Raw genomic sequence first — 144,179 nt, 5'->3', positions numbered from 1 at the left:
ACCAATTCAGCTTATATTCATTGGAGTTTACAAAACTAAGAGGAGATCTTGTTGAAACCTACAAAATTCTAACATAACCAGACAGATTAGATGCAGGAAGGATGTTCCAGGTGACTGGATGTCCAGAAACAGGATAAGGGGCAAGCTATTAATGACAGAGATAAGGTGAATCTGTGGAATTCTTTAGACAGAAAGCAGATGAGGCCAATCGTAGACGGGATTTGCATCACATTTCCTGCCAACCATGAATGGAAGCAAATTCCATCTCCAATACCCCCTTTGTCTCGATAAATTCATGAAAACGCTTTTGTGATATTAATCTTCGATTACTCCAATTCCTACTTTAATGTTTAAGTGCTGAAAGCTTGCATCACTTGTAGTGCTCAGTATTGCTCTGAGCCTCAATAATTCACATTGTTTCTGCCCCTCTTTACAACAAGATTTATCATCTTGATACTGAAGAACTATTATATTTACAATATTTTCAATCAACATTTTTTTGTACTAATCATATAACTCTTGAACCCCATTTTTAGCACGAAGCTCATCCATCTTGCTTGGTGCTTTACACAGCAGATTTTTCCATACATTCCCTCCTCAATTACAAAAACTCATGTACTTAATTTAGGTTAGTGGTGCACTACATTGTTGTGGGTGTGTGGTACTGTTAAATATTGTTCGACTGATATATTAATAGTTCAGAATATACTGTATATATTAAAGATTCATACACATAGGATGGGACATTTTCTAGCAAACATCTTTCCTTGTCCAATATCACAAAAAAACACATGAAATGAGCATTTATCTATTTGTTGTTTGTGAGATTTATGTAAAACAAGGTTCTTGTATGTAACTGGGTAACAAGTGTACTTTGAAGAAATTCATTTGAAGTAATCTTCCTCAGGATGAAGCTGTCAATAAATGTAGGACATTCTTTATATTGTAGAGGGAAATTATGTGACTTTTAGTTCTATACTCAAATCTCTGATTTTATACTCAAATAATGTACTTTTGTTTCTTTTGTAATTTAACTATTTTTAAAACTTGAATTGTTGTTTCCTCCCACTCACAGTTTCAGTGAAAGCAAGTTCAAATTTCTTAATTATTTATCCATAATCAAAATCTTGAGTCCCAAGGCATTTCCCAAAAAATATTTTTAATACATTCAGTGTTTTGTGAAGGCGCACTGCAAGTATCACCTCAATTGTCAAACATATTACTTTTAAGTTGTCATTTCTTATATTTATTTATTTCCTACTTATTTCATGGCAATGTGATTGGCAGTAACATTGCAAAAATATTTTAACCCTATTTCAATATAATCCCAATACCATTTATTCTTCAGCTTCCCTGTAGTTGGTGTGTCCCCTTCTCTGAAAGCCTTTACTGAATTTGTAGAGCTTTTACAAAAATCTAGTTCCTTTTCATTACTTTCAAGTTCTAGTTCACAAATTACTTTGTCTGCTGAATTAAGTAGGATAACTTGCCATGATTCAAACTTGGATATAACTTGGATTCAATCTCCATCTGGAGATTATAACTAAAGACACAAAGTTATAACTGATGGGCTAATTACCCTTATAAAATGAAGAACAAGGTTTTCTTTTCAAGCAGCAGTGTATTATATTGGTTGTGACTTGTCTTTCTCGGGATATTTCTGTAGCCAGGATATTCACCATTTTAACATTTCACCCTAAAATAGCATACTTTTTTTAAATTGCAGGTATTATTTCTACATTTCTCCATGTCCACCCTTTTGGAGCAAGTATAGACTACATGTGTTCTTATCTACAGCGACTAGATGCTAAGGTAAACAAGAATTGTTACTTTGATTTAACATTACTTAAATGAAGTTGTTGTACCATAGCTCAAAACACCAGCTGTTCATAGCAACTCAGCAGACTTGTAACTGAATGTTGAATTGATTCAGAGCACATTACATAACTTTCATTAGATTAGGTCATTGCTTCCAAATCCTATAGAGCAAGTAACTGTTCTGTCATGAACATTCTTCTTTGGACAACCCCATTGAATTTTAAAACTCAGGTCCACTTTACAAGGAATAAATAAAAATGCTGAATCCACACTGTAGAGCAACAAATATCTTTATGAAATGAATCGGTGATATAACAGAAGAATAATATTATAGCATCACAAATAATGCATTCACTGAAAATGCCTGGATTGTAGAACATGTCCTTAAGTGTTTAACTCATACAAACTGGCAGAATAGGAACGTTATTTTCATTAGTTTATAATTTTAGTTCCAATTACGCTGTGCTATACAATTGTTATTCACTATTATCACAACTATTATCACCGAGAGTTAGATAGAGCTCTAGGGGCTAGTGGAGTCAAGTGATATGGGGAGAAGGCAGGCACGGGTTATTGATAGGGGACGATCAGCCATGATCACAATGAATGGCGGTGCTGGCTCGAAGGGCCGAATGGTCTCCTCCTGCACCTATTTTCTATGTTTCTAACAATTATTTAAAATAATTTACATGGAATCAAAATCAAACACTACGAGGTGAATCCACGGTTCCTGTGGTCTGCAATCTAGAATTATTTAAATTCAGACTGTTCATGGGTTCAACAATACTTGAATAACAACTAGCTTGGGCTGATAAATGACGAATACTGCATAGATACATAGAAAATAGGTGCAGGAGTAGGCCATTCGGCCCTTTGAGCCAACGCTGCCATTCAATGTGATCATGGCTGATCATCCAAAATCAGTACCCCGTTCCGGCTTTTCCCCCGTATCCTTTGTTTCCCTTAGCCCTAACAGCTAAATCTAACTATCTCTTGAAAACATCCAGTGAATTGGCCTCCACTGCCTTCTGTGGCAAAGAATTCCACAGATTCGCAACTCTCTGGGTGAAAAAGTTTTTCCTCATTTCAGTCCTAAATGGCCTACCCCTTATTCTTAAACTGTGACCCCTGGTTCTGGACTCCTCCAACATCGGGACCATTTTTCCTGCATCTCGCCTGTCCAATCCTCTTAAGAATTTTAGGTAGACAAAAATGCTGGAGAAACTCAGCGGGTGAGGCAGCATCTATGGAGCGAAGGAAATAGGCAACGTTTCAGGCCAAAACCCTTCTTCAGACGTCTGAAGAAGGGTTTCGGCCCAAAACGTTGCCTATTTCCTTCGCTCAATAGATGCTCTCACCTGCTGAGTTTCTCCAGCATTTTTATCTACCTTCGATTTTCCAGCATCTGCATTTCCATCTTAAACTCTAAGAATTTTATATGATTCTATAAGATAACCTCTCATCCTTCTAAATTCCAGCGAATACAAGCCCAGTCGGCCCATTCTTTCATCATATGTCCGTCCCACCATTCCAGGAATTAACCTGGTGAACCTACTCTGCACTCCCTCAATTGTAATAGTGTCCTTCCTCAAATTAGGAGACCAAAATTGCACACAATACTCCAGGTGCGGTCTCACCAGGGCCCTGTAGAACTGCAGTAGAACCTCCTTGCTCCAAAACTCAAATCCTCTCGCAATGAAGGCCAACATATCATTGGCTTTCTTCACTGCCTGCTGTACCTGCATGCATACTTTCTTGGCATAATTGGTTGGCATATCTATGCTATGCATATTCTATGCTTGGCATAATTGCTAAATTTTGAAAATTTCCATCAAGTGTGTCCACCCACCTTGTGCAATATTCAATTGCGTAACCATCACCAGATTCCCAGCCAGAAACATGCGGAGATTCGCCAGTTATCGGAAATGTGCTGGCTACGAAAAGAGCCAAGCAGACGGTAGTTGTTCTGAGACTGTCCCTCACCACCTAAAAGCCCTGTCCCATGGTACGAGTTCATTCCAAGAGCTCTCCCGAGTTTAAAAAAAAATCAAACTAGTGGTAAGCACGGAGAATGAACGTAGCGGGTACGTCGGAGCTCGGGGACGTCTCTTAGCGGCTCGTACCGCTAATGGCAGGTACTCGGGAAGACTCGCTAACGGCAGGTAAGCATGGGAAGACTCGTGAAGATTTTTCAACATGTTGAAAAATGTCCATGAGAGCCCCGAGTACCGACGAGTGGCCATTACCGTAAATCTCCGAGTTCGAATCAGGACAAACTCGGGAGAGCTCTTGGAATGAACTCGTACCGTGGAACAGGGCTATAACACTCCAAATCATTCCCACCATCTATCAGACTCTTCAGATCCCTACTCAAAACAAGGTCGCACATGATCCCAAAGTAAAGCAAGATCCCATGCAGAACATTCACTTTCTTCATTGGCAGGCATATAACATCCACAAGATGCATTGCTGCAACCCATCAAACTGTTTAGCATCATGCAATTCAGCATCTACTCCTGGAAGGTCACGGGAGGTTGTGTACTGGGGGGAGGGAATTGCCAACTTCTGCAAATTCTCCTTTGTGTCGCATACCATCCTATCATGGAATAATGATGATTTTCCTTAATTGCTGTCAGGTGGAAATCCTGGAATTCCCTGCTGACACTCCCCAATTATACTATAAGTGCTTCTTCACTATGACTGCAATAGATCAAGAGGATGGCTCACCATCACCTTGTCATTGGAAGATGTTGCCTGGTGGCAGCCTAACCAAATTCATTGGAAATGTAGGCTCCTTTCTTTTCTTGACAGAATTATTGATTCTTGCTGCTGACCAGACAGTAGTTATTCTGCAACCAGTATCTAACACCACTAAGCATTTCCATGATGTACGAACCACAAATTAGATTTATGAGTGAATGCTCCCTGAAGAAACTGTAGATATTTGACTAGAGAAATTACGTTGATACTGCTCAGAACTTCTATTGGTGATGAAACAAGATTGACTCTGTTTTTGGCTTTTGCTTTACTTGATCTAGAATGGTGAATACTGAGTCCATGGGTATATATGCAGGCAGTGATATCCTGCAAGAGTTGATGTTTTTTAGATTATTAGATTAGATAGCCTTTATTGTCATTCAGACCGAAGTCTGAACGAAATTGAAGCAGTCATACATACAATACAATACAATAAAAAACAACAATAAACACATATTAACATCCACCACAGTGAGTCCACCCAACATCTCCTCACTGTGATGGAGGCAAAAGTCTTTGGTCTCCAGTCTCTTCCCTCCTCTTCTCCCTCTGCGCTGAGGCGATACCCCCCGGGCGATGTTACAACTGTCCCGCGGCTCAAACACCGCGGCCCGGGGTGGTCGAAGCTGCCGCCCACCAGTCCTGCTGACGCAGCCGCTGGCCCGCGGCCGAACCCCGGACTCAGGCCACCGCCGCCGGAGCACCGTTCCAGCCCCGAGCCGGATCGCCCTCACGTGAGTGCCGTTACCGTCTCAGCCTCGCGCCAGGCCGCCCCGACATGGGCACCGCTTCTCCCTCGGGCTGGGCCGCCCCGACTGGGCACCGCTTCTCCCTCGGGCTGGGCCGCCCCGGCATGGGCGCCGCTCCTCCCTCGGGCTGGGCCGCCCCGACTGGGCGCCGCTCCTCCCTCGGGCTGGGAACGCCGTACCTCCCCGAGCTCGGCCACTCCGACGGGAGCACCGTTCCTTCCTCGGGCCGGCCGTCCTCATGGGAGCGTCACAGTCCCTCACGGAACCCCTGTTCCAGCCCCGAGCAGGGCCGTCCTCACGGGAGCTAGCCCAATGCGAGTCCTGGCGGGCTCTGCCTCCTGAGCCTCGAGGTCGCCAGCTCCGCCATTAGGCCTCAGCGCAGACGGAGGCAGAGAAGGGGAATACGACAAAAAAGTCGCATTCCCCCGCAGGGAGAGACTTGCAAGCCCCGTTTCAACCCCCCCCCCCAAAAACAGAAACTAAAAACCAAAACTAGACTAACCAAAACGAAAATAAACAACACAAAAAACACAAAACAAACAGGACTGCCGGAGAGAGAGCCGCTGCAGCCAGAGCCGCGCCGCCACTAGGAACAATGTTACTACTAACTTTAACTATTTCTGTTAATCGATCCATTTTACTAATGTATGATTGTGGCTGTGCTTATAATGTATGATCGGCTGTGCTGATTAGAAAAATGTCTTGAAATGTAACCGAATACTTCTGTTCAAAATTCATGCCAAAGCTTCTTACGTTTGCCCAGGTGATGTCATTGATTGCAAAATTATTATTCATGTAAATGGGAACTCCTGGATCCAGAATGACTCTAATCCATCAGCCACAAATGGTCTGGACTGTCATTGACTTGAGTAGTGTACCTGAGAAACCCTAGGGGATTTTTCAATAGATAGGACTTTCCGTCTTTCATTGTCAGAATAGTAGTTGATCACAAGGAGAACATATTCATGATTATTGCAAGTTCCCTAGCAGCACCCTTGACTCCTTCATTCTTCGGAAGTACACCTCCAGAAATCTGCACAACTTGGGAGATGAGAGCTACCTACCACTTAAAAGGGTTATGACGCCTGAAAGCACTTGAGCACTCTAAGCAGAGCATCACCATAATTTTTCATCAGCTGTTTGGGGTACATTGCATTATGTACCGAACACATGGGGAGACTTTGTGGAGAAAGGAGGCAAACCCTGTAGTAGTTCATCTTGGTGTAAGTGGATGGTGTCACAAGAGGAAGTGATGGATGGATCTAATGGGGAAACAGATCCTTTGGATAAAATACCAGTACAAGATGAGGATTAGTTTGGCTGTGCTATAAGGGATTGTCCCCTCACAAAATGTCATCTTCTCTGTGCTCTGTGTCCACATGACAACACAATTCAGCATAAAATATCTAAACATCTTCCTCACGCGGATAGTGGGTGCAGCTGGACTATTTAAACCATTTTGTGAAAATCATGTCTGAGTACATATGCATGCCACTATTCCAACAAATGGAACATAGTGGTGTGTTTGCCTCTGTGCCTGCCATTAGAGAATGTGCTCTTTAGGGTAAAAGCACTGCAGTAATTCAAGTGCAGCAAACAGTCAGCAGCCGAATGAAATTCATAGTTTGTCCTTCACACACCCACCGGTCGTTAAATAAGTAAGCATTTGGCACCAAAAAAGACAATAGCATTGTTGCATGCTAAAGGAAATCAATATTGCAGTCTTCCCATGGGAACCTAAGTTATCATAGCCCACAGCACAACCATGTTTTAACGTTCCAAAAATAAAGGAATCCAATTTCCAAACAGTAGTCCTTCAATATGCATTACTGCATTATGATCTTTTCAAGAGATCTTGACATCAATCATTATTCACTGTTAATGGGTTTCAGTGAACGCTGCTGTTTCTTGGCTGAATATTGGGATTATTTGTCATGTAGGTTAATGGGGCATCATGGAATGAGTGTATCACTCTAACCTGAAACACACAAGTGAAATGTGAATGGAGGGTGTAGAGCTTTACACGGGACATTGGATGTCTCCATAAAGAAAGGACCAGAGTTGATTTGGCATAGATGGGTATGAGGAAAACCATGAAGGGATAGACTGAAGCCCAACAAGGTGTGGGAGTTGTTTAGTACAAGGCACCTTAAGAGTCTCAAATGTATGTCGGCTCTTTGCATCAGCCTACTTAAAATCAAATCATAGAATATCTCTGTCCCCTTGTAATAAAAACATGAAGGCCAGTCAGATGGTGATTGAGGGTGGCAAGCCCGGGCAGTTGGCTGGGATTGGGATTATTGTGTTGCTGGGTGGCTCTGATTATTTACTCACTTTTTGAGCAATGTTGTATGTATTCCTTGTGCAGATCTCTCCAGGGGAAATAGAAGGTCTGATGATGCGACTACATCACGTGTTCCAGCAGGAAATAAGTGGAGTCGGTGCAAGTTTGGAAAAGCGATGGAAGTTTAGCGGTTTTGATGGAATTAAGACACTACAGAATTAAACATAATATCCTCAAGACCACAGGACTACTATACATCCTCCACTGCTGTTTCTGCCTAAAGTCGATAGCAGATTTTTTTTTTGTAAGAGGGTTGATTTCTGTGATACTTTAAATATGAGAAATCCTCAGGCGAGAGCAATATGAGCTGCACCTGGAAAACAGGCTTTTTAAACAAGAATTACATAACACAATGTTCGCCAGATAATGGAAGATTTTCCAAGTGAAAATATACCAACTGTTACCAAAATATACTAACTTTTTGTTATGGAACATGAAAAAGAAAAGCAATCATAAAAAATATCTGCATTCTTTTCCCAGGCTTGTGCCCCCTCCATCTTCGCTAATCCATTTCAAGGTTAGAGTACATATATTTTTCTAAAGAAAAGGGTGTTTTCTTTCAAATTCTTAGCATAATTCTTAGTTGCTTTTATTGATTCAATTGCTCCATCTTCTTGAAATACTGGTAGGAATGCAAAAGCATGAACAAATATTGTATCCATCCATCAGACCATGATTACAAACAAAAAGTTGTTGTTACAAAGCTACTGATTTTATTTATTTTGTGCCATGACTCAATTCCAGTCTGTGAAAGGTCTGCATATCCTTTCCCATTTTCCATCTTTATCACATACATTGGCAGTTCCCAATTCCACTTCAGTGGAAATTCTTTGTGTGAAGTTGAAATAGTCTATTTAAATGTGGGATGGCATCAACATTATGCTTAATTTTGGTTTTGTATCACATCTACAAAACTACATTTTCACATCAAGATCACTGAATACTGATTGGAAGCATGAACTTGACTGATGTTTATGCTTTTTAGTCTGGAAACTGGGATAAAAAACAACTATGCTGGCCTGCCTAAGATCAGCTAATTCAATGTAGGTCACAAACCTGGAACACTTGATCAGTGTCGCTCAATGCAATAGAGTAATGTTTAAACTTCTATAAATACACCTCTGTGTGCATGTGGCAAATTTGGATAAATTTGCTCAAGCAACATACAGCAGACCTAGCCACTGTTTCCATCCAGAGAGAGCTCGGTTTCAGATGAACTTATGTTTTCTAACATGATAGAGTGCAAGAACATTTTATTATTTGATCCTCTGTGACAATAAGAGGACACAGGTTTGCATTTCATAGGATGTGGATGCAGTCCATCATATGCAAAGGTATGTCTGAAAGATTAGTGAAGATTATTTCAATTGTTGACATTGATCTATATGAGGAAAGACATTTGCAATGGACTGAACTGAATGGAATAAAAACGACTCTGCTCCTTGCATAGAGGGATGCAAACAAGATGAATGTTTGCTGACTGCGCATTACAGATTATATCAAATATAACATGTAAAAGCATGGTCTATTCTCCATGCTTGTGTTAAATGGTGCAGAATGTGCTGGGACATGTTTGAAGAAGGTGAAATATGAATATTGTTGATATATTCAGGACTGAAGTACTGTATCTTCCAACAAACAATACAGAGTGAAAAGAATTGTTTACATTACAAATCTGTGACAAATAACATCCCTGTTATAATTTCTTTGTACATCCGGAATTGACCTAGCAGTACATTTTGGACAGTGTCTCTAGTTTGTACAGGCTAAATTACACTCTTGATAAAAGTTGTATTTTTTAGAGATATTAATTTTTACAGATTTTTAATACTTGAGTGTTTATTTGGTCTCTGTGTTCCTACAGGTGAAGAACCTAGGCGACAAAGTCTGTTAATTATATTGGAAAATTATAATGAGAATCCATCTTGCTGTTTCTTTATATATGTGATGATACATGTATGCCATCTCTGTGAATATGATGGATAGTGGCACCCTGCTGCTGTTAAAATATGATTTCAAACAAATCTGATGGGCTTATTGATGTTTGTTACTCTTAAAAATGCTTGTTTTTAATTTGGTACAATCTGGCACTGCATAGAACTAATTATTAATCGGAGTTAGTTTGCATTACATGTTATCTTCCAGATAATTGTGAGTTGTCAACATTATTTCATATGCAATAGTTCAGAATTTATGAGCGGTGGCATTTATCTCAAATTAATATCAGGAACTCAAGATTCCCAGTAAGAGTTCCTCTTTATTCTGTGGGCACAAATGATTTGTAAACAGCCTTCATCCTTTGCAAACTTCCTGAATGAAGTGATTATTTAATATTTACTTGTGTTCTACTCAGTTGTGCAAAATGAAAATGTTTTTTTGTCAAGTGAAGAGACAAATGTTCCTTTATTACAAAGGCAAAGGTTTGATGCTGAACAATAGACAAAAAAAATTCCAGACTAAATCCTGCTGTTAAATTTGTTCATTTATGCTCTTGTCGTGGGCAAATGAGATTGTCTCTCTTTCCAAGCCCTGAACCATCAAAGGCAAAGTCAGCCCACTACTGACTGCTGCAAAGTTATGTCTGCTGGAAAATGCCAGGGATTACACTGAATTGGATGAGGACAACAATGTAGAAAAGGCTGTTTATTCCAAGTGTTGTTAATACTTCACAATAGCCCTTTCTCACTCCTAATTCCCACTCTGCAACAATTCTCTCTATTTCCTGCTCCCTCAAGTGTACATTATGATTTTCTTTAAAGGTCAGCCATTTTTTAATGCATGTACTTTCTTGCCCTTGCCATCAGGTGCTTTCTACTGTTTGCTCTCTTTCATTTTTCTTATCAATATTTATTTTCAACCAACATCTTACATTGGTCATACACTGCTTTATCTTGGGGGTAACACAGCTCCAATTAATTGGTAGATCTTAATGGTACACCAATAATTATACTTCAAAAGTACTTCATTGCTGGAAAGTGTTTTGGGATGTATTGAGGCCACAATTGTGCCATTTGATCTTGCTTGGTTGGAACCAACCCAGCTGACTTCTGAATCATTCTGAAAATGGATTGAAACAGCACATATATGATGTGAACCTGGTGACATGTCTTTAGAAGAATGCCTGTTGATGAAACACCAGAAGAACCAGTAGAAACAGGTGTTGGCAGGACTAAGCAAGAAGCAAGAAAATTGAAAAGAATGCTATAATACAAATGAACTAAGTTACAGTTTTCCTATTTGTGACAGTTTTATTAAATTAGTTTCTGAGGAGATTTGCATTTATCTAAATTTACAGAAGAGTGCTGAATTGTTATTTAAGCAATTTCCTAAATGACAAATTTACAGATCCTTTGCAATTACGCAACCAAAATTATTATTAAATGTTAGAGAGATAATTTGTTTATGAACAACTCTCTAATATGAAAAGAATAAAATTATTGTTAATGCCCATGGAGATGAGCATCCTGATAAAGTGGGATACTTGTTTATTTTACTTTCCAGGTGGTTTTACAATGAAATTTATAGCGGGGAGAATTATTTTTTCCCCTGAATGCTCCATACTTTTGCAATTTGTTCTTACAAGTTGTATTTTAATTGTTTTGTGATTTATTGGAAGAGTTTTGAAAAGTTTTATAAAAAATAAATAAATGGCTAAGCTTTGCTTTCCATTTGATTAAAAAAGTTCCATTAAATGTTTACAGTATGTTTAATCATGAAAGATGCAGCAGAGGTAATTCAAACTACATTTCGACAGTTCAAATGAAAAAATCCAAAGGATAATTTGATCTTACCCTTTTGAAGCCCATCATGTTGGCTCGAACATTTTTGAACATGCAAACATCATATAAGAATAATGCTGAATGGTACCTCAGAAAAAGGATTACTATCACAGTATTGAATTGAATGTTTACATGCTCAAGCAACCACATAGCAATGTTCTATCAACTGAATCAAGATGACATAGAATCCAACTAAATACAAGTGAGATATACTCGCAGGAATGGTTTCTTCGTATAAACAACAGACGCTACACAATTGTCAGAACCACAGAGGTGACTTGATAGTAGAAGCTTCAATTGATATTGACCTTAAAGGCTTTTGAGACAACATGAACTGCAACAAAATAATTTGCACTATGTCAATTTAATTAATGGTCAAATAATTATCTTAAAATACAGATTTTCTAAATCAATTAAAACAATTAGATCAGTTTGTGTTGTATTGTTCCATGTTAAATTGTTACAATTAGGTAGAGTTAAAGATTTAAGTTGATTGTTCTTTTTTTTTTACCTCAGATCGCAAATTTCTGCCTTTGAAACAAACAGTTATTGTCAAATGGTCAACTGCAGTCATGTCATTGAGAATGTTATTTAAATTGTAAGTAATTTAAACAGAACTAAAACAATATTGGGGTTATCATCACTATTTATCACTCTTTACATTGTAACTAGACACTAGCTGAGGTTACTGCAAACTGTTGTGTATTGCACTTGTATATGCTGGCTAATCAAATCCCATTTGGAATGGAGTGACCACTGCAAAAATGTAGAGAAAAGGTTGGGTGTGCAGTTAATTTTGAAATTTGCCTTATATTCTTCAGAAATTTTATATTTTCTGCAACAGCAAATTGAGAGGAAATGTTGGTTCCTACTTAAATTTGTATGTTCAAGTGATTTGCTGTGCATAACATTGTGCAACAGTGACCGCAGACTGCAGTAGGAATGCCCTCTAGTGTTCTGTAAAATTATTGGCAGATTCTTAACCAAAAAAATGCAACAACTTATTTACTATATCATTATTGGTTTCAAATAATCAGCTAGGAGTCTGTGGTACAAATAATTAATCTGTTTCCATTTCCTACTATTTGATACATCTGTGCTTCTTTACAATTGCATTGCTGAAAATATCTAGAATGATCACATCCACCCTCACAGAAAACAAGCAATTAAGAAAATGTTGAATAAATTAGAACAACCAGATTTCCTCATTTATTATGTGCAAATAAAACTAAATATAAAAAGGTGAAGATTGAGGCTTTGATCTCAGAAATTGCTAATCTAGGATTCCTTTCACATTTCCTGTCATCATCCAATCACATCTCATCTACCACATTGCAGAGATTCTCTTCCTGCCCAACTCATTTTGGATCATCAGTTTTTCTTAGAATTATCTATATATTTGCACATGTTCTTGAATCTTGTCTTAAATTGTTTCAAAGTATTGCAAGGAAAAGAGGAATTATTTGGAACAAGGCTGAATTGTTCTAATAGAAACTGCCAAGTGGACCGAAACACTATTTCCTATAGTGCCTTTGACACCTCCTGCAAGGAAACTCCAACGTGAAGAAGTTGTGACATAAATTTAATGTGTACATTAATAATTCTCACTTCTTTATCTCCACATGGAACTGGCTTAAATCTGGAGCCAGTTCCTGTCAGTTAATCTTAGTGAACTGATCTCCAGAAGTGACACAGGGTTCCAACAGGTTCAGCCAGGAATAAATGGATTTCATTATCACTACAACTAGCTACAGTAGTGGGAAGAGAATAAAATAGTATCTTGGAGTAGAGACGATGGACTCGGACAACCTGAGGCTTGTCATGCATAGAGGTTGATCAAGTTGGTCCATTGAGTGCGATAGTAAGATTGGATAGGGCATCAGAGAGGGTTTATTACAGGATCTGGGTAAATCATAGAAATTCTCAGTACATATTGGAGCCATTTGGCTAATTTTGCCTATGCCAAATAAAAAGGGAACTGTTTGGACTAACATTTTCATACTTTGTCAGGTCTTTTCCTTCACATAATACATAGTGGATCTACATATTCCTGACAGCTACTTATCAAACTTCTGTGCAATCCTCAAAGGAGAAGATGGTGCAAATAGCCTACTGGAAGGGCACTAGAGATTGAGATGAAAGGCCAAAATGTATGGCATTAAATACAACACATTCACCTGGACAAGATGCCAGACATGCCTCTGAGGCGAAAAATGGAAAGGGTGTAAAAAACCTAAATTATCACAGAGATAGCATAGAGTTTGCCATAAATTTGGTCTGTCTTAAAATAATTTCACATATTTTTTTAAAGTGTCATTTGAATCATTTGGGTGTTTTCCATGATTGAAAAACAACGTTTTATGTCACAAACAACAGCCTGAACAATACATAGAAACATAGAAAATAGGTGCAGGAGTAGGCCATTCGGCCCTTCGAGCCTGCACCGCCATTCAATATGATCATGGCTGATCATCCAACTCAGTATCCTGTGCCTGCCTTCTCTCCATACCCCCTGATCCCTTTAGCCACAAGGGCCACATCTAACTCCCTCTTAAATATAGCCAATGAACTGGCCTCAACTATTTTCTGTGGCAGAGAGTTCCAGAGATTCACCACTCTCTGTGTGAAAAATTTGTTCTCATCTCGGTCCTAAAGGATTTCTCCTTTATCCTTAAACTGTGACCCCTTGTTCTGGACTTCCCCAACATCGGGAACAATCTTCCTGCATCTAGCCTGTCCAACCCCTTAAGAATTTTGTAAGTTTCAATAAGATCCCCCCTCAATCTTCTAAATTCTAGCGAGTACAAGCCGAGTCTATCCAGTCTTTCTTCATATGAAAGTCCTGACATCCCAGGAATCAGTCTGGTGAACCTTCTCTGTACTCCCTCTATGGCAAGAATGTCTTACAAAAGCAATTGACCCGGTGTTTCAAAGTCCTATTCCCAGCCTTTATCAACATTATTTGGCTTCTCACCTTATGGCTGTCTTGGTCCAACAAGATTTTAAAAAAAGTGGAATTCCAGGACTGATTTCCACTGCATGATTTCCCTAAATATCAAACTATTTGACCGAATACGACATGATGGAGCCCTGGTTTTGTGTTGGGAGAATAAAATACTCCACAGTCCGAACATGTACCAACCTCAAAAGGGAAATGTTGGTGGTTGTTTTATCCCAAAATTATTTACCCCAGAACAATCCCTGGAGGCTTTCAGTAATTAGCTCAGCCACCTTCATCTGCTTTATGAATGATCTTCAGGGAGAGTCCATTGGCCACAAGACACACTTGCACTGCACAAGCACCAGGCATTGATCATTTCCAGTAAGGGAGATTCAACTTGTCCTTGACATCAGCATCATTTAATTTCCCACCAGCAGCATTCTGAGAGTCACGATTCCGAAATAGACCAACCTCATAAATAATCATTACAAGGATATGTTGAGTATCCTGCAGTGAGTCAGTCAAGTAATGAAAATTCCAAACTATTTCCATTATCCACAAGGTGCAAGGGGATAATGTGACCCCCCCCCCCCCCCCCCCCCGATGCAGGAGTGATCGCCCCGATGCAGAGGGCTTGATCGCCGGCTATGGGAGTAAGATCGTCCCGTCAACGGAAGGCTCTAGGCCCCCAACCAAGGGAGGACAAAGAAGGGAAGAGATTGAACTTTTTTTTTGCCTTCCATCATATGTTGCAAAACATACTTGGCTAATAAAGCATTATTGTATGGTACAATAATCTCCAGTTTCTTGGATGAATATAACTCCAACAATATTTATGTAGGATTTGACTGACATCACACCCACCAGTCTAAGCATTATTTGTGTGCAATCTATAAAATCTCAAAAGTTAATTATATAGCATCTCCTAAACCTACAACTGGTTCCAATTTGGACAAATATATGCTGGTTCTCCAAGTCACACAGCTTTCTAACTTGAAAGTTTGTTGCCATTTTTCCATCCACAGAATGGGGTAAACAAATTAATTTAGCACAGGTCCTTCCAGCATTCCCATTCACCATCTCCTCGCCAAGGAACTAATCAAGCAAACCTCAAGATGATTTAACCATCATAAATATTCGTAATTAGTTTCTGAAAATGATACATCCTTGACCACAGCAACTTGCACATTTTATAACAAAAAATGAAAAGCTTTGAGGTGAATTGAAGTTGTTTAGGAAATTATTATGAAAATGTTTAAACTACTAAAACCTAGCTGTTTTGGGATTAAAATTACCTTTAATCTCAGTGACAATGTTTATCCATTTCCATTTGTGTCACAGCTACTTGAATATGACCTATAATCTTTAAACAAGCTGGTCAGCAAAATTCATACAGCAAATCTTTTCCTAATAAATCATTGCCCAATCTCTTGTAAATGCTCTGATGTATCTTCTGATTTCTTGATGTTTATTTCAATGTGCAAATTAATAATTCTCAATCTGGATATCTAGTGGTCCGCCCTGTTTCGACGAATGCAATCAACCTGGCGTGCACAATCAAATAAGATCAAATAGAACAAGTTGTCCTACAACTTTAGGCTGTGCACGCCATACCCAAGAAGAAGAAGAAAGGTTAAATCAATCAATCTACACATCAATAAAGTTTAACAATTGCCAAAGTCTCTTCGAAAGTAGGCAATCGTGGACGTGAAAGATGCTTCACAAAAATTGGTAGCGGCATTAAGGTGCTTGTTTATTATAGCATCAAAAGTAGAATTTTTCTTAAAATACCTTTAAACCCCATAAAAATCAAATATTTTATAATCTCTTTATCCTCTCCTCTTCTCCTCCCCCCCCCCCCCCATTACATTTAATTAGCAGCCCATCTCCTTGTTTTGTTTGCCATCATTAAGTCATTGTCTTTCATACATACGTCAGTATAGTTGCCTTTACCTATTTCCCTGTTCAATCAGCATGCTTTAAAGCTTATAAACATGTGGCATGCATACACGTAAAATACGTGATGTGCATAGATTGGTACATCAGTACAAACTTGTCTTTTTCATTATTCGAAGGAATTCTTGCTCATTCACTTCTCCATCTCCATCTCGATCTGCTTCATCAATCATTTCCTGTGCAGAGAGAAGGGTTAAAAAAAAGGGCAGATGTTCAAAAATAACATGGAAACTGAGCCAGAAATATTGCTATTGACACAAGTGTAAAAATCTGCTGGCAGCTGCTTGGTATTTGAACAGAATCCAAGTGAAATAAAAACTAAAATGGATTTCAAATTTATCAGTTTTTTAAATATATGGTAGCAAGAAAGTTTTCTGATATCTCTCTTAAACAGCCTGGATTTAATTCAAAAGTTTTAAACCCCTGTCAGTGATAAAAGGTTCTCTATCAATTTATTTCAAAATCTCAAAAGGTTATTCAACTCATGACTTAATTTTCAGATTTCTCTATGTAAACCCTCATCATAACAGAGCTTGTAACAGTTCTGATGAAACTGCACTATATTCCTTCTGAAACCCTGAATAGTTAACATGAAAAGATAACACATTATTTGATTGTTACAGAGATCAATTAGAAATGTTTCGATCAATCTTCCTGATCAGACAATAATTTGAGTCTATGTAACAAATAATGCAGTATTTTTCCAAAGACATCAGGGAATTTGCCATACACACTGTCCATCCACTTGCTTTTGCCTAACAGCACCAGGATAAACAAACAAGGAAATCATCTGTTTATTTTTGAGAGACCTGGTAATGTAACATTGGCTGCCATTCTTTCTTGTGGCTCAGTAATTGTACTCAAATATTAATTAATTGCTTGTACAGAGCTTTGGAACACTGGAGAATGTGAAAGGCACTATGCAAGGATGTCTTTTAGTTTTTCAGTCATCTGAGAAATTCACCTGTAACTCTTCATCCGTGAGGTTTTCTCCAAGTTCCTTTGCCACACGTTTCAGGTTTTTAAATGAAATTCGTCCAGTTTCATCATCATCAAACAACCGGAAGGCTTTCAGAATTTCCTCCTTTGTATCTTTCTCAGCCTGGAAATCAGCAAGTGAATAAATGTCAGTTTAATATTTTTGTTAAAGCCACAAATAATTGCCATGGATCAGTCAAGAAATCCAGGCATTTTACTGTTACACAGATGTTAAAATTCTGTTCAAGTGGGATTAATAGAAGACTAATACAAATACAGTTGCATTTCTACAGATTCCAGAAAATTTAATGATAGGTGAATGCTAATAAGGAAATATGCCCTACATAATTCCATTAAGTTAACGCTCCTCTTCTATGATGCAGAATTGTCTCAATGAAAGCTTCTGTGATGACATAGATTAAACTGCTCCTTCAGATTACCTTCCACTATTCCTCCTGGTGGCTCAATGGAATTAATCAGTTATTTGTGGAAGATAAGAGATAGTAAGAAAGATATCAAAGGCTTTACATTGTAGGTTTCAAGGATTAATAGGGAACATGCTGACAAAACGTTTACCCTTAAAGTAGAACCTAGAACTGGAAGGAGAAATTGCCTATTTAAATTGGGAATAAAAATGATTTTTTGGAATTCATTATTCCAAACAGTTGTGTTGGTCAAATTAATAAGTATATTCAAATATCTGATAGATTTTCTGAATGTCAAGAGTCATGGGAACAGGAAGGAGAGAAAATTTGAAGTGAGATCTAATCACCCTTTATCTTACTGGATGGAAGAGTTTTCAGGGACCAAATGTCTTGTTCCTGCTCCATGTTATGTTCTTGTATATTGCTCAAGCAAAACCCAAGTTTAAGGACCAGACTTTAATGTTTTCCAAACCATAGGTGTTTTTGCTTTGAAAGGATGCAACAAAGCTCTATTTGGGGTAAAGTTACCATCTTTTGTGTGATCACAGCTAAAAATTCATTAAAGTCAATCTTCCCAGTGCCTTCCTTATCAATTTCAGAAATCATCTTCTTTATTTCTTCTTTCTTGGGTTCAAATCCCAAAGCTCTCATTGCAACCTGGAAATTAAGTAGGAAAAATAATCAGATATTTGTTGTGGTCAAACGAACAGTGCCAAACAATTATGTGTTTAAGAAGGAACTGCAGATGCTGGAAAATCGAAGGTACACAAAAAGGCTGGAGAAACTCAGCGGGTGCAGCAGCATCTATGGAGCGAAGGAGATAGGCAACGTTTCGGTCTGGAGAAGGGTTTTGGCCCAAAACGTTGCCTATCTCCTTCGCTCCATAGATGCTGCTGCACCCGCTGAGTTTCTCCAGCCTTTTTGTGTACCTCCAAACAAAGATGTGATGGGGCATTTCTGCATATGTGCACAAGTTCAGCCAAATGCATCTATACAACAACTGAACATTAGTACTTTGTTGAAAATTCAGCATAGTAACAAAGAAAGTGCAAGTTCTTGCAGGTTTATTGGATTTATTGCCTAGAACAAGAATTGATGAGGAGCAATTAATGATATTGCTGGGGCTCTCAGTTCAGCAATACATTTGTTTGATTAAATTCATCATGGATATTAAACCTTTTTGCTGATTAGTAATAAACTCAGCTCTGATATAAATGGTTCACATGTTGCCTCGATGCATCATTGTATAAAGTTCATTTTGCAAGTGAAAACAGCATTCATACAAGACAATGACTCTCCAATGGCAATGAGCAATGATAATTACTTCTTGGACCAAGGAACCAACTGGAAACAAAATGGGTGTATATGTTTTATACCTTTAATTCTTTTACATCAATAGATCCCGTACCATCTGTGTCAAACAGATCAAATGCTTCTCTTATTTCCTGCTTTTGATCTTCAGTAATTTCTGGTTTGGGTCCAGGTTTCTTCCTCTGTGCTGTTGCACTCAAAGGTGTTTTTTTATAGATTGGGGTCTGCAACATTGCAACATGATTTCTTTAAAATTAGAAAAATGAATTTTCAATGTTAGCAATCATCTCTGTAACATTCCTAAAATTCCTTTCATATAGACAAACGAAAGATCCAAAATATGAATGCAAGAAAATTAACAGACAATGAGCTCAGTTGTGTCTGGGTTTTTAAAGGAAGGTTTTAAAGAAGAATTGAAGAAATGGCAGTGGGAGATTCCAAGACGTCAATAGCAGGCTCACGAATGGTGGAGCAGTGAGGGAGAACCTGCACTGAGATCTGAACAGAATATCATTGGGCAGAGGAAGTCACAAACAATTGGAGTAAGGCGTCAATATTTTAAACCAAAGATGATCGTTTCAAATTTAATGTCATGCGTCTATGAAAGGGGGTAATAGGGGTGAAGCGACATGGTCATACAGCACATGGTCATACAGCACATACAGCACAGAAACAGACCCTTTGGCCAGCGCTTCATGGCAGACCAAGCTGCCCCATCTATTGCATGATAGCTTGGTTTGGGAACAGCTCTACCCAAGACCAGAAGAAATTACAGAGAGTTGTAATGTAGCCCAGACTAGCACAAAGACCAGACTACCCAGCATTGACTCCATCTACGTTTCAGACTGCCTCAGGAAAGCCGGTCCTTGATTATGTGGTACAAAGAAACAAATTACTGCTTCAATGGTTCCTTCGGCAGAGACCTTGCAATTTTCAAATCTTGGATAAATTGAGAACTAAATATTAAATTTTGTATTCCAGGAACATGTCAAAACACAGAACAATTTTATGGAATATTTGTGCACGTACTCTCCCTATAATACTTCTGCAGTAGGAGAAGATTGAAGTTGTAATGCTGCAAGGATACTATTCATATTTAATTAAAAAATTAAAACATGCAAGAAGAGATTTTGCTTTAACAAGTATAGGAGGCAGAGAGTGAGACATTTTTTTCCTCCCAGGAACAAGGTTTAATGATGGCAAGCCTTTTTTCAGGACTTAACATTTTCTACCAATTCCCTCTCAAAGTCTACACCAATTAGACTTTATATTTTCAATCTGCAGTACTTGGCTGTTACCCAAAGAATCACAGAATGGTTGGAGCTGTAACCTAAACCAGCAGGATCCTTGATAAAGAGTTATCATAAGTTACATACAGAATAGGCTTTACGAGTTCATGTATAGCAAGCAAATGGATGCACAAATTCCCCAACAAATGTTCAGCCACAATATTTATACATTTATCAATAAAATAATTGTTGATAAAAAAAGTTATCTGGAAGAGACAGGTATCATAAGCATGGCAGATTTAAGCATACTGAAAGAAGTAGCACAGTGATGGTGATACATCCAAGACCTATGATATGTAACATTTATCAAGGCCAAAAAAATCCAAAAAGCCTGCAGATGCTGAAAATCTGAAACAAAAGAAAAGAGTGCTGAAAATACTCAGCAGTTCAGGCAGTAGCTGTGAAATGTAAAACAAAGTTAGCACTTCAAGTTGAAGAACATCCGTCAAACTTTGGAAAATTCCTGTGATTTATTGCTACCTGTATGGAGTTTGCATGTTCTCTCTGTGAACAGATGGGCTTTCTCCAATATCCCAAAAATGTGGAGGTTGGCCACTGTAATTTGCCCCTGGTGTGTAGATGAGTGAATGTGAGGGAATAAAATGTGTTCATGTATATGGGTGCTTGATTGTGCGGATTCAATGGGCTGAATGGCCCATTTTTTTGCTCTATGTTTCCACGGCAGTATCAGAAAAACTTATGGCTGTACTTCCAAAGACAGCTCACACAATTAGTTTCGATAAAATATGACGACACACCACAATAGATTAAATTGTCTCAGTCAACAGTGAATGATATTGGAGGTGACTAGCGGTACATTTGTCTTCTGAAATCACTCACGAAACAGATTAATAATGGAAGCCCGGTGTTAAAGAAATGCCAGTAATATAATTTATTCTCAGCAATTAACTGTATTCTGTTGTACCATTTATCTATAAAATAAACATGTTACTGGATTTAAGATAATTGGACAATGAAAGATAAATGGCACAACAAAATATCTGTAGATTATAAATGCCACTATGCATGCATGCATACATAAGTAACTTCTATTAAGTGACAATAATTATTAGGTATCAGATTTGGCACATATTTTGGCATGAAAGTTGGTGGGGAGGAAGGCAGGAGAATGGAGTTGATAGGGAAACATAGATCAGCCGTGATTGAATGGTGGAGAGACTCGATGGGCCAAATGGCCTAATTCTGCTCCCATCTTATGGTCTTATATCTAATGGTCTAATGATTATGGCCTAATCCTATGTTAATTATTTTAAAGTTCTATATTAATATCAAATAAAATAAAAAATGCTGGAAATACTTTGCAAGTCAGGAGGTATCTGTGGCGGTAACATTTTTAGTCTATGATCTTTCATCAGAATGGAGGAGGAATAATCACAGGCCTGAAAGATTAACTCTCTTTCTCTCTCCACAGACGCTGGATTCCGTCCTAAGACACCAGATTTCCAAAAGCTCCAGGAATATTTTTCAAGCTATATTTAAAATATCTATTTCAATTTTATTTTCATTTTATATCAATAATAATCTACACCATTGTTAAAGCGTCTACTTTTGGTTGACATGTTAAACCAATCGCACATGGTCAGATTGGTGAATGTAAAATATAGCATGTCATTCAAGGTACAGGAGCAGATATCCTCATCAACATCCATCCCGCGACAAAAGAGTCTCATTGTAGTTTTTAGTTCAGTAGCGTGTCTACGACTGGTAACCTGTGCACTGCACAGCAGTTCAACTGGTGTTGGACCATTTCCCTGCTAACAGTAATCAATAGTTTAACTCTTAATCCTTCTACGAGAAAAATGATTCAAAGGGAGGGAACTGCTCTGTACATCATTGATTTATATAAACACATCAGATTAAAGCCTCCTTTTATTGTCCATGCTTCCTCAACAGGTCCGATTGACGGGAGTGAATGAGCAAATTAAGAAAGGGCAAAGGGGAAATGCAGAACCATATCCAAGGTAAACAAAAATGCTGGAGAAACTCAGCGGGTGAAGAGGCAGCATCTAAATTGGGACCAGTCTGAAGACGGGTCTCGACCCGAAACGTCGCCTATTCCTTCTCTACATAGATGCTGCCTCACCCGCTGAGCTTCTCCAGCATTTTTGTCTACCTTCGATGTTTCCAGCATCTGCAGATCTTTCCTAAACGAACCATGTCCAAGAACCGTTTAGCTAACATTAAACAGAAGCTAATGATAAAACGAAATAAAAATGAACCGCAGATGCTGGTTGATACCAAAGACAGGCACAACATGCTGGAGTAACTCAACGGGCCAGGATGCATCTCTGAAGAAAAAGGAGTGGTGATATTTCGGGTGGCGATCCATCAGTCTGAAGACCTCTTCAGTCTGAAGGATCCCGACCCGAAGCGTCCCCTATCCATTTTCTCCAGAGATGCTGCCTGACCTATTAAATAGGTGGCTGCATTTATCCAATTTTGTCTTTTTTTTTTAAATGCTCAACATTCAGCTCCTCCGCCCGTCCCAAAAATGGTGTCGCTTTACTATTATCATCTTTGATTCACAATTTTCATGCAAGTCCCCCCACTCACAGCATCTGTCCCGCTTCCCCCACGTATTGTCCACCTACTGCCGCCTGCATGGAACCAGGTGCCGGCGACTCACTGACAAAAAACACTTGGACTTTCCTCCCAACACATTGACACATCGGCGCCGGAGCACGGCAGCGGGGAGGCCGCCACTCACCTTTGTAGCCATTTCGCACCCTTTAAGCAAAGTACAATGAATGAGATTACAACGCCCACACGGGCAGTCGTTGTATCAAATAGCACCGGAGCACCATAACAACGGCGCGGCCAATCACAACGCCATCGTTCCGGCAGCCGCCCCTCGGCTCCACAGACGCGGCGCGGACACCAATCACCCCCCGCTGCGGACAATGTGTCCAGGGCCAATCGCCAATCGCACCGCACATCCCGCCTCTGTCTGCTTCCCCTAGCCTTGCTTGGATGATGCCTGCAGTCACCCCCACCCTGGTTGGTCCGCTTTGTGTGTCACCAATTCATCATCGAGGATAGTTCCAAGAGCTGGCGATTAAATGGACAAAAATAGATAATTGTATCAGTGAAGACCGACACAAAATGCTGGAGTAACCCAGCGGGACGAGCAGCATCTCTGGAGAGAAGGAATGGGTGATATTTTGGGTCGAGACCTTTCTTCATGCTGAGTCAGGGGAGAGGGGAACGGCGTGATTTAATGACAAAAAGGGATCATTGTGTCATCGATTTTGTGGTGAAACGAATGTGAGAGCAGAGTTAAAGCGGAAGAATGTGATAGAGTGGAAGTCGAGAGTAGGATGGTATTAGAAGTTAGTACTTTTCGCCACAAATCTCTTCAGACCGTATACCAGTTTGGGTGGAATTCTGTTTTTTTTAATCTGCTTTTAGAGTTCGGAACCTGGCTAATTATTTGGTTTGAAAATCCAAAAACCTGCAGACAGTGGAGGTCTAAGATAAATCAACAACTTCAGATAACTTCAACAGATGTGTTGAACAGATGTGGAAATGTGTCAGCCTCGATAACAATCAGCACGGGAGCACCTCAAGGCTGTGTGCTCAGCCCCCTGCTGTACTCACTCTATACTTATGACTGCCTAGCCGGTCACAGTGCGAACTCCATCATCAAGTTCGCTGACGACACCACTGTTGTGGGACGTATAACTGATGGGGATGAGTCAGAGTATATAAGAGAGATCGAGCAACTGTCCATATGGTGCCAGCACAATAACCTGGCCCTCAACACCAGCAAAACCAAGGAACTGATTGCGGACTTTGGAAGGAGTAGGATGGGGACCCACAGTCCTGTTTATATCAATGGGTCGATGGTTGAAAGGGTCAGGAGCTTCAAATTCCTGGGCGTGCACATCTCTGAAGATCTTTCCTGGTCCGAGAACACTAATGCAATTATCAAGAAAGCACATCAGCGCCTCTACTTCCTGAGAAGATTACGGAGAGTCGGTTTGTCAAGGAGGACTCTCCATAACTTCTACAGGTGCACAGTAGAGAGCATGCTGACCGGTTGCATCATGGCTTGGTTCGGCAACTTGAGTGCCCTGGAGAGGAAAAGACTACAAAATGTAGTAAACACTGCCCAGTCCATCATCGGCTCCGACCTTCCTTCCATCGAAGGGATTTATCGCAGTCGCTGCCTCAAAAAGGCTGGCAGTATCATCAAAGATCCACACCATCCTGGCCACACACTCCTCTCCCTGCTACCTTCAGGTAGAAGGTACAGGAGCCTGAAGACTGCAACAACCAGGTTCAGGAATAGCTGGCTCGGACAAAACTCTGATCATTAATAACCCATTGTCTGTTATTTGCACTTTATCAGTCTATTCATGTGTGTATATATTTATATAATGGTATATGGACACATTGATCTGTTTTGTAGTAAATGCCTACTATGTTCTGTGTGCTGAAGCAAAGCAAGAATTTCATTGTCCTATCAGGGACACATAACAATAAACTCACTTCAACTTGAACTTGAGACTATGACTTGAGTGGAAAAAAAAATGCCCCTGAGGTTCCTCTTAAATCTCTACCCTAATGCCCCTGTCCCACTTAGGAAACCTGAACGGAAACCTCTGGAGACCTTGCGCCCCATCCAAGGTTTCCGTGAGGTTCCCGGAGGTTTTGGTCACGCTCCCTAATGGTCGAAAGTGGTTTCCGCGTATTCGAGCTTCTTCTATGTTCCCGATGATTATTTCAAAAAATTAAATACCGGCCTCGACTAAAAATAGGTTGCCTTTTTAAAAATCGGTAATTTTTTAGTCCAAGCCGGTTGCGATGCTAGTTGAAGGCGGTTGCAGGTAGTCGAAGGTAAGACCTCCCTGGTGGAATAAAACTAGGTGAAAAAAAGGTTAATATTAATATAAGCATGTGACCTCTGTCACTCCTGGGCATGCTCAATCATAGTTGCAGAGTTCTTTTAGCAGAGAAATGTTTTGGTCACTCTCCCTAATGGTGGAAAGTGGTTTCCGCGTAGTCGAGGCTTCTTCTATGTTTATTATTTCAAAAAACCCAGAACCGGCCTCGACTAAAACTAGGTTGCCGTTTGGTCGAAGCCAGTGGAGTGGGGTCGCTATTTACTTACAGGCAGTCGAAGGCAATCTCCTTCGCTGACTGGCCATTTTGATTGGCTCATTGAAATTTTCAGGACTTAGAAGATCCGCCGGAAGGTAAAATGCCCGCTCGTGCCGCTGGACCTTGGTTGTCTGACAGGGAAGGCAGGCACGAAGGAGGCCACCTGCTTGCGGAGACCGTGCCAAACAAATTTGTTTGACACCAGCACAGAGGTCGCCCGTATGGACGGGTGGGCCAGACCATGGATGGAGTCAAAAATCTGGCGACGCAACGTATGGGGACGATGGGGCGAGGTCGACCCGTGGAGACCATCATGCCCGAGGATCCACATGGGACATCAGCCAACTGGAGGCCAGAAACAGCAGTGCGGTAGTCCGCCATCCCAGCATCCACACGCTGTGCCACAACCAATTCGTCGTAGTCTACGCCGTGGTCTACGGCCAAAATGGAGGGGAGGGCGGGCGGGACAGAGCGTCAGCGACGGTGTTGCGCCCGCGACGTGCTGAACGTCCGTGCTGAACTCAGAGATATAAACGAGGTGTCGCTGCTGGCGGGCGGACCACGGGTCGGAGACCTTACCCAACGCAACGATGAGGGGTTTGTGGTCAGTGAAGGCAGTGAATATGTGACCTTCAAGAAAGTAGTGGAAGTGCCTGATGGCCAGGTACAACGGAGGGAGCTCCCTGTCGAAGGCGCTGTAGTTGCACTCGGGAGCTCGTAGCTGATGGCTAAAAAAGGCCAGCGGCCGTCGACGATCTGCTCCAGGACGCAGCCCACAGCCGTGTCCGAGGCGTCCACAGTGAGAGCCGTTGAGGCGGAGGCCCGCGGGTGGACCAATATGGTGGCGTTGGCCAGGGCCGCCTTGGCACCCTCGAACACCGCGTCCGCCTCAGAGGACTACTCGAGCTCCCGTGGCTTGCCCGCGAGACACTGGAAAAGGGGACGCATGATGTTGGCAGCTGCCGGCACGAAACAATGGTAAAAATTCACCATGCCGACAAATTCCTGCAACCCATTTACCGTGCACGGCCGGGGAAATTGCCGAATTGCCGAATTGCCTCGACCTTTGAGGGTAGAGGGGCGGCGCCTTGAGGTGCACGCTGTGCCCCAGAAAGGAGATGGAACGGAGGCTGAACTGGAACTTGGTGGGGTTGATTACGAGGCCATGGTCGAGGAGGCGCTGGAAGAGAGTCCGCAGGTGCACGATGTGCTCGTCCTGGGTGGGGCTTACGATCAGGATGTCATCGAGGTAGATGAAGACGAACGGCAGACCCCTCCCGACCTAGTCCATAAGCCTTTGGAACGCTTGCACGGCGTTCTTCAATCCAAAGGGCATACGCAGCCATTCGAACAACCTGAACGGGGTTATTGTCGCGGTCTTGGGGACGTCGTCCGGGTGGACTGGGATCTGGTTATAGCCACGGACAAGGTCGACTTTAGAAAAGACATCGGCACCCTCGAGGTGGGCAGAAAAGTCTTGGATGTGATGCCGCAGTTGTCATGGTGTTCAGACGCCTATTGTCCCAACATGATCTCCACCCCCCAGATGCTTTGGGGACCATGTGCAGTGGGGATGCCCATGGGCTGTCCGAGCGCCGGACAATTCCCATGTCCTCCATGAGCTGAAACTCCTCCCAGGCAATGCGCAGCTTGTCCGGTGGACGACAGCGCGCCCGGGCGTGTACCGGAGGGCCCACAGTGGGAATGTGATGGACGGCCCCGTGCTTGGGGGCTGCCGCACTGAAACGGTGAGTGAGGAGCTCAGGGAAATCAGCGAGGAGGGGGGCAGAGGGGCCATCGACCTCGGCGACGGCGCTGAGCTGTGGGCTGGGTGGGGGCCGCGTGGCCGAGGGCCGATGCCAGGATCATGCACCCTCCCTGCACATCGACTAGGAGGGAGAAAGCCCGCAGGAAGTCGGCACCCAGGAGCGGCTGCGCGACGTCGGCCATGATGAACGTCCACTCATACGGGCGGGAGTCGAAGGAGAGGGATCGCGTGCCGTAAGTGGGAAATGGTACTTCTATTAACGGCCGTGAGCACAGGGCCCCGCTTACCAGCACGGGTGTCGTGTCCGGTCGGCGGGAGGATGCTAATGATAGCCCCGGAGTCAACGAGGAAGCGGCTGCCAAACTGATGGTCTCGGACATAAAGGCGGTTGTTTGGGCCGATCGCGATTGGCCGAGGCGTTTCCCTAAAACGAGCAGGGTTGGCGGCAGCGTTGAGCCTCAGCACCCCAGCGGAGGTGGTAGAAGCACAATTTGTGCTTACCCCGGTCCACGGCGCGTGGCTGTGGCTCTGCGATGGAAGCCGTGGGCAGGGCGTCCCCATGATCCCTCCAAGGCAACTGGCGCAGAGAGCCGGTTGATGGAGCTGCCATCTTGCTGCTTCGCTAGCTAGAGTTCGTCGGCCATCTCGGCGAGCTGCAGGAGGTCAGCGAAATTGGCACCGGTGAGCATGAGGAGGATGTCATCAGGCATCTGCTCTAAGAACGCCTGTTCGAAGAGCAGACACGGGCGGTGGCCGTCCATCTGGGTGAGCATTTCTGCCATCAGCGTAGATGGCTTGCGATCGCCCAACCCGTCCATTTGTAAGAGGCGGGTGGCGCGATCTCTGCGGCTGAGCCCGAACGTGCGGAGAAAGGAAGGCTTTGAGGCCTTCGTATTTTGCGAGTCGGTGTCGATGTTGCGGAGATGAAATTGTGCTTCTACGTGGGCGAACCTAACCTATGTCTGTTCGGCCCAGAACATTGGTAGCTTGAGGCCAACGGTATTTTGCTGAGTGTCGGGAATGGTGGCGGCTTGCATTCTTGACATCAAATATATGAGTGGACGCGTCGGGGTCACCAGTTTGGCGAGTCGAGACAGTGAACAAAAACGATGTTACTTCCACAAGTGTGGCGCGAATATAGCTTCCCGCGTTCACGTGATTTGAGCAGCCAATCCGAGGGTTTGACTACCCAAAGACACCACCAGGTGCCACTACAACATTGTCATTTCAAATTGTTGATAGAGATAACAAACAATAGTGGACCCAGCACGGACCCCTGTGACAATTACTGGTCACGTCTCCCACCAGAAAAAACGACACTCAAGAAGTTCAACATTATCTGAGACCAAGTAGTCAACTTGATTGTCACCCATCGCCTTAAATTCACTCCCTCCATCATCAGCATGGAATTCTGATTATTATTTTCTTTTTAAAAATACCATCCATTGGAAAATGTAGATGTTCAAATGAACCTGGGTTCCCTTGTAAATCGGTCACTAAAAGCTAACACTTGGGTGTAGCGGGTAAATGGCCTTTGCTGTACGAGGATTTGAGTACAACAGTGTAAATGTATTTTTACCATTATGTAGAGTCTTTGTGAGACTGTACCTGGAGAAATGCATAGGGTTGGTTGCCTTGCCTAAATAAATATACTTGCTGTTGATTGCAGCAGCGATTCGCGGACTTGGTTTCTGGGATAGGCAGTCTGACTGTCACATGAGGACAGCCAGGCTTCTACATTCATGGAGACAAACAAAATACCTAGAGGGATAGATGCTAGATGTTTTCCAAGGATCAAGAGTCTAATACTAGACCTCAAAGGCATTTCATGCACCCATTATTCTCCTATTCACTATCTTTACAATAAAATCAGTTTCAGTAACATTGAGCAATGTATTATAAATATTTACCCTCCCCGCCCCCACACACGAATACTGTAGTTAGTTTGGAGTTTAGCTTAGTTTATTACTGTCACGTGTAAAAGCCTGTACTGTGAAAAAGCTTGTGTTTGCGCGCTATCCAAATAAAAGACTATGCATGAATACAGTTGAGCACAGATAAAAAGTACACCATTTAGTGCAGTATTTGCCATGTCCATTCACGCACTGTAACCTGCAGAGTGATTTTGTGAATGGGTTCAGGGGAATCATTGAAATAGATCAGCGTTCGCAAGTGAAACTTAACTGGCTTGCGATTGGTTAGTGTTGCAAATGCCGCCACCAGCCCATGGTCGTTCGGTGATTTGATTGGATTGTGGAGCAATCACCAGAGCAGAGGTTTGCTTTTGCACCAGTGAGAAGGGAGAGGACTTCCCCTTGGACCGGGTCGTGGTGGTCTCGTCCTGTCCCCGTGCTTTGGGTGAAACGCTGTGCGCCGTCTGCTTCAAAGCAAAGATCCTATAGCAAGCTTTGCTTCAAAGATCCTATAGCTATAGCTAAGGATCTTTGGTCTGCTTTGCTGCGGGAGGGATGGCTGCGCGTCTGCGGGTGAGTATTCAATTGGCAATGTCTGCCTTAACGTAAAAGGGATCGGGAGACCAAGATTCGCTTGAATGTCGAACGAAAGTGGGAGAGTCAGAGAAAGGGGAAAGTAGGAAAGAACGACAGATGCTGGTTTATTAACATCGAAGATAGACACAAAATGTTAAGAGTAACTCAGCGGGACAGGCAGCATCTCTGGAGAGAAGGAATGGGTGACGTTGCGGGCTGTGACTCTTAAGAAGGGTCTCGACCCGAAACATCACTCATTCCTTCTCTCCAGAGACGCTGCCTGTCCCGTTGAGTTACTCCAGCATTTAGTGTCTATCTTCGGGGAAGACCTTGAGCTGTGCTGACCTGTAGTTTCCTCGATGGTCCTCACCTGTGTGTCTGAGAGCTGGCGAAAATACATCAGATGTTTTCAATGTTTTTTTTAGCAGAATAACAAATGCACTGTTATCGGGGGCTCTGGATTTCTGGGCCAACGACTCGTGACGAAGCTTCTGGAGAAGGGATACCATGTTAATATTCTGGATATTAGAAAGCCATCTGCGATTGAAGGAGTTCAGTTTTTCAGTGCAGATCTGTGCTGTAAGGAGGTCAGTGAAAAATATTTTTTTGAAAATGTAACACCACTTTGATTAAGTAGTTGTACTCTGTTCGCGTAAAAAAAAAAACATGCATCGAGCTGTTAAAACGTCAGTAACCACTTCTCTAATTGTGGAGCAAGATAATGAAAGATTGTTCTAAAACAGAGGAAGGCTATTCTACTAATAAGAAACAAGAACTTGCAAAAGTGAAGAAATAGTAGAACCAAGGAACTGCAGATGCTGGTTTACAAAAAAAATGACAAAGTGCTGGAGTAGCTCGGGTCAGGCAGCATGCCTGGAGAACATGTTTCAGACTTGTGGAAGTGATCTGGGAGAAGCTCCTCTTGCATCTGTCTGACCAATGTGAATCATTCAAAAGTGTAATGGTGATAATTCAGCCCTAACATGTTCCAATGAGGGTGAAAGGTAAGGTTAATATCCGAGAATCTATGATGTCAAGGTGCAGCTCACACATGACAAACATAGAAAAATAGGTACAGGAATAGGCCATTCGGCCCTTCGAGCCAGCACCGTTCAATCTGATGATCATGGCGGATCATCTAAAATCAGTATCCTGTTCCTGCTTTTTCCCATATCCCTTGATTCCTTTAGCCCTAAGATCTAAATCTAACTCTTGAAAACATCCAGTAACTTAGCAAACACTGCCTTCTATTAATTCCTACCTTAGCAAGTACTTGGACCAACTACATTTTGCCTACTACTATAATAGATCCATGGGAGATGCCATGTTGCTGGCTCTCCACTGCACTAGACCACTTGGACAATAAGAACATACGTCAGGTTGTTGTTCTTCGTCTACAGATCAACATTCAACATCATCCCTTAGAAATTTGTTATCGAGCTTGGGGAACTGGGTCTCTGTGCATCCCAATTAATCTGGTTCCTTGACTTCCTCATCAACTGACCACAATCGGAACAAATTGGCAACAACACTACTTCTTCGATAACCATCAGCATAGAAGCACAACAAGGCCTTGTGTTGATTCTCCTGCTCTATTCACTTTACACCCTTGACTGTGTAGCCAGACACAGTTCCAACGCCATCTTTCAATCCACTGATGAAACCACTGTTGTTGGACAAATTATGGGAAATGATGGGTCAGAGTATAGGAAGGAGATCGATCATCTGATTGAATGGTGCCAGAATGTCAAGTCTGAGGAGCTGATTGTTGACTTGAGAATAGGGAGGCGGAGGATCCACAAACATGTCTTCATCGATGGGGCGGTGGTGGAGAGTCTACAAATTCCAGGGCATGCATATTTCCGATGATCTATCCTGGGCACAGCACATGAAAGCCCATCAATGCCTATACTTCCTTGGAAGATTGAAGAGATTTGTTATATTGGCGAATTATCTAATGAATGTCTACAGGTGTACAGTCGAGAGCATATTGAATGGTTGCATCACAACCTTTTTGGCAACTCAAATGCCCAGGAACAAAGGAGATTACAAAATGTGGTGGACACTACCCAGTCCATCATGCGAACTGACCTCCCACCATCGAAGGGACCTATAGGAGCCATTGCCTCAAAGGCAGCCAGTATCATCAAGGACCCACACCACTCTAGTCATGTTCTCATTTCATATCTGCCATCAGAAAGAAGGAATAGGAGTCTGAAAACAGTGACCTCCAGGTTCAAGAACAGCTATTTCCCAAAAACCATCAGGTCCTTAACACTACAAGCACAAACTAAACTATAAACTACAAATGCCTTGGTTGCACTAAGGACTTTAGACTTTTTTCAATAATATCGGTGTATTTTAATTGTTTTTTTTATCATGTAATCTATAAGTACTCTACTGGCCTGTCATGCTGCTGCAAGTGTTAAATTCATTGTTTGTTTTCGGTACCTATGACAATTAAATTTTTTAAGGCCACGCATTATTAATGTAAAATATAGTTTAAAAAAATTAAAAAGATTACTCTGCTCGCCATCACATGGTGCCAAATCTTTAAAAAAGATGATGCTACTAATCAGCCTACAGCTACACTGCCTTGTGTATCAAAGTAAACGAACTACCATTGTCTTCCCATAATACTTGAAATATATTCTTTGCTTTGTTTTGAAAATGAGCTCAATCTCTTATGTAAGCTACGCATTTGCCTTTTACGCATAGCTAGCCTACCACTGAAACATATTCTAAATGTTAAAAGGTCCGTGCAATTTATTTGCTGTGTTCTGGATACTGTAATGGATTTCATCAGTTCCAACAAACTTTTGTGAATTGAAATTGAAGGCTGTAATTTAAAATAATACATTATTAAGGAACGAGTGTTGAATTCTTTCATAAGAACGTTATGATATTCACCCTTTTCATGCCTTTCAATTATTTCCATTTTCTGTTTTAACATTCAATCAAATACTTCAGTTCATACACTTGCTGGGTATTCGTATGCTACATAACAGATCAACGGACGAAACGCAATAGTTTATGAAGCACAGTTGGAACCTACCGCAATGTACAAACATGGAAACGTGACCGAGGATGGGTTGCTCTGCTACCAGTTGATAGGAGGTGTTTATATGAAATTGCTTAATATTTTTAAATGTTGGCCATTTGGTTGGAAATTCTGAATACATAAATACTAAATAAACCAGAGGTTTGTTTCATTATGGTCTTGCTCCTCCTTCAAAAACTAAATTTTACAAGATTGCTACAGTCAAGAGATATTTGACCACCTGGTTATGTTGCTAATGTGTATCGTATGCTTACTTTCAAAATGGTTCTATTAAAGAAATTGGTAAAAGAGCTACAAGTAAATAAATGATTGTCCTTCAGGATATACTGCCAGCGGTTCAGGATGTGAGCATTGTATTTCACTGCGCCTCTCCACCACCTTCCAGTGACAACAGAGAACTCTTCTACAAGGTCAATTACACGGGGACCAAAACCATAATTGAAGCCTGTAAAGAAGCTGGTGTTCAGGTAAGAAACAGTTCACTTCAGCTTAAATGTCTGCGCACTTTGACTTCAACACTCCCACCCACACCAATAATCGTTTGTACCTTAATCGTGCTGTTTTCTTGCACACAGAAACTGGTGCTAACAAGTAGTGCTAGTGTTGTATTTGAAGGTACAGACCTAAAGAATGGCTCTGAAGACCTACCGTATGCTAAAAAACCCATCGACTACTATTCACAAACAAAGATCTTACAGGAAATGGTAAGTGGAGTAGACATTAAATCACAAAGTTAAAAGTAATGTTTAAAAAAGAACTACAGATGCTGTAAAAATCGAAGGTAGACAAAAATGCTGGAGAAACTCAGCGGGTGAGGCAGCATCTATGGAGTGAAGGAATAGGTGACCTTTCAGGTCGGGACCCTTCTTCAGAAAGTAATGATGATCATTTATTTATATTGTTCTTGGAAACGGTGTAACTTTTATTTTTTTTCATGAGTAACAACATTATAGATTGGTAGTAAAGAAGAAACAACTAGCTCCGTGAAAAATGTCATCTCCGGTCCTTCTGTCTCCCAGCCCATTTACTATGTATGGCACTGTTTCCAGCTAATTTTGGGAGATCATCCCTTTGCACTAATGTAATTTTTTTTTCAAATTTCCCATGATAGCCTTCCGAGATGGCCATTTGACATACTTTGTGCAGTAAATTTGGTCAAATAACAACTGACAATTGAGGAGAAAATGTTTGACCCTTTAACTTTGTAGAGACCCTTTTGGTCATTGTGACAATACTCTGCATTTCAGTTACTATAATTTTCTTTTTTATGTCACTTAGTCCTAATTTTCACATACTGGTCATCTGGGGTTTCAAAAACACTGTCCCAGTGTGCTATTTTCAATTTTTGTCTCTTCTTAGAAGTGAGAAAGATAAAACATATACTGGAATTGGTATTTCTCAAATGTTTAAACTATAAACTGCGATATTTATATGTTTAATCTGCCATTGATATGACTGGGATTCAAGAGAACCATTGCTCAGCAGCTGCTTCTGCAAAGATTTCAAAAACATTTTTTGAATCCAATCAAATCCTTCCTGCATTGTTTCAGCTGTCTTCCAGGAATATAAATTAATGTGAATTATTAATAACAACTGTGCTCCAGTTCAGTTTAGTTATCGACAAATGTTTTAATCCAAATTGGTCCTGATAAGAGTTTTCAGGTGGCAACTTGGGTAATCTTTAAAGTGAATTTGATGCAGTATGTTTTCAAATTTGAATGTATTTTTTGTTATTGGGTGCTACAGTTACTTGAATAAAATTTTGTTTTAATGCAGCATTTGTACACCCCTTGATTATTATGGTACTCTTGACCTTCCAGTTGTTACAAATTGTTCAAGGTGGTTTGGCAATTGCATGAATGGGACACTAATTTATGTATCCATTGGCCAGGGGCTGAGGGTTATTGCCCATTGCAAAAATTGAAATGAATACGTTTTATGTTCTTCCGCACATACTTACAATTAAATACTTTATCCTTTATCCTACAGGAAGTTCTCAATGCCAATGATCCAGATCAGAATTTCATGACAATCGCAATTCGTCCTCATGGCATTTTTGGACCACAAGATCCACATTTAGTCCCTGTCCTTGTACAGGCTGCAAGGAGTGGCAAGATGAAATTTATGATTGGGTTGGTAATGTATGGATGTAGTAATGCATTCAGCAATACGTATTTGTTATTTTCAGGAAAATTCAACAGTCTGTTTCTTTTTTTGCCTTTTTATTTTTAGTGTGTTAAAAGTCTGTGTAAATGTTCACCGGTTTGTTTTATGTGGGGGGAGGGGGAGGGGGAAACTTTTGTTTCAGTTTCTTGCCTTGCCAGAGATGCGATTAATTTTTGGATCGCATTCTCCGGTTGCTCTGCGGCCTACCATCAGTGGAGCTGGTGGCCTCCTCAGACTGGCCTGATAGTCTCGACGTGGAGGGCCCACCACCGACAATGGGAGTCAAGATCATCCTGTCAACGGAGGGCTCAAGCCCCCCGACCACGGGAGAGCAAAGGGAAGAGATTGAACTTTTTTTCACCATGCATCACAGTGAGGAATGGGGAGGAGTCGCTGTGATGGATGTTTATGTTAAAATATGTTTTGTGTGTTCCGTTGCTTTTTATTTGTAGGACTGACTTGGCAAATTAAATTCCTTGTATTTTGCAAAACATACTTGGTTAATAAAGTATTATTGTGATTGTGATTGGTAGGATGAGGTGAGTTAAGAAGTGAGAAATTGGATAAGAAGTGAGACGGGAAAATAGCTAATAATATGGCAATTTACCTGACACTATCTGCCAGCAAGATGCTGAAATCCATTATTAACGATTTGTTTACATGAACTCAGAAATTCGTTAAATGATTAACGTATTTCCCGGCAATGAAGACGCTATTTTTTACCCAAAAACAAGGCATGAAAATTTACCTGTGTCTTGGAGGCTGAAGGTTAGGTCATTAGCCAAGAAAGATAGACATCAAGAACGATGTTGTACTAAGGGATAGCCAAGTCTATCCCTCATTGCTGGCAGCTGATGGGAAACGGCTGGGGGGGGGGGGGGGGGGGGGGAAGAGAGGAGAGAGGAGAGAGAGTTCCTTTCACAGCGTGTGGCTGGGTCACCAGGGGTAAAGTTGCGGGGAGGGCAGGTGCGTTGAGATTGAGGGGGTCGGGGATCAAGCCAGCAACTCGATCACCGCTGCCACAGTGCTCCGGGCGCGGAGCTGCCTCATTGTGGCCGGGAAGGGAAGTAGCTCGGGTGGCTGCGAGCAGCCACTGGAACTGGACAGCGGATTCCCAAATTCCCAAAGATTTTGAGGAAACAATGTTATTACAGATATGGAATTTGGACAGTGCAATAAGTGTTCCCTTCCCTGTATCTTTCAGTTTAGTGCAAGTCAGTTGATGAGCAGGTCATGTCATGTATTTTTAAGATTGGCATATTATTTACTTTAAAGTTTCTATCATTTTAATTTCTACACCAGCTTTGTTTAAAAGGATTTATTTGGTGGCTGAACTGTAATTATTGTTCCTGGTACTTTGTTTAATATGAGTGATGTTATGCTTACTCTTTTATTTCATGGTAACTGTGCTTGTATCTTTTACAGTAACGGTAAGAACCTGGTAGACTTTACCTATGTTGATAATGTTGTACATGGGCTAATCCTGGCAGCAGAGAATCTTCACCGAAATTCACACATCTCTGGAAAGGTGATGTTTGATATTGAACCCACATATTATTTCAAAAACTGACCATTATAAATTAGCATTGTTTGATTTCACTTGAAAGCTTTCGCTATAATTGGTTGAAGTGCCTTATTGGTACAACCGTCCAATTTCCGCAATCGGACCCTAAGGTTTTGTGTGCTTTGTCACTGACATTTTTTAAACAACTAAAACAATCTGTATATTTGTAATTTGTAACAGTAACAGGAATTTAATGGAGATTTTACAAGTATTTGCACTTTCAATAATGTTCTCTGTTAAAAACTGCTTTGCTTCCTCAGACAGCATGAATGCAAATAGGTGATCTTGTATGTTAAGAGATCATAAGGTTATTTGAATTAAATCTTTATTGCATTATCTGTATGTGGACTTGTCAAAGTTACAAAACAAAGGATAAGTTATTGATTTTTAAAATAAGAAATTATATACATGTATTAAAACTGACAAGTATGATATGAACCCTTAAATAGACACAATGTAAGATATAATTTGTATTGTGCTTTACAAGCCCCCTGGGTCCCACAAAATATGTGCCAATTCTGGACTTTTGATGGATGGTCAGTGTTGTAATGTAAGGAAATAAACATAGAATGATTCCAAAAACTCTGGCTAAATGGTTTTCTTAGAGGGATAATGACCAGCATGCTGAGAGAACTTTTCTTCTTTATCAACATAGTGCAATGGGATCTTCATCATGAGAGGATAGAAATGCTCATTTCATCAGATCATGGCCAAAAGCAATAATCTGACAGATTTGCACTTCTTTGCACAAATGTCAGCGTAGTTTATGTATAATATCTTTGGAACGGGATTTCAACTTGCAATCTCCTGGCTCTGTCAGGTAGATCACCACTAAGGCAAGACCAACGCATTTAAGAAACTATGAATGTTTCAGGATTAACTAATTAGTTAATCTTAAATTTGCCCTTTTCCCTACTTTCACAAAGGATAAAAGGAAATATTATGGTAATTTATATCATTCAGCAGAATTGTCATTATACCATTATGTTAATTTGGGAGAAGTTTTGTAACCTGTATAATATTCTGTAATTGCTTTATTAACTGTTTCTTTTTTATTTCAATAGGCTTATCATATCACAAATGATGAACCGATTCCCTTCTGGACTTTCTTATCTGAGCTTTTGGTTGGATTGAATTATGATCCCCCAAAGTATCACATACCTTATCTATTGGCTTATTATTTGGCTGCCTTGCTTACAATTTTACTAATGCTGCTGAAGCCATTTTTGACCATTAAGCCTACATTCACTCCCATGCGAGTAGCATTAGCAGGAACATTCCACTATTACAGCTGTGAAAGAGCAAAGAGAGATCTGGGATATAAACCTGTCATCTGCCTGAGTGAAGGAATAAAGAATACAATTCAAAGTTTCACATACCTCAAAAGATTAAAAGAATGATAGTTTCAGTCAGTCAATTATCTGATGTACTGCCTGGTTCTCAATCACGTGGTAATCATAATCATACTTTATTAGCCAAGTATGTTTTGCAACATGAGGAATTTGATTTGCCATACAGTCATACTAATATACAGCAACAGAACACAAAATACATTTTAACATAAACATCCACCACAGTGACTCATCATTCCTCACTGTGATGGAAGGCAAAAAAAAGTTCAATCTCTTCCCTTCTTTGTCCTCCAGCGGTCGGGGGCCTCTAACCTTCCGTTGACGGGATGATCATACTCCCGTAGCCGGTCGGGGATCTCCTTGTTGGGGCGATCAAGCACCTGCATCGGGGGGGATCTTAGTTCCCCCGCCGCGCTGGGCGATCTACCTCGGGTCGGGGCTAGTCGAATGTTGTGCGGTTTTTGGAGCTTCCCGACTCTGTCTCTCCCGAGACTGCGAGCTCCTTGATGTTGAAGTCCGTAGGCTGCGGTTAGAGCGCTGATCCCAGGCAAGGAATCGGCTCCGATGGTAAGTCCACTCCCCGCAGTGGGGCTCAAAGTCCGTCCCGAGCAAGGCCTCCAGCCCCACGATGTTAGGCCGCAGAGCGACCGGAGATACGACCCGGAAAACAATCGCATCTCCGGCAAGATAAGAGATTAGAAAAAAGTTTCCCCTGACCCCCTCCCCCACCCCCCACATAAAACAAACTAGAGAACATTCGCACAAACTTTTTAAACACACTAAAAATAACAAAAAAAAAGACGAAAAGGACAGACAGACTGTAGGGGAGGCTGCCATTGAAACGCCACCCGATGGTAATATGTGGATTTGACATATTGCTATCAACTGGCATATTTAAGGAAATTAATGATAACTGCAATCCCTAAACTGAGAAGATGCATTTCTGCATATTTTAAGTATGCCAAGTTTAAACTTTGGTAGAAACTCTTATGTGCGCGGAAGAAAAAACCCTTTCTCCTCTTTCTGCCTCTTTTTTATTAAAACAAAATACGTCCAAAACAGGTTTTTGTGCACCATTTTTTTTTTTTGTTAAATTTATTTTAATATTAAAAATAATTGGTTAACCTCACTAAATGACTAATCAGAATTTTATTTTGATACATCACCAATATTGAATTTGGTTATGTCAAAATATTAGTTTTGATCTTCGAGATAAGATATTCACAAAATGCATCTGTTCTGAAATGTGCTGGGATTATTTGTTATTTATTCCTTTAGAAATGTTACAGAATTTCTGTATTTCATGTTTTTTGTTTAGGTGTTTAACAATACATGTTAAGATTTGTTTATTATGGATGGGATTTGAACTAGAATAATGAGATATTAAAGGTTAAGTTTCCTATTTGAACACTTTATCTTTATCTTTATTTCGAACGATTAAAAAAAAAAGAAAAGAAAAGATGAAATGAATAAATAAAAGGAAAATTATATATATACATGTATATATACATAAATACATACACACATACATACATATACATGTACATATATACATACATATACATGTACATATATACATACATATACACATATACATAACATATGTACATACATAAATTAAAAAATCAAAAGCCAATTTCAACATAATACACATTAGACTCGTTCGAAAAGGGATAGGAAGAAGCCTATGCTTGTCAAGTCCTACCCCCATTCTGAATGCTTTTTGAAACCGATTCTCATTACTTTGCACATTACAAATGATCACCTATTGCACAAATAAATTGTAATTCTTATCCATAGCTAATGAGACTAGGAAACACATATGTATTTGAACCAAACTATTAGGAAATTTTAAGGGATTTCTTCTAACTAAGCTATGAACTGACTGGATATGTTGCATTTCATCAGCTTAAATAACTAGAATATTTTTCTGTCATAAATTATCATCCCTTTGACTGCGGCTGAGTTGCTTCCATTTATAAAAAGTGACAGAAACTGTCATTGATAGATCCCCATGATTTGCTACAGCCCTAAGAAGGCTGACTTCTGATTTTACTTCGGAGTCACGTGAGTGACTACGTGAAGAACCTGTCCAGCACGCATGCGCGACATGAGCGTTCACGCAGTGCAACAGCGACGAACGGGATTACGGGCGCTCCCGTTACAAGCTGAAAGAACGGACCGTTAGGCAAGTACTTACCCACAGGTTCGAATTGCCAAACTTGCTCTTCTTTCAGCACAGAGGAAAACAGCCCCCGTTTGACTCCAGGGAAGGAGCGTCCCATCAGTGGAGGGGGCGAGAGGCGGCACCTGGACCGTACACGCTGCGGTCCACAGACACGGGTAACCAGCCGAAGCCCAGTCCGCTAGAGCTGCCTGACCAACAGCAGCGGACTGGAGGGAAATCAACATACAAACCGGCCGGTAATCCCTGCATACTCCGACAAGGAGACTCGCCGCCTGAGAATGGCAGAGGCAGCCGCTTGAGCAAAGTTGGCGACCATCGGGCTGGAGACAGACACGGAAGACGGACACGCCGGCTCATTCAGAGAGCCGGCACTTCAAACTACCGCCCGAGAGCGCGAAGTGTCTGTCTCCAAGCCTTAGACAAAGGTCATGGAGCCAAAAACTCCAGCGAGACCTGCCTCGGGAGCTGGGGCAAGCTCGCCAAGGGAGCACAAACACTCCCGCTCCAGTGCACTAACAGCACTGGCCATCGCATCTCCCTCATCAGAGGAGATCGGTGGCGACCAGGGCTGGGCTGGTCAAGAAGAGGGGTCACTGGCTGAACATCATCGGGAGTATGCTTGAGGTACAGGACTAGGAAGAGCTGCTGGGTGTGAGATACCGCTACGTGGCTACACCACGAGCGAGATGGCCGTTACAGCCTAATCTGGCGGCCAGCTTACTACCTGTCTTTTCTAAAAACGTCTCCAAGACAGGTAGTCATGAGGCGTTGGACTTTATCACGCCTCCCCAAAATTACATCTGCTCGAAGTGCCTACCATTGTTGGGGGTACATTGAGCAGGGCATTTAAAAACCCAAAATCTTAATTTGCAATATTGATACCCCTGACGTCGGCTATCATTTCGCATGCTCATTCCAGAGGGGCAGGGTAGTATGGCAAAACACCTGACCCTACTGTTCAACACAGTATGCGATCCGCAACCTCTCGAAGGAAGTCATAAAACCTGCCCTCAACCTAAAAAATTCACAGGACTGTGAGAACGCCGACCTCACAACCACAGTTCCTGCTATCTGGCAAAGTTACCATACCAAGCCTAAAAACTGGACGAAGTGTCCAAGATATTCGGCATCATGAGGGCAGGACCTGGAATGAGCAAACCACACAAAACCAGACAGCAGTACCTCCATGCATCCACCAGTAGGCGTCTACTTTATGGTACTGGTGAAAGCTCGGGGCCCGCATGCCAGTCCCCGCAAGCCTTTTCAGGACGGCCCAGAGCGGGCCCCATGGAAAATGCGCCACACCTCAACAACACCATCCCGACAGACAAGGAACCAGAAACCGAAGAAATGAACACACCACTAAAAAACAGTGGAGGTAGGTGAGTATGGTTCCTACCATCACATAAAAGGTGAAAGGTTTGTGCTAACAGGTGGGGGGGGTGGGGGGGGGGGGGGGGGACCACACCTGGTTTTGGAAGCATGAAGAACTATCACACTTGGTAGTTATACCAAAAGTATTCAAGGACAAAAATTGAATTGAGAAAACTTGCCACCAGTCCAGCATGCACCCCAAAGGGGGGTTTTCCCTCCAACTAAAAAGGAAACATGAGGGACAAGCTGAACTGGAGAAGACATACAAAAGGGTCATAAAGAAGTCTAAATATGAACCTTTGGAACCGTATTAAATTTACCAAAAAACCCAAAAGATGGTGAATGTCGCACCATCATTGACTTAACCACTTGAATATTTTCACCAGATATACACACTTCAATGGAAAACTTTGTAACTGCCAAACGTGGATTTCCTTAGGATACTTTATGGTAGGCATCGACTTAAAAGATGCATACTATTCAGTACCCAATTATAAAGATCTTTGGAGATACCTAAAATTTACCTGGATGGGGTAACTATGGCAGTATTAATTATTGACTAATGTACTAAATATGAGCCAAAACTGTTTTCCAAGATATTCAAACCAGCCCTGACGCTATTAAGGAAACATATTGTCATGGCATATGGCGATGATATTTAACGACAGACAAAAACCATGGAAATAGCTAAATCAGCAGCATTAGCTACTATAAACTTATTTAGCCTGGGCTCTGTCACACTATCCAGATGAATCTACGTTGACACCATCCACAACTATGGACTATCTGGTATTCAATAACTCAATCCACTTGTCTATAACGTTGCCAAAAGGAGAGTCAGCGTAATTGGCACAAACCTAACAAATTAATGGTTAACAATCAACCAACCATTCGACAAAGTGGCAAGAGTAATTGGGAAATTAGTAGCAGCATTACCAGCTACTTAACTTGGACCTTTCCATTAGAGCTAAGGTGCTAGTGTTTAAACAAAATAACCCATATCCAGAACAGGTGGTAAATGGACTAATCTGGAGTCATCATCACTACAGACACTGGACATAAAACCTAGTTGGAAATGTTGGGTGCGTTCTATGGGTTAAAAGCATAATGTTCAATAGTGCACCATTCGGCATTTTCGTTTATAAATTGACAATATCACAGTGGTGGCATATACTAAACCACATGGGCGGAATAAAATCGATATCATGTGACAAATTTGATTAACAATTTGGTAATGGTATGTCGTCAAACATAATTGACTATCAGCAACTTACCTACCAGGTGAGCTAAATACTGTGGCAGACATATTAAACCAAAGTATTTGCTGAAATTACAAAGCAATATGGAACACCAGATATCGATTTCTTTGTATTCCGATTGAATCACCACGTACCGATGTATGTCGCATGGGAACCAGACCTTGAGGCAGCGGCAATGGATACATTCTCGCTGAACTGGGGTGGAGGGAATCTAATCTCTGTGTTTTCTCCCCTCTTTCTACCTCATCAATCAGGTACTACGGCCTTATTAGTCAGGTACTACGCAAAATACAGATGGATTCTGCTTCAGGTATTTTGATAGTACCCGACTGGCCTACACAGCCATGGTTCCCAGTGGCCCTCGACATGGTCATCGAAACCCCAATGACTTTCCCAGTAGACCAGACTTATTAACTCACCGGTATCAGGCATAAGCCACCCATGCCACGATAAAATAAAACTACTGGGTTTGCAGATTTTGAAAAGGCCACTGCTGGGCCTGGGATTGTCAGACAGCACTATCAACACGATAACAGCATCCCACCGCATGTCCACAAGGAAACAATACTTGTCGAACATCAAGAAGTGGGAAAGATACTGTTTGAATACAGGAACTACATATTCAACTACTACTATAAACAATGTACTGGAGTTCCTGGCAGGCCTTCACCACAATGAAGGACTCAGCTACAGCACCATTAACACAGCCAGAAGTGCTCTGTCAGCCTACATAATTCAGGCACCAGGACAACAGGCCATAGGGTCCCAACCGCCGGTGACCAAACTCATGAGAGGCATATTCAACTCTAATCCCCCAGACCTAGGTACACCCAAATCTGGGATGTCAGTGTGGTCCTGACATACATTAGGGGATGGTCACCAGCCAGGTCCCTCACCCTGGAACAGCTAACCCTGAAGACGGTCATGCTGATGGCATTTGTCTCAGCACAAATAGTCCAGTCCTTCCATCTACTACGATTGGACAATATGGTTATAACACCAGACCGTGTCTCATTTACCATTCAGGGGCTGGTCAAACAGAGCAGACCAGGTACATCAGGTCCAGTCATGGAATTCCGGGCATACCCACCTGAACCACAGTTATGTGTCATGACCCACTTATTGAATTGCATCGACACAACAAGAAATCCCCAAGGGAGAGGAAAAGCCTTATGGGTCAGCCACAAGAAACCTCATGGTCGGGTACTAGCCAAACTATCTCAAGATGGCTCAAGCAGGTACTGGGAGCTGCTGGAGTAAATACTAACGTGTACAAATCTCACTCCACCAGGGCAGCATCCACATCGGCGGCTAGGAGAATGGACGTGCCTATGGACTACATCCTGGCTACAGCGGGGTGGTCTAGGGAGAAAAACATTCCAAATTTTTTTATAACAAGCCGCTGGCAGAACCTGTATCGTTTGCAGAAAAAGTATTAGAATCTGCAAATATATAAATTAAGCCCGGGGGAGCATTTTGCTTTGTTATTGTTTAAATAACACCATTATTGTTTTTACAAACAGATCATGGTTGATTACGATAACATACTTCCTCCCTCAAATGACTTCGGCAGTGAGTGAAGTATGAACTGTTACCAGATTTGAAATCACAGAGCTTTAAAATCTTCACGTAGTCACTCACGTGACACCGAAGTAAAATACAGGTGCACAACCTTTTATCCGAAAGCCTTGGGACCAGACACTTCTCTGATTTCGGAATTTTTCGGATTTCCGAATGGAAGATTTCTAGCGTAGATTAGGTAGGTAGCGCTGGCGGCTTGAAAAGTCTGGAGCGGCTGCCTCCTCCCCGGAGACCGGGGAATCATTATAAATCATTGCTTAAATTTTAGTCAGTTAGTTTGGAGGGATTTTATGGGGTGGGGGGTGAAGGGGGAAACTTTAATTCTTAGTCCCCTACCTGGTCGGAGAGGCGGGGAGCGGGCAATGCCTTACCGGGTCGCCGTGCAGTAAGCTCCGGAGCGCTGTGGCCGCCAACTCCCAACATCGCGGAGCTGCGGGCGTCCGGCCGCGGGCGGCGCCAGTTGGAGCTCCGACCCCGGCAACTCTACCCCTGGCTGCGCGGCGCTCCAAATCCAGCGCGGCCCGCGGCCGGGCGCCCGCAGCCCCCAGCTCCGCGAATTTTGGTGTGCAGACGACATCCTGGAAATAATGTCCGGTTTTCGGAGCTTTTCGGTTTCCGGAACTCCGGATAAAAGGTTGTGCACCTGTAGTAAGATTAAAACGAGAACTTACCAGTTCGAAGTTTGATCTGTATTTTATGAGGAGTTACGATGAGGGATTACGTGCCCTCCGCTCCCACCCTCAATTATAGAGATCAACTGATATTTAAGTTCTCCTTTTCTTTACTATGTTTATTTCAATTATTGTCTTCTGTGATTCCACACCGCTGCTTTGAAGTATGTCGCGTATGCGTGCTGGACAGGTTCTTCACGTAATCCCTCATCTTAACTCCTCATAAAATACAGATCAAACTTCGAACTGGTAAATTCTTGTTTAATCTTACTATTATTGTGGTCACTGTAGGATAAATTAAGTTCAAGTACGTCTTTAAAACAATTATGCACGACTACTCTGCTTTCTTCCATTTGGCTATTTGTGCATCATGCCTGTTCCACCATTAATTCAATGGCCTTTAGTATAGTTGACATCTATAAAACACCTTGTGAAAGTCTGCACTGACTGCAGTTCCCAGGTCATGAAAACAAATTGAAAAATAAATACGCCTGCGTGCCGGATGATTTCAGGTTATCGTGAGCCTTAGGTTGCAGACCCAGGTTTAATGTAACCAACAAACGAACAACATCGTACAGCACATCATTGATGCTATTCCCATCCTTCGCAACACTGGAGACAGGTAGAACCTCGGCAGATGATACTTACCTGCGGTACAGTGGTAGAGCTGCTGTCTGACAGAGTCTTCGCCAGAGAACCGGGTTTGATCCTGACTACAAGTGCTATCTGTGCAGTTTGTACATTGTCCCTGTGACTTCTCTAAGTGCTCCTGTTTCCTTCCACATTTCAAAGCCATGTAGGTTGTAGATTAATTAGCTCCTGTTAATTGCCCCTAGTGTGTGCAGGATGTAAAAGTGGGATAACATATAACTGGGGTACAGGTGATCAATCATTGACATGGACTCATTCGGTGGGTTGTATCTCTAAACTCTCTAAACACTTGGTGCCCACACGCCTTGGCTCTATGCACAGCCTGATGCAGAAACAGATAAAGGAGGTCATCGGGATGAGGGTGGCATTGGGCATGCTTGTGCCCCTTGCTGACTGCCAACATCTCCAGAGATGCTGCCTGTCACACTGAGATACTCCAACATTTTGTGTCTACCTTCGATGTAAACCGGCATCTGCAGTTCCTTCCTACACATCCTGTGCATGGTGATATTGACTCAGTAGACTGCCAAGCTCTTTGGAGCATATTATCAAGGTACGGTTGCCACGACAAGTACATCAGAATAGTGAGGCTTCTACATGATGGCGTGTCTGCCACAGTGCTCAGCAACTGCGGCTCTGAGTCCGAGCCCTTCACTGTGGAAACGGGGTCAAACAGGGATGCATCATCATACCCACCCTGTTTGTCGTCTTCATTGCTGCCATACTTCACCTCATTGGTGAAGAGCTGCCGCAGGGGATCCCAATCCTCTACAGAACTGACGGTGGGCTCTTCAACCTTAATAGGTTGAAACCAAAGAGCAGTAACACCGCCATCATGGTTCAGTACGCGGACGACTGCGTCATTGCAACACACTCTGCAGAAGACCTCCAGGGCATCCTGAATGCCTTTGCCAAGGCATACAAAGCCATGGACCTAGCCTTAAATATCAAGAAGACCCAGGTTCTACATCAACCTCCACCCAACCAGCCATCTACCCAGCCCTCTATAAAAGTGGACGACACCACTCTTGAAAACATTGACCACTTCCCCAACCTTGGCAGCATTCTTTCCTCAAAAGCTGATATCGACTCTGAGGTCAGCCATCGCCTGAGTTGTGCCAGTGGAGCCTACACCAGACTCAGGAAAAGAGTCTTTGAAGACCGAGACCTAAAGGCTCAAACAAAACTGCTGGTCTACAGAGCCGTTGTCCTACCCACCCTGTTGTATGGAGCCGAGTCATGAACAATACCATCAATGATCCTTACGAGAGATTCTGAGGATCAGCTGGGAGGACAAACGCACCAACATCAGCGTTTTGGAGGAAGCCAACATGACCAGCATCACCACCACAATAATGCAGCACCAACTTCGAGGGACTGGCCATGTCATCCGACACACGTTTCCCTAAACAGATCCTGCACTCTCAACTGAAGGAAGGTTGGCGATCCCTCGGTGGGCCAAAGAAACGCTTCAAGGACAACATCATGAACAGTTTGAAGAAATTCCACATCACATCGAGCAACTGGGAGCAAATTGCACTGGACGTGTGCTCTTGGAGGAAATCCGTGCAGGAAGGAGCTGCACGTCATGAAACGGAGCTACACTGTGTTGCAGAGCCAAAGCGACAGCACCGCAAGGAGACAAGGAGGCACGATGACTACCAACCACTGCCAGTCTCCACTGCCCACGTTGCACCAAGGTGTGTGGGTCGCGGATTGGCCTCTACAGACATCTGCAGACCCACAAGTAGACGACCCTATGGCAGGGCTGCCAACTCTCACGCTTTGAGCGTGAGAATCACGCCCTCACGCTGATCAGAAATTTCTCACGCTCTGTGGTGAGAAATTCTGTGATCAACAAAAATTTCAAAACGCGGATAAACTGCATGGTCCGCGGGTGTTGGAGAGCCGGGGCTGAGGGAGGGATGGGAGCAGAACCAGTGGCGGGAACAGATGCGGGGAGCCGGGACTGGCGAGTGTTTGCGAGGCTGACGAGTCGCTCGCAGCAGCTCTGGCCATGGAGCACTCCGGACAGTGCAAGTCTCGGGCCGTCGGGGGCATCGGAGGTGTTGCGCTGCTGCCGCGAGAGTCTCTGTGCCGAAGGGACAGACTCTCAAAGGGAGGTGGAGAGAGAGAGAGAGAGTGGAAGGAGACAGGGGGGAGAGAGAGGGGGGTGAGAGGAGAGACAGAGGGGGATTGAATGGAGAGAGAGAAGAGGGAGGGAGAGAGGGGGAAGAGTGAGGTGGGGGGTGGAGAGGGAGGAGAGGGTATGAGAGAATGGGAGAGAGAGGGGTGGTAAAAGAGAGAGGGGGAAAGAGAGAAATGGGGGAAAGAGAGAGATGGGGGGGCAAGGAGAAAGAGGAGATAGAGACAGATGAGAAAGAGAGAAGGGAGAGAGAGCCAGGGGGAGAGTGAGGTGAGAGGGAGAAATGGAGGAGAGAGAGGAGGAGAGAGAGATGAGAGAGAGGGGGGAAGAGAGAGAGGTGAGAGGAAAGACAGAGTGTGGAGAGGGAGAGAGAGGGCGAGATAGAGAGGGAGGGAGAGAGAGGGGGAGAGGGGGAAGCGAGGGGGAGATAGAGGGGGAGAGAGAGCAGAGGGGGAGAGAGAGGAGGAGAGAGAGAGGGGAGAGAGAGAGGGGGGTAGAGAGTTAGGGGAAAGAGGGGAGAGAGAGTTTGGGGAAAGAGACGGGGAGAGAGGAGAGGGGATGAGAGTGAGGTGGGAGGGAGAGAGGGGAAGAGAGAGGGAGGGAGAGAGGGGAAGAGGGGGATGGGAGAGATAGAGGGGGAGAGAGAGGGGTGTTGAGAGGAGAGAGAGCGGAAGAGAGGGGGTAGAGAGAGAGAGAGTCTCTGTGCCGAATGCGCCCAGGTGACCGGCATGGATCAGGCTGCGGCTCGGTGCATCCTGGAGGACAACCAGTGGCTGCTGGAAGTAAGTACCAAGCACTGGGTAGAGACGGTGGAAGATAGTGGACTTCAAATGGGGGTGGTTGGTGAAAGCATCCTGCTTGCCTGCTAGATTTTCACTTACTGTAACTGCAGGAAAAATGTTCCCGATGTTGGGGGCGTTCAGAACCATGGGTCACAGTTTATTCTTAAACTGGGGGGCCAGTTAGGACTGAGATGAGAACAAACTTTCTGCAGAGAGTTGTGAATCTGTGGAATTCTCTGCCACAGAAGGCAGTGCAGGCCAATTCACTGGATGTTTTCAAGAGAGAGTTACATTTAGTTCTTAGGGCTAACGACATCAAGGGATATGAGGAAAAAACAGGAAAGAGGTACTGATTTTAGATGAATAGCCATGATCATATTGAATGGCAGTGCTGGCTCAAAGGCCCGATGGCCTATTCCTGAACCTATTTTCTATGTTTCTATGCTTGAGTATATGGCAATAAAACTCGATCACTTGATTTTAAAGCATTCATGCACAGTGGAGGTATAATGTAGTCATAGAGTGATCATGTATCAGCTACGCTACCTGCTTTTGGTCCATACCTCCAAACCTGTCCGATCCATGTATCAAATTTTTCTTAAATGTTGGGATGGTCCCTGCCTCAACTACCTCCTCTGGCAGCTTGTTCCATACACCCATCACCCTTTGTGTGGATAAAGTTACCCCTTAAAAAGTTACCTCTTAAAAATACTTCATACAAAAAACATTGAAATCATACCTCTACAGTGCACTAAAACATGATTTTAATACATCAAATTTCAAAAAGTTCCTACCCTGGGAGGGGGGACACCCTTCTTCCACACCCTCTCCCCACTTGGTTGCTCCACTCCCTCACCGGGTACCCCCAAGGCCAGTGATCGCACAGCCACCCCCCTTTCAAAAACGCTCCAATCCAATTTAAAGCATATATATTGCATTCAAGTGTGAGTTAAAAGACTCGCTGCAGTATGCACCGTATTGCACAGCTTCAAGCTGAAAAATACAAACGTTCCGTACCAATGGGAGGGGGACAGCTCTGATTGGCCGCCGTCGACTCTTCATTCATGTTTGAAAGCGCCCGGCGATTTGGCGCCGGTTTCTGCCGGTAGGATATGCGCAGGCGCGGGCGGCGGGTTGGAGCTGTGCGCATGACAGGAGCGGGGCCAGAGGTCAGCGGCAGCCTTTATCTAAGATGGTGGCGGCAGGGAAGCGGGCGGTTGGGTAGTGGACTCGACTCGGTTTGTTTTGGTGTCGGCTGTAACCAATGGTGGGACCTAACGCGGTCGAGCCCGAGGGGGTAGCCGGTGCAGGGTCGCCGGTCGGCCCGGGGAACGCTGCCGCCATGGTGTGCGTGCTTCCCGACGCGGACAAGGAGGTGAAGAAGCTGCAGGATCTGGTGAAGAAGCTGGAGTTGCAAAATGAGCAGCTTCGGATCCGCAGCGGCCGCGGAGGGAAGATTATCGGCGTCAGGCCGCTGTCCTCACTCTGCCGGGCGCCGGGGACCGCTGGCTTTGTCGGCGACGGGCTGAGCCCCGGCGACCCCCTGTTGTCTGAATACGAGGCGTTGTTTAACGGGTGGAAGGTGGAGGTGCCCGGCATCGTAGATGGCTGTTGGCTGCGCTCTCCTGATGCCGACGACGAGCAGCAACAGGCCGTGTTCATGGAGGAAGATGTCCTGGACCTGGATCCGGATCCAGCCGTCGTGGAGGAGGATAGCTGGTAAGGATTTCTGAAGCACCACTCCAGCCATCTGCCGCTCGCCCCATTCTCTGATATAATTCTAAATTGCCTTATTTCAAATCCATCGCCAAAATTCAGGAAAGTTCTACTCCTAAACTACCAGTTCAACATTTCTATTTTAACAGGATTGTATCGGCCAGATGTGTAACGTTGTTTTGGGACCGCTGAGACTGGAAACTTTAAGCATTATCGTCTTCCCATTGCGTAATATGAGTTCATTGGTTTCTATATTCACATTTATTTATAATGTTTGAATGAGGATGGGTCCTGACCTGAAACATCGCCAATTCATGTCCCCCCAGGGGACCCCTACAGTTCCTTGTGTCTAAACTTTAAAGGCGAATGTGGTAATTGATATATGCTAGTTGTAAAATTAAAGACTGTCATGAAAATTAGGAGATAGACACAAAAACTGGAGTAACTCTGGGTCAGAGCATTTCTGGAGAAAAGGAATACGTGACGTTTCAGGTCGAGACACCGCAGACTGAGAGTCATGGGAAAGGGAAACAAGATATATCGACCGTGATATGGAGAGATTTAACAAACTAATGGAAGATATGCTTGTATCGGTAAAGCAAAATAATGGATTTGGGTCTTCAAGCAACATAACAGGGTTTTGGTTTCTATGGTGGTCTCTTCAAAATAAAACCATAAATCCCCTTCCGTGACAGGTGTTTTTTTACCCTTTATTTAAATTAATGGTGCAACCTGCTTACTTGTGTAAAATATTAGATGTTCCCTGATTTTATCCCCATTTTGTGGACACTGTTATTGTTTTATTTAGGTATTGTTCCCTTTGAATCTTCCCCATCTAATAAAAACTTGCTCTCCATTGGTTGGAAATTATTGCCTAATCTAATCCCCCTTTAAGTGCCCTAGAATGTGCTGTAATCTCTTAAATGCATATCTAACTTTCTGCAGAATTTCTCCCATGTTCTAAAATACCCTCACTATTTGTTTCTTGATCTGTTGGGTTTATAAAACAGTTCATCCCCTCATCTTATTTCAGGTTCCTTTTCATCTGTGTTTTGACACCCAGCTCGCATAACTGAACGTCTTGTTCTAACACATTCACAGCTAAATTAATCCTCTTTTTTAATCTCTTTAAATATGGTTCTCCAAAACTCTATCTACATCTTAACCTGCAATGTCCTGTTTGTCCATCATCCCTGAGTTTGATGATGCACCCTAGTTATTAATTAAATAACACCTTAATTTTTGAAATTTGCACCATTGTTTTTAAATTCCACTCTTCTCCGCTTCCTAATTTGTGTCATACATAGTGCCTCACATTCCCTATCTGAATGCCTCTCCTTGTTTCATCTTAAAAACGACTATTTTGTGCCTGCTCTAGTACATTTTTCCCTTGAATATCTATTGTAATTGAATAACAATTGCAAAAACAAGAAACTGCAGATGCTTGTTTACAAAAAAGATACAAGGTGCTGCAACAACTCAACGAGTCATGCTCATGTTCTGGAAAACATGGATAGATGCCATTTTGGGTTGGGGCTGCTCATCAGATAATGTTTTGTTTTGGTAATACTCCTGTGAATTACATGGGATTTTGTGCGACACATGAAGGGAACTATGTGGTTAGAAGTTGCTGTCAAATTAAGACTATATTTTTCCAGGTGGAGTGTTACTTTTTAAAAAAAGCTTTCATTTAAAGGGTAGAGATTTTGCTGGTTTGTCCTGTATTCATCAGTTCTGGTTTTTATCTGCCAGCTATTTATTTGCCTTGTGGCAGTCTATTGGATCATATTGTATGCAAATTGTTTTGTTTGCTCAACAAACCTTGTGAGTGATCAGAAGTAATTTATTCAATTGCTGTTAGGTAATAAGTTTTAGAAAGATTTTACCTGGCACTATATTGGTACAATTTTTCTACTTGATGCATCGATAGCTAGTCAAGCTATCAGCAGTACTCAGCTTGTTGCCCATCCAAAACAGGAATTTGCGCACGTAGAAAGGAAATGAAAGATGAGGATATGAGACGCCTCGTGTGACATTTTGTGCCAGTGAGATTACTGTGCGTTAATGTAACTAAGGAATTTGATAAAAATTGCTTTAGCGCCTTTCTTTCATGTTTAGTAAATAACTGCAGCAATCAAGACGTAAGAGTGTTTAATTGTCACATGTACCGAAACAATGAAATTCTTATAGCAGCATGACAGGTTTGTAAATACAATGTTCGATAGATAAATCAACAATCAAACAAAGTTCAATAAATAAACTCCAATATTGGTGCAAATCAAAAGTCCACCTCGTGGCCTTGTCCCCTCAAGTCAATGTCCCAATCTATCTCTGGTTTGGCAATTTCCACTTTTAATCCTGACCTCCATGATAAAACATTGAACGGTGCAGCATTGGGAGAGGCCATTTGGTTTACGATGTCTGTGCTGACCTGTTAAGATAAACTGACCTCATCTGCTTGCTCAGATCTATGTCCCTCCATTCTCTGCATATCCATGTGTTATCTAAAAGGCTATTAAATGTCACTGTTGTATGTGCCTGCACCACCACACCTGGCAGTGCCTTCCAGGAATCCTGCATTATCTGTGTAAAAGAAAGAAAGACATTTGCCCCATAGATCTCCTTCAAACGTTGCTGCTCACCTTAAAGGAATTACCTCTGGTTTTTGGAACTTTACACACTGGGGAAAAAAGGTTCTGACTATCTACCCTATCCATGCTTCTACTCTCTCAATGCAATCTCATTGGTGTACCGTTTTTAGAATTTAATAAAACTCATTTTGAATTTCCTTGTTGATGCACCGAGAAAACTATCTTCTCGTTGGCTAGAATTTCTGCCCAGCGGCTACAAAGGTTTTCATTGGATGCTTGTGGAGTTCCTAACTCCACATTGTCAGATCCGATTAACTATAGCTGAGTAATGTTGACAATCAACTCTTGTCAAAATTTACAAAGGACCAGATGCATCTACAGCATAGTTTATGATATGAATTTCATTGGTAGTATTTGGGCACAGTAGAAATTGCATATGTGGGATTTACGGCTGGGGTTGTAACAGTAAAGAGATTAAACTTCTATTGTAGTGCATTGTCGAGAGCACAATTGGAGTTGTGTAGAGTATTAATGTCTTTATTAAAGAGAATGACAATACATTGGAAGCAATTTAAAAGGTTTATTAGATTGATGGCTTGAATGGGTAGATTTGTTGGTTAGTGGGAGTATTTGGAGCTAAGATCATTAAAACAAAAAGTATCCATTAAAAACAGCTGCAATCAAACTTTTCAGAGTCTTGGGTGTTCTATTGCTTGAAAGAGTCTGAGTATTTAAGGCAGATTTAAGTAAGTACATTTATAGAAACATAGAAAATAGGTGCAGGAGTAGGCCATTCGGCCCTTCGATATGATCATGGCTGATCATCCAACTCAGTATCCTGTACCTGCCTTCTCTCCATACCCCCTGATCCCTTTAGCCACAAGGGCCACATCTAACTCCCTCTTAAATACAGCCAATGAACTGGCCTCAACTACCTTCTGTGGCAGAGAATTCCAGAGATTCACCACTCTCTGTGTGAAAAATGTTTTCCTCATCTCGGTCCTAAAAGATTTCCCCCTTATCCTTAAACTGTGACCCCTTGTTCTGGACTTCCCCAACATCGGGAACAATCTTCCTGCATCTAGCCTGTCCAAACCCTTAAGAATTTTGTACGTTTCTATAAGATCCCCCCTCAATCTTCTACACTCTAGCGAGTACAAACCGAGTCTATCCAGTCTTTCTTCATATCAAAGTCCTGACATCCCAGGAATCAGTCTGGTGAACCTTCTCTGTACTCCCCCTATGGCAAGAATGTCCTTCCTCAGATTAGGAGACCAAAACTGTACGCAATACTCCAAGTGTGGTCTCACCAAGACCCTGTACAACTGCAGTAGAACCTCCCTGCTCCTATACTCAAATCCTTTTGCTATGAATGCTAACATACCATTCGCCTTATTGGCCATGTATTCACATACAAGGAATTTGCCTTGGTGCTCCGCCCACAAGTAACAACATGACATACAGTGACAGTTACGAATGACTCAGAAAACACGAAACATTAATAATAATAAAACATTAATGATAAAATGCCATTGATCAAGCATGCGAACCAACAAAATACCAGATCAAAAGGAGGCTACAGATTTTTGGCTGTTGAGTAGAGCAACTACTCATGGATAAAAACAGTTTTTATGTCTGGCTGTGGCAGCTTTGACAGTCCAGAGTTGCTTTCCAGAGGGAAGTGATTCAAAGAATTTGTGGCCAGGGTGAGAGGGGTCAGAGATGATCCTGCCCGCTCGCTTCCTGGCCCTTGCAGTGTACAGTTTGTCAATGGAGGGAAGATTGCAGCCAATAATCTTCTCTGCTGATCGGACGATTCGCTGCAGCCTCCAGGTGTCGTACTTGGTGGCTGAGCCAAACCAGACCATGATGGAGAAGGTGAGAACAAACTCTACGATGGCCGTGTAGAATTGGACCATAATTGCCTGTGGCAGATTGTGCTTCCTCAGCTGCCGTAGGAAGTACATCCTCTGTTGTGCCTTTTTGACTGTGGAGTTCGATGGTAGCCCCAAACTTAAGGTCCTTGGAGATGATGGTTCCCAGGAACTTAAAAGACTCCACAGATGTGACTGAGGTGTTGTTGATGGTGAGTCGGGGGAGGAGGAGCTCTCCTAAAGTCTACAATCAATTCCACTGTCTTAAGAGCATTAAGCTCCAGGTTGTTGCGATGGCACCAGGACGCCAGCTGTGGCACTTGCTGTCTGTAGGCAGATTCCTCCCTATCCTGGATCAGTCCAATCAGGGTTGTGTCATCCGCAATCTTGAGAAGCTTGACAGAGGTGTCTGTGGAGGTGCAGTCGTAGGTGTAGAGAGAGTAGGGGAGAGGAGAGAGTACGCAGCCTTATGGTGCTCCTATGCTGAGTGTTTGCGGGTCCGAGATGTGCTTTTCCAGCCTCACATGCTGCTTCCTGTCCGTCAGGAAGCTGGTGATCCACCGACAGAGGGGTTCAGGCACAGTCAACTCGGAAAGTTTGGAGTGTAGTAGCTCTGGCACAATGATGTTGAATGCAGAGCTAAAATCAACAAACAGGATCCTCGCATAGGTCCCCTGGCAGTCTAGGTGCTGTAGGATGAAGTGCAGGCCCAGGTTGACTGCATCATCCACAGATCTATTGGCCCGATATGCAAACTGCATAGGATCGTGATACTTTTCAGCTTGGCCAGCACAAGCCTTTCGAGTGTCTTCATGACTACAGAGGTCAGTGCGACAGGCCTGTAGTCTTTAAGACAAGTAATCCTAGCCTTTTTGGGTACAGGGACAATAGTGGAGACTTTGAAGCAGGCAGGGACAGTACATGTTTGCAGGGACTGGTTGAAAATGTCTATATTGACCGGTGCCAGCTGTTTGGCACAGAGCTTAAGAGTAGAGGGGGAAACATTCTCAGGTCCTGGAGATTTCTGGCTTTTTTTGTCTTCTGAAAAGCCCCTCCACCTTTATTTTTATTATTGATATTGGATAAGTGATGTCGTGCAGCACAGAGGGTGTGGGTGATTGGGTATGAAGTATTGATTGGAGGGGGGTGGATGTAGAAGGGCCCAGTCTTTGCAGACTGAGGTCAGGCTGTGAGTGGGTGTGAAGTGTTGGTTGGGGTGGGAAATGGTCCAGTCTTTTCGTACTGGAGTCTTGCCTTAAGTAGGTGTGAAGTGGTGAATGGGAAGGAGAGGGTGCAAGGTCCACTCTTAGTGGACTGGGGTCTGGCTGTGTTGGTTGGGGAGGGGGGGAGGGGGTACCAGGGTTACGTTTCTGATATTCAAACCTGCAGTAAAACTCATTCAGCATGTGAAAGATTACTGGAGTTGGTGACCAATGTCCAGTTTGAGTTACAATTAGACCAATGACAATCCCTATTTCAGAGAAGGTTTAAGTAACGGAATGGGCTGCTATTAATTTGTTCATATTTAATTCAAAAGAATGCAATCAATAATGGGTGCTCAGTTAAATGACCTAGACTTTGCATTGAGAATAACCAGAACCACAGAAACCCCATCAGAAGATTTTAGAAGGCAGTGAAGGGGGCTGAGTACACGCATCTTCGGTTTCCAAATAAGTGCATTTTCATTACTACCATTATGCTTGGCAGTATATAATCTACAGAGAACTAACAGGAATTGGTTTGAACTGAAAAATAATCAACCAACTTCTATTGTACAATACAATCTGAAGAAGGGTCTTGACCTGAAACGTCACCCATTCCTTCTCTCCAGAGATGCTGCCTGTCCTGCTGAGTTACTCCAGCTTTTTGTGTCTATTATTGGTTTAAACCAGCATCTGCAGTTCCTTCTTACACACTGCCAATAACTGGTCTGATTGCTTCAAAGCCTGTTGGTAATTTTGGTCTTTAACTCTTATTTCAATTTTAAAATCCATTTGGTATGTTACTCTGAACCTTTCCTGAGTTTCTGTCACCTGATAATAGTCCTGGAAAGTATATTAATTGTCCTCTGTTGTGGGCCCAAACTATTCATTTTATCTTGAAATATAACCAACAAATGATTTAATAATTGACCTGCACAGTCCAGCAGGTTAGTATTTAATTGCTATCTTCATGTTGGTAGGGAAGTGAGGATACTGAGGGTTAGAATTAAATACCATTGTTTTCCTTGTCATTTCCTGCTAGCTCCAAAGTTACCTCACTGAAATTTTTTTTTATTTTTTAAAAGGTTGTATGTTTCACCGAAGAAGACAGCAACACCAGATCGAGACCAGAAGACACAGAATCCTTTGAAATGGTGCAGACAGGTGTTTGATCATCCCAGCCCAGAAACTGAAGCTGCATGCCGTAGTCTTATGTGCCGACTTGATCAAGGTAGGTTGTGTGTGCAGGCTGGGGGAATACTTTATGAATGTGATAGTTCCATATCAATCAAAATTCCATGAATGTTCGAATGTTTTCTTTGTGAATGCATGTACTCTAATGGGAGTATTTTTGTCTTGCCTCAGTGGTTCTGGTTTCATGAAATCCATAAATACCATATTCATCAAATATCCAATTGGATAGCATAACTGCAAGTTTAAAATTTGTTTTGTTTCTTTTCCATCGGTTGGGTTAAATTATTTATCATATGGAGTAGAATTTTCATACTTATCTAATCTTGTTTCCTTTTTAATCTTGAGCAAATCATTGAAAGATGTTGGATGATCCATGGGCATTAATGAAACTAGCAGGTTTTGTTACGAGACAATGGTGTCTGATTATGTGGGGTTAGTTCCCAATAAAATCTGTTATAATCAATTTGGTTAAATACGTTCCCTAATTCATCAATCACGCTATACAAATTGAGTTATGGAAATGCATGTTATAGTGGAGCTGTTCAATTTACTGGTGCTGTTTAATTAGCCAGTTCTTGCTGCTACCTGACAGGGAATATTAGTGGGATACATAACTGTTCGCTCTTCAAAAGATTTTGTGATGTTATCTGCTTCCATGAGCGCAGGTCCACCTGGGCCTTCAATACAGCCCTCCTTGAGTACAGGTATTCCTTGACTGGTCAAATAGCTTGTGTTCTGGGAATGTTAGTACTTCACCTTCCAATAGTGTGCATTAACCCTGAAATTCCTTAATTCCTCTAAATGGTATTTTCCCATCATAAAATTACTTTTTGGATTATGTAACTTTATACATTTAGTTTTGCAAGTTCACTATTGCATGTGGTGGCTACCAAACATGTCCATTTAAGTCTCGAGTTATGGTGAGAGATTGACCAATTTATCAATTCTTGTAGTTGCTTGAAGAAATATTAGATGGCATACAGAACTATTTGCTATTCAAAATATTTCATGGCATTATCTGCATCCATTAATTTTATTTTTTTTAGTACACATTCCTCTGTTCTGGGAAAATATTTTAAGTTTAAAAAAAGATTACATTTAGATATTTCCTATTGGATAGATTAAAAATTAGTTGTATTCCAGAGTTTAATCTCAAAAAAAATCAAAATAGTAAAACAATTAACTTCAGTATCTGAAATAAAATATAATTGTAATAACTAGATCTTGATTTATAGAAATTGTCTTGTGCACATTTTCATGTGCTGTAGCATACTGAGGGTATGTGTGAGATCATTTATTTGGGGGGAAATAAAGAACTGGGGGTTACTATCTCCAATTAAAGCAAATGAGAATTATTTTCACTGGTTGTGAGTTTTCAGAACTGCTCCTTAAAGGCTGGTAGAAGTAGAATCTTTTTGGCAGATGTGTGATGAGTAAAAGTTTGAGTGAACAGGAATGTGGGGTTAAAGTACCTCTTGGATCATCCATAATCTTACTGAATAGCAGTGCAGATTTCAGGACAAGTGATTTAAACCTGCCCAAATTTTTGGTTTTGAAAGTTGCAGGGCAATATGAGGGGTAAAGTTGGCACTGGTGTTGAGAAGATGGTGGCACTGGTGTATCTGAATTTGATGAAGCTTGTGATGTTGAAGGATTCTTCCTGTGACTTTCTCAGGATGGTTGACAGGTAAAGCTAAAGGAAGTTGTTGAACATCTGACAACACTCCTCTTTATTTCGCTCCTTTCAGCAAAGCATGGTATTTTACTTTGTACTTTGTTGGATTATTTAAAAAATAAGCTGTCAACTTCCTCAATGTGACTGATTAGTTTGTGTCTTTTTGATGTTGACTCTGCCAAGTTTGTCTCCTTGTTCCTCCTGTGAACTCTGTTGTTCAAACACTGGCACACTCATGTGTGAGCTAATTCTCACACTATTTCATGCCATGCTGATTTCTTTAATCAAACCCAATGTTTTCAGTCGTGATCTTCTGGATGTTCTATGGGTTTATAAACTCATGGGTATTGTGTGGACTTTAACCATAATTTTCTTGATACTTTCATGATTGCATGGTTTATGTCATCCCAAATGGCTTATCTCGATATTGGACCACTTTGTTATTGCCACTTGCATTACAAATGATGTGCTCTTAAAGCAGGTCGTAAGCATTGAATACAACGAAAATACCGTATTTCCCGGCAATGAAGACGCACCTGTGTTTAAAACGCACCCCCATTTTGAGTTACTAAATTTTGAAAAAAGGCTGGCGGGACATAGATTTTCTCACACTCAAAAAAAAATAAAATAAAGAAAGTAACAATTCAATTTGCCCAAGGCTTCCAGATCTCCTCCATTCTGAATGGGTGGGTGGTGGCAGGTGGAGAGATGGTGGGGAAAACGGGAGCAAGTTGAATCAGTTGTGATCTTATTGAATGACAACACCAATTTGAGGTTACTTGCGCTGACACAGGAGTAAGTTCCACCGCCCGCTGACCTCCTCCGCTCTATGATCTTTGCTCTTGAGCTGGTCCCCTCACTGTCTGCTCTACATTGAAAGACACGGACCAGGCAGTGAATGCCATGCAGTGTCACCCAGCGCAGCAAGTGAGGCCATGTCCTGCTCCTGGTTGCAGTTAGAATTTAAGGATTTACTGGAAGAGGCTGACATGAGCGAAGCCAGCGAGCGGCAGGAGAGAGGTGTTCAGACGGAGGGCACTGCCAGAGGTGAGCGGGCCGGCAGTAGGCGCTGAGGTGGCAGCCAGTTCCGCTGTCCCGTCCCGAGCTTCTTCCCTCCCTGGCCATAATTCGGAGCACCGCAGTAGCGGTGAGTTGCTGGCATGATCCCCGACCCCCTCCTTCTCAACGCTCCTGCCCGTGCTGACCTGGGCTAGACTCCCCACGCTGTGAAAGGAACTCTCCCCCCCCCCCCCCCCAGTGGCGCTGTCCTTTTACAGCCGCTTCCCATCAGCTGCCAACAATGAGGGATAGACTTGATTATCCCTCAGTACAGCAACATCGTTCTTGATGTTGCTGTACTGAGGGATAGCCAAGTCTATCTTTCTTGGCTAACCTAACCTTCGTTCTTCAAGACACAGGTACATTTTTGTGCCTATTTTTGGGTAAAAAAATAGCGCCTTCATTGCCGGGAAATACGGTACTCTAGTTTGTGAGTTGTGAACATGAACTAGTGTTTAGCTACAAAATTGCAGTGTGGATGTTGTCATTCGTGTCCTTGATGTTAATTCAACTCAATATTGTAGCACACTTGTTGATGATCAGCAAGGACTGAAGGCCACAGGATACTAACTGTAGAACATAGTTTGCTCACTCAGCTATTGCTGTCCAGTTTATCTGTTTATTGTTTTTGCGATCAAGGAATATATAGAAGGTTTGAGCTCACTAAATCTCCAGCACATGGTTTCTTATTGTTGTTGGTTTGCCTTTGGAAAATTGGACCACTATTTCAGCCCACAGGTCTTGTTACCTGAAAGCTTGAGTGAAATTTTATTAAATGATTTCCTGAAATATTTGGAGCTTGTAAATGTCCAAGTAAATCATCTAAATATCTGCATCACTTATCCACCACAAATACCAGTCTCTACAGTAGTAACTCAGATTAACTACTGATATTGAACCCAATGACATTGCTAGCTAGTTGAGCTTCTTGCTTGAATCATAAATACCTATCTACTGGTGTAAGAATATGGAAAATGAGCTAGAGCAGAGTCCTGAAGAAAGCTTTCTTCCATATTGTTTGAATTTCAGCTTTGATTTCAGTATTGGGTGAATAACATGTGGAGAGGATCACTGCCTTGATCAGCTCCTTGCTCTTGGCTTATTTACATGGAATGTGTCTTTCTTTACTTTATTTGCCGTAAGACTTGTGTGTCCCGTTTGAGAGTTAGCACAGTAACAGAGAATAGAAGAAGAAGCATATTGAAAATGTTCTTTCCCTCTCATGCTATTAGTTGGGGGCTGTAGGCTGTTACGGTTGCCCTAATGGGGCTTTCTCACGGGGCAACTTGACGCAAGATGTAACCAGAGTGAAGTGATCGTGGTCTAGCACGATATCACACGATATAACGGGGGGTAGATAAAGAGTTCCCACGGGTACTCGGCATTTCTGTTATTTGTGCGAGTGACTTGTCCGTCTCCCGAGCTTTCCCGTTAAATCTTGAATGAACATTGTGAGCTGTGAAGTGTTGTTAAATCATCACGTGGCACAAATGATGTCACTTTTTTTTTCACACACTATAAATATCCTCCCTTGGTTGAATTGGCTCATTTGGAGACATGCCTGTACTAAGTAGTTTCGAGTACTGGATGGTGGTGTTTTTCATTGACGCGCTGTATGCAGCAGCTCTATGTGAATCGAGGACGCTTGCGTGAAAGCAGAAGGGTGAGATTAATTAAAAAGAGAATTAAGAGGAAGTCTCACTGGGTGAAGCCCATCTTTCAACGGAGACCTCTATTTGGACAATATGATAAACTGCTTAATGTGCTTTGCGAAGAGGAAATTGCCTGCCCTCATGCATAATTTATTTTATGGCTCTTGATTCCAACTTCAAACACAGAGCGTGTAAAAGCTGTCTGCGACTTTTTTACTTTGCAGCTGCAGGGCACAGACACACTTATAAGAGAAGTTTAAGTTAACTGCAAAAACAGCACTTTTACATCAATAGCAATGTATGTTTTTAAATCATGGATAACATTAAATGGTTTTCCTGTTGATGTATTAATATATCGTTATATATACTCACATGAGCACCCGGGATACTCCGCAGCCTTCGTCTCCAGCAGGTTCCGTTTTTTCACCCCGTTTCTGTAATCCTCCCTGGATTTATCGTAAAGAATTTTGTTGAATTGGTACCATTCTACAAGTCCCCCCTCTTGTTCCCTGGTGAAGTTATATGGCCTTACCTTCTGCCATCTTCCCTTTATATACGCGTCTGTTGAGGCTATTCCTACAACGGCTACTGGGGAGGCAATCTGAAATCCACCTTGCTCACCCTCTCCCTGCTCCAAGGAGCCCACAGGCAGTGTTATCTGTGGCATCTCCTGTTGCCTCTCCACCTGTCTCTCTTGCTGCGTCTCCTCATTCTCCTGCATGGCAAAAACCTTTCTGACATGCTTTACCCCCTTTCTTTGAGCTTTTCTGGGAGCCATCTCTGCAAGTGTTCCAGTGAAAAAGATTCTCCAACAATGACAATGAGGTGGGACGTCCTCGATGGACACATGTTCCATTGGCGATATTGAGACCACCTTTTTTACTCGCCTTCTGTCCCCTCTGTCCAGCTTCCGGGTTCACCGTTCGCAAGAGTTCCCACGGTAAACGCAAGAGTTATTATGGATATCGCACTGGCCACTACATCCATATAATGTTTCAATGTTCAACCACAAGTGTACAAGTCACTCTTGGAGAAATTCAAGAGTTGAACATCGTGGGAACCTCGTACGATAACCGTACGGCATTCGTGGACCACCGTGGCGCTAACGGCAGGTACTCGTGTAACTTGTTGACGGGAGAAAATTCAAGCAAGCTTGAATTTCTCCAAGAGTGACTTGTACACTTGATTATTGATTAATAATTAATAATCAAGTTACACGAGTATCTGCCGTTAGCGCCACGGTGGTCCACGAATGCCGTACGAGGTTCCCACGATGTTCAACTCTGGTTACCTCTTGCGTCAAGTCGCCCCGTGAGAAAGCCCCATAATGGTGTATGGACACCATAGTAGAATATCTTAATTTTGTTATGTATATATCGGAAAGATTTTTACTTCCAATAAATATGGTGTTATCTAGATTTGTTAGGTTAACTTCTAAACTGACGAATGATATAGGTGAAGGTAGACAAAAGCTGGAGAAACTCAGCGAGTGAGGCAGCATCTATGGAGCGAAGGAATAGGCAACGTTTTGGGTCGAGACCCTTCTTCAGACTGGTATAGCCAGAATGATATAGGTGAAGTTAATCTCTCTGCATTTGAGAATTTTTGACTACAGCCAATTTTGCTTAATGTTTCTTCTAAGTTCTCTGGAACAACAGCAAGATTCTCATCTATGTAGAGCCTGGGGCAAAAAAAAAAAGCATGAACTGATTCATTTATTTTTGCAAGCCGATGTGAGTACCTCCACGATATCTAAATGTGGATCCAACCCGTGGCAAGTTTTGCTTTGAAGCATGGTGTCGATATAACTTCATACCTGTTGCATTTGTGTCTAACCATGCATGCGTTTGTGCTTTTCCACTCTAGCCAACAGATGGAGAAACATCTATTGCACTCCGTTTTCCTCATCATGTGCTTATAGCTCCAGTACAGATGTCACTTCGTGTAGCAATCTGTTAAATTCTACTGGTTGCCTCAAATCGTCTACTAAAACAGTACTAACCTATGGCAGTTCAGGTACGGTACAACTGTCCATTAATGAAATATAGATTTTATGCTCCATTTTAAACTTAATGTTGCTTTTCCCTTTATGCAGAGTACAGTTATGCAGACTTTATGCATGTTGTGTTGGACCTTCTTCCAGGTTTTGTCAGTGTAAGATTTGAAATGAATTGCATGAATTTTGCGCTTTAGTTGGTTGCATGGCTTTCATTAAACTTGCTGGTGTGGTATTCAACAGTCAAGCATTTCTTTCGAAGCAGAATATTTTAATCTTAAACTAGAAACCCGCAAATTATCCCTACAGGTCATTAGTATTCAAATTTAATTTAAATTCTAGTATTTCAAAATACAGAAGTTGGCTACGTGGCCCCTTGCTCCTTCCTAACCAGTCAATAAATAATGGGTGATCTTTCACCTCTGTCATGCCCTCCTAAACTAACCCCATTGCTCTTGGTACTACTAATCTTCCTTTGGAATATTAGAAATCCTATTGGATGTGCATGTGCAATATCTGATTCATTGCCATGGTTCATCAGAATTTTTTTATTTTTTTTAACAAAAATGGACAAACTTGCATTTTTCCATGTCACTTCCAACTGTTATGTCCTTGCATATTCACCCAGTCTGTGTTCTCCTGAAGCCTCAATGCATCCACTGGCAATGTACACTGCTGCGCAGTTTTGTGTCCTCTGCAAAATTGATTGTAATTTACTTGGCTTTCCTCTCCAAATGAGCTTGTAACATCTGTTCAATTTGCAATAGAACGTTGTTTTGCACGCTTTCTTAAAACAATTTGTCCTGGATATTTAACAAATTTCACAGTCAAATGATAAAACATGGGCCCTGTGTCTCCTGTTTTTCCTGAGGACATAACTCGTATGGGTAATGGTTCCATGTCATCTTTAAATAATTTAATGTGTCCATCTATTTGGCACAAGCCCAGGTGCTGGGACCCAAACATGTGGAGGCATTAATTTTTTTTACTGTTCTAGCTTTGCCAATTTTTGTTAAGCAATCTATAGTAAAAAAATATGGACTCTGATCAAGAATAAAATCGCAAGTTGTTTTCTTTGGTGTACTAATACATACTGTTTTGCTATTGTTGTTTTGGCTTGGACTTATGTGAAACTAGTTAATTTTTAGAATAAAAAAATAAACGTAGGATTTTGTAGATCATTGAACCAAGAGCCACAATCATCTGATGAATTGAATTATCATTAAAGAATAGAAAACTAGATATTGCAGGCGTCCTCTGGCAGCTTGTTCCAGATAAACAATAACCCCTATGTGGGGGAAAAGTGAAAGACTTGTGACAGTCATCTGTCCTATCTATGTCCAACATTTTATTAATCTCCAAGGTGCTGCTCTACCTCCTACGTTCCTATGAGAAGTTGGATGGATGCTGTTTCCTCTCTTGGGCAGATGCAAAATATTTCTTAGTATTCCTGAAGCAGGAGAGTTGGGATATTATTGCATTATAGCTTATCCCCAGTATTTGTGGGGTGTTGTGTGTAACTCGGCTGCCACATTTCTTACATTCCAACATGGCTACACTTCAAAGTACTTTTAGGATATTAAGATAGGCCTGAGGTTCTGGAAGTCATTATACAATTTTTTTTTCTCTATAGAGGTCTCATCTTTGTTCACTTGGGCCACATATTAGTAATCTTTATTGGGGAAAACATTCATCCTTTCTGGTCTATGTTTAGAGCTAAAGTTGTTCATTTTTTGATTACCTTTTAACCCGTGCAAAGATTTTATTGAATTTGCATCTTTCCTGATATGTAGTGTCCAGAAATAGCTACTGTGCTCCAAATAACTAATCATAAAATTCAGCATGATCACTTTGTTCCAGTTTTTTTTCCTTATTTATGAAACCGAAGCAAAAGGTTTTAAAAACAAAATAAATGTCCTCATGTGATCTTTTCAAGGACTTCAGTAGAGATAGCAAGATTTCAGATCGCTTATGTTTAGAATACAATGACTATCTTTTCATGTTTTGTCTTGCAAAGATTATCACTTCCCTGCTCTCAGGACTCATTTTGCCATTTTTCTAATAATTCCTTCATTTTACTTGTCAATCTCAAACTTTAGCTTATTTTCACCATCCAGTGCTTTGTCAGTTTCTTAATTTATAATATTCATAATACTGTGGGTAGACACAAAATGCTGGAGTAACTCAGCGGGACAGACATCTCTGGAGTGAAGGAATGGGTGACGTTTTGGGTCGAGACCATTTATAAAAACTGCAGATTATTGGGAAAATACCATTGTAAACTGCCAATGAATGATAATCAAACAACAGATAATAAAAATGAAGTAAAAATAAAATGCTGTGCAGGCAGGTCAGGCAACACATGTGCAAAGAGAAATAGTTAATACCTCAGGTTGATGATCTGGTGGTATTTTATTGAAACGTTACTTTTTTTTTTTTCAATTGATACTAACTGACTTGCTGAGTGTTTTAAGCATTTTATAAATTCTCGGCATGGAAATGAATCATTTGACCCACTGAGTCCATGCCAACCATCAATCACCCATTTACACCAATCCCCTTTTTGTATTGTAAGGTACAAGAGCGCTTTGTACTCAAGTTTTCCTTGATCAATCTTTTTATACACCTCCACTGTTCTGACCTGTCATTACAGTTATCAAGCATTATCAGTAAATGAGAATCAAAAGGAAACTGCAAGTTAAAATAAAACAAAATGCTGGAAACTTTGAGCAACTGTGGCAGAGCGAGTTAATATTTCAAGTCGGAGCTGAAATATTAGTTCTTTCCCTGCTGCCTGACCAGCATTTCCAATATCTTCTGTTTTTATCTGCTTTTTCAATTCAACATTAACCAAATTCATGCATCCACCATTGGAATCTTTCTTTGTTAGCAGGAAACTATTGAGTGCTTGTTAACTGGAGACAAACTGAATTGGTTCCTCAACCACATGTCCATATTAACTATGGCTGATGCGGTTGACTAGTCCTGTAATAGGCCATTGGTACCAGGGATTGTTTGACTAGCTGAGGATTTGCCTCATCAGCATCTAAATTAACAGCTTCCAACTTAGACTGCCAACCCCTAGCAGATTGGTGGGGAACTACTTGCTGAGTATACTGCTTGTGCCACACATAAGTGGTACCATCTTCATACTCAATGTGTTGAGGCCTATCTAGGTAAATCACAAGTCCATAACTCTCATCAACATGGGTCTCTGGTTGATTTAAAAAAAACAAAACTTCTACAATCTGATTTTGGACTTAATCTGAAAGGCAAGTTTCTAAATCAGTGTCTTATTCACTTATTGAAACTTACTGGTATACACATTGTGCGTTATTATGAATTTTGTGCCAAAGTGCTGTTCATTCTATTAACAAGAACTAAATGGATATTTTGTGTTAAAAAAAGAAAAAACTCTACTTTATTTCAAATGCATTTACTGTGCATGTTAAATTGTTACATTTTCAAAGCTGATTTGGAGGTAAAAGTGTAAAAATATTGTAAGATTCAACGAGTTAAACTCAGGAAAGAAACTTATTTAAGTAGCGCTTCTCAATATCTGTGATCACAAAATACTTTAGTGGCAACACATTATTTCATTGAATCCATTGTAGGAAACATGTTGATTTCAGTAATATTTTCAAATGGCACTGAGCAGATTTTATTGGATGTTTGTCCACTATTTGGCAAATAACAACCCCCAGCTTTACAAAATAGTGTTGTGAGGTCCTGGTCTTGCTTAGCAGAATAGAAAATAGGTGCAGGAGTAGGCACTTCGAGCCAGCACCGCCATTCAATATGATAATGGCTGATCATCCAAAATCAGTCCCCCCATTCTGGCTTTTCCCCCCATATCCCTTGATTCCTTTAGCCCCAAGAGCTAAATCTAACTCTCTCTGGAAGTCATCCAGTGAATTTGCCACTGCCTTCTGTGGCAGAGAATTCCACAGATTCACAACTCTCTAGGTGAAAAAGTTTTTCCTCATCTCAGTCCTAAATGGCCTACCCCTTATTCTTAAACTATGACCCCCTGGTTCTGGACTCTCCCAACATTGGGAACATTTTTCCTGCATCTACCCTGTCCAATCCTCTAAGAATGTTATGTTTCTATAAACTCTCCTCTCATCCGTCTAAATTTCAGTGAATACCAGCCCAGTCGACCCATTCTTTCATCATACGTTAGTCCCGCCATCCTGGGAATTAACCTGGTGAGCTTATGCTGCACTCCCTCAATAGCAATAATGTCCTTCCTCAAGTTAGGAGACCAAAATTGCATACAATACTCCAGGTGTGGTCTCTCCAGGGCCCTGTACAACTGCAGTAGGACCTCCTTGCTCCTGAACTCTAATCCTCTTGCAGTGAAGGCAGTGGCTTTCTTGACTGCATGCTGTACCTGCATGGTTTAATACCTAGTCCAAAGGACAACGTGGACAGTATCGCAACAAAGGAATGCTGCCTGGGTGTCGATCTAGAGTTTTGAGCACTCGTGTCTGGAGGGAATTTTGAACATTCTGCCCTCATGAAAGCAGTAATGTTGATTTAAGCCAAGGGTGCACAGGTTTAGGCTTAAATAGGCTTTCAATAATATTTTAACCTGGTATAGTCACTTTGTTTCTGCATGTCTAGCTGATGAAGTGTTGAAAGTTAAATAGTTCTTTCATAGAAATTTTTTTTAAATTTGCAATCAATGGCATTTGGATCCCTTTGAGTCCTTTTCATGAAATGCTATTTTTGAGAATAACCATTTTCATTTGTCCTTTTTGGCCTTAAAGGTTATCCAGCCATTCACTCAGCACTCAGTTCCCAGTCATCCATTGACAGTGAGCTAAGCACCTCCGATGACTCTATCTCCATGGGATATAAATTGCAAGATCTGACAGATGTCCAGATCATGGCTCGATTGCAGGAAGAAAGTAAGTAGAATTATTATATGCAATGACATTTAATGACATCATCACTTTGGTCAACATTGGTTGTTTTAAAGTGCTTAACAAATAAAGTTGGATTGGATTTAGTGTATATTTTATGGTGTGGCAATTTGGGTGCAAAGTTTGAATCAATAACAGATGCTGATGTCTAAAGCAAAAAACAAATGACTTGGACTCGATGGGCCACTCCTGATATAGAGTTTCAACCTGAAACATTGACCATCCCTTTGCTCTACAGTTGCTGCCTGACCTGCCAAGTTCTTCCAGCAGTTTGTTTTTTTGCTCTAGATGACAGCATCTGCAGTTGTGTCAGCCTCGAGGTAGTTGAGAGGGGAAAAGAAAAGACTATGGAGCGATGGAGATAGTGTGCATTTGATTAACTTCGTTTTTCCTCAGGTCTTCGTCAGGACTATGCTTCCAGTTCAGCATCAGCTTCACGCCGTAGTTCGAGTGCCTCATTAAATTCCTTGAGGAGAGGTACCTACAGTGATCAGGAGTTTGACACTTACAGTCTAGATGATGAAGACGAGTATGAATACTCTTTATCTCAGCGTAGTGTGCAAAGATACTCACCGTCACCACGAAATTCACCTCGATCACAGTCTCCAATTAGGGGAGCAGCAACCCCAGGAAGAGTTCGGCCATCACGACGCTGTTTGCAAGGTCGTGTGTCTGAATTGATGAATTATACAAAGAATCAAGGTAATGTATCGACTTGGGCTGAGGGGTTAATTGGCTAAGGGGTTACTAGAGTTTATTTCAGAACATTTGTATGAATGCTCTGTCAGTGGAATTTTTTCCTTCCTTGGAGATGTGATTATAAATTTGTATTTCAAATACTATAAAATATAATTCAGTGAAAATTAGATGAATTTTGTGGGGTACAATTTTCTGCCCAATTTGTGTAGAGCAGCATTTGTTTTTGCAGATTTTGTGACTGAATATGGTGGATTCTTGAGCAAAGAATAAGCTGCTGGAAGAACTTGGTAGATCAGGCATGATCTGTGAAGAGCATTGGATAAGTTTTGAAGAAGGGTCCTGACCCGCAATGTAGTCTATCCATTTCCCTCCACAGATGCTGCCTGATCCACCAGTAGTTTTTTTTGGGGGTATTTTTTTGCTTTGTGTGTACGCCATTGATGACAACACCACTAAGGTATAATTTATTGTTCATCCCTATTTGCCTAAGAGCATGAGAGAATTTGCTTTTATTTTAAACACTCTTGTTTTGCTTTTTTCTATGACAGAGGAAATGCGTCGTAGTATGCCTAATCTGGCTAAAACTGGAATTCGCTGTTCCGATTCCTCGAGGAACAGTCGAAGCTTTGAATCTAATTTGCAAATGCCCAACAATCGAATTTCACGTGTGCAGCAATCTCCAGCAAGTATGTGACATCTGATCATTTCTAAATAGAAGATACATTCAGTAATTTTTGCTTTACATTAAACTCTTATCAAAAATGTGAGATTAGCCTGTTTGATTCCCTTTTTGTTTTGATCATTGGAAATTTCAGTTAAAATAAAACATCATAAGAGGCTTCTACATATTCTGGTACTGTTGCAAAATGAGGTCATTGGGTCTTGAGTTATTGCCAACTGCAATAACCAACCTAGCTAAAAATTCTTGGAGCTGACAATCCACTTGAACTTTGTGATCTCATGACCTTTTTTGTTTTGAACATCTATAGAATTTTAGATTGATATGCCTCACCGGCATTGGCATTATTGCAATAATATCTCATTCTTGGGGCTTCCTTCAGCTAATAATACATTTATATTCAGCAGGAGATAATTCCTTTGGTGCTTAAATAGATCTTTACTGTGGGAAGATTACCCTTATTGGTATTTTGCTCATTAAGCCAGGAGTGAAACAGCAGGACTGATTTGGAAACATTCGCCAGAATGTTTTGCATATAAATCACATCTCTACTGGTCAGTCATGTGAAACTTGTTGCATTTTAGTTATACGTTTCAAGATATTGATTCTGAAGGTGGGTATGGCTGTTGTTAATACACCTTAAGCTGATAATGCTTGTTTTAAAATGCAGGGAATCGATGTTTTGTGTTTAGTGGCCTTTGTACTGTTTCCTGGAAATTTCAGTGCTTGCCTTTCTTTATTTTGCTGTCATTTTGCTTGCCCTTGCTCTGTGGCACTATTATCCTTTGTTTGATGAAATCCCATATTCATTTTTTCATCTTGACCTTTGCCATCCTTCTGTCATTGTTGAGGTTCCCTTGCAGATCACATTCTGTGCTCTTTTAAACTGAGGACTATCATGCACTGCTTTTTTTAGAAAGCATATTTTCTTTGATCAGGGGAGTGGTCACTGAAATAAAATAGTAGGTGGGAATTTAATCTTAACCCATCTGGCAGGCTGGAAGGAAATGTTGCACCTTCTGAGTGCTCCCCCCCCCCCCCCCCCCCCCCCCCTATTTCACGTTATATGAACATGGACTTGAATGTGTACCATATTTCAGAAGATGGTTCACATTGTGATGGGAAATACAAATGAAAGAACATGGATATTTATGTGGTGGATGTTTGATGGTCAAACTAAATTGCATATAAATCGATATAATGAAAAGGAACTGCAGATACTGATTTATACTAAAGAAAGGCACAACATTCTGGAGTAACTGAGCGGGTCAGGCAGACCCATCAGATCCTGAAAACATCACATCCATTCTCTCCAGAGATGTTGTCACTCTAGCATTTTGTATCTTTTGTAACATAAATATGCTGAGGAATTACTTGCATGATTAAATGTTGTATACCTGAAAATTCACAGCATTTATTATATGCAAATATGGAATTGTCAAATTTTGAGCCTTCAACCAGCTATGTAATTTTGAGATGGATTTGCTGTTAAAATTTCCTTTCAAGATCAGAATAAATAATGTGGCAAGTAACGCCCACAAATTTAGTGATGAGTTATAACTATAAGTTGAAGGTAATTGTTCCCTGAAATTAAGAGATTGAAATAACAAAGTGTTGAGGTCAGTGACAAGATGTTTGTCAAGTCAAAAGGTGACAAGGCCAGTGCTAATATTGGAATTGTAAACAAATATTTGAATAGGTTTGCATAATATTGACGTGGTAATTGGTGCAAAAGAAACAATGCTTTTTGAAATTTCATTTTAAGTAGCTGTTATAAATGGTGAAGTACTAAGAATCTCTCTACTGCACTTGAGTCAAGTGTTTGTCATTATATGACAACAGAACAATGAAATTCTTTCTTGCAGCAGCGTAATAGGTCTGTAAGACCATACACATAGTGTTTCAATAAATTCATAACCCTAATAGTGCAAAACAAAACGTCTGAAGCCCTTGGTGCAACAAAAGACAATGCCTTATTCATTTCTACTCTTTCTTCTAGGTCCAGCTACTGGGAAGCTCAGATACACTGGTAATGGGAATCAGACTTCATTCTGTAACAGACAGCCAGTGAAAGCAATTGCTAACAGTAACTCTCCCTTAATGACAAGGCATTCTGTGAAAGCAACAGGATACCTGAGTTCTGGGAGTAATGTTCGTAGAATCCAGTCTGCCACTTGTTCAGGCACTTCGCCAACTGGCCTTGCCTCCACTGGAAGATCCTCCGGTTCAACTCCTGTACCAAGGAGCACCCCGACCAAGTCACGAGTTACTTGCACTACAGCAACCACAGTTTCGAAGAGCAAGCTCTTACAGCCAGCTAGGAGGTAAGTCTAATGTATCATTGATTTTGGGAATGAGGGTAATTTGGCAGTGCATGCATCCAAATATTCTTTATCGTTTTATTTAGAGCTACGGATGGAATGGAATAGAAAGGATCAGTGGCGATTGGGATAATGGGTATAGTATGACTAGATCTGCTGCCTGATCAGTGTAGATTGGATCAGGGCAGGAGCCGAGGAAGAAATAATCCTTGAACATGGGTTGGATTGTTGTATAGATGGAAGGATTGTGTTAGGATAGAGGGAATGATGAACACAAGTTTTGATGGAGATTGAAATCACCGTTGGTGGAAAGATCTAAGAGATGTGGACTTGTGATATTGAGTGGAATGGTGAGAGGATTAGCAGCATTGGGCCCCCATAAGGAATGCTAAATTGAGGTTGAGAGTTGGGATGTGACAGTTAGAGATGTTGCATAATAATACAGCATCAAGGATTCTACGGATCCATTAAAAATGTTAATGGGGATGTCTCGGGATACGCCTGTGAGCATTTGAACCCATGACTGTTACAGGAGGCTGATTGTTCAGAAGAACAGGATTGGGGGAGGGATTTGACAGGGCAAAATTAAAGGAAACAGGAAGAAAAAAAATCAGAATGGTTAGAGTTTGTAGCAACAATCAATGTTGCATGGTTGATGTATTATGGAGAGGGATGCTAGTTTCTTCACAATGGCCACACAAATTGGATCTAAATACTTGTACCATGAAAATGTCGTGGACAGGTAAGGAAAGCAGACTAATATTCCAGTCTGAGTAAGAAAGTGATACATCTGGAGAATTGACAAGTTCTAGATACCACATGAAGAATGTTTTTCCTGTAGCAGAGTGAAGATACAAGTCATAAGTAGACTGTTAACTCCCTCTTAAATATAGCCAATGAACTGGCCTCAACTCAGTTTGAGATTTGTTGACAAAAGCGTTGAGATGTGAAATAAAATGCTAGAAATATTCAGCATTTTGTCCCAGTAACAGGCTGTGTTCTGCTTGGGGCAGATGTTTACTTTCAAACAATGTTGAACACATTGAAGCAAATCAACTTATTTGCTGACTATATTTTTCTAATAAGATTGAAAATTAATTATTCTATTATCAGGACCCTGCAACTACCGAAGGCACAAAGTACTGTGACAGAAGAAAAGTGGAAAGAAGGCTGTTACTGAAGAATGCTCAAAGATTTGCGAACTACTGGCATTTGAAAGCCCAGCTGGCTGGGCCAACTTCAAATGAACACAGGAAAGCAAAGTCCAGTTTCTGACAATGGGACAATATTTTGTATAGATTGGTTTTGAATGTTAGTGGTGATCTGTGCCAGGATTTTGATTCCTGGGTTCATATTGATTACATTATCAGCCCAGTTGTGTAAAGCCAGGTTGTGCCATTAGGTACCTTAATTTTGCTAGTTTACGTATTTATACATTACAGCCCCAAACTGACATTGAACTTGAGGGTGGAATTATGTAAAATATCTTTAAATAGCTAAAGCATTCGCATTTTGCTTTGATTGTCTGTACCTTTCTACCATTCCAAATTTTAAATGAATATCACAAAATAGGATCTGTACTTGGAGCATTTGAAGATACCTTTGCTGGCTATTTTCCTAAATTCATGTCCAGATTTTCACTGATGAAACCTTCTGCGTTAATGTTGCATGGCTAGCTTGATTCCTGATCTTTTCAAGTGAATGTGTGAGCAACTAGGAACAGTTTAACTATCACAAGATTCATGGGTATCTAATAACATCCTTGAAATGTCAGTTAAGCTGTGGCAACATTACATACAGAAATTTGTAATTCAGCTATGGTGAAAATTTGAAAGACTGCACTCATTGGGGGAAAAAAGTAGTGATGTAGTTCCTGATGTTTAATAAACTTTAATCAGTCACAGTATTCCAAAACTACAGCATAATTGAACTGTGGCATGTGTGCTTAAAATGATTTTGTCTTGCTAAATTGTGGGCAATCTCGGGCCTATTATTTCTCACTTCCAGGCAATTATTTTAGAGCAGAAGCTAAATGTGCCATTGGTTTAACCAGTGTAGAAGAGTAAGAGGATCCAGGGCCTACTTGTTATCCATAACATGCGTGAGGACAGATAAATTCAACTTCAGTCTATTAATATGAAACAAAATTGGTTTTATTCCCTCAATTGTTAATGTTTCCTATATGACAATCCAAAATGACATTAAATACTTAAATCCCTTGAGTCTCTTGAGATTGTTACAATGTGGTTTTAGCTGAACCATGTTATTTGGCTTCAAGTTATTTCCTTGTACCACACAATTTTGCTTTAATTTTAGTTAACATTTACAGAACCATCAAATCTATTGCTCTCTCCTGTAGCCCTGCCTTATCCTGTTTAAAAGTCAAGGATGAATAATAAAATGTCAGTTACTACATTTTATTAAAATCACTAGATTTATACAAGACATTAAGCCATTGCTGCAAGGAAACCTTGAGCTTTATGGAGAGGAAGATGCACATGTTGACGTTTAGTTTGATGTATAGACTGACTTTATTTTAGCCAGAATTATTCACACTCCACCTCCCTTGTCAGATTCGGAGGGTAGAATGCCTCAGTTGCACCATATTGGGTCAAGGAGGCAAAAATACAAAATGTAGGATGGTTAGTTGAAAACTGGTGTGAGTTGGTCTTAATGTTTTATGTACATGAGCTAGCGGTAAAGTCAGTGCTGTGATGCAGATTTTACTATTACTGTCTTCAAGCAGCTGATTTACATGACCATTTTTTCATTTGTGTTTTAGTTCTTAAAGGACGTTACTGCACGATCTTTTGAATTTGTGTATTGCAGTCTTTATAAGATAGCGCTAAAAGTAATGTTTCTGTTGTACGCCAGCACGATGTCTTGCTTTTATTTTTACACTTTGCTTGCAATAATGGGGTAATAAATGTAAAAGTCATTCAACTTGTATGTTTTTGGTTAAACAAAGCTTTTTATACATTTTCTGTACAAATTCTTAATCTTGATTTGTGATAGTGGCTTCCTGTTTAATCCCTCAACTATCCTGTCATGTTTAAAGTGTTCCTTTTTATCTACTTGACCAAATTTTCAGTTACATGGCACAGTATTAAATTTTGAAATTTTTCTTGTGACATTTTTCTGCATTACATGTTATGTGAAAATGGTTGAGGTAATTGGGTCCATTATTCTGAATGCATGCCTACACTGCACAAATGGCTGTTTTTGTGATTATCCAGATCAAATTGAGGACGTTCATGATTACAATGTTCAACTTGTGAATGAAGCTGTCCAAACCTCAATCTAGCAAGACCTGGATAACATTCAAATCTGTGCTTGTTTGATCCTTAGATTGATTGTAGTGGAGGAGGAAGCTGGGCAAGTGATGAGGGGGAAATAATATAGGAGGCAGAGGCCATGGGAGAGTGGTGTAGGAACTAGGAATGACTGAAATTGGAGTATTCAATGTTCATATATTTGGGCTGTAAGCTACCCAAGTGGATATGAAGTTGTCCCTCCGGTTTATAGGTGGCCTCGGACAAAAGGAATTAAAACAGCCACCAGGAAATATAACAGGTCCAAGCAGAAGTAGGCAAAACAGGCACTTGTAAAACATGTCACTAGATGTAAAGGAGGCTACAGCAGGAGCACAAAATGTTATTTCACTTATTGATTAACAGATACTGGTATACCAGAACCATATGAGAAATATGTACAAATCCAGAATCATCAACTTTACCCCCAGTTGGGAACCTTGTCCTACACTAAAGTGGATAAAAGTAATGGATCTCTTACCCTTTCTAGCGCATATGCAAGTGTCATCTAGTTCCAGAAAATGAATTGAGCTCCAGAGGTTGGACCATTTAAATTTTATATTTATCTTGAAACAATTTAGGAAATTAAGTAAAATGCAACTAAACACAAGTTGGCCACTGAATCCCTTAAACCAATTATTCTACTTATTCAAGGCTGATTCACTTGTGATTTCAACTCAGCATTCTCATCTACCCACAATGATCTCTTGTTTCAAGCATATCTCTGTCATTTGACTTTCATATGAAGATAGACTCATCTTGTACTTGCTAGAATTTAGAAGATTGAGGGGGGATCTTCTAGAAACGGACAAAATTCTTAAGGGGTTGGACAGGCTAGATGCAGGAAGATTGTTCCCGAAGTCCAGAACAAGGGGTCACAGTTTAAGGGTAAAGGGGAAATCTTTTAGGACTGAGATGAGAAAAACATTTTTTTACACAGAGAGCGGTGAATCTCTGCCACAGAATGTAGTTGAGGCCAGTTCATTGGCTAAAGGGATCAGGGGGTATGGAGAGAAAGCAGGTAGAGGATACCGAGTTGGATGATTAACCATGATCATATTGAATGGCGGTGCAGACTCGAAGGGCCTACTCCTCCACCTATTTGATGGTGTCATGGCCAAGAAACCTGGGAGACCAATATCACTTCCCTCCAAGTTCGTCTTTTCCAGTTCCTGGTTAATTGGTATTTCTCATATGACTTCTATTCTCTAGAGTGAAGACTAATGCATAATATTTAATTAATGTGCCATTTACAACTAAATCTCCAAAGAACTAATGCTCAATGTTAACTTTTAAAATACCTATAGAAAAATCACTTAATTTCATCCTAAAATTTAAGGATAGAAAATTACAAATGACAGTTCCTTACCTTGTAATTCTTTTTTCCCCCATTGGATCATATTACAGAACATTCATGAACCCTCTTTGTGGTTGTTACTACATCTCAATAGATCAGTTTATTTTGCTAGTTCACTTTAGCTCGATCTACTTTAATGCCATCTTAATTTCAATTTAAATGATTAGTCCTGGGCCCATACATCTCTCCCTTGTGTAATGTATGGGCCCCATACATCTCTCCCTTGTGTAATGTACAAGTCAGTCCTTTATGTCACTACCAGCACGAGGCAGATCTAATGTTAGTGCGTATTAACAGGTCTAGTAGCTTGTTCTTCAGTTACTTTAGAACAAGGGTTCCCATCCTTTTTCATCCCATTTACCCCAGGCAACTTTAATAGCACATAATGTTGTTTCACTTATTTATGAACAACTGAGGATGAACAGATGCCAGTATACCAGAACCAATCACAGTCAGTCAATGAGAAAAAATGTACAAATCCAGAATCAACAAATTTACCCCAGGTTGGGAACCCTTGCTTTAGAATGTGCTGTTCTAAGAAACTCACTAAACATGATAACTATTCAAACCACTTTTTTTCCATCTGCTTTTATCAAGTCTATATCAATTAAAATTACCCATACATTTGACAAGCTTCTATTATAACCACTGTAGAGACACCTTTAAATTTGGATGCTCAGCCCATCTGAAACTGTACCAACAGTTGAAAACACCCAAATCAACGTGGTACTGATAGCTGGTTAACTTATTTGGCTCTTAATATAGCCTTTTAAATTAAACTTGTAATTCACAATTTTCTGCATTCTAATTTCATGCGAGCATTTTTATTTTAAAAGGTTGGCCGAACTATCTGGGGCATGATAGTCTAAAACATTTTTTAATTTGTTCTAAGTTCTTTTTTGGTAGAATTACTTAAAATTCTTGCATCAGTGTTAAATCCTCACATTTTGATGCATTGCAACTAAAAACATTTTTGGATTTGGCACCTTACTATATTGCCTTAAAAGGCCTTGGGTTTTCACCATTATTACGCAAATTAAGTTTAAACCAGCTGCAAATATAAAATTCTGCTGCCAAATGTGTTATTGAATGAAGCTAATGGCAAGTTTAGAGGCATCAGTTGCTAGACCTAATAAGCATATGAACAGACAAGCACAGAAATCAAGTTTTAAATTTCACTTAATTTGAACAGACATGTTAACAGATAACATTGTGTACTGAACACAATTTTCAGACAGCATCACACAATTAAGAGTACATCTTACAAAAATGGATATGATGATTTTTAAAATAGATCTTTGAAGTAGCTGAAATATTGCATCCATCAGAAAAAAATGTAGAAGTGTTCTCTTTTACCATGCACACAGGTGACCTTGGACCGATTTTTAATAAAAGCAAGACTACAATCACAGTGATGCTGCAATTGCAGACCCGAAGCAATTATATTTTTGCGATCAGATAGAAAACTAAAATCAATTATTCCTTGCAAGTTTCATGCATTAGTGATTAATCATATATTAACGTTCATCATTCCAAGATCACCCATGATATAATTCCAAGTAACAATCTTTTCAAACAGAAAGCAGAGCACAAGGTAATAAACCCAGACTAGTTCAAAAACGTAAATATTTAAATCATTAAAAAATATTACTGACTGGTTATTGCAGAAGTGTTTAAATCATGTACATTAAAAATTAAATATGGATTTCAGATGAAATCTCAGCTATAAAATAATTATTCCATACATAAATTAAGTGCAGCACTGGACAAACTTCAAATGAATTATCCAGAATATCAAGCTGCACAGGTAGACTGAAGACACAAGAGACTGCAGGTGTAACAATCTTGAGCAAAAAAACCAAACTGCTAAAGGAATGCAGCAGGCCAAGCAGTATCTGGATGAAAATGGACATCACATTTTGGTGTGAAGAACTGCAGATGCTGGTTTACACTGAGATAGACACAAAATGCTGGAGTAACTCAGCGGGACAGGCAGCATCTCTGGATAAAAGGAATTGGTGACGTTTCGGGTCGAGACCCTTCTTCAGACGCCATCTGGTCTGAAGGGTATTGACCTGAAACGTCACCCATTCCTTTTATCCAGAGATGGTGCCTGTCTCGCTGAGTTACTCCAGCATTTTGTATCCATTTACACCACATTTTGGGTTGGGACTTTTCTTCAGACCTGGCCTGCTGAATTCCCCCAGCACGTTGTTTTTTGTACCGATAGGCTTACATTTTATTCTTGTGCTCACATTAACATTTTGCCAAATACAGCAATAATTGTTAAATATAATGACAATCGTTCCATAAAAAAGTGTTATGTTTAAACAATTTATTGTTACCATTCAAAGTACAAATGCAAAAGCATCTTATACACAGCCACAATCTATATTTTAAAGATGTGAACTAATATGTTAACAATATTAAGATTCTAGAATTTTATTTAATACATTCCCATTTTGTGCAATTTTAAAACTTGGACAGCAACCTGAATTCTTATCCTTTAAGGCTGGTGTGGGATGGGAGAGGTTTGGTTACAGGCATTAGTATTTCATGAATCCCTCATTAGCAAGATGAGACATACCACAGTGTATACTGGAAAGTATAATAATGTGAGCACAATGAGGGATGTGCCAGTGGGCCACACATTATTACCCTGCAAATTAAAAATGTTTATGACATCACGTTCTTTTGGTCTATAAACAATTTCAGATGTATTCAAAAGTATAAAAAAAGGAATCATAGCAAAAATCTAGGTAAAATATTGGATATTCATTTAAATGATACTTGCCCAGAGACCACACTCCCCACTTTTTGTAAAATTGTGCTGATTGAAAGGCAAGAATATGACAGCCCACGCACAAGTTGCAACATTAATGCCAACGAGCCAATACTTTAGTTCATAAAGCTACAGAAACATGGAACAAATATACAAGCTCAAATGTTAGTGGAAAGTGTTTGAGTTGCAGGTAAACTACAATTTATAATTGACAACAGCTCTTAAACAATATTTCTAATTATGGATTGAGACTTTGAAATTTGTTACTTCCAAGACTGATGCAAAATAGTATACATATTCCTCTCTACCATGTACGCCAAATAATAGCAACCTTCTCCAATGCATTTTACTCATTGATTGGAACAACTACGACCAAACTGTTGACACAAATCAAAGATTTAAAAATGACTTATGCAATCTTCATCCAGATGCTATTCCATAAGTGTCAATTTATGTAACAGGAACTGTACAAAATAAGCAACGTCTAGCAAGAGCCTTATGAATATCAAATTGGGTAATCAATTACATATTCAAAAGAGTGTTCTAATCCACAACCACTCAGTCATTCATTCCCCCCAAAAAGGGAGAACTGCATGACCTTAACTTGAAATTCATGCAAATCTAAATCCTGAAAAGGCAGTGCTCAGACTTTTAAAATAAAATACCCCATGAAAGCAGAAGTCCTTACATGTTCTCCACCCACTGAAAAGGTCAGTAATTTTTCCAGGTGTAATGTTGATGGGAACTCGTTTCATGTTTCACTTGTTTTATAAAATGGGGCTTTATGCAAAAGCTACACCCTAAAGGCTATTCTGGAAGCTGGTTCAGATTCAATTTCATATGAAATAAACCTGACTCTTTCATTGACTGTAAACAGATCAAAGCAGCACAAATAACAAATACACAATGTATATAATAAAAAATATACAATAAGTTTGGTTAGCCAAAGCTCTGCATTCACAGGAAGAGTAGTAAGCATGTGTACACAATCACTATAGTATTTGTACTACACCTGCTATATCTTGTTGAATGTCCTGTACATAAGTACTGGCTAGATAAGAAACTTATTTACATTTTTACATTAGGCTAGCAATACTTGCAATTCATTTACAGCAACTCTGGTGACTGCTTAGCTTTTAATAATGCTTAATACATTTCTGAAGATATGTAACACTTCATATATTTTGTTAAGTGTTCTGAAGCAGCTGTTTAGTATTCCGACTCCACAATTTGTAATGAGAAGTGACTAAATAATTAGAACCCTCTCGGTGACAAAGAAATATTATTTCCATACAGATAATTCAAAATGTTGCATAAAACTTTACCAAGGGATGTGAGGTGAAGGATGTGGTGGTGCGAAGGAAAAGGACAAGCCCCAATTATTTTAGTGCTACTCTAGTGATAATATGGAGATCTCTGCACACCATTTTAGAAAAGTGCTCAACTGATCGACTGAAAGTGCACTATTAATTTTAAAAAATGTGACAACTTTTATTTCACTATCACTGAATAAAATATGGATTTGTGTTTCAGTTGTAATGCAGTACCTCCTTCAATTATTATGAAAAGTATAAAAAATCTGAAATAAGGCAAGCAGAAACTATAGCCTTTCAATGCATAATATTTGGAGACTGAGGAGATGAACCATTATATACAGATCTCTAATGAAATCCTCATGCAGTGGCTAAAATGTTTTTTTTCCAGATTTTCCCTCCGTTTAATACGACTTTGGTTCCTATTTCTTTATGCAGGTTGGCCATGAGAGACCGCCACATGCTGCCGACACAATGATGTAAATGACAACCTGCAACACAAAATATTTAGTTGATGAATCAAAGTGGGTTTTAATTACAGTCTTCGCTCCCTTCATATAACATCTTGTTTTTGATTTTGACTAAACAATACAGATCAACAGCACCCGGTTGAAGACTGAATGGGAAAGCAGAATAACAAGCAGCAACTAATTATATGTATACACCATTGTTTTCCACTGCACTAATAATTTATTCCACATTTCCTGAAAGTCTTATTCAGGGAATCTTAATAAGCTGATTCGGCCATTCATCACCTTAACATTAATTGAAATATTTCAGCATCAATAACACCTTCCAGAATATATATACGCAAATGTGTCAGTGGCAGAAATGAATACACCCACTGATGCTTTATTCTATATATTATATGCTGCTTCTTATTTTTCCCTGCTTTATTCTTTTAAGCACCAAGATAAACCAACCCTGGCTTAAAGGGGAAAAATAAAATTTTGACAGTTCAAAAAAAATTCAATCGGAATTCATGAATGTAGACCACATTCGGTGGGCGGCACGACTCTCGTCAGCAGCGGCCTCTGCAGTCCGTCTGCGTTTTTATTATTTTATGTCTATGTTTTTATGTATTTTTTGTTGGGGTATGTGTGTGGGGGGGTGGGGGTGGTGTGGGGGGGGGGAGGGGGTAACTTTTAAATCTCTCCCTGCACGGGAGACCCGACCTTCTTTGTCGGGTCTCCGTTGTCGTTGGGGCTGCAACGAGGAGCGGCCTCCAACAGGAAGACCGGGGGCTCTGGTGCCGACTACTCACCTCACCGTCGCGGAGCTGGCCGAGTCCAGAGCGGGTGGAGCTGTGGTGGACGCTGCTGCGACCCGACCCCCGGAGATTTGGAGGCTGCAGCTGCGGGTTTGGTGGACGGCACCGGGAGCCCGCGGGTCCCTGGAGGGAGACCGCTTTTCGGGGCTTCCGCAACGGCGACTTCTCCCGCCCGAGTTGCGGGGTTGAAGAGCTCCTGGAGCGGGGCCTTACAGCACCGCCCCGCGCGGCTTGGAATGGCTGCGGGACTGCGAGCGCGCGCCGGGGGCTCTAACACCAAGAACCCGGTGTGCGATCTTGCATCACCCGGCGTGGCTTTAATGGCTGCGGGACAATTCGCCATCGCCCGCCGGGGGCTTTGACTTTGACTTTGACTCTGACATCGGGGGGAGAGTGCAGTGGAGAGATAAGTTTTTTTGGCCTTCCATCACAGCAATGTGATGGATGTTTATGTAAATTATGTTGTGTCTTGGGTCTATTTGTTTGTAATGTATGGCTGCAGAAACGACATTTCGTTTGGACCTCAAGGGGTTCAAATGACAATAAATTGAATTGTATTGTATTGTATTGTATTTGAAAACAAGCGTTTGAAGGAGCGTTCACGTCGTGGCCTGTTTCCATCAATCTTTCCACCACTACGCTAGACGTCATTGTATGCAGATGCCGAGAAGTATGTTCAGCTCTGGCTGAACAATTTCTAATCTTGTGATGTGGACTGGATAAGAAGAGCAAAGGAGAAGGACAAAACATCTATTGACAGGATGTTCCGATCTCATTAAACATCAGATATTTATCAATGAGGCATTGTTGGTGAACTGAAGTTGACGTGGCAATTCCTCCTTCGACTTGGTCATTTGACAATTAGTCAGGAAACTGAACTTCTAGGTGGATCAACCATTAATTTTAAACCCATTTCTTTACCTTCGTAATAACTCAGCTGAGCTGAAGAGTTATGGAATTTTTTTTTTTAAAGTTTGCCTTGCAGCTGAGAAATTAATACTCCAACCAACTCTTGAAGACTCCAGGCAGGAACAGGCACAACATTTCAGAGAAGGACCACCCCCCCCCCCCCCCCCCCCCGTGATTCCCCCCCCCGTGATTTGACACGCATCATTTTATAAGTTGAAAGGGGACCTTATCATAAAGAATTGAGAAATACTTACAATTGCTACAATAGCAATAACAATGGTCAACTTGAGGTTTTTCATGCACATTGCTCTGGCTAGGTTTCTGCTGGTGGTTTTAAATGTGACAGACTACAAACAAAAAAAAAATTCATTTAATTTTTAATCCTAAGTAATATAGAAAAAATGTAAAATCAATAGCTTCTACGGGCACAATAAATATACATATTACACGAGAACAATAATGACATTAAGGATAAGAGCACATAAAGATCACATCAATCCACTATTTAGAGGTTAATTAAAAAGGTAATAATCAGACAGATCTAATATCTATAGCTCTAAAGAACAGCTGTTTTAAGGTTGCAATGACGGATTTGATTTCTGTTCACTAAAGCTTCCCCAAGTTCAGAGGGTAGATCCGTTGACATCAAGCAATAAAAACGAATTTCATGCTATTTTGGTATTTCTTTTTCCAGAGCAGTCATAATGTGTTTTTATGAGTGAAATGGTAGTGGTGAATAGTCACCTTGAGATAGTTCTTAGCACCTCAGACAGGTTTCGGATCTCCAGCAAAATATAAATTAAAAATAAATTATTAAGAATACCATTTCCCCTGAAAATGACAACTTGTGGAACGTTCTAAAGTGCCTTTTACCAATACTAAATACACACCTCCAGCTAGAGCTTGGTCACCTATAAGGATTAAATGTCTAAAACTAAAACTACTATACAGTATTTGAGCACTGTACTCAACATTTAAAATTCTGTTCCACTGAGTTCAAACAGTACAATATGCGCTATATCACATTATATCTGGTGGAGGATGAATTTCTACCCCTGACACTTCCTCGAGTTAAACTTGGGTTTGACAAGATACTGATGAAATCATCCAAGAGTTCAAAAGGTGACTTTAGGCACTTTAGTGCTAGGTACAAGGAAGTAACTGAATACTCACAGAATCCACTAAATTATCAGTTTTGTCAATCAGCAGCTCTAATTTTTCACCTCTTTGTGCCACCAAATCTGCAAATGGGAAAAGTTGCAATGTCAATTGTAATACGTGTTTGTGTCAAACACAATGCCAAGCTAAACTGATCTCCTCTGCCTGAACGATCCATTTCCCTCTATTCTTTGCACTTCCATGTACCTATCTAAAAGCTTCTTAAATGCCACTATCATATCTGCTGCCACCACCACCCTTGGCAATGCGTTCCAGACCCCCTACCACTGTGTAAAAAAACACTTGCCTGCACATCTCCTTGAAACTTTGCCCCTTTCACCTTAAATTTATGCCCCCAGTCCTTAACTTTTCCACCGTGGGGGAAAAAAAAGTTTTGACTGTCTATCCTATCTGTGCCTTACATAATTTTATAAACTTCTATCAAGACTCCCCTCAACCTCCAATGTTCCAGAGAAAATTAAAAATATATGGACGCAGTTACTGAAAAGTTCAATATATGGACGCAGTTACTGAAAAGTTCAATATATTGCATGCTACTTTTGATGTCATAAAATTGATTCAGAGTCAACAGCAAAACATGATATGGTGTAAAAACAGTAGCAGCTGAAATCCAATGATGTTACACGGTGCAGTGCTGCAGAGTGGAGTATCGGGATCACTGGGGTGGGAGATTGCAACCTTCACGTGGTCCACCCTGTTTCGACTAATGCAATCAACCCGACGTGCACAAACAAATAGATCAAATAGAACAAGTTTACCTATAACTTTAGGCTGTGCACGCCATATGCAAGAAGAAGGGGATCACGTCATTCCAAGTTACTCGAATCTTGAGTCATGTCAGTACATGTCCGGGCTGGTATCACAAATCTTAATTTGCAAACACAGTTAGGAAAATTAGACTGTCAAAACTAAACTATTCTCCATATTCATACATACCAATATTTCGGACCATGATGCCTTTCAACTCGTCTACTTGTGTTTGAGTCTCCGAAATGCGATCAGAGTTCTTGTTTTCTGATAGGTGTTTCTGAAATCACATGCAAAAATTGAATGGAGTCTTTTCCAGCTCAATGAAATTGTTGTTTCTCTTCTGTCTGGAATTCTCCTCCACAATTACTGATATCCTAGTCATCACCCAACCTCCAGTTTATACCATCGCCCTACTCATACAATCCCCACCTTCCCCAAGTCTATGATATCCTATTTCAAATACACATAGAGCTATCAAAGTAAAATATTATCTCCACAGACAATCCTTGCCCACTGTTTACTGCAGGCCATGATACCACAACCTCTATGATGCTTCAAATCTTTGCTTTCAGAATCTCCCTCACCTCACATCCTCCTATCTTCTTCTGATCCCCCCTCCTCTCAGCCCCCTTGTTGCACAGAGCCTCATGGCTGATCTACTTCAACGTCGTTTTCTGCCCTACTGCCTCTGATTCCTTAAATATCCAAAAACGTCATCTTCCTTTTGAATGAAATCAATAACCAATTTCCATAGTTCCAAGGATAGAGAACACCAAACACTTATCACATTTTGAGCAAAGAGATTTCTCCTTCTTTCAGTCCTAAGTGACCTACCCTTAAGTGGGGGGACACAGCTTCATTATAAGTCCTCAGTCAGGATAAATCTCCTAACGTGTATCTTGTTAAACTTATCCTATTGTGCCTACTAAGAATTTTGTACACTTCAGTAAGATTACCTTCCATTGTAAAATGTGAATAGAGAAATAGACTAGCCTACTCTATATCTCCTCATATCCGACCTGCCATTAGTGGACAGAGTCTGCTGAATCTTTGCAAGAATATTCTTTTGGGCACAAGACTCCAGGCAATGAGTCATTAAGGCCCTATATACTTATAACAATTATCCATACACCAGTAGTCAAATACTCCAGCAGTACAGACCAGCACATACTTTGTCTTTTTTATTTATTCAAGTGAATAACCTCACATTATACTTAATCAGCCAAGGTGATACCCATTCACTTGGCCTGTCTATATCCTCTCAAAGGTTGTTTGCATACTCATCATCACTTTCATTCCCATCTAATTCCATGAGATCGGCATCTGATCACAATGGTGTCCACATCACCCACAAAACTAATGACCACTGCTGGATTAACCAAGGCACATTCCAGTACTATATCTATCAAGTGTTTGAAGGTCAAACTTGGCACAAAGTTCATCGTAGACTATCAGATAGTAGTCATCCCTGCCCTCCTACAGATGGGACTATCTATAGCAAGCACCTCAAAGCCCTAGATGGATTTCACCAATGCTGTATCTGCAACAAAAACAGCCAAATCACCAGTGAGATACACAAACCAATGTCAACATTCTCCTTTAATTTAATATCAATATGCCTTTAATTTTATGTTTTAAATGATATACCGAGTATAGAGTATTCAGTTTTATCATCAAAAGTTATTTCCTAACCGGAATACAACTGTCCTTGGCTAGTGTCTGTTAGACTGCAGGAAACAAACATACACTCACCATTTGTGCAGCCAACACACCGGAGAATTCACTGTTCATGGCATAAGGCAAGGCAGTTTGTGCCCTGGAACCATACGTGGTTTGAAATCGTTTCTTTATTTCATTTAGAAAGGTAAATGCTCTTGATCGTTCAAAATCCTAAAAAGAAAAATAACTAATATTTGAAATAAAAAGGACTTAATAGCTATGGTGTGAATTAAACAATAACAATCCTTTCTCAATGCTAATATAGGCCCTATCCCTTCCTTTAACATTAGTGTACATTAACAAAATGCTTAGCATTCAATAGTCAGATCACTAAGATTAAAACACATTCTCACACTACCCAAAACTATCAATACAATCTCCAAATAATAATTTCACCAAAGTGATCACAGATGCAGTTTGCACAGCCTACGTAACACATCCAGCCCATATAACAAATGTAACTATCAGCCACAAATCCACCAAATGTGACTTCTTTAGTTGTTATACTTACATCATCAGTGATACACAGGTATATTATTCTATCTTGGCAAATGTAATGAAATAGATAACTGTGGAAGAGAATAAATCTGTTGGTATGCAATAACGGCTGGTTATGCAGTTTATACTATTAATTTTGCAATTATGACAGTATGTTGTAATTAACGGCTTGCAGTGTGACAGATGATGAAAATACAACATACATTTATGTAACAGATCAATATCTGAACTCTTCCGCGGTTACATGATACCTTGCAGATTTTATGAATAAAGAGACATGTGAATCTTTAGGCAGAATATAAAGAATTTACATATTACTGATGCAATGAGAAGGGAATTTGAGACTTTTGATGACAGGTAGATGGAGTGTGGAATAGTCTTGATGAAACATTAATGATGTAACTGAAAAAAACCCCCAATGTTTGATGTCGGACGGTAGTTGATGAGAACAACCACCACAAACCACCCTCACACAACCAAAAAGCAGATGGGAAATATGCTTAATCATTGAAAGTTGCATTAATTAATGTGACATTTTCAAAACTAAATTATTGGGGCACTCTAGCATTGTTAGGAAGCTGAGTCAATGAGTAAGTGCAAATTCATATGGCCAAAGAGCAAATTAAAACAAAGATTCCAACTTTCAGAGGAAACCAATAAAAGGCAGAATTTGAAAAAAAAAGATAAAGGACAATAAATAAAGGACAATAAAGCAGTTATATTTCCAAATTTAGAAAGCAACAGTCTCAGCAACAGACAAATGTGGGCAAGAACTGCATTAAGAGATTATAATATCAGAAGCAAAGTAGAAACAAGGAACTGCAGATGCTGGTTTACAAAAAAAGACAAAAGTGCTGGAGTAACTCAGTGGGTCAGGCAACATCTCTGGAGAACATGGAAAGGTGACGTTTCGGGTCAGAACCCAATCTGAAATGTCACCAATCCAAGTTTTCCAGAGATGCTGCCTGACCTGTTAAGTTACTCCAACATTCTGTCTTTTTTTTAAAAGAAATGGTATTAGGAGTGTGCAACTATAACTACAAAAGCAAAGTCGCTAAACAACATAGGTATTCTCAACTATCCAAAAGCCAAAATCTAATGATAGATGCCCGAAACCCCCCCCCCCCCCCCCCCCCATCCCAACCCCCAGAAATTACTCAAATTAATTGGATTGGGCAGCAAATATTTCAGCACAGATTCTGCAAGCAGATGCTGCCCAGACCTGCATTTTCTGTTTTCAGTGCTGGCTGTCACAAAAATATCCAATTGGTCAACTTGTTATTCCAAATGCTTCGACTATACATAATTTGAGAACAACCACATTTTATATTTTCCCCCCAAGAATCTGTCCTGAAATAGGTAATACATTGTCTGAAGAAGGGTCTCGACCTGAAACGTCACCCATTCCTTCTTTCCCGAGATGCTGCCTGTCCCGCTGAGTTACTCCAGTTTTTGTGTCTATCTTCAGTTTAAACCAGCATCTGCAGTTCCTTCTTACACAATACATCTTTCACTGTAGATTATACAAACATTTATGATGTTTCCTTGCAGGGAATTAAGTGGCGCAGTTGAGCACTTTGATGCATCCAGATGCAACACTAACAACAACATCAACAACAATACAATTTATTGTCATTTGAGCCTCAGTGAGGCTCAAACGAAATTCTGTTTCCACAGCCATACAAACAAAGACAATTCCTAGACATACACAGAATTTAGTTCACACAAACATCCATCACAGTGAACTCACTGTATTGGAAGGCAAAGTCTTTTCTCTCCCCTGTTCTCCATGACTCTCCCGATGTCGAAGCCCCAGGCGGGCGATGATAAGTCCCACGGCCATTTAAGGCCGTGCCGGGCGATTTATGGCCCCGCTCCCGGTCTAGAAGTCTCGAAGTTGGAGCCCCCGGCGGGCGCTGGAATGTCCCACGGCCATGAAGCCGCGCCGGGTGGTGTATGACCCCGCTCCAGGTCGTTCCAACTCCGCGACACGGGCTGGAGAAGTCGCGTTGCGGGAGCTCCGGGAAGCGGTCTCTCTATCCCCCCCGGACCCGTGAGCTCCCGATGTCCCAGTCCACCGGACCTGCGGCTGCGGTGCTGGAGCCCCAGGAGTCGAGTCGCAGCAGCGAGTCACCACCGCTCCCCACGCTCCGAGGCCGGCCAGCCCCACAATGGTGAGTAGTCCGCAGCTCCGCAATCTCCCGAGCCCCCGGGTCGTTCAGGTTGGAGGCCGCTCCACGGTGCTAGGCCCCAACGACAACGGAGACCCGACAGGGAAAAGGTCGGGTCTCCCAGACAGGGAAGAGATTCTAAACGGTTTCCCCCTTCCCCCCCCCGCCCCCCACATATACACATTTAAAACCAGTATTAAAAAACACCAACACTACATTTAACTAGACAAAAAATAAAAAAAAGACAGACAGGCTGTAGGGGCCGCTGCAACGGGTGAGTCGCGCCGCCAACCAAGTAATGTTGCCAACCACTGCAAGCATGAAAAGTTTATCATCCCTAATGCTCATTAAATATTAACCTGGACTCATTGCAAAATGCACTAAATTCAGCAATAACGGCATTTATACTCAAATGGCATAGATAAGGAATATGCAAAAGATATGTCTAAAATTCTTCATGGTCTGCCTGTGCCCATCTCTCAATCTCTAGCCTTATTCCTTCCTTTCCTAAACAACACAGCTCTCATTTTGGCTCATTTGCAAGACCTAAAGAATAGTGCATGCTGAGTAACACTAACGCTCTAGGGTTTGCAATTTACGCCTTATAACCAAATCTCAAACTAGTTGACTAAAATGGGAAAACACTCAAAACCCAAAACAAAAGCAAAGCATGTTGAAAATCAGGATTTCCTCTGTCAGTAAGTTTAAATATAAATGCTTGAAACACTCGGTTAGACAGCGTCTGTTAACATTTCAGGGCATTGGAAACATTAACTATTCCTCTTTCCATTCCTTTCTATTAACTATTCCTCTTTCCAAAGATGTTGCCTCAGCAGTTTTAAATATATGGTTGGCTTAGTGGCTATGAATCATTCCATTACTTGACAATATTCTTGAGTACAAATAAGGAAATAATAACACGAATCTTGATGAAGATAAAGTTGTGGAAATAAATCAGAGACCTAAATGGTGTTAAAAAGAATTGGGATTTCTGTCAGATAGAATGTTCAAAGCAAGAATTCCATGTATACAAATAATTCAAATGAAAAGCTTACAAACATTATCACAATGTTAATCGATAACCCTGTGCTGGTAACTTTCTCAGAAGCAAGGTTTAAGCACTTACTTTCCATGAGAGTAGGTCAATTTGTTATTTTCAGATGGGATTTTTGCTAGAATCTGCTCAGTCACTTCCAAAAAGTTTCCTACACAAAAGGCATTTTTGGCAAGTATTGTAGTTCCTCTTGCAACCACTGCAAACAAGATAGCCATAGCTCCTCTCAAAAAGGAGCTGCAAGATACAAGAAAAAATATATAGCAGTTACTTGTAATCATTGCACTACAACAGATTAAATCCACCTACCATCACACTGTTAAGTCAGAGATCACCGTTCACATCATGTGTAAATATTTTTTGTTAACAAATAACTACATAGATAAGCAATGGAAAGGTTAAAATATTGAAATATCAAATCAGCATATAAATGGAAAAAGGTCACATCCAGCACGTATTCAATGCAAATACAGTATACCAATAATATCTTGCTGAGCACGATTTTTTACTTAATGTAAAACAAATTTCTAATGATTCAGAAAAATTAAAACATTTTAAAATAAGAAAATAAAACAGCCGGCCAAGGATTACCCATGCTTGGTCAGGAGTGGAATCATGAAATATGAAGGAGCGAACTTCAAAGTTGGAGCAGTTTCAGGACAGTATAGGGAGGTTGCACGCAGTCGAGGTCATGACCCGTGACCCGTTCTGTTGCCATGCAACGCCAACTGGAGTACACGCGATGAACTGCAGGTAAACAGTTACTATGGCTGCCAGCGCAGTGGGCCCTTCTTCTGGCCCAGCAGCCGGACTGGTTGCACTCGCGGACCCCGGGCCATCTATCCCCGCGGCCGGGTGGGGGAGGAAGAGGTCGGGGTGTCGGTGCAGCGCGGTCAGCGACTCTGGGTGGACGGAGGGAGCAGACCATCCCCAACTCTGCTGCAGCTGACGTTGCCCAGAGCCGCGGGCCCACCTCACCCGGCCCAGTGTGTGGGCGCTGCCGACCCACAGCCCCTGACAGTGCGGCCCACAGGAGGAGACGGTGCGGAGGGCAGCCGTGGCCGGACAACACTCACCCCAGGGGGGAGAGCGGGGGCTATCCCAAGGGATGTGCTCCTTCGGCCGCTTACACCTTGATGCTCGGGTTCAGAGCAAAGATACTAGAGCATTTGGTTCTGAGCGCTCAGTCACCCAAAAAATAACCCCACAATATTGCAATCAAATTGCTCTGACTTTGAGTTCACTTTAATTAGCGAAGGGTTATCGAGATGGTGCTGTCTCTCTGGACACGACAATGAATGAGGCTATTAGTTGCAAATTGTAAAAGACGCTACACCATGAGATAACACCAGTTTAACACGATACCTTTCAATGACAGCACCCACAATTATTTACAGAGGAAAAAATGATAATTTCGGCGGTTTTTAACAGGAAAGAAGGGGACGGAGGCAGGAGGAGAGCCTTGTGTTTGGGATTCATTGGAGGGTTATGAAGCCATTAGAGATAGGCATAGCAACCAAATAAAGAGCAACGAACATGTATTCTGTCCAAGTACAAGAGTCCTGCACAATAACGAGCTATTTGTTTAGTATCAATTTTCCCATGGATCTAGTTTTCACTTTCATTTTGTTGACTGCAAGAACCATAGTGTCATATTACTTAGTTCAAACGCTTTTACCAACTAATCAATAAGGAAGGTTATCTAATAAACAGTATTGCAGACTATAATTTGACCAAACGTGTATAAAATCTAAGAGACACTTGGAATTGCATATGGACACAGAATGCTGGAGTAACAGCGGGGCAGGCAGCATCTCTGAAGAAAAGTAATGGGCGACGTTTCGGGTCGAGACTCGTCTTCAGACCAAACTACAAAAAAGGACACGTCCTGGACTAACTCGGTGGGTCAGGCAACATCTACTGTCGGAAACAGATATTATTTATTTCCCTTTCAGGTGGCATTTTCACTTCTGAACCAGTTACAGTTTAACAGTAAAACATACACAGTTTAAAATAAACAATCCGCGAACTATAAATATCCAGCTGTTTGGGGAAGCCTGGAATTGTAAGTAATTGAACACCTTTAGCAACTTGGCAGCCTACATTTTAAAGAATTATCCCGCAACCCTGGCAATAACAACACTGTTTGAAAATTACCACTGTGGAAAGCGGGGGAAAAAACCATGCCTTTGCAAGAATTTCTGCGATAACGCCTATGATCCTTGCCCCTGACGACTCACCTGCACCAGCACCTTTCCAAGGCCTTGTTGTGCTGAGACAACCCACACACTTCCGGTCAGGTGCCCGCCCTGCCTCACACACTGCGCACGCGCGGGCTCCGAGCCAACCCAGGCGGCGAGATGAGGAGCGTCTGGCATTCTGGGAAGTGTAGTTTCACATCGAACCAGTGACAGGCGTCGTGTGTGGGAAGGAACTGCAGATCAAAGATTATAGAGGAGCTCCTCTAGTATCTTTGCTGCAGATGCTGGTTATGTTCCACTGATAGACACAAAACACTGGACAGGCAGCATCAAAGAACGGGTGACGTTTCGGGTCGAGACCCTTCTTCAGACTGAGCGTCGGGGGAGACACAGGGATAAGGAAGTGTAGTCTTTCTTCACCCTACTATAGTTACTCAACCAGACGCAACTGAATTTAAGATAGCTCCTCTTCTTCAAGAATCCTTTTTTGCTTAAGTCCACCCCCCTCGCCACCTCCAGTTTAAATTCCACTTGGAATATTTTGGAGGACCAAGAACCAAGGTGTGAAAATGAGACATCAAAGGGGATGCAGTTGAAGTGGATGTGGGAAGAAACTGCGATTCTGGTTTACACCGAAGATAGACACAAAATACTGGAGTAACTCATTGTCCTTCTGATTAATTTTACTGATTGTATGCCTCCTTGTCACCTTCCCCTCAGCCAACAATGAACCAAATTTTATTTTTATTTTCACCGTCTGCTATGATCTGTCATTTTCACACCTTACCCTTCCATATCTCTAGACTTCCTCTCCCCTGACAGTCTGAAGAAAGGTCTCAACCCGAAACGTCACCCATTCCTTCTCTCAGAGATGTTGCCTGTCCTGCTGAGTTACTCCAACATTTTGTGTCGATCTTAGGTGCTAGATATTGCAGATTAACGTTGAAGATGCTTGAAATATTTAGCAACATCAATGAGGAGAGGCTCAAGGTTAATGTTTTAAGTCAAAGAGTCATATTTGTACAGTATAAAAACAGGGTCACAAACTGCTGGAGTAACTTAGTGGATCTCTGGAGAACATGGACTGAAGGACTCCCGACCCGAAACATGACCCATCTGTGATCTTCAGAGATGCTGCCTGAGTTACTCCAACACTTTCTGTCCTTTTGTGCATACCAGCACCTGCGGTTGATTAATTCTATACCCACCAAGCCCTGTTCATTCAAGTACTTGTCCAGATAGTGAAGATTGGAGATGTAGCTAACTTTTCAAATAATACATGTTTAAATATAGTTTCGCTTTACATTCAAAATACTGATGAAACATCATTTTAGTATGCATTAAGGTTTTTTTTTTAACTACAGCTGATTCGACAGTTCTTTTGCACTTAGCATTGTTATGCATATGAAGCTTAGCATATTAACAAAAAGTTATTTAATAACTGAATGAGCTGTCATTAGTTGCTGAAAATCAAAACAACTGCTTATGCTGGAAACTTGAAGTAAAAACTGGAATGGTGGAGATATTCAGCAATCAGGCTGGAAAGAGAAAATTAACTTTCAGATTTGTCAATTTCCTCAGACGCTGTCAGACCTGCTGAATGCTTCCAGCATTTTCTTCTTTATCATTTAGATGTGAATTGAAGTTTTAAGAGCACGGGAATGCTACTCGCAGGGGGAAACAAATGATTTAAGGACAAATAAAAGGTGTGCTTTGGTTACCATCAGCTATGCAGAAAGTTTATCTGAGGTTTCTGAGGTTATCTGAGGTTTCATGACTACAATTCCCAGCAATCACTGTGGACGTGACGTGAAACTTGCGCGCCGATGAGGGATTGATCAGCAGCGCAGCGTGAGCATGGCAACGGCGGAGGGAGTAAAGAAACCTGTGTTGGAAGTGGTGAGAATAATGTTTGTATTTATTGAAAGAATAACATAGTGTGCAGGCTATCTATCCTGTAATAAGTGCTTTGAACGAGTATGTTCAGGGAATCAAGTAGCCCAGAAGCAGGCCATTTGGCCTTGCTGCTCCATGTTGGTGTTAAAACGCATGCACCGGCTTAAATGCACCATTGCCATTTGTTTCATCATGGCAAAAGAAAAGTTAAACTGGATCTCTAAGTAGCTATCTTGCGTTTATATCTAAAGATAGACACAAAATGCTGGAGTAACTAGCGGGACAGGCAGCATTTATGGGGAGAGGGAACGGGTGACGTTTTGTCAATGCTCACACCGCTGGGGTGTAAGCTGCCTCAAGCAAAAGCTGTTCCTCCAATTTGCATTTAGCCTCACTCTGACAATGGAGGAGACCTAAGGTAGATAAAAAATACTGGAGAAACTCAGCGGGTGAGGCAGCATCTATGGAGCGAAGGAATAGATTCAAGACTCAAGAGTTTATTGTCATGTGTCCCAGATAGGACAATGAAATTCTTGCTTTGCTTCAGCACAACAGAATATTGGCATAAATAAATACATAGCATAACATAAAACATAGAACATAAAATAAATACATATCAGTGTGACCATATACCAATGAATATATATATATACATAAATAAACAGATACAGTGCAATGGGCTATTAATGATCAGAGTTTTGTTTGAGTTTAGTTTAATAGCCTGATGGCTGTGGGGAAGTAACTATTCCTGAATCTGGATATTGCAGCTTTCAGGCTCATGTACCTTCTACCTGAAGGCAGCGGGGAGATGAGTGAGTGGTCAGGATGGTGTGGATCCTCGATGATGCTGGCAGCCTTTTTGAGGCAGCGACTGCAATAGATCCCCTCGATGGTAGGGAGGTCAGAGCCGATGATGGACTGGGCAGTGTTTACTACATTTTGTAGTCTTTTCTGCTCCTGGGTGCTCAAGTTGCCGAACCAAGCCACGATGCAACCGGTCAGCATGCTCTCTACTGTGCACCTGTAGAAGTTCGAGAGAGTCTTCCTTGACATACCGACTCTCCGTAATCTTCTCAGGAAGTAGAGGCGCTGATGTGCTTTCTTTATAATTGCATCCGTGTTCTTGGACCAGGAGAGATCTTCAGAGATATGCATGCCCCGGAATTTGAAGCTCTTAACCCTCTCCACCATCGACCCGTTGATATAAACGGGACTATTGGTCCCCATCCTACCCCTTACAAAGTCCACAATCAGTTCCTTAGTTTTGCTGGTGTTGAGAGTCAGGTTATTGTGTTGGCACCATTTGGTCAAACGGTCGATCTCACTTCTATACTCTGACTCATTTCCATCAGTGATACGTCCCACAACAGAGGTGTCGTCAGCAAACCTGATGATGGAGTTCGCACTATGACCTGCTACGCAGTCATGAGTATAGAGTGAGTACAGCAGGGGGCTGAGCACACAGCCTTGAGGTGCTCCCGTGCTGATTGTTATCGAGGCTGACACATTTCCACCAATACGGACAGACTGTGGTCTGTGAATGAGGAAGTTGAGGATCCAATTGCAGAGGGATGCACAGAGACCCTGTTCTGAGAGTTTGGTAACCAGCTTGGAGGGGTTGATTGTGTTAAATGATTGTAGTCAATGAATAACAGCCTGACATATGAGTTTTTGTTGTCCAAGTGGTCCAGAGTGGAGTGGAGAGCCAGCGAGATTTCATCCAACGTTGATCTGTTGTGGCGGTAAGCGAACTGCAGTGGGTCCAGGTTTTTGTCGAGGTAGGAGTTGATTTGCGCCATGGTCAACCTATCAAAGCACTTCATCACCACAGACATTAGTGCCACTGGTCAATAGTCATTGAGGCACGTCACCTTGCTCTTCTTGGGCACCGGTATAATTGATGCCCTCTTAAAGCAGGTGGGAACCTCAGACCTCAGAAGTGAGAGGTTGAAAATGTCTGTAAAAACTCCAGCCAGTTGGCCCGCACAGGTTTTTAGGCCACGACCGGGTATGCCATCAGGTCCCAGCGCTTTCCGAGGGTTCACCCCTCTGAAGGATTTTCTGACGTCGACCTCAGTGACCGTGACCGAAATACCATCGCAGCGAATGGGGGCTCGAGAAGGCACATCAGTGTTCTCCCTATCAAAGCATGCATAAAACGCATTGAGCTCGTCAGGGAGTGATGCTACGCCGACATTCGAGCTACCTCCTGATTTTGCCTGGAAGGAGGTGATTGCATGCAGGCCCCGCCACAGCTGCCGAACATCCGTCTCATCCTCCAGCTTGGAGAAGGTCCCTTTTGGCCTTTTTAATGACCTTACTAAGGTGTATCTTGTAGTTCTCTGTATCTTCAGACATGAATGCCCGGTGCCTGGACTTCAGAAGAGTGCGGATCTCAAAGTTCATCCAAGGCTTCTGATTGGGAAACACTCGGAAAGTTTTTGTAGGGATGCAGTCATCCACACATTTCTTTATGAAGTCTGTAACGACTATGGCGTATTCATTCAGGTCCGTTGCCGAGTCCCTGAACCTTGCCCAGTCTACAGACTCCAAACAGCCCTGAAGTTGTTCCTCTGCCCACCCCCCCACCCCCCCCCCCCCCCCCCCCCCGACCAGCTCTGAATATGTGATGTTTCAGGTCGAGACCCTTCTTAGATTTTTTCCAGCATCTGCAGTTCTTTCTTAAACATGGAGGAGACCTAGGACAGAAAGGTCTGTGGAGGACTGGGAAGGAGAATTAAAGTGTCCAGCAACCGAGAGATCAGGTAGGTTCAGGCGGGCTGAGCGGATGTGTTCCGCGAAACGATCGCCCAGTCTGCGTTTGGTCTCGCTAATGTGTAAGAGTCCGCATCTTGAACAACAGATACAGTAGATGAGGTTGGAGGAGGTGCAAGTGAATCTCTGCCTAACCTGAAAGGACTGTCGGTGTCCCTGGACAGAGTCGAGGGAGGAGGTATAGCGACAGGTGTTGCATCTTCTGTGGTTGCAGGGGAAGGTACCAGGGGAGGAGTTGGTTTGGGTGGGAAGGGATGAGTTAACCAGGGAGTAGCGGAGAGAAGAGTCTCGGCGGAAAGGGGTAGAGATGGGAAAATGCGCCGTGGTGGGATCCCGTTGGAGGTGGCGGAAATTTTGGAGGATTATGTATTGTATGCAATGGCTGATGGGGTGGAAGGCGAGGACTAGGGGGACTCTGTCTCTTGTGATGAGGGGTAGCAAGAGCGGAGTTGCGGTGTACCAAGGAGACACGAGTGAGGGCCTCATCTATGATGGGAGAGGGGAACCCCCATTCTCTAAAGAATGAGGACATCTCGGATGTCCGAGTATGGAACACCTCATCTTGGGCGCAGATACGGCGTAGATGGAGGAATTGGGAGTAGAGGATAGAGGCATAGCAGGAAGCAGGGTGGGATGAAGTGTAGTTGAGATAGTTGTGGGTGTCGATGGGTTTGTAATAAATGTCAGTCAATAGTCTATTTTCTGTGATGGAGATTGTGAGATCAAGAAAGGGGAGGGAGATGTCGGAGATGCTCCAAGTAAATTTGAGTGGAGGGTGAAAATTGGTGGTGAAGTTGATGAAGTCCATGAGTTTTTCCGGTTGCTGGACACTTTAATTCTCCACAGCTCTCCATTCCTCCACAGCCCAGTGGTATTTTTACAAGGGCACAGGTTCAAGGATCTGACTAGTAGAACAGAAAAAAGACACACTTGTCCGCCAAGTTACAAATCAGTTTTATTGGCACGAGGGAGAACAAAAACAATACTTATCTCGGTATGCGCAGGGCCCCGTCTTACAGCAGCACACCTCCCTCTCTCTCGGCCTCCGTCTGTGGTGCTGATCGCAAACAAGAACTACCTTATGGCTTACTGGCCCCTGCCTTTATACAGGCAGAAATCAGTTATTGAAATGACTGCCGCTAAGTCGTGGCCAATGGTGCTGCTTCCAAATTCAAACTACAACCAACGGCAGGGGTTTGGTGTGTAAAGTTTTAAACAAAGTCCTTTCGGCTGCAGCGCTATGGGTTCTAAATATAACGCTACCGGCAGCAGCGCTATGGGGTTTAAATATAGCGCTATGGGCTTTAAACATAGCGCTATGGGTCACAGACTGTTCAGGTAAACTTCTCTTATAACATTCCACCCTTTGGTTACCGTCACATCCAGCCTGCAGGCGTTACCTCGTTACATCCGGCCCACAGGCTTTAGTAAAGTCCATCCCGACTCCTCAACAAAGCCATAAACATCTCCTTACGGCTCAGACTGTCCCCACTTCTACCGTGTTCTATCTTGCGCACCCAGCTACTGTAAGGATTCGTCATATGTTCCAGCCCCTACAAGAGAACTAGGGCCTCCCCCACACATATTTGCCTACAGGCGGTCCCAAAAGAGGCTGCAGCGCTGTGGGTTCTAAATATAGTGCTACCGGCAGCAGGGCTATGGGGTTTAAATATAGCGCTATGGGCCACAGACTGTTTGGGCAAAATTCTCGTACATAAGGTATGAATATTGATTTCTCTCACTTCAGGTATCCCTCCCCCACCCAAGTCGCACAAGCTTCTCATTTTCACCCTACAAACAGCTAACAATGGCCTGTTTCCTTTATCAACATTACATTTTTGCATATCTTTCATTCAGTGTTCTTTATCTCTCCACATCATCATCTATATCTCTTGTTTCCCTTGTTCCTAACCAGTCTGAAGAAGGGTCTCAACCCGAAACGTCGCCCATTCTTTCTCTCCAGAGATGCTCCCTGGCCCGCTGAGTTACTCCAGCTTTTTGTGTTTATCTTTGGTTCAAACCAGCATCTGCAGTTTCTTCTTACACAGATCAGGTAGGTTCAGGCATACTGAGCGAAGGTGTTTAGCGAAACGATTGCCGAGCGTGTGCTTGGTGTCGTCACACCTGGAACAGCGGATACGGTAGATGTGGTTGGAGGAGGTGCAAGTGAACCTTTGCCTCACCTGAAAGGACTGTCGGGGTCCGTGGACGGAGTCGAGGGGGGAGGCATAGAGACAGGTGTTGCATCTCCTGTGGTTGCAGTGGAAAGTACCTGGGGAGGGGATGTTTGGATGGGAAGGAATGAGTTGATCTTATTTTGGAGCCGACACTTTTCTTGCAATACATAAAGTGCTATAGTAACTCAGCGGGTCAGGCAGCATCTCTGGGACATCACAGATCCTTTTTCTTCAGAGATGCTGCATTAGCTGCCGAGTTACTGTAGCACTTTGTGTCTATCTTCGATATAAACCAGCATCTGCAGTTCTTTGTTTCCACGTTTCTACGCACATCTTTTAAAAATTAATGTTGGAAGTACTCAGCAGGTCAGGCAACATTAGTGGTGAAGTATGCAGCAGAAAACCTGCTGAATGTTTTTTTCTGTACACTTGTCTAGACTAGACAAAGTTTTTATAATACTAGATATTAGGGAATCAAAAATGACTAAAATAAATTCTTTAACATCTGATCTCAAAACATTTATTAATGAGAATTGGAACGAAGTGTTTTGTTCAATTGTTTATGGTTCGCTTGCCTTAACCACGCGAGAATTTACATTCATTTTTTGATCCCTTTGAGCTTGTTTAAGGATATTGTATTTGCTGCATTCTGTGGTAGAGAAATCCACAGGTTCACTACTCTTTGGTGAAGAAATTTCTTCTGATCTTAGTTCTAAATGGCATGCCCTACATTCTGAGTTCATGGAGAATAGTGGTCCCAGTACAAATTCCTATAGGACTGCAGTTCCAAATTTCTCCTAACACCAAGGAGCTTCCTTGCCTGAAAAATCTTGAAAATGATTATATAGCAGAAAACAAGCAATTCTTAATCCTATCCATTCAACAATCAAGTACTACACGCACTGATTTTCCGAGGTATCAAATTCCCTGCATTTCCTTTTAACTAATTTGTTTCCATTTCAAATAATATAATAAGAACAGCTACAAATGACCATTCTTTTAGAAATATGTGTTAAGGTAAAAGAGGATATCTGATATTTTAGGAGTGATTGGAATATTCAAATCATAGCCTTTTATTTCTCTTGAACATTCTTATTATGATTATTAGATTTGTGCAACTGTCCCCAATTAACTATTTACAATGAAAATCAGTTGGAATATTTAATCAGAAGCCAGAAATGTTGTTCAATTTCCTTGCTTAACTGTTGGATTGAGAGGGTGCAGATGATTCAACACCTAGTATACACGCTAGAGAAGGGCTGCTAGAATGTCGTATATGATGCTATCCTTGTCAAATCAGCCTGGTTGAATCAACAACACAACAGTCTTGAATAAAAAGCTAAGTAATCATACCCTGTGTCAGAAGGTCGACAAAAAGCTGGAGAAACTCAGCGGGTGAGGCAGCATCTATGAAGCGAAGGAATGAGTGATGTTTCGGGTTGAGACCCTTCTTCAGACTGATGTGGGGGTTGGGGGGACGGGAAGAAGAAAGGAAGAGGCGTAGACAGTAGGCTGTGGGAGAGCTGGGAAGGATGGGGAAAGTAAGGACTATCTGAAATTGGAGAAGTCAATGTTCATACCGCTGGGGTGTAAACTACCCAAGCAAAATATGAGGTGCTGCTCCAATTTCCAGTGGGACTCACTCTGGCCATGGAGGAGGCCCAGGACAGAACGGTTGGATTCGGAATGGGTGGGGGAGTTGAAGTGCTGAGCCATCGGGAGATCAGGTTGTTTAATGCGAACTGAGCAGAGGTGTTGGGTGAAGCGATCGCCAAGACTGTGCTTGTTCTCACCGATGTAGAGCAGTTGACACCTAGAACAGCAGATGCAATAGAGGTTGGAGGATGTGCAGGTGAACCTCTGCTTCACCTGGAAAGACTGTTTGGGTCCCTGGATGGAGTCAAGGGGGGAGGTAAAGCGACAAGTGTAGCATTTCCTGCGGTTGCAAGGGAAAGTACCAGGGGAGGGGGTGGTTTGGGTGGGAAGGGACGAATTGACCAAGGAGTTACGGAGGGAGCGGTCTCTGCGGAAAGCCGAAAGGGGAGGAGATGTGAAGATGTGGCCAGTGGAGGGATCCCGTTGGAGGTAGCGAAAATGTCGGAGGATTATCTGTTGTATGTGACGGCTGGTAGGGTGGAAGGTGAGGACAAGGAGGACTGTCCTTGTTACGAGTGGGGGGGATGGAGAGTGAGAGCAGAGCTACAGGAGATAGAGGAGACCCTGGTGAGAACCTCATCTATAGTCGAAGCGGGGAACCCCCGTTCCCTAAAGAATGAGGACATTTCCGATGCCCTGGTTTGGAACACCTCATCCTGGGTGCAGATACAACGTAGACGGAGGATAAACATACCCTGTGTCAAAATGCAATCATTTTTCTCATCCATTTGTTTCATGTGGAATACTCTGAAAACTGTTTAAATAAATATTTAAAATTGCGAGACGCTATTGCATCATTCAGTAGTTTTGTTTCAATCAACAATGTGTTCGGAAGTGTGTGCACTGAGTATCTCATGCACCTCCTAAAGAAATTACTAAAATCTGCAATGACGTTCTGGTCTTGCTCTCAATATATATTTTGCTCATTAAATGCCACTATTTTACAATTTAAAGTGCTCCCAGTCTACCAACTGATAAGCTCCCCAGTTGGATAGGGTTGGATGCAAGCATCATTTCAAATTATTAATGACCATGAAAACCAAAGGGAAAAATATTGTGATAGATCTTGGTTTGCAGTGGATGTTTATGGCTTTGATAACTTGTATGTTAATTTTATCTTTAAGTCTAAACCTATACAGACAAGTGAACGTAGGGGAAGACCGGAAATCTAATTCTTGTGCTTTGTTTTGTTGTCATAATATTTCTTGTTGTTCTGCAAACAGGAGTGGCCTGTTTATGTTGACTGCTTCTTTAGGAAGCCAAATAAAGAAATGTGCCATTTTCCTACTGCCCAACGGGCACAGTGCCAGTGGATCAGCATTAAGGGCCTCAGGCAGAGGGATAATGGTTTAGTTACAGACCACTGAAAGGTCCATAGAATTATTATTGGAAAGATGTTTAAATAGCCAAAGGTCTTTCTTTACCTCGTGATGTATTTCTTGACAGTGAGGCATTGATTGGCCATACAAATTTGAAAAGGTTGTGTCCCAGGGGAATGATTCAACTTAAATTTTGTTTTGTTGCCTGAAGTTTATAAATCATTCCTGGAATCAGTGAACATTTGTTTTGTCAGTATCCTACAATACAATCACAATACAATCAGTTTTATTCGTCACATGTGTGTCACATTTATTCGTCACCTGGTAATATATTTATGAACAACAATCTTATAGTCATTTGTATTAAGGTTGGTGGAAGAAAGGAAGGGAAATGTGCAATGCAGTATTAGTAAACTGAGTTGCTGAAATGACTGAAGAAGGGTCTCGACCCGAAACATTGCCTATTTCCTTCGGTCCTCACCTGCTGAGTTTCTCCAGCATTTTTGTCTACCTGCTGAAATGACTTCTGTTATGTTCGAATAAAGTCTTGTGACTGTCATCTTAGCTATGCCACTCATCTATAACATTGCTAAAACTCTCATCTTAACCACTTCTGGTTTGCGTTTTTTTTTAATTTACGCGAAAACGGTAACCTATATTGCCAGATGTTTTTGGCCACCTTATTCACCGTTCTCCTCTGCTCCAAGCACACCAAGTTTTGTTCCGATGGGTGAAATATTAGAAAAGTGATGACGATTTAAAAAATCGTGAGATCAGCAGATTGTTCTTGTCGCCTATCAGTCACCATGAAGGTAACGGCCCTTCCGGCACCCGCGGAGAATAAAACCCCGGAGGCAGGGCTGTGTCCGTGAGCAGCATGCGGGCAGAGAGCAGCGCGAGCCAGGAGCTGTTAAGTTGAACTGGAAGCCTCTGAGTGAAGTCGGAGTGGGACCGGGAGCTACTGCGTCAGGCCGAAAGCTGAAGGTGCTGCAACCCCTTCCCCCGCTCAACACACAACCCCCTCCCCCACACACCCCCCTCCCCCACACCCCACCTCCCCCACACACACCCCCTCCCCCACACACCCCCCTTCCCCCACACACCCCCCTTCCCCCAGACACACCCCCTCCCCAGACACACCCCCTCCCCAGACACACCCCCCTCCCCCAGACACACCCCCCTCCCCCAGACACACCCCCCTCTCCCAGACACACCCCCCTCTCCCAGACACCCCCCCCCTCTCCCAGACACCCCCCCTCTCCCAGACACCCCCCCTCCCCCAGACACACCCCCCTCCCCCAGACACACCCCCCTCCCCCAGACACACCCCCCTCCCCCAGACACACCCCCCCCCCCAGACACACACCCTCCCCCAGACACGCACCCTCCCCCAGACAGCCCCCCTCCCCCAGACAGCCCCCCTCCCCCAGACAGCCCCCCTCCCCCAGACAGCCCCCCTCCCCCAGACACACCCCCTCCCCCAGACACACCCCCTCCCCCAGACACACCCCCTCCTCCAGACACCCCCCCTCCCCCACACACCCCCTCCCCCACACACCCCCTCCCCCACACACCCCCCCTCCCCCTCCGCCCTCACACCCCTCCTCCCCCCTCCCCCACACACCCCCACACCCCTCCTCCCCACACCCCTACTCCCCCCACACCCCTCCTCCCACACACCCTTCCCTCCACAACCCCCACTCCTCCCCCCGCATCCCCTCCCCCCACACCACACTCTCCCCCCACCCCCCTGCCCACGCACCCTCTTCCTCCCCTCCCACACATGAAGAGCAGGGGGGGGGGGGGGAGGATTGTTAGGGGATGAGGGGAAATGAATCGCGTCTGTGCAGTTAAGGGCTACGGGTGAGTTGTGGAATATTGCTTTGGGGGAACGGGTTGCGTTGCGGGAACAGGTGAGTGGTGTAATATTGCGTTGGGGGATGGGTTGCATTGGGGGCCAGGCCTCCCGTGTGACTCCCAACGGGTCCCACTTAGTCCAGTGATTATCTAAACCTTTATACGGTCAACCTCTATAAGTTTCCTGCGCTGTAGGGAGAAAAGCATATGGCCTTCCACGTTTCTCGTGACTGGAGCCCCCAGTCCCAGGGGCGTCCTCGAGTCTTTTTGTTCCCTTTCAGGACCAGTGACATTATTTCTTTACCACGGTTGCCAGAGCTGTACACGGTGCTCCGAGTGTGGCCATGCCGATGTGTTGTGCAGCAGGGGCATGACGTCTCGGCTCCTGTGCTCGGTACCCTGACCGATGAGGGCAGTCTTGCCAAACACCACCTTCTCCAGGTGAATGGTCACTCTTTTTCCCCAGGGTACAGAGTCTAAAACTAGAGAGCAATTTTTTAAGGTGAGATGGTAAAGATTTAAAAGGGACCTCAGGAGTAGGTTTTTCATATAGAGTGGTGGGTATATGGAAGAAGCTGCTCAAGAAACGTTATAGAGGTGGCTATAATTACAACGTTTAAAAGACATTTGGACAGATAAATGGATAGAAAAGGTTAAAAGGCACACCGGCCAAAGGCAGGCAAATGGGGCTTGCTCAGGTGGGCACTTGATTGGCACTGGTGACTTGGGCTGATGCACCTGGGCTCTCTGCTATTACCATGGCCAGTTACTTGTGTTGGAAAGAACTGCAGATGCTGGTTTAAATCGAAGATAGGCACAAAATGCTGAAGTCTGAAGAAGGGTCTCGACCCAAAACATCATCCATTCCTTCTCTCCAGAGATGCTGCCTGTCCCGTTGAGTTACTCCAGCATTTTGTGTCTTTGGCCAGTTACTTGCCTTGTGGTGTGACTTCTGATTGCTTTATCCTGATTAAGTTACTGGAGATACTTATGTGATCGATAAATATTCATTGTTGTCACAATGCTAACGAACTGTCATTTTTTTTTTTGCTATTTCTTTCAAGGGTGGTGGGAGAAATGAATCGGTATTGTTTGTGTTCATTGTTTACTTATATCATATAATCTCCACGTGTTTCAGATGCAGGCAGAAGGATGTGATGACTCCAGTGTCACATTCATATTGCACGATGAGGACCACACTCTTGGGAATTCCCTACGGTACATGATTATGAAGAAGTAGGTAGAATTTCCCTTGTTAAATAATTCCTGAAGAATGAATGTGTTTTCATTCCTGAAACACTTTCAGGTAGCATCTGTGGATGGAATGGTCAGACGATCAAGGGTCTAAAGAAGGGTCCCAGCCTATGATTTCCTCTGTTTTTAACATGCTAGCTCTTACATCCCCATGTCTTCTCTCACCTTTCTGGCAGGTATCTTCCTTCTACATCATCCTTGAAGAAGGGTCTTGACCTGGAATGTCATCTATCCTTTTCCATAGATGCTGCCTGACCCCACTGTGTTCCCTTAGGATTTGATTTTTGGTCCTAAAGTTATTATCCCCATTGCAATTGCGCTCCAGCTTCCTAGCCTGAAAATACTGATATACCCTCAGTGTATGCCTTCACTTATCTGTTCCCCAACTCTGAGTCACCAACCTTCTCACATATACCCTCAATTAAATCAAAGAACTAAACACAACCTGTCACAGCTGGATTTCACTTCATTGTCACAGTGATGTTTTTTTTTTACATCACGTTAAATCAATTTTTCAATTGTTAGAAAGTCACTGGGAATTCCACACTTATGAATGGCGGATGTATCAAGGGACATATTGCTTCAACTATTATAAGTACAGGCTTCCCATATATCGATGGGTATCTGTCCAAATACACCCTCTTGAAATATATGTCTGGAATTGGCTATAATAATAACAGTGAGCTATCAGTATTAGATAAAGGAAATCAAATAGTGACCTTGGATGCCTTCACTGGTGTTTTAAATATGGAAATCAGGTTGTGCTGATCCATTTCTCACTAATGGCCTCACAGCCTCTCAGCTGGGGTGAAAGATTGCAACCTTCACGTGGCCCACCCTGTTTCAACTAATGCAATCAACCCGACGTGCACAAACAAATAGATCAAATAGAACAAGTTGACCTACAACTTTAGGCTGTGCACGCCATACGCAAGAAGAAGAAAAAGCCTCACAGCTAGTCTCACACAAACTGCATTGGTGTGAATGTGGTATTCTGGAACATAAGTTCGACACTTAAAATAGTTGGAACAAACTTACAGTAGGTCCATTTCAGGTGTAAATTATTTTAGAATTGTATCATAAGTAAAATTAAAAGCAAATCTCTGGTTTTGTAAAACTGATTTTTATAAATGTGCTAACTCATTCCCTCTAATCAGCATTGAAGATTTTACTGAAAATTATAATTACTGTTGTACTTTGTCTGTTTCTGTTCTCTCTGCCATCCCACTCTATACCTAAACCCCCAGTGTCTTTCTGCGTATCATGAGATTTATTTACTGCATTGTTCGTCGTGTTTTTGGATGTTGCCTGTAAGTGAGGATTATCTCAACTGATTGGTTGAAGTGATTACATAGTAAATCTAGCGTAGATCCTCTTTAGAGAGTTTTATGCTGGAACAGATGTCTGGTAACAAGAAGCCTCTGTTCTAAAGCTGTTAGTGAGGTACACAATGATCTTTCAATGTTGATTTCTATATCCTGACCTTTGAATGTTTGCTAGTTGACATTTTAAGTTCTTATTTTTAACTGCTGCATATTATTTTTTGAAATTCCACGTGTTTGTTTCACTTTCTTTATGATCACTTTTTAAATTTGGTCTTGTATATCAGCAATAGCCATAGGAAGAATTGAGGCTATTTATTGTTCAGCAAAACAAGAGCTACTAGGGGAATGATAATAGGAAAGTTAATTGGCATTTGGTTTGGAAGTGAAAGTCGGAGGGTAAAGATAAATGATGTTTATCAAGTGAGAGGTGATCTTTAAAAAAACCTCCATGATTTTACTAGGAATTTAGCTTTTTGCTATATATTCACAATAAAACAATAAAACTTAAACCGTTAGCTTTAACGTACTGTAGGTTGTGTTGGAATTGATGAAGCTTCAAAGGATATTAGGAACAGATATTAGGAAACCATTTTCTTTTGTTTCAGATGTGATCAAGGATAGACAATGTTTCAGAGATTACTTGAAGCAGTAGACATGTTCAGAAATAGATCTATGCCCGCTTTGAGGTGTGTGATCTTTCATGAAAATAACTATAATCTACCTATAATTTTTAATCGATAAGCAAATATTAATCATGGAAAACTGGACAAGATGTAGCATAATTACATAAATTAACTAGGTTTGTTTCATAGGTAACTTTAGTAAAATTAATTCCAGATCAGAAACTGATTATCTTTTAACTGTTATTCGTAACGCATCACATTTTGTAAATGTAATTCTGATATCGACTCGTTATATAATCACATTGATTATATTTATTGATGCAAAATTGTTTACATTTTTACTTGCGATTGGAATGTCGGTATTAATATATGGAGAATACAAATTGAATAGGAAGTGGCCTTGCTCATCAGGACAGTTCATTACTTTCCCTTGTTCCTCATGACCATGATTAATTAATTGAAAAATACTTTGACTGCACTTTACTGGACTTCTAAAATGCCATGTGTAGTGCTAATGAACAAAAATACCTTAGCCAAATTTGGGAAATTCTTTTTTTGCAAACAGTCTTTTGGCTTACTGAATTATTTTCTGGTCTGTGTGTAAATACTTTTTACATTGTTGATACTATCTAATACTGGTGTTCTTTGTTTCACAGCCCAGAGATAGAATTTTGTGGCTACAGCATCACTCATCCATCAGAAAGCAAAATTAACTTTAGAATCCAAACAAGAGGTAACCTGCACATTATTTCTATGAGGGTACACAAAAATGCTGGAGAAACTCAGCGGGTGCAGCAGCATCTATGGAGCGAAGGAAATAGGCAACGTTTCGGGCCGAAACCCTTCTTTCTATGAACTGTTTGAGAAGTTTGTAATGACTTTGTTTTGCATTTTTTATATGACTTGCATGCGCTGTTATCTCACTCAAGTCAAGTGAAATGACAGTACATGAACAAGTGAGTGCTTCTACATGCAGTATCACATGCCGGATCAGACAAGGAAGGAGGCAATTTGGCCCACCGAGTCCCTACCAGCTGTACGTAAAAGCAGTGTAGCCCGTTCTACCTCCCTGGTCTGCTCCATGGTCTCTACATGTAGCCCTGCCGTTCTTCTCGGATAATTTCCAGCTTCCTTTTGAATCTGCTCCACTACCACCCCAGCATTGCATTATAGATTCTAACTGCTGAGTGTATTTATTAAAGAAAAAGTTTTCCTCGTGTTACGTTTGTTTCTCTTTGCCAATCACCTATATTCTGTTTTCCAAGGTTCTTGACCCTTGCACCAATAGGTTGCTGATTCTTTCTAATTTATTTATCCTTTCCCTTCATGATTGTAAATACTGCTAGCTGTTCACTTTGCAAACTCCTGTTATCCAGGGTGAACATGTTAATGCCGCTCATCTCTGAACTCTCTAATGCTTTTAGATCTTTCCTAAAGAGTGGCACCCAGAACTAGGCAAAATACTCTATTTGTGACTGAACCAGTGTTCTGTAAATTATTTTGTAATCTATGGCTCTGACTTTAAACTCTTGGAACATACATGCTTTTAAAAAAAAAACTTGCCCTGTCACTTTCATTGAACTATATACAGACAGATCTCTCTTTCATATACCCCTTTTAGAATTATCACTTTTAATTTATATTACTCTTAATCATTCTTTCTCTCCAAATGTATGAATGTGTAACATTAAATGCTATCTGCCATCTTTCTGCCCATTTCATCATCCCAGTGTTGTTTTGAAGTCTATGGCTATCCTCTTCACACACTCTGCCCAATGCTCCTGATTGGTGGAATTGGGAGAAATTTGTACAGCTTGTTACTTATAAGCTGGTTTAAAACTGCCTAAGTTTGGAGCCTGCAATGATAGCATTTGTTGGACTATAGCTTGTTGACTTTTATAGCAAGATTTATAATATAATCATTTCTATCTCACTGTAGTGTTCTAAAATCTCTGATTTTTATTTTCTCTTCAGTTTTTTGAAAGGTTATGCTAGGTTGTGACTTAAGGTGGTCTGGTAACAGTTTAATATCCTATCAATAAGCATTTATTCTTATATGAACCTGGATAGCACAAAACTGCTCGAGTTAATCCTTAACCGATTGTACACTTTATAAACTTGCTTTCCCTTGCTTTCTTCCATAAGATTCTTAAAAACTTTAGCATTTCTGCTGTTTTAAAGTTTCCTGTGCGAATCCCACTGGTCCTCATAAATATCTCTATCCACAATTACAAATGACACCATCTTTTTCATTGATGCATTACTCCCCTCTGAAAACAGCACAGTATATTAAATTGATACCAAGTTAACGTAGGATAAATTTCCTTGCCTGTCTATTCAAACCAGTATGTTATAATTTGTATATTCTTGAGATTTCAGCTGATCCATCCCCCTATTTCTGCTCTTATACAGTGACCTGTGAGAGTATTGCAAGGTTCCAACATGTTATTCAACACTAATCGACACTACCCACAGATAAGAGGATCAATTTCTATTTATCAGTTGGTTACACCGCAAGTATCTTTTGATTCTTTGGGTTCTCTAGAATACACATTTGATAGAAAGTACAGCATGAGCCACCACGGCAGAACACTCAGTTCAATATTTTCAACTTGAGAATGAATTATCCTCCCTTGCACCTGCAGCTTGCTTCCTTCCCTGCCAATTGTTCAAGCTGAACTAGATTGCGTTAAGTCTTTGCATCAGTTAAACCATGAGTAGAACATTGGATCGTATTTCAAACCTTCAATTAAATCTATTTCCCAGTGTTGCCTATCAGAGTCCCAATGCCATACAAATCTTTATACAAATATCACAAAAATAATGAATAAAGCTCCAAAAACATTTTGTTTTTTTTATTTCCCAACTCAAAATAGTTCTGTATCTATTGATGGAGTACATAAAATTGATGACTTCACAACAAGCATTTCTTTCCTGAGTAAAAATGAGATTGGGGAATGAAATATTTCCTTCAAAGCCTCGCTGTGTTTGGATCTGTCCTGAAAGACATGCCCTGTTTTGTCCGAGTGTACAATTGGAAATTTGAGGAAAGAATTTTGCAATACTTATCTTTGGAATTATTCTGTGAATAAATTATTATTGCACAGTGGTAGAGTTGCTGCCTTATAACACCAAGGACCCAGGATCAATCTTGACTATGGGTGCTATCTGTACATAGTTGCACGTTCTCCCTGTGGCCACGTGGGTTTTTCTCCCACATCCCAAAGACTTACAGGTTGGTAGGTTAATTGGCTTCTGTAAATTGCCCCTAATGTGTAGGATGCAAAACTGGGATAACATATAACTAGTCTAATGATGATCGTTGGTCAGTAATGTGCTGTTTCCACACTATCTCTAAACTAAGCTAGAATGTTTTATTCTGATGGTAAATATCAAATGGTTATGTGCAGTTTCTAGTTTCACCATTTTCAGTCTTGTTGGTATCTTATGATTATGCTGTTTTGTTTCCAAAGGGGGTTATATATCCCAGATTATTACAATATAAGGAAATCCTTTCATTTTGCTAAAGATGCATGCGGTCATGTGAATTAGGAATTGGGTCATTTGGCCCCTCAAGCTTGTTTCGCCATTTAGACAATAGACAATAGACAATAGGTGCAGGAGTAGGCCATTCGGCCCCACGAGCTAGCACCGCCATTCAATGTGATCATGGCTGATCATCCCCAATCAGTACCCCGTTCCTGCCTTCTCCCCGTATCCCCTGACTACGCTATCTTTAAGAGCCCTATCTAGCTCTCTCTTGAAAGTATCCAGAGAACCGGCCTCCACCGCCCTCTGAGGCAGAGAATTCCACACTCACAACGCTCTGAGAAAAAGTGTTTCCTCGTCTCCGTTCTAAATGTCTTATCCCTTATTCTTAAACATGTTCCCTGCCTCTAAGTTGTCCAAACCCTTAACAATCTTATGTGTTCCAATAAGATCCCCCCTCATCCTTCTCAACTCCAGAGTGTAGAAGCACAGCCGTTCCATTCTCTCAGCATATGACAGTCCCGCCATCCCGGGAATTAACCTTGTAAACCTATGCTGCATTCCCTCAATAGTAAGAATGTCCTTCCTCAAGTTAGGGGATCAAAACTGCACACAATACTCCACTCTCACTAGGGGGCCCTGTACAACTGCAGAAGGACCTCTTTGCTCCTATACTCGACTCCTCTTGTTATAAAGGCCAACATGCCATTCGCTTTCTTCACTGCCTGCTGTACCTGCATGCTTGTTTTACTAAACTGATGAACAAGGACCCCCAGATCCCGTTGTACTTCCCCTTTTCCCAACTTGACGCCATTTAGATGGTAATCTGCATTCCTGTTTTTGATACCAAAGTGGATAACCTCACATTTATCCACATTAAACTTCATCTGCCATGCATCTGCCAACTCCCCCAACCTGTCCAAGTCACCCTGCATTCTCATAGCATCCTCCTCACAGTTCACACTGCCATCCAACTTTGTGTCATCTGCAAATTTGCTAATGTTACTTTGAATCCCTTCATCCAAATCATTGATGTATATTGTAAATAGCTGCGGTCCCAGCACCGAGCCTTGCGGTACCCCACTAGTCACTGTCTGCCATTATGAAAGGGACCCATTAATCCCTACTCTTTGTTTCCTGTCTGCCAACCAATTTTCTATCCATGTCAGCACTCTACCCCCAATACCATGTGCACTAATTGTGCCCACTAATCTCCTATGTGGGACCTTATCAAATGCTTTCTGATTATAATAAAATCTCATTGATCGCATTGTAACCATCTCAATTCCATCACCCTGCCTCGTAACCTTTCAGTTTTGTTCAGATCGGTGAAATAGTACAAAAGTTATGAAGGTTTTGAAGGTTCTCCCCCCCCTCCCCACCCCCATCCCTCACCCCTTCCCCCACACCCCTCCCTGCCCCACCCCACCCCTCCCCCATCCTCCCCACTCCCCCTCACCCAACCAGCATAGTTCAGTCATGATCAAACTGAATGGAGAGGCAGGCTTCAGGGGACTGGATGCTTACTCCTGCTACTATTTTTGTGTGTTCTTATGTTGTGCTACTGAAATATTGGGGGAACATGAAAGTGTTAATGAATCTGTATTGTGAATTCTTTCTCAGGGGGAATTCCATCTGTAGAACCTTTTCGTAGGGGTCTCAATGAACTCATGACTGTCTGTCAGCATGTATTGAATACATTTGAGGTGAGTCTTGTTTACTTAACTATATCAGTATTTGGCTGAAACTTCCTAACAGAAGACTGCAATGTTGAATTTTCATTTGTGCAATTTAAATGAAAATTAGCGATGATCATCATTGTCTCAGTGACTGCATTTTTAAAAATTACTTTTCCTGCTTAAGAAGACTTAAGAGTTCAACAAGGCTCTGGATGCCAAACAATCTTGAGAACTACATAGCAAAAATTTTGAAGGGAATTATAAACTAAACCAGTTTGCTTCAGTTGCAAAATATGGAACCAAGAAGCATGATTCATTGTTTAAGAAGGAACTGCAGATGCTGGAAAATCGAAAGTAGACAAAAATGCTGGAGAAACTCGGCAGGTGAGGCAGCATCTATGGAGCTAAGGAAATGGGCAAAGTTTCGGGTCTAAACCCTTCTTCAGACTGATGTGAGGGTGGGGGTGGGGGGGGGGGGGGTGGGGGAGGAAGAAAGGAAGAGGTGGAGCCAGAGGTCTGATGGAGAGCTGAGAAGGGGAGGAGAAAGTAAGGACTACCTAAAATTAGAGAAGTCAATGTTCATACTGCTGGGATGCAAACTGCCCAAGCAAAACTGCCCAAACTGCCCAAGGTGCTGCTCCTCCAATTTACAGTGGTCCTCTCTCTGGTCATGGAGGAGGCTCAGGATAGAAAGGTCGGATTTGGAATGGGAGGGGGTTGAAGTGCTGAGCCACCGGGAGATCAGGTTGGCTATTGCGAACCAAGTGGAGGTATTCGGCGAAGCGATCGCCAAGCCTACGCTTGGTCTCACCGATGTAGAGCAGCTGACATCCAGAGCAGCGGATGCAATAGATGAGGTTGGAGGAGGTGCAGGTGAACCTTTGCCGCACCTGGAAAGACTGCTTGGGTCCTTGAATGGAGTCAAGGAGGGAGGTAAAGCGAGAAGTGTAGCATTTCTTGCGGTTGCAAGGGAAAGTGCCCGGAGAGGGGGTGGTTCGGGTGGGAAGGGACAAAATGACCAGGGAGTTACGGAGGGAACGGTCTCTGCGGAAAGCAGACGGGAGGGGATGGGAAGATGTGGCAACTGGTGGGATCACGTTGGAGGTGGCGAAAATGTCGGAGAATTTTTTGTTGTATGTGACGGCTGGTAGGGTGGAAGGTGAGGACAAGGGGGACTCTGCCCTTGTTACGAGTGGGGGGATGGAGAGTGAGAGCAGAGTCACGGGGTATAGAAGAGACCCTGGTGAGAGCCTCATCTATGGTAGAAGAGGGGAACCCCCGTTCCCTGAAGAATAAGGACATCTCTGATGATTCGAGCATGATTCATTGCCAAGTTTACACCAACTTGTTTGCCTTCTAGTTTTGTTTATCTTTGGAGACCATTGGAAAAGGAATTCTGGAGGAACAAAATCCATGGAGGTGTAATGGATAAACTGACCATAAGTAGTTTAGAATCAAGGGAAAATCCTTTTGAGCTGCACACTGGCAATCTCTAATGTAATTGACGCATGTGGATTTGGATAGCTATTGCATATTTGCATATTTGGATAGCTATTGCATATTTTCAAACTTTCCTTTTGAATTTTCATAATTCAATGGTGATTTGCCATAAAGAAATGGATATCAAAAGGAATCTCTCAGATAATGGGCAAATCTAAATAATATTATGGACGTTTTATATTACAGGTCAATCCAACAAAGTAGTTGTCAATGTTGGAAAAAGGAAAATCAAGAAGTGTTAAAATCAATTTGGAAATTGAAGCCAATGGAAAAGAAATCAGTTGTGGTTTAAAGTATTTAAAAAGTACCCACAGCGGCCATTTATTCCTGTCTTCGAGAAGCTCTTTAACTAATTTATTACTTAATCATTCCGTATCGAAGTTGATCTATGGACCAAGAAATTCAACCACTTAATTATGACCTTCTGAAACTTGTCTCGGTGAAGAGTGGTATCAACTATTTCAGGGTCACTCTGGAAATGTGACGGAATACATTATTGACAATGACATTCCAAAAAAAAATGTTTGTTGCAGGTTTTCTTTTATGTGGTGGGTGGGGGGGGGGGGGAAGGGGAAACTTTATTTCCTAGTCCCTACCTGGTCGGAGAGGCGGCTTCCCTCCGAGCTGCTTCTTCGCCCCTTCCTCGCGGCTTACCATCGGACTGGAGCGGCGTCTCCTGTCGGGACCGGAAAGAACCCCAGCTTCGGCGGCAGCACAGCACTGAAACACCGTCACGGAGCGGGCCATGCCTTACCGGGTCGCCGTGCGGTAAGCTCCGGAGTGCTGTGACCGCCGACTCCAACATCGAGGAGCTGCGGTCTGCGGGCATCCAGCCGCGGGCGGCGTGGATTTAAAACACCGCAGAGCCTGGGATCTCTCGCCGAGATCGCCAGAGTCGGACCAGTGCGTCCTGTGGACATCGGGAGCCGCGATCTCCGGGGAGGAAGCGGCCGTTCCAGACACTCCAAGCAGCTGAGGAGTGTTTCTCCCGACGCCGGAGTTCCATCATCCGGCAAGAGGGCCTCAAAACATCGGACTGGCTACGGAGGCCACAAATAGGCCCCGACCTCGGGTGATCACAGAGGAAGAGGACTGAACTTTCTAGTGCCTTTCCCCACAATGGAAAATTTTGATTCTGCTGTGGGGGGACGTTCATGTTGAATTCCATAATGTGTTGTGTCATTTTTCTTTTTTTTAATTTTTCTATGGATGTACGGAAACCTAATTATTTCTTCTATGTAAAGCACTTTGGTTTCAACGCGAGTTGATTTAATCGTGCTATATAAATAAAATTTACTTACTTACTTACGTAAGTGAAGCCATTCACAACCTCAACCTGAGCTCTGTCTCTGTTTCCATCACTGCGTCTGCCACTGTCAATGTGTGTCATATCTCTTTGTGTGTCATGCCTGCCCCCTCATTGGAAGCCATGGACAGATGGCACATTATCCAACCATGAAGTGGCTCATGCGTTATTGAGATTTACAGCTGGGTGCCTAACTAAAATAGTTATTAATGATCTACTGTAGCCACCAAGACGATATCGACATCTTTTCTTTTGCGATAGATTTGAAAAAAAGAAGCAAATGTTGATAATAAACATGAATGTTAAGTTTGTTTTATTAAATTTATAATGCATAACTAATCAATAATAAAAGTTCTAAATATAATTGCTGATAATTGAAATTATATGTATTTAGAGTAATTATGCCAATGTTGAGACAACTTTAAATACTTCACTCAGGCTATATTCAGTTTTTCCAACTTGAATACAATAATATGAAAATATACTTTCATAAAATGCCAGCATGCTTTAAAGCATTCACCCACTTTCACATCACTGATGATTCATTTCTTCTTTCAGGACAGTATAACAGAATATAAAGAGCAGCATAAACAAGAAGCAATGGATCAGTTTTGAAACAGCATACATAGCACTGTACATTAATACATTTTGAAAAATAAACATTAAAATAATTGAAATGAGATATTTCGATAGCTTATTGAATCTCAACGCTGCCATTTGGATGTAACTGAATCTCTGAACATTGAGTAAGTATTTAGATTTTTCCCATTGTTTAGCTCAGCGCTGAGTTTTTACTAGGTATTATTGGTAAACTGCATATTCCATTCAAGATCGATTTATTGATGCTTGAAGCTATTAATTTTCTATTGCAAGCTGTTTTTATTAGTACTCGGTGCCTTCTTGATCAGTGAGTAATGTACACTGGGAAAAGAAAGGACATGAATATTATGTACCTGGATTTACCAGGCAGTCCATTGATGGTTTAGTAATGGGACATACATCTGAAAACTAGAGGCATGTAATTAGAAAATCTTAGGAATAAGACACTGAAGTGAAAATAGTCGTGGTTTGATCAAAGCAATTTTTGGGATGTTTAAATGCACTCTCTTGATGTTTTGTGTATAGTATTATAATGCAGAGTGCATAATTAATTCTGTAGTTTCAAACAAGTGCCATAATGTGGTTAAAATGAATGAATGAATTGTAATTGTTTTTCTCTTTTACCTGTCCTTGGTGCCACTGTATGTTCTTATGTTTTAGCTATAAAAGTTGGCTTGGCATTTAAAAACATCTTATGTCAAGCTTTTCTTGGTTTGAAATTTAACTCTTGTAATTTATCATTCACACATTACAGGTAGCTTTATTTGAAAATTCGTATGTTGAATTTTTCTTTATAATTTGAAAGTAAATGAAATTGTTGTTTTCTTACTGAAAATATGAGCTGCCTGTAAGTAGATAAGATTGTTAACACATGTCTCCTGAACAATAAGAGTTAAGTACCAACCTAATTCCGATTATTTAGAAAAAAACATACTGAACTAAAATATATTATGCAGATTCATAGATAATTTATTGCCTTGACAAAATAACTACAATATGGTGCAGAAATACTGCAAACAACAAATCTGTATGAGGCTGTGCAACATAATCTGACTAAGAACCATTTAAAGGGTTTCACTCAAAGGATGGAGGCACGTTGGCGCAGCGGTAGAGTTGCTGCCTTACAGTGCATACAGCGCCAGAGACCTGGGTTCGATCCTGACTACGGGTGCTGTCTGTACGGAGTTTGCACGTTCTCACCGTGACCAGGTGGGTTTTCTCCGAGATCTTTGGTTTCCTCCCACACTCCAAAAACGTGCAGGTTTGTTGGTTAATTGGCCTGGTATAAATGTAAATTGTCCCTAGTGTGTGTGTGTTGGATAGTGTTAATGTGCGGGGATCGCTGGTCGGTGTGGACACGGTGGGCCGAAGTGCCTGTTTCCGCGCTGCATCTCTAAACTAAACTAAAAAAGGTGAATTAGTGCATCGGTACAATTGGATATATCCACAATGTTTTACCAAATCAGTAGCACTTAAAATTTTTCGCATTGTTTTAGTAAATTTCCAGCTTTTTTAATTTATTTTCATAATTACCAAAGTATTCTTTGGATAGAGTATGATCTATTTGTACTTTAATTAATTATTCTCTGGCAATTGATCACGAAAGTGAATGAGCAGCCCCTTTGCACTGAAATATCAAGGTCAAAAGAGATGATTTTTGTTTTTATACATTACTGCAAGCATCCAAAGACGTGTCAATATGCAGACGAACATAAGCTTTTGACTTTCCCATGTATAATGCATTTAAGTACAGATATGAAACCATTTTTAAATGGCAGTGGAGAGCCAGGAGGAGCTTTCCTCCCCTTAACTTTTTTAAACTAGTTCAAGATGAGCTGTATTTGTTACTGAAGTGTGAACTGCTCCGATCCAGACCATTTGCATGGACATTGGCTTTCCACTTGACAACAGCCATTTTCTCATCCATCGGTCTGCTCAGAGTTGATCGTTGACACCAACAACACAAGCAGGACTGGAAGGACAATATGAAAATAAATAAACAGCAAATTAGATTAAGATAAGACAGGCTTTAAAAATAGATTTTTAAATTATATTTCTTACTCCCACCATTCCTCAAAGTTCAAGGGACTTTTTTCAACCATTTAGCTATTTTTCATCAATAACTGAATGATAGTGTTTCTAACTTTTACTCTCTTTGTGGTTACTTTATAAATGGTTTGAGTAAAATAAAAAAGAATGTGGAATCTGCAAAATTTGCATCAAAGGACAACTTGCATTTTATGTAGACAAGGAACTGCAGATGCTGGATAACAAAAAAAACCAGAGGGTCAAGCAGCATCTTTGGAGGACATGGATAGGCGATTTCAGATCGGGACCCTTCTTCTCTGACTCTTAACTGCTGAGTTACTCCAGCACTGTATTTGCATTTTATGTAGTACTACTCAGCCTGTAAATAATTTTATTGGAAACTCAGCAATAGGGAACAGACTAAATGAAATGCTCCCCGTTGGATTTCAACCTTGTCGTGATCGGGGAGCTTGTGTGTCTCAGTGACCCCTAGAGCTATGCCAGCGGGAGATTCGTCTCCTGTTAGGGTCTCCCATACTGGACAGGTCGAAGGTAGAGGCGAGTCGAAGAGCAATCCACTGGTCCTCCGGGTTGGAGGTTGAGTACAGGGCTAACAACCCTGTCTTGTAAAACAAATATGTTACGGAAACAGCAACTGAAGGAATCAACACTACTGGGCGTGATGGACCCAGAACAGACAGGAGTGGAGGACCTTCGTTGCAGGAGGCATAGTAGGCAGTAAGTAAGTAAGTAAATAAAATGACTGGAACAATACATTCTGAATAGATTTTGCAGTTTGAGAATGTGGTGGAGTTTGAAAGAACAATTTGCAAAGTTACTATACCAATTAAAAAATCAGGAAGGAAGTGAGGAAACATAAAAAGCCTTGAGCTGGAGGACTAAATAGTATGGAAGGAAAATTATACAATTACAAAGTGGTTGCACAAGTGAGATTTGAAGATAATAATGATTGTTTTAAATGCAGTTTGGATAAAAGGGTGCCAAGAAGACCACTTTCGAAAGAGATGTGGTACAAAATATGTAGATGGTAGAATTTGCAGTTTGAAAAATGGCAATTGATCGTAGCTTAACAGGGAAACGGTTGAAGGGATATAATAATGGTGAGGGAACTGATTTTTTTAAAGGGTGTAATCGGTTAGAAAATATTCAATTGCAAACTGCTAAGTAGCAGTCAAGGGTGTTGAGGTTGAGGCTGGAATCATATGCAGAGTAAGACCGAATTCAAGGTTAAAAAGATAAATAAAGCAGGACAACAACATGATAGAATTTGAACTTCAAGAATGGGCTTTGGTGCAGTGGAAAAGAGTGAAAGGCATAATGGAAAAGATGTCAAAAGAAGTGGCGAGGCTAAAACAACATAAGAGCTGTACCATGGGTCAGTACTTTGGGGATCCTAATAGAATATCTAATTGGTTAGAAAGTTCTCTGTATGAGATAAGAATTATAACTGTTATGGGCCTGTCCCACTTAGACACACACACACACACACCTTCCCGTTATGCAGGCGGGGGACAGGGCAAGCGGGGGGAGCACTGTCTGAGTGAAATTCACATGGTGCAAAGGTGAAACTGCGATGAACAGGAAGGTTGGCGCTGTAATTAACACGGCTAAAGCACAGTGTATGGTAAGTCCTTTAAATGAAGGGGGGTAGAGGGGGGGGATAATGGAGGAAAGCAGTGGAGACAACTTTTAAGAAGCCAGAGATACACGGCTGTGAGGCTCGGCGGACATTTAACATTACCGGTCGGTTATCCTTGGTTCTGAAAACGACTTTTTTTTTTCCCCAATGAGCCAATGAAATTCACCGGTCAGCACTGGCTACAACCTACGAGAACCTTCGACCTGGCAACCCACCTACGGCACGAAAATTCTCGCTATTCTCCATGGCGGCTTCATTTTAGTCGCCGCTAATTTTTCAACATGTTGAACTCCTCACGACCATGAAGGCGACTCCCCAGCAACCACCCACGAACATGTGGTGACTGCGTAGTCTCCTGCAGTCGCCTAAAAAGTTGCCTACGTGGGACAGGCCCATTAAGCTATATACTTTGGTTAAGACAGATCTTCAGATTTTTGATAATGGATTATTTTACATATGAAAGGGAAAATGAAATGAGGTTCTGAATGGTGATCTGCTGTGTATGTTATAAGCTGCTGGAAAAATCAAGTATTTTATCACCCCACCACATTTTGTTGAAAAATAATGGTTTCAAATTTTTTTTTTAGTGTTATATAGACTGATCTTTCCTGGTCATGGGAAGTCCTGTTGCATGCATCCATTTGTCCGGTTATTCTCCTAAAGAAGGATTTGTGCTCTGTGAAAATTCACATTGAGAATAAAATACTTGGTTTGACAATTGGACAAATTTACCTTGAAGCAGTTCTTGAATTTTTGACTGACAAAGTATAATGCCATTGGATTTATGCAGGAATTAAGAGAAGCCATGTTAATCCCAATATAATCCAGAACTAGAAGAAAACTGAACAAAAATTGCATAAATTTTGATTACATTGCAAGTTAAAATATTATTTTGACATGAGCAATTAACTATTTTCCTCGCACCAGAAATGCTAATTTATTGATCAGTTTGTTTTGAATCTTGTCTGTTGCTTCACAAAAATCTTGGCTGTTTAAGTATTTATATATTATGCTTATTTACAATCATTTATATAAAAAGCTCATAAATGGTTATTGTGCTGATACACAATACATTGAACTTTTTTTATTGTTTCTGAATGTAAACACATTTGTATGCTTGTGTCAATAAATTCTAAACAATGAACATTTCCTATTCTGGATAGCTGATTTAAACATAGAACATAGAAAAATAGGTGCAGGAATAGGCCATTCGGCCCTTCGAGCCAGCACCGCCATTCAATATGATCGTGGCTGATCATCTAAAATCAGTACCCCATTCCTGCTTTTTCCCCATATCCCTTGATTTCTTTAGCCCCGAGAGCTAAATCTAACTCTTGAAAACATCCAGTGAATTGGCCTCCATGGCCTTCTGTGGCAAAGAATTCCACAGATTCACAACTCTCTGGGTGAAGAAGTTTTTCCTCATATCACCTAAATGACCTCCCCATATTCTTAAATTGTGACCCCTAGTTCTGGACTCCCCCAACATCGGGAACATCCTGTCCAATCCTTTAAGAATTTAAAATTTCCCTAAGATATCCTCTCATCCTTCTAAATTCCAGTGAATACAAACCCAGTCGACTCATTCTTTCTGCAAATGTCAGTCCCGCCATGCCGGGAATTAACCTGGTGAACCTACGCTGCACTCAATAGCAATAATGTCATTCATCAAATTTGGAGACCAAAATCGCACACAATACTCCAGGTACGGTCTCACCAGGGGCCAGTACAAATGCAGTAGGACCTCCTTGCTCCTAAACTCAAATCCTCTTGCAATGAAGGCCTACATGCCATTTGCTTTCTTCACTGCCTGCTGTATCTGCATGCTTAGTTTCAGTGACTGATGTACAAACACACCCAGGTCTCGTTGCACCTCCCCTTTTCCTAATATGACACAATTCAGATAATAATCTACCTTCTGTTCTTTCCACCAAAGTGGATAACCTCACATTTATCCACATTATACTGCATCTGTCATGCATCTGCCCACTCATCCAACCTATCCAAGTCACCCTGCAGCCTCATAGCATCCTCGTCACAGTTCACACTGCCACCCAGCTTTGTGGCATCCTCAAACTTGGAGATGCCATATTTATTTCCCTCATCTGCATCGTTAATATATAATTATAACTGGGGTCCCAGCACCGAGCCTTGCGGCACCCCACTAGTCACTGCCTGCCATTCTGAAAAGGACCTGTTAATTCCTACTCTTTGCTTCCTGCCTGCCAACCAGTTCTCTATCCATGTCAATACCCTACCCGCAATACAGTGTGCTCTAATTTTGCACACTAAGCTCTTGTGTGGGACCTTGTCAAAGGCTTTTAGAAAGTCCAGATACACCATATTCACTGGCTCTCTTATCCATTCTACTTGTTACATCCTCAAAAAATTCCAGAAGATTAGTCGAGCATGATATCCCCTTCATAAATCCATGCTGACTTTGACCAATCCTGTCATTGCTTTCCAAATGCACCGCTATAACATCTTTAACAGTCGACTCAAGCATCTTCCCCACTACCGATGTAAGGCTAACTGGTCTATAATTCCCTGTTTTCTCTCCCCCTCCTTTCTTAAAAAAGTGGGGTTACATTGGCTACCCTCCAGTCCACAGGAACTGATCCGAGTTGAGAGAGCATTGGAAAATGATCACCAATGCATCCACGATTTCTAGGGCCACCTCCTTAGGATACAGACCGTCAGCCCTGGCGATTTATCTGCCTTCAGTCCCAACAGTTTACCTAACTTAATTTCCTGACTAATGTGAATTCCCTTCCGTTCCTCCCTCCCACTAAATTGTTGGTCCCCTAGTATTTCTGGGATCCTAGATTGTTTGTGTCTTCCTTAGTGAATACACAAATACAGAAAAGCAGGCTAGTTGGTCAAGCCAATAAGGAGAGAATTTTTGAAATGCAGGAGAGGACATGGGAGTTATTCTTTCTAAATTTAACAAGCTGATCTGTGGGCACTTAAATCATTTTTAAAATTATATAAAGCCACTTTCTAGTTATATTTGGCAGCACAAGGAAGATGGGCACCTTCTAAGCATTCTTTTCCATGGACAAGTTTGGAGTTTATTGGCTGTGAGGTGTGAGTGGAAAAACCAGGGCATTCTCACCACACTCTCAAACTTTATTACGGTTGCCTCTGGAGTGCGCTGTGGAGCTGTTCCTGCAACTTCCAGGATTGTGTGGTTCATTGTTCCATAATTATTTCAAGCTCACAAGTATCCCATTCAGTGTATCCTTAAATTAATTTTATGTTTGTAAAGTGTATTTTGGTTATCAGTCTGTTTTGTTTTGCAGCAAGGGATATGAAAAATTGGTATTCCATTTTGGGAGCAGTGACTGCTAATTAGGAAAATATAAGTGTGACAGTTATGTTGGCCCCCTGCACTTGCTGCACAAAAGCAAGTAATTACAATGAACTATCCTATTTAAAATATTTTAGATGTTTGGGGTGCAAATCTGAAATGTATCTTGATTTGAAATGGCTGTAGAATCTTCTGAGTCGTACATATGTGTACACTTGCTATTATTTGATTATTATGTTTCTTATCAGTGCATAAACTGAGAAAACAGTGCCTAAAATCCATTACATCAGACAAAACAGAAGTGAGAGCAACTTTTAAAAGATATCATCAACCTACCTGAGTAGTTCACATCTATTGGGATCTTGTTCATCGTAAATAGTTTTCTTCAAGATCCTGCTTAAATGCAGCGGGAGCCAACTCATGGCAAAGATAACCACCAGACAGAAAACTGTTTTGGCTACCTCGCGTCGCTGTGAAAAGTTAAAGAGCAATGTGATAATTACTCTATGTCTAATCGTCTATGTCTAATAGGTTTATTCTTTTAAAGTAATAGCTTACTAAAATTGTAGTGGCATAACGCAAATAACCATTAGATGAATACAAGTTCTGAACAGTTTTTTTTAATATGGAGGACTAATCCTTTTAACGTTGCAATCTCAATCACTGAATAAACACGACCATAGTGACAACTAATTGTGTCTTTGTACTGCTAGTATGTGATTTAGAGTAGAGTGGCAAAGTATTGTTCTCGTGTTGATATTTTTAATTGAAGGACATGTTGGTCTTGGTTGGACAGCTGGAAACAACAAACTGCTGGAGGAACTCAGTGGGTCAAGCAACGGGATGGTTGATATTCTGGATCGAGACACTGCATTTGGACTGAGAGCATAGAAGGAACATACCAGTACAAAGAGGTGAGGGGGAGGGCTGAGATAACAACCAAGACTTGAACACAATAAGCGCAGTCTGAGGGCTGGGGTTTATGGATTCTGATAAATGGAACCCAATAAGGGAGGGATAGGCAGGTGTAACCAGTGGAGAAGATAGGATAGCCAGAAGGTTAAGTGGGTTGATGGAACCTGGAGGGGGGGGGGGGGGGGGGGGGTGTTTAGCCATTCATTTTCTGTTCCAGTGTGATCAGAGGATGCGTAAATAAAAGGTTATGGACTTCGGCCAAACCATCCTTTGAAAGATAAATATTTTCTAGATTCTCAATTGGAGTGTTTTTAGGCTTTCTGTTCCTGTTTACTTTAGTCTGTGCTGTCTCTACTTTGTTTCATCGGTATGTTGCATTTGTCTTACCTGTTTTATATGATCATTGAGAGCAATTTGCATCCCATTTCTTCGGTTCAGCATTTCGCAGGTCATCAGAGTGTAGAATATACCAGTGCAAGCCAGAGGCAGGCAGAAGTAAAAGCCAAAGAGCCACCAATCCTTCACATTTTTGTAAAACTGTACAAAAAAACAGTTCAAATAGTTTGCGTTTATAATGGGCAATCAACAGTTTTCTAAACACTCCATGAACTGCAATTCATTATTTGAATCAACAAACTATTCTATGGTTAGGGAAAATATCTGAAAATTAGTTTAGCCACTGTATGGGAGTTCTATTATGATATGAGAAATTGATAATTTGATTGGTGCAAGAACAATTTTGGTCTCAATATTAGCAAGATCAAGGAGTTGATGACTTCTGAGATGAAAAGCCAGAGATCCAAGAAACTGTCTTCAATGGCAGGACCGTGGCTTTGAAAGTCCCTGGCTGTGCATATCTCTGTAGAGATGTTTTGGGTCCAAGTATATTGATGCAATCATAAATAGAACTCATCAAACCGCTACTTCCTCAGAGGATTGCATGTCGCCGAATAAGCTTTCAAACTTCTACAAGTACACAGTAGAGAACATGGTCTGGTTATATCATGGTCTGATTTGGTAACTTGAACACTTGGCAATGATGGAGGAGGCTGCAGAAAGTGGTAGACATTGCTTGGTCCATCACGGACACCAACTTCCCTACAGGTAAAGGGATCTACAGGAGCAGCTACCACAAAAAGTGAGCTAGTATCATAAGATCCACACCATCCTGGCCATGGTCTTGTCTCGTACCATTAGGAAGAAGATACAGGTGCCTAGAAACCATGAACTCCATGTTCAAGAACAGCTTCTTTGCTGCAGCCATTAGATTCTTGAACACTGTATAACATTAACCATTACATCAGCAACTTTGAACTGCAATAGACTTTATTTTGATTGCACCATGGACTTGGTTTTCCACTATTATGGTCTGGTTATTGATAATTAATTTATTGTATTATTAATTATTGTATATTTGTTTTGTGTTTTGCATTAATGGGCCTATAAAGCTGCAGCAATTGTTATATTGCTGGTACATATGAGAGTTAAACACTCTTGACAGAGCTGTGTTTTATTATTTTTTAAGACGTATTCAAAACCTCCTTTACCCTTCCCTTTCCCACATTCAGGTTAACATGTATATGACAAATGATAATGAACTAAACAATCCAAATATTCACATTTATGAGAAATTGGTTATCATTTTTGTGTTTTTCAGTTTGCTTATTGTACTTGATCAAGTAAATTAAATGTCAAAATGTGAACATTTTTTTACATTAACTCTTACCTCCATGAATCCTGATGGCTGGGACAAGTGAAGCAGGCACACGTTAAGGTCTTGTCCACGATACTTAATTGAAACCATATTGAACCCAATAGCTTCTGGAATTGCCAAAATAATTGAGATCAACCAAATGGCTGTCACTTCCAAAGCTTTCTTCAAGGGAATGCCAATGCCCTGGACACGACTCCAGGAGGCCACAGCTCGATACCTTTTTAAAAAAAAACCATGACAAATTGATAATTTCTCATTTAAGATATTTTATAATTCCAAGAAAGTGTCACTCAGCCTGTCAGTGAAATACCAGTCATCTCATGGTAATTTCTGTCTGAAAAGAAGTTCCTGTTTTGTATGTTTAGCTGCACATGCTCACTTCATGGTTTCATTCAGTTTTGTGAAGAATGTGAACTGTTATTACATCCAGAAGATCAATGCCTATATTTTTGCAAAATATTAAATAGCTTCATACATAATTCAATGTCTTAATTCATACTTTGCAAAGATGACATAGCCCTCTCAACTTTCAGTCCATAGTTGCATTTAGTTTTTTATAAATTCAGTCTTTGTAAATATACCACAGAGTGGTTAAGTAGGTCCGTTGCCTGTAATATTGACATGATCTGTGCAAATGATAATTCCCAAGATCAGTAAAATGTATGTTGTTTTCTTAGCTCTCTCAGTGTTTCAGTGTACTTCATGAAGGATGGATAAAATGGGAGACATATTTATTTCAGGAAATTGACAATAAATGTATTTTAAGAGCAAGTGTTCTATTTTACTGAAGCTGTATTTGCAGATAGACCCGGAGCTTGCAACATTTAGTGAATTGACAAAGATGAGCAATTATTATTAATAGTAAATAATTGGGATGGTTACTTAATTATTAGCTTTGATTCCAAACTGCCCAATCTAATATCTGGAACTGAGCATGGGTACTTAACCCAAACGTAAACTGTTTGTCAATTCAAAGATGCGTTTTTAACCAGATTCAGTAATAACTATTGAAACAAGTGACCATCACAGTAATATATATACCTTCCATTTAATTGTCTGAACAATGAAAAAAAATAAAACATTTTGGGAACATTTTATACCTGTCAATGCTCAGTGCACAAAGACTGAGGACTGTGATACCAACAGATGCCTTCTGGACAAATGGTACAAACTTGCAAACCTCAACTCCAAAAGGCCAGTCTACAGCCAGTAGCTATTAAAAAGAAAAGAAAATTGAATGCGATTATGAAGTTGAAAACATTGAAACAATAGAAGAAAATAGAATTACTGTTTACGTTGAATAAGCAGTCAATGTATTGAGAGTTTGTTCTATGATGTCAGGATGCTAAGATTGCTACAGCTTTATTCTTGGGCCTGGATGTACTGAAGACGAAATACACTTACAGTTCCGACATCACACTATAAACTATCCAAGAAAATGTTGACCATTTTCAAATAGTTGCATACAAAAAATCATTGGCAGTGTCAACGAGTAAAATACTACCTTTTCCTCTTCCTGTTAACTAGAAAAACGCATGACTTTGGAGAAAACAAATAAAATCTAGACAGCTGAATTTTTAATTTCATGAGGGGAATAGATCGGGTAAATGCACAAATTTAGACAGATGAATTTTTGATTTCACGAGAGGAACAAATCGGGCAGATACACAGAGTACCTTGCCCAGAGTTGGGGAATCGAGGACCAGAGGACAGGTTCAAAGGTTTCAAAGGTCTTTTGTATGCGAATTACCATACAGCCATACAAAAAAAAGTAACAAGACACACAACTACATAATGTTTACACAAACATCTACCACAACGGATTCCCCACATTCCTCACTGTGATGGAAGGCAAAGAAGTCCAAGCTTTTTCCTCTATTCTCCCGCAGTCGGGGCAGTCGAACCATCCGTCGGGGCGATCGAAGCTCCTGCAGATCCGTCGGGGTGGTCAAAGCTCCTGCGGCTTGGATCTCCCGGAAGTCGGTCTCTAACCAGAGACCGCAAGCTCCACGATGTTAAAGTCCGCAGGCACCACAGTTGGAACCTCAAAGTCGATCCCTGGCAAAGGGATCGCGGGCTCCAAGATGTTAAGTCCTGCAGGCACCCGCGTTGGAGCCCTCAAAGTCGGTCTCCAGCAAAGGCCACCAACTCCTCGATGTTAGGCCGCAGTGCGAACAGAGATACGATACGAAAAAAATTACATCTCCGTCGAGGCGAGAGATTAAAAACGTTTCCCCCAACCCCTCCCCCCACATAAAACAAGCTAAAGAACACTAAAAACATACATTTAACACAAACAACAAAGAAGGAAGGGACAGACAGACTGTTGGCGCGGCAGCAATTGCTGGCGCTACCCGGTGAAGGGGAAAAGATTTAATAGGAATCTGAGGGGTAACCTTTTCACACAAAGGGTGGTGGGTGTATGGAACAAGCTGACAGAGGAGGTAGTTGAGGCTGGGACTATTCCAACTTTTAAGAAAGAGTTAGACAGGTACATGGATAGGACAGGTTTGGAGGGATATGGACCAAGCACAGGCAGGTGGGACTAGTGTAGCTGGGACATATTGGCCGGTGTGGGCAAGTTGGGCCAAAGGGCCTGTTTCCACACGGTATCACTCTATGAATATGACTCCAAAAGTTGGCCAATTGACTGATCATGAGTTTGATCCAGGGCAGTCAACTTCTTCATATGCGTCCCACCTAGCAACCCAAACATTTTGCTCCATCCCACACCACTGCACCATAGCTGCAGTCTTTTTCAATTTTAAACTGCATTATTACAATTTTCAAAAATTGCTTTGATGGTGTTTGCCGAAATTGTAGCCCGTTTTTCTTAAAAGGAAAAGATTAGTAGATAATTGCCAACATCACTACATACGAGTTCTGTGTCAGTATGCACCCCCCTGATGTGCAAATACTTTGCTGTTATTTAACTCGGAAATGATACCGTGGAACACGTTGAGTAGTCGAATGGTTCAAAATGACCATGCTCTTGTTGCTATTAGTTCTCACGGAAGAAGATTCAGAAGGTAGTGGCATATTAGTTGAGGGAGTCGTTTTGATATACTGGAAGAGTAACACGTTTTCCATAGGCTGTGACAAGAATATGGTACGGAGGACATTGTGATTAAACTACAGGAAGGTTTGAAAAGTGGGAATAAAGATTTCACTCGGGCATAAGAAGCCAATGGACATTGAGGCCAAAACTTGCTCCAGTGTGTGGGATCATGAATTGTGACATACTGACGAATCAAGATGTTGAGGCAAGGGAAACTATGAAGGAAAGTACAGAAGTGAAGAAGTCTTAAGCTTGATGAGGTATGTAATAGATTTTAATGGCAGATAAAGATTAAGCATCAACAATATTTCAAACTGAAAATAATGACTTGCAAATCAGAATTTGAAGAGGTTTGCTGAATTCAAACATAAGCAGAATGCTGGAAGTCACAAACTATAGATGCTTGAATCTGAAGCAACACTCGAGAAACACAATTTTTCATCTGGGCGCGCTGCAGTTTGCAGGACTTAAAATTGAATTTTGCAACTTTAGATAACTTTATGTTTGTATCAAGACTGGCCATTCATCTAAAGAATCGTTTCAACCCAAAATATCACCTATTCATGTTCTCCCGAGATGCTGCCTGACCTGCTGAGTTACTCCAGCATTTTGTGTCCTTTTTGGCCATTTGTATTTGCTATTCCTCTTCCCCTATTTTCATTTGTATATCCTGGCCTGCTCAGCATATCCCAGACTATTCAACATCACTCAGATTTCACATCTGTAACATGACTTTCTCAGTCTTGTATGCAATACTCCAATCGCAAATATGCCAAATGTCTTCTTTACCATTCTACCTACTTGTGTATTTGCTACTTTCAGAGAGCTATGAACTTGGACTTTAAGATCTCTCTGCCATTGCTAGTAAGAGTCTGCCACTAACTGAAGATAGACACAAAAAGCTGGAGTAACTCAGCGGGTCAGACAGCATCTCTGGAGAAAATGAAAAGGTGATCTTTCTGTTCAAGACCCTTCTTCAGTATCCTTTCCCCTTACATTTGAACTCCCAAAGTGCAACACCTTGCGCATCTCTGGATGAACCTACATTTTGAAAGCCTTCTTCACTCTCCACAATTCCATCAATTTTGGTGTTGTCTAAAAACTTAAAGCCCCTGTCCCACTTAGGAAACCTGAACAGAAACCTCTGGTGACCTTGCGCCCCACCCAAGGTTTCCATGAGTCGCCAGAGGTTTTGGTCACTTGCCTGGAAAGCCTCGACCGAGGTGTGAGTTGCATCTACTGACCAAAGATCCAACAGGATCTTTGCTACCGACCACACACACACACACACACACACACACACATCGCGAAGGTGGGGGCCAGGGACAGCGGAGGAGCACTGTCTGCGCGATGAAGAGGAAGGTAAACGGCTGCCACAGAGCACGGTAAGTCATTTAGAGAGCGCGGGAGGGAGGGAGAGAAGGGGAAAGAAAGGGAGAGAAGGGGAGAGATGGGGAGACAAGTGGAGAGAAGGGGGAGAAGGGGGGGAGAGAAGGGGGAGAAGGAGTGGAGACAGTTTTAAGAAGTCTAATAAAGTTAGCGGGCATTTTACCTTCCGGCGGATTTTCTAGGTCCTTAAAACCAAAGATCGTACAGGATCTTTGCTGAAAACTCCAATGAGCCAATCAAAATGGCCGGTCAGCGAAGGAGATTGCCTTCAACTGCCTGTAAGTAAATAGCGACCCCACTCCACTGGCTTCGACCAAACGGCAACATATTTTTAGTCGAGGCTGGTTTTGAATTGGTTGAAATAATCACAGGAACATAGAAGAAACCACTTTCGATCATTAGGGAGAGTGACCAAAACATCCGGGAACCTCACGGAAATCTTGGGTGGGGCGCAAGGTCACCAGAGGTTTCCGTTCAGGTTTCCTAAGTGGGACAGGAACTTTACTAACCAATCCATCTACATTGTCATCCAAGTCATATAACATAAACAACAGAGGTCTCAGTACTGATCATTGCAGAACTCCAGTGATCACAGACCTCCAGCCAGTTTTATACTCTTATATTACTGCTCTCTATCATCTATGAGTAAGCCAATTCTGAATCCAAACAACCATCTCCCAATGGTGGATTCCATGCATTGTAATCTTCAGGATCAGCCTACCTTGAGAGACATTGTCAAATGCTTTTTTAAGAAAGATGTTTGTAAGTACTGTTTTGCTGGCATTTGGTGGGAATATCGGTGTATTTGAATTTCAGTATAACATAGATATACAAGAGACTGCAGATGCTGGAATCTTGAGGAAAAAAAACTGCTGGTGGAACTGAATGGTTCATGGACAGAAGACAGTTTGAGTTGGGACCTTTCATTATTATGGAAGGGAACGATATTTGCTCTTCAAGTGCCCTAGAAGTGTTCTTTTTATAGAACATCTTAGCTGTTTTTAAATAGTAGCTAATTTATTCCTTGAGTGTACACTTGTTCATGACATTTAATCAGATAGCAACATTTGGGGGAAGTACCCACCTTGCATATTAAAAAGCCATATTTTGCCTTTCTCTATTTTGGAAATTGCTTAGAAATTGTAATTGGGATGTATGAAGAAGGGTCCTGATCTGAAACATCCTCTGACAATTGCCTTCCACACTGGGTGCTGCCTGATCTGCTGAGTTTCCCAGCAGTTTATTTTTAATATTACATGGATAGTTGGAGAGGATGACATTATTCTGATGTCAAATACGAGGTTTAGCTGAGTATGACAAATGCATTTGTCGTGGATAATGCCAACTAGAGTAACATGTAGATTGTGGAGGGATATGGTCTCAGGATGAAACATCACAGCATAAAACAAGTAACACTCGTGACCATGCTTGGACCCATAAGAGTGAAATCTTGAATTTATCAAGAAACACTGAATACTCAGCTTTGCAGTATTTCTGTTTCACTAGTATTATGCACATACTTGGTCTCTGCCATAAATGATTAAAAAAAACTGAATACCCATAATAACCAGTTGCATAAAAGTGCTTATAGTAATGTCTTGGTAGACAAAAATGCTGGAGAAACTCAGCGGGGGAGGCAGCATCTATGGAGCGAAGGAAATAGGCGACGTTTCGGGTCGAGACCCTTCTTCAGATGTTATGTAATAGTAATATCTTTATAGGTCAGTATTAATGTCTTTATAGGACAGTTGATTCAGTTTGGTGTGCATTAACATTAGCTTGATGCATTAAATTATCTTTGGTTTTGTACTTTATGTGTGATTTGGCTTATATTGCACATTTAACTGCATATAGTTCTTCATAATTGCTTTCATTTTTGTGATAAACATGAACAATTTAATTATTATTCAAACCAGAACATCCTGAAAGCTTAATCATAGTATTTAAAATATATTCTGGAAGGGAAAGATATTTGCTTTTCACAAGCATACCCTAGAAATTTCCTCTTTTTTCACAGAACAGGTTGGCCTTTTTAAGTACGTAGTACCTAATTTATCTCTTGAGTACATAGATATCACGTATCTAATCACAAAACTAAAATTTTCCATGCTCTTTGGACATCAAAGAGTCATTTTTGTCCCTGTTCTCTTTCTGTAATACCTTGTAAACGGTAACTGGGATGTCTATCAGGATGTAGAGAAAATCTCCGAGAGCTAGACTGGCAATCAAGACATTTGGTCCATTTCTCATACATTTGTTCTTGTAGATGATTCGGATCAATGTAGAATTTCCAATGATTCCCACCACAAAGATCATGCAGGAGACCACAGAATTGATGTATTTGAAAGCGTGTCGTATTTCTGTTTGTTTAGTACACATAGGAGGAACTGAAGACCCAGACGCTTTCTGTGAGGGCCTCTTGGTTGGATGTTCATATTTGTTTGTGTACGACAGAATAGCAGTAGGTGTTGATGGGCTTGAAAAAGTAGTTCTGTTTGGCTTTAGGTTGTCTGTAATAAAATTCCTATTGGATGTATTTTTGGAAGGTTCTTCCTGACCACGAGTGATGACATTCAGGCAGATTAATAGAAGTGTAAAAGACGCCACAGTGTTTGTCATGGTCATTTGATGGTTGGATCCAGGCACAGATTCAGTAGTAACTGGTTGTGTTTAAATGATGGTGACAAAGATGTCTTCTGCTGCGAACGAAATAAATGAAGAACAATGAGGGAAGATTCGATTTTCTGAAAACAGTTAGCTTTCTTACCTTATCCTCAGCTACTTTTAGGAAAACCTGGATGTGAGCCTTGATAGACTTGATAGGACTGCCATATCATCACTTTTAAATGAGAACAATTTTTTTTTTAAAGATCAAATATAATCTTGTTCATTCGTGGCAGCCTAATATTGGCAGTCTAATATCATAAAGGTAATACAGTTAGTACACATAAAATATTTCAGAAGTTCTTTAGGAGCAGAATAAGGCCATTCAGCCCATCAAGTCTACCCCACCAATAAATCATGAGTGATCTATCTTCCCCTTCTAAACCCATTCTCCTGCTTTCTCCCCATAACCCCTGACACCCTTACTAATCAAGAATCTGTCAATCTGGACTTTAAAAATACCCAATGACTTGACCTTCACAGTCATCTGTGGGAATGAATTCCACAGATTCACCACCCACTGACTAAATAAATTCCTCTTCATCTCCTTTCTAAAGGTACATCTTTTTATTCTGAGGCTATGGCCTCTGGTTCTGGACTCCCACTAGTGGAAACATCATCTCTACATCCACTCTATCCAGATCTTTCACCAATCAGTAAGTTTCAATGTTCCCCCTTTGTTTTACTAAGGATTCATCTCATATTTTCTATAAGCAAAATGTGTTGATGCTAGACTACTGAAATATTTAGGTTTTCTAACTTGCGATAGTCTCCATGATTACGTAATCAATGCTGTTTTTACCACACGATGCTGCAGTAGTCAAATGAATCTTGAAATCCAATAAATGAATATTAACTGAACTTTATAAATGCAGAGCTTTGTAACTTCATCCTTGCTGTGGACTTTGGAATTCAGAGCACTGATCACTTTTTAATTAATTTCCTCAGTCACTATTTGGTATGAATTAAATGTTGGCATTGTGTTGCGTTATGGCTCAGAATATGAAACACAGATTATTCTAATACATTGTTATTGTCACTCAGGTGTTTGATGCACTATTTCAGGCTCTTAACATTTTGTGCCAACATGAATTTTCCTCTGCATCATTAAAGTTATTAATCAATTTACAAAGATCTACATTAGCAACAGATGGAAGCCATTCTATTTCAATGAGATAGATCTGCCCTGACTCGAATCTCAACTCTGAAGTCGCATTTACCCATGGTAACCATTCATTCTATTAATTCATCAAGAACCCATTAACACTCTACCTTAAAAAAATATTCAAATACTCTGCTTCTACCATGGAGGAAGAAAGTTCAAAGGCTCACAAACCTCTGAAAGAAGACTTTAGCCTCATCCCTGTTTTAAATAGGCAACCCTTATTTTGAAACATGATTTTAAGTTCTAGAATTATTTTGCAGGTCATCCACTCTGCCGTTTTCTCAAACACCTCTTAATCTCCAAAACTCCAGTGGATACAAGGCTAGGCTCTCCAACCTGCCTTGTAAAGCAACTCTCTCATTCCAGGTACTAATCTTGTAAACTTCTGAACTGAGGCATAATTAAATAAAAAATGTTGTTTCATATTAAGTGCTAGTATTTTCCTCATATATTGCTTGCATTTATGTAGCTCAGAACTTTAAGATGCCAAAGCACACTTTTTTCCCCATAATCAATAACATTGTGCGACTTCCAAGCCTTTTAGTATGCAATTATGTCCAACTGTAGTAACATGAGAGAAACAGGTAGTTGTACACGACAATAGCACACAAAGGAGCCTTACGTCAATCACATAACTTAATTTCATTGACAATTGTTCAAGGTAACCGTTGAATGGTTTTGGATGATACCATGGAATCTCGTGTATCCACCTGAAAAGGTAGATGATTTGTCTTGCCTTAAAGCAGGTACTTCTGCTGGTGGCAGACCCAAATCATGTACACAACTTCTCAAGTGGATTTTAAACTTCGATTCATTCTAAAAAATATTGACAATTGCTGACGCCTTTAATTATAAATTTCATGGCGTAATCCAAAACCTCCTTTCTTTTCAATATATTCAACAAATAACCTTTTGTAAGTAAGGGGTTATGTAAAACGAGTTTGTGAATGAACACATATTTGCGGATCTTTGTACCATGTTAGGATTTCATAAAATGTGACTTTCGTGTGACTTTCCTGTTGCTTGAAGGCATACTTCATTGTAAAAACAAATGTTACACCATACTAAGATTATTTCAACTGACTATTACCTGCTGGAATTCTGGTTTAGCACAAACAGTAACTGGGTGTTATGAATAAAAGAGGAAGAGGTGCTAATTCTTTTGTGGGATTAACAAGTCTAACATTATAAAGTCCATAATTTTTCATGATCACAACCATATGTTGGGCCCAGGACAGGTCATCCGGGATTTGGAGCTAATAAATTACTCCACTGCCGACTCATCAATAAACACTGGTCGGTGGTCTCCTGACATTCCCTTTCTGGTCAACGATCAGATGTTAGGCTTTGTTAATGTTGATAAGAGGTTTTTGAGGCAGCACCAACCAGGTGTTCTATCTGTCTATTGTACGCTGACTTTTCACCACCTACAATTGGGCCAACAATAGTGATGTCATCTGCAACTTGTAGATGACATTGGAGCTGTGCTTAGTCATACAGTCTTGGTTGTAAAAGAGTAAGGCAGGGGGTGAAACACGCAGTCTTGATGTGCACCTGATTTGAATATCAGTGAGAAGATGTTGTTACTAATCAGCACTGATTGTAGTCTGCTGATTAGGAAGTCATGGACCCAGTTGCAAAGGGAGCTTGGTGATGCTTGGAAGGGAAGATGGTGAATGTTGAGCTGTAGTCAATGAACAGCAGCCTAACATATGTTTCTGTAATCCAGATGGTCCACAACAGAGTAGACCAATGAGTGAGATAGTAGCTGCTGTTGACCCGTTGTGGCGATACGGATCCAGGTCATCTCTGAGGCAGGAGTGGATGTATGTCATAACCAAACTCTCAAAGAACTTCATTACGGTGGATGTAAGAGCTATCGGATGGTAGTCAATGAGGCAGGTCACTATGCCCTTCTTGGACACCATTATGATCAATGATGTTTTGAAGCAGGTGGGAACCTCAGACCACAGAGAGGTTGAAAATGTCCTTGAATATCTAATACAGTTGGTCTTTGGTACTTGGCCATGGATGCAGTCTGGGTCGAGTGCTTTGTGTGGATTCACCCTCTTGAATACTCTGACTAGGTTGTTGTGTGTGGAGGTTCATTTAGATCTCTCTGTGCTCTCCCTTTCAAAGCATGCATGAAGGACAGTGAGCTCCTCTGGAAGTGATGTGTTGTTGCTACCTTTACTTCCTGGTTCACCTTGAAGGAGGTGATAATATGCAAGCCCGTCACAGCTGATAAGCATTTGTCTGTAACTCCAGATTAGCCCGGAAATGTCTCTTCATGTCCATGGTGGCCTTCAAGAGGTCATACGTAACCTTCTTGTATAATGCTAGATCGCCAGACCCAACACCTTTGACCCAGCCCTCAGCAGATAAATCTCTGGTTCATCCAGGGCTTCTGGTTTGGGAAGAGTCAGAATTATTTTTGTAGCTACACACATTTCCATGCATATGTCCTTATGAAGTCAGTGATATCTGTGATGCATTCATTTAGGTCAGTGGATGAATCGTTGAACATGGCTCAGCCCACTGATTTGAAACAGTCCCACGATTGCCACCCTTTACAAGCACTTCATAGTCTTCTTTGCTGGTGCCACTTGCTCTTCAATCCCTGTATGCAGCGTAGCCAGGTGGTCAGATTTATCAAATTGCAGGAGAAGGATTGAGTGGCAGTGATCCTACTGGTGGTACAGCAGTGGTCAAATGTGTTGGGTCCTCAGATATTGGTGAAGTGTTGATGGTAGTTTGACAAATATTTGGAAGCGTCTGGATACGCTGTTTTGTAGGTGGAGGTAAGTTCCACATTAACCTTGCCTTGTCCAGAATCTATTGACAAGGTTTGTTAATGGCATGGTAGATTGATGCCTGGTGAGTACACTGGAATATTTGACAGCTTTTTTTGATGGTGATGGCAAATTCCAAATCTTCCACTGTGCAAGGCTGGAGAGCACTTGAACAATTATGGTGTGTAAGAAGGAACTGCAGATGCTGGTTTAAACCAAAGATAGACACAAAATGCTGGAGTAACTTAGCAGGACAGGCAGCATCTCTGGAGAAGGAATGGGTGACATTTCGGGTCAAGATCCTTCTTAAGTGATGTCAGGGGAGAGGGAGATACATAGATAAGAAAGGGTAAGTTGTGAAAACAAGACAAAGGGAATGGAGATCAAGGAAAATGTAGAATAGATCATTCTTAGTTGGGAGAAGGTAACAACAAAACAAAAAGAGATAAAATGTAGTTGGAGACAGTAAGACAGGTCGGAAAACTGGGAAGGCAGAGGGATGGGGAGAGAAGGAAAGCAAGGGTTACTTGGTTAGAGAAGTTAATGTTCTACCAAAGCGAAATATCATGTGCTGTTCCTCCAATTTGCACTGGGCCTCACTCTGAAAATGGAGCAGGCCCAGGACAGAAAGGTCAGTGTGTTAATGGGAGGGGGAGTGAAAGTGTTTAGCAACCGGGTCAGGTAGGTTTCGGCAGACTGCATGGAGGTGCTCAGTGAAATGATCACCTAGCCTGTCGCACCGATATATAGGAGTCCAAACAGGAACAGTGGATATAATAGATGAGGTTGGAGGAGGTGCAAGTGAACTTCTGCCTCACCTGAAAAGACTGTCAGGGTTCTTGGACGGAGTAGAATTTGTAGGTATAGGAACAGGTGTTGCATCTCCTGCGGTTGCAGGAGAATGTACCTGGGGATGGGGTGGTTTGGGTGGGAAGATGGTAGGCGAGCAGTTGGTGGATAAAAGATGCCATTGTATAACAAAAACCGTGGGTTGTCACCATTCTTCAATAATAGCCTGTTAGTTACTAGTTCCAGTTGTATATGAGGGGGAGATATGTTGCATAGGATTCAAAGCCATGGTAAAGAGTCATTCAGCAACATACTGAGATGATGTGCATCAGCATGTTTGGTGCATGGCCCTTGGCTCCACTCTTGTTACCTTTGTGCAAGTATTATTTGGAATAAGCTGATAATGGTAAGGGTTAAGGTTTATCAACCCCTCGGTAAATAGTTTATTGTATGAGTTTGACTCGATACCATCTTTTAGATGGGCATTGGTATCTCAATGTCAGATCTAGCAGCACCCTGAGGTATCTGTTAATCTTCTGGCCAGGGTGAATTCCATCTCCCAATTACAACAGCATTAGATAGGTGAAAAATGCTGGAAATGTTCTGAATGGTAGGACTGTTTCAGGGAACAGTCAGCCAGTTTTATAATGTCGCTGCTAGATAAATGTTTTGGAGAAAGTCCAAACTTGGAATTGACAGCAGATAATGTAAATATAGTTAAATTTCCATGGCTGGGCTTGAGGTGGGTATTGTGGCAGAGTTGCACATCCCTGAGACAGTCTGTTGACATATATTCTCCAAGCACTTCTTCTTTCCTATATACATCCAGAGCATTTGCCATGGAACAGTAATTCAGCATTGCCAGCTATTCAAGCTGCAAAGTCTTTTCATGAACATGTTGCCACATGCTGAGCTCCAAGAAAAAAAGTGCCTTGCTTAGGAAGTCATTTTTCATTTATGCGAGTACTTGGTCACATATACAGGTCCAAAAATTTGCTCTGCTCTCAGAGAAAATTGTCATGTGAATGGAATTAAAGGATCTATACTGATCACAGAGATCTTTTCGGCTCATGAAGAGGACTCCGAATGTAATTGTGTCGTGGATACATCTTGACACCTACCGACTGTGGAGCTGCACAACATCCAAATGAAGTGTGTGTGGTCCGGAGTAGGTTGTCCCAGTGTCATGTATTATAAGACAACGCCCTCTTGTTGAGCTGTCAGGTTGTTATTGGGGCAGAGGCTCAGTTGTATTTATCTGAAGCCAAGTTGTTGCCAGTGGGTTTCAGTATCTGATGCTAGGATGAGGATGGCCAGAATGATTGGATCCTCCCATCTGTGCCAGATTTTTATGGGTGCAGATGAAATGAGAGATGGAGAACGCCCAGCTGGCAGAATCGAGTACAATCTGCCACAAAAGGACCACTAACCCAAAACCTGCAGGCTTGCCTCTTGAAAAGAGAGAGAGAGCCTTATGGAGGGAATTGCACAGTTTATGGCAAGACTCAAGTGAGTAATGTCCTATCCACTTGATGGCTGCACAGATTCTGAGATGCATGGTGTGTCCAATTGTATCTAAGGCCATTGACAGGTCCATCGGTTGGAAGTAATAATTTACCATATTCACTATCATATGCTGTCATTGGCAACTTCGATAAGGGCCACTTCAGCATTGTGCCACGGTCAACGCTTTGATGGGAAGTACTCATAAATGGAAAAGAAAAGGAAGCTGAAGATAGAACAGTGGTTTGATAGCACTCAGGATCAGGTATGTTTTTGAAGAAAGCAATAATGGTTAGAGAAGTGGAGGCAACAGAACTAATATTGAGTTAGTAAACATAGGAGACAGGCGTAAAGTGAAGTAGAATGGTCTCTAGTTTGGAAGGAACAGAGTTGAACGGGGAGACAATAGAATTTATGGGCAGAATGATCGTACAGAAAGCATGATGGGAGAGAACTAGCAAGTTACAAATGATAACTGGTCTGAATGCAGAGGATTCTGAATAGATATTCACAATCTTTGTGGCAATAATCCATGAGAATTCAGCACTTTGGAGGTGAAGCAAAAGGCAGCTGGGGTAAGGGATTTAACATTTTAGCTGAGCAGAGAAAAATATGGTTATATGTTAATTCCCAGATTATTTTGTAAAAGTGAGCAGTTTGGCAGAGAACAGATTTCAATAGCATTTTACTAATTCCTTTTTGTATGGTGGAATGTAAAACATAATCACCCAGAATTTGGAGGAATTTTGATTCATAATTTGAAGCAGACACAACTAATAGATGTTGTGTTTTCACCTTTAACATAAGTGACCAAAGACAAATTCCACTCACAACCCCACGCACTTACGTATTTGACTGTGTTGTTCATATAAATTTACTATAGAGGGCAGTGCATTAATTTGACTGTCAAATTGCAGGCTAGAAGCTCAAACCTATGGTAAAGTCTTTAGGTAAAGAGAAAAGTGTATTCAGAAAAATCTAGGCCAATATTATGAACTTGCAATATTCTTCCAGCACATTTGAATTAAGCTTCACATATTTAAAGCTAATTTTCAGAACAGAAACCATATTTTATTTAATTTTAGTACATTTTTGTCACTCAATCAATGTTTCTTATTTTTCTTTCTGGACATGATTGAAGATGAATGAATTTGTCCTTTTCACTAATCCACAGTTTATTGTCCAATTCTTGAATCATATTGTTTATGTGTTCCAGAGAGCCTGTTTTTCTCGCTGCTCTATTATCAGACCACACCTTAATGGGCAAAGTAAATTTAACTAATGACTGACGGCATCAAATGCCCTACTACCACAAATTCAGTTTCATTGCTGTATTTGTTAATGTACTGTAAATACTTGATTGTTCAGCATAAGGACCTTTCTTTCCCATTACTATATATTTAACTGCGCTTTGCCAAGTTACAGTAGTAGGATATGAAAGGCATTTCTAGTCAACGTTAACAATGTCTAATTTGATTTCAACATGCTCACAAATTATAAATCAAAAAATTATAGTGGGCACATTTATAATGACCTATTTATTAAATGCCTATTTAAAACTATTAAAAAAACATTTATAATCTTCTCTTGGACCCTCTATCCAAATCTAATTTGTGAATTCCCAGATCTAATCGTCATGCTATACCAAAACTGATTTTTGTCACAGGATGAGTTAGCAGACTCATGACTTGTTCATGAGTGAATACTGTTAAAAATGCACAATTTTATTTTCAAACCCTCAGTGCAATTCATCAATGCCTTTTAATGATTTGGTTCTGATTCTTTTTATTTAAGGGACTTCCACCCGTATGATTTTCCAAATTACCATTTGAAGTATCTATTTCAATTAAAAGAACATCTGTTACTTAAGAATAAAAATATTTACCTCTTTCTTGAGATGAGCAATACAACAGAAATGAAGATTCTGATATTCCACGTGAGAGTTCTTCACATCATCGAAATAACATCGAGGCAGAAGTTCCTTGCAGGACTGGGAATATGTTTTTAAGGCACTTCCTTGCAGTATGTTTATCTGAGAATAGGCTGTGTATAATATGGAGCACTGTGGAGATTTTATAGACTTCAGTTCCTCTATCTTGGGGCTGAGACTATTGGCACCAATAGCGAAACAGTGCATAACTGTTCCGGATAGGATGGCTTTTCACCAGCAAGTTGCTACAGCAAATGGACCGCCCACAGTTGGTCTTAACTGCCTGCAGCTGCATTATAATTAATATAAATTAGATTTTAATCCAGCATAAATCTTATATTTTAATACATTGTTCCCGCATCCAATTAAAACTTCTTAAAAAGCTCTGAAAACTCAAAATGTATTAAAGGACTTGACGATTCTACGCATGAGATGGATATGAGGGGTGATCTGTTCCTCCTGCCCCACCCCCCACTCTCCGGCCCCCAACAAATAAACAGACTCTATTTACAGATGCATATAACATTATTCTATTAACAAGGGCACATACTTTTTCATTTTTGTTTAGAAACTGAATTTTTTTGCCTCCACATTTTATATATATAATTTTTGTATTTAAGTGTCAATTTGATTCACCAGAGGTGAGGTTTTTCTTTTCAATGTCATACTGCACCAAATTACTTGCTGTACAAAAACCAGTTGGTAGTATAAATATTAGAATGCACACTGCTGGTATTGTGAAAATTTTTCACAAATGTAATGAGACGCAGAAACTCTAACCAAATCTGAAATCTAACAGTAAACTTTTATACTAACTGTACTGCAAATCCAATCAATGTTCTAATTTAATCAGCAAGTGGAGGATGAATATTAACCCATGGAATAAAAATAAAAATCCTGTACTTCCAGTCTAACTTGTTTTTAATCTCAAAAGCTGGATGGAATAAAGACTAGCACAAAGCCATACCATGCCCATACCAAGTGGCCAGTCACTGATTAGTGATGCCAACTTGGGGCATTGTCATTGAAGCTTGAGTATGGGTTGCTTCATCTTGTTGTACTTCATCAGGAAATATCAAATCAAGTAATGGAGCCAGGAAGTTGCAGCAGACATTATTATACAAGGCCATGCATGCTTAAACAAAGAACTAATGGAAGATAATAATGCTCTAAACTTTCCTGACAAGTCATTAAATCTCTATCCCAGGCTTATTGCATGGCACTCATAATAGTCCAGATGCTAGCAAGTTTACACCAATTTTAATCCACTCTGCACCCAACACCTATCCTTGCCTATGTCTCTTTGTTCAGTTTTAGTTTAGGGATACAGCACGGAAACAGAACCTTCGCCCAACTGAGTCCATGCCGACCAGCGATCCCCATGCACTATTATCATACACACTAGGGAAGATTTACAATTTAAGAAGCCAAATTAGACTACTAACCTGTATGTTTTTGGAGTACAGGAGGAAACCGGAGCACCCAGGGAAAACCCACACAGTCACTGGGAGATGCTACAAACTCCGTACAGACAGCACCCGTAGTAAGGATCAAACCTGGGTCTCTGGCACTATAAGGCAGCAACTCTACCACTGCATCATCATGCCGCCCTTTAATGGAGATTCTTTTGCTGAAATGCAAAATCTTTTTTTTTGGTTGTACGATTCCTTACCCCTTTGCATTTCAACAATGCAACTTTGAAAATCGAAAACCACAATAGCCAACATTGCAATATAGGTCAGGACTTTAAATTATAATACATTTTCTGAATCTGTCAGAAGGACATACTGGGATACATGAGATGCGTGAGTCTCACACACAAGAGTTGCCTGCCCTGGCATCGAGGTTTGCGATAAGCGGATGCGAAGTACCACACGCCTGCGAATTGTACATCCTTAAAAGTGCCGGCAGTCAACAGTTCCATTAGGGGTTACATTGGAGGTGGCATCAAGGCCCAGGAAATGAAACTCCAGCGGATTTTAAAATTACTGGCTTCAGGCATCACGGCTTTTGCCAGATCTGTAGATGGCAGGCCACTATTGGACGTCCTGCAGGATGCCCTGGCGTTAATGTGCAATGCACATTTCGAAATGAACTGCTTCCGAAAGAGCGCCATCATGCCTGCATTAAACCCGAAGTTTGCAGGTCTGTGTAAATCCAGTAATGTCCAGCCGCCTAATCTTCTGTTCGGGGAAGACCTGCCCAAACAGGTGAAAGACCTGGATGACGAAGCCAAAGCTGTTGGGTTAATCAAAGCACCTACGATGAGCAAAGCTTCACAGTTTCGTCGACAACATCCCTACGCCTCCATTAGCAATAAGCGGTTTGCTGAAGCTGAAGGCCCGGGCTGGCCGTCATGGAAAATGCGCACTCCTCGTACCCCAGCAGTACAACCCTCCAAACCACGAGGACGGAAACAGAACCCGTATTAGGCCGTTGGGCCTGCTAACCATGGAGGTAGGTGGGTCTGGTTCTTTCCGGAATATGGGGTGTGTGGACCAGTTACAAGTTGGTGGTAGATTGCACTTGTTTTTGCACGAATGGCGGTGGATAACCTCAGATCCGTTTATACTGCACAGTATACAAGGGTTCAAAATTGAAATTTTACCTAACTCATTGCCACCCACACAACATACGCCAGGTCAGCCGTATATTCATTCCAAACAAGAAGGTTTGGATATACAAGCAGAAATTCATACGTTACACAGAAAAGGGGTAATTGAGAAATCAAGTCATGAAAATCATCAATTCATCTCCAATATATTTTCTAGGCAAAAGAAAGATGGAGGATGTCGGATCATCCTTGATTTAACACAACTTAACTCATACGTGCAGTATAGACATTTTAAAATGGAAAACTTCTTTACTGCTAAACAACTGATTTCCAAAGGATGCTTTATGGCATGCATCGATCTCAAAGATGCATATTATTCAGTTCCAATTCACAGGGATCACCGGAGATATTTGAAATATAGCTGGATGGGGCAGCTATGGCAGTTTAAAGCATTGCCTAATGAGTTAACTTCAGCTCCCAGGTTATTTACCAAATTACTAAAGCCTGTGCTCGGTCTGCTCAGAGCTCAAGAGCACTTTGTTATGGCCTATCTGGATGATATTCTAATTATAGGGAAAACGCTGTATTTGGCTAATTTAGCTGTTTCAGCCACAAAACTCATATTTGAG

The 144,179-nt window shown here is 41.4% G+C and overlaps 7 protein-coding genes across 18 annotated transcripts in view; 4 read left to right on the top strand and 3 right to left on the bottom strand.

The window, feature by feature from the left end:
- The window catches only part of enox2 (ecto-NOX disulfide-thiol exchanger 2), a 187,982-nt gene extending 176,633 nt beyond the window's left edge, over nucleotides 1-11,349 (top strand). For 5 of the 6 annotated variants that reach the window (XM_033030501.1, XM_033030502.1, XM_033030505.1 and 2 more), the window contains 2 exons: nucleotides 1,727-1,812; nucleotides 7,693-11,349. In XM_033030501.1, the coding sequence (XP_032886392.1) occupies nucleotides 1,727-1,812; nucleotides 7,693-7,830 (224 nt within the window). In that variant the 3' untranslated portion in view covers nucleotides 7,831-11,349. The remainder of the gene's footprint in view (nucleotides 1-1,726; nucleotides 1,813-7,692) is intronic. The other variant, XM_033030500.1, reaches the window with a different exon arrangement.
- Nucleotides 11,350-16,120: 4,771 nt separating this feature from the next.
- LOC116979064 (centrin-2) lies at nucleotides 16,121-23,247 on the bottom strand. Of its 2 annotated transcripts, none has more exons than XM_033030498.1 (5): nucleotides 23,076-23,247; nucleotides 19,124-19,282; nucleotides 18,276-18,404; nucleotides 17,309-17,446; nucleotides 16,121-16,520 (listed from the first exon to the last, which is right to left on the bottom strand). In XM_033030498.1, exons 1-5 carry the CDS (start codon nucleotides 23,085-23,087, stop codon nucleotides 16,431-16,433), a joined length of 528 nt encoding a protein of 175 aa, XP_032886389.1. In that variant the 5' UTR covers nucleotides 23,088-23,247; the 3' UTR covers nucleotides 16,121-16,430. The 2 variants fall into 2 exon arrangements, with proteins under 2 accessions (XP_032886389.1, XP_032886390.1); XM_033030499.1 differs by having other exon boundaries at nucleotides 19,124-19,304; nucleotides 23,076-23,100.
- A 5,990-nt stretch (nucleotides 23,248-29,237) lies between these two features.
- Nucleotides 29,238-38,089, top strand: nsdhl (NAD(P) dependent steroid dehydrogenase-like). Of its 2 annotated transcripts, none has more exons than XM_033030497.1 (7): nucleotides 29,238-29,725; nucleotides 30,157-30,315; nucleotides 33,110-33,256; nucleotides 33,365-33,493; nucleotides 34,779-34,921; nucleotides 36,381-36,483; nucleotides 37,584-38,089. In XM_033030497.1, exons 1-7 carry the CDS (start codon nucleotides 29,708-29,710, stop codon nucleotides 37,917-37,919), a joined length of 1,035 nt encoding a protein of 344 aa, XP_032886388.1. In that variant the 5' UTR covers nucleotides 29,238-29,707; the 3' UTR covers nucleotides 37,920-38,089. The 2 variants fall into 2 exon arrangements, with proteins under 2 accessions (XP_032886388.1, XP_032886387.1); XM_033030496.1 differs by having other exon boundaries at nucleotides 30,154-30,315.
- Nucleotides 38,090-49,653: 11,564 nt separating this feature from the next.
- LOC116979062 (SLAIN motif-containing protein-like) lies at nucleotides 49,654-75,240 on the top strand. Of its 3 annotated transcripts, none has more exons than XM_033030491.1 (8): nucleotides 49,654-50,242; nucleotides 56,992-57,137; nucleotides 63,353-63,502; nucleotides 68,255-68,395; nucleotides 68,807-69,112; nucleotides 69,658-69,795; nucleotides 71,788-72,112; nucleotides 73,223-75,240. In XM_033030491.1, exons 1-8 carry the CDS (start codon nucleotides 49,788-49,790, stop codon nucleotides 73,287-73,289), a joined length of 1,728 nt encoding a protein of 575 aa, XP_032886382.1. In that variant the 5' UTR covers nucleotides 49,654-49,787; the 3' UTR covers nucleotides 73,290-75,240. The 3 variants fall into 3 exon arrangements, with proteins under 3 accessions (XP_032886382.1, XP_032886383.1, XP_032886384.1); XM_033030492.1 differs by lacking the exon at nucleotides 73,223-75,240 and adding an exon at nucleotides 72,196-72,701; XM_033030493.1 differs by lacking the exon at nucleotides 63,353-63,502 and having other exon boundaries at nucleotides 49,655-50,242.
- A 3,857-nt stretch (nucleotides 75,241-79,097) lies between these two features.
- On the bottom strand, nucleotides 79,098-92,760 carry vamp7 (vesicle associated membrane protein 7). 2 transcript variants are annotated; one of them, XM_033030489.1, is made up of 8 exons: nucleotides 92,663-92,760; nucleotides 90,495-90,659; nucleotides 87,211-87,268; nucleotides 86,733-86,870; nucleotides 85,167-85,257; nucleotides 84,225-84,292; nucleotides 83,306-83,398; nucleotides 79,098-81,363 (listed from the first exon to the last, which is right to left on the bottom strand). In XM_033030489.1, exons 2-8 carry the CDS (start codon nucleotides 90,638-90,640, stop codon nucleotides 81,295-81,297), a joined length of 663 nt encoding a protein of 220 aa, XP_032886380.1. In that variant the 5' UTR covers nucleotides 90,641-90,659; nucleotides 92,663-92,760; the 3' UTR covers nucleotides 79,098-81,294. The 2 variants fall into 2 exon arrangements, with proteins under 2 accessions (XP_032886380.1, XP_032886381.1); XM_033030490.1 differs by having other exon boundaries at nucleotides 92,610-92,717.
- Nucleotides 92,761-94,412: 1,652 nt separating this feature from the next.
- On the top strand, nucleotides 94,413-116,803 carry LOC116979060 (DNA-directed RNA polymerases I and III subunit RPAC2-like). The gene is made up of 5 exons (XM_033030488.1): nucleotides 94,413-94,522; nucleotides 105,442-105,539; nucleotides 108,162-108,238; nucleotides 112,618-112,700; nucleotides 116,038-116,803. Exons 1-5 carry the CDS (start codon nucleotides 94,481-94,483, stop codon nucleotides 116,092-116,094), a joined length of 357 nt encoding a protein of 118 aa, XP_032886379.1. The 5' UTR covers nucleotides 94,413-94,480; the 3' UTR covers nucleotides 116,095-116,803.
- A 586-nt stretch (nucleotides 116,804-117,389) lies between these two features.
- Nucleotides 117,390-141,181, bottom strand: LOC116979059 (endothelin receptor type B-like). Of its 2 annotated transcripts, none has more exons than XM_033030486.1 (8): nucleotides 140,952-141,181; nucleotides 132,314-132,852; nucleotides 126,807-126,919; nucleotides 125,719-125,923; nucleotides 124,380-124,529; nucleotides 123,414-123,547; nucleotides 120,500-120,608; nucleotides 117,390-118,051 (listed from the first exon to the last, which is right to left on the bottom strand). In XM_033030486.1, the coding sequence occupies exons 2-8, from the start codon at nucleotides 132,776-132,778 to the stop codon at nucleotides 117,905-117,907; spliced, it is 1,323 nt and encodes a 440-aa protein (XP_032886377.1). In that variant the 5' UTR covers nucleotides 132,779-132,852; nucleotides 140,952-141,181; the 3' UTR covers nucleotides 117,390-117,904. The 2 variants fall into 2 exon arrangements, with proteins under 2 accessions (XP_032886377.1, XP_032886378.1); XM_033030487.1 differs by having other exon boundaries at nucleotides 132,314-132,849.
- Between the last annotated feature and the right edge of the window lie 2,998 nt (nucleotides 141,182-144,179).

This window comes from Amblyraja radiata, chromosome 12 (genome assembly GCF_010909765.2).
Source record: "Amblyraja radiata isolate CabotCenter1 chromosome 12, sAmbRad1.1.pri, whole genome shotgun sequence".
Classification (NCBI taxonomy): Eukaryota; Metazoa; Chordata; class Chondrichthyes; order Rajiformes; family Rajidae; genus Amblyraja; species Amblyraja radiata.
This window is presented reverse-complemented; position numbering and strand designations above follow the sequence as displayed.

Coding starts and splice junctions, on each gene's coding strand:
- LOC116979062 (XM_033030491.1), top strand. CDS start 49,788: ATGGTGGGACCTAACGCGGTCGAGCCCGAGGGGGTAGCCGGTGCAGGG. Junction 50,243..56,991: donor GTCGTGGAGGAGGATAGCTG/GTAAGGATTTCT, acceptor ATTTTTTAAAAG/GTTGTATGTTTCACCGAAGA. Junction 63,503..68,254: donor ACTAACCTATGGCAGTTCAG/GTACGGTACAAC, acceptor TTGGCCTTAAAG/GTTATCCAGCCATTCACTCA.
- LOC116979064 (XM_033030498.1), bottom strand. Junction 17,447..18,275: donor CTGTGATCACACAAAAGATG/GTAACTTTACCC, acceptor GCTGATTTCCAG/GCTGAGAAAGATACAAAGGA. Junction 16,521..17,308: donor TCACGGATGAAGAGTTACAG/GTGAATTTCTCA, acceptor CTCTCTGCACAG/GAAATGATTGATGAAGCAGA.
- vamp7 (XM_033030489.1), bottom strand. CDS start 90,640: ATGGCTATCTTGTTTGCAGTGGTTGCAAGAGGAACTACAATACTTGCC. Junction 87,269..90,494: donor TTGACCTACTCTCATGGAAA/GTAAGTGCTTAA, acceptor TCTCTTCCACAG/TTATCTATTTCATTACATTT. Junction 81,364..83,305: donor TTATTGCTATTGTAGCAATT/GTAAGTATTTCT, acceptor TTTGTGTTGCAG/GTTGTCATTTACATCATTGT.
- LOC116979059 (XM_033030486.1), bottom strand. CDS start 132,778: ATGACCATGACAAACACTGTGGCGTCTTTTACACTTCTATTAATCTGC. Junction 126,920..132,313: donor TCCCAGTTACCGTTTACAAG/GTATTACAGAAA, acceptor TCTTTTTAATAG/CTACTGGCTGTAGACTGGCC. Junction 123,548..124,379: donor TCAATGATCATATAAAACAG/GTAAGACAAATG, acceptor AACTTTTCACAG/CGACGCGAGGTAGCCAAAAC.
- nsdhl (XM_033030496.1), top strand. Junction 30,316..33,109: donor CAGATCTGTGCTGTAAGGAG/GTCAGTGAAAAA, acceptor ATTGTCCTTCAG/GATATACTGCCAGCGGTTCA. Junction 36,484..37,583: donor ATTCACACATCTCTGGAAAG/GTGATGTTTGAT, acceptor TTATTTCAATAG/GCTTATCATATCACAAATGA.
- LOC116979060 (XM_033030488.1), top strand. CDS start 94,481: ATGGCAACGGCGGAGGGAGTAAAGAAACCTGTGTTGGAAGTG. Junction 105,540..108,161: donor CGGTACATGATTATGAAGAA/GTAGGTAGAATT, acceptor TTTGTTTCACAG/CCCAGAGATAGAATTTTGTG. Junction 108,239..112,617: donor CTTTAGAATCCAAACAAGAG/GTAACCTGCACA, acceptor ATTCTTTCTCAG/GGGGAATTCCATCTGTAGAA.